The sequence below is a fragment of the Spea bombifrons genome, chromosome 1, assembly GCF_027358695.1.
Source record: "Spea bombifrons isolate aSpeBom1 chromosome 1, aSpeBom1.2.pri, whole genome shotgun sequence".
In the NCBI taxonomy this organism is placed as follows: domain Eukaryota; kingdom Metazoa; phylum Chordata; class Amphibia; order Anura; family Pelobatidae; genus Spea; species Spea bombifrons.
Window position 1 is genome coordinate 52,978,676 of NC_071087.1, and position 144,179 is coordinate 53,122,854.

The window sequence follows — 144,179 nt, forward strand, 5'->3', positions numbered from 1 at the left end:
GTTAGACTGATAAAAAGCTTCCCTTTTCCTAAGTGTATCACTGACATTCATTCTATTAACCTATTTACAGAATGTAACATCCATAATCTGGGTGGCCAATGTGCTATATGAAAATATCTTGCATACACCGTTGCATAGATTTGTAAACACTATGTATATATCTTGATATATCATATTTCCATATAATAATTTAAATCATTTCACTTCTTTAAACCTAAGACATAATATGGATTTTAGGGGCAAATATAACAATAAATGCATATTACAATCAACCAAGTCCCTGTGTGGGAGTTATACCCAACATTACACATACTTCTACTTTACCTGCACAAACTAGTCATACCTGGGGACCTTATAAATAACGTGACCCAAATATTAGCTTTTTAGTAGTCCACCATATACGTTTGGTAACGGTGGCAACCAAATGACTCTAATGAGTGTTCCTATGTTTCCTACAATAACTTGTATGAAAGTAAAGATATTCTGAGGTGTCACCTGTGTTCAGGCAGGTATTTAAGTTGCAATAAACTAGTGAGAACTGTGCCAGCTGAGATGCATATCATTAAATCAAAATAAAAAAAGGGGGTCAGCTACAGTCAGACTGTGCGACCCTGAAAATGTATTGGACAATTAAGCATAATGTAGCTGCCAAGATCTTACTATAACCCACTCTGTAAACTCAACAAACCTATACAGAATCCTGCTAATATCTGTAACTATTGGTTGAATTTAATGTTTTGTTTTTATATTATGAGCATTTAAAAATATATATATATTTCTATTCTGAACGTGTCATCTAATTGTATGATCTCTTCAGCAATCGTTTATTACTAAAAGTTGTACAGCTGTTATTTTCTTTAATTAAACTGATCTTAATTAGGTTAATTTTGTACCTCTACATTTTTTTTTAATTTATCAGTTTATTAAGTGCATCTTGCTTTGTACCTCTGTATGTTTGCTTGTTCTCTTTTAGTCAGTCCGATGTAATCAAATAATAAGAAATAAAAAAATAGCATGAAAAATACTAAAGTGTTTATCTCAGGAATGTAACAAGACATGCTGAGCATCAGTAGGGAAAATGGTGCCAGTCATTTCAACACTTCTCCATCTGACCAAGGAGCATCTCCGTCCTCAGCAATAAAAAGTGTAGCTTGGAGCTCATTTGACCTTAATAAAACATTAAGGAAGATGTATATATTAACAATGTGGCTTTATGATTAGGTGCTTCAGTGAGCATGGAATGCATGAGGCGTTCTGATACATCAACATCACTTTGTTAATATATACCGCTTGGAGAATAAAGCAAATGTTGCAAGACCAAGTGAGCCCCTGTCGATTTTTTTGGCAATCATGAGCACCAGCAACTTGTGTCAAATGTGCTTACATTTATTAAATCACCTAGCTGACTAATTTGGGGAGAAAAAAGTGCCTTTTATAAAGCTCTGACAATAACTGCCCTGACTTGGTGGCATTACATTAACATTACATTTATTTATAAAGCACCGGCAGATTCCGCAGCGCTGTTACAGTCAGTAGGACAATTTATAAACACGTACGATAACAAACTGGTGCAAAGGAGAAGAGGGCCCTGCGTATGAGGCAGAAAGTCTGATGGAACGGGGAAGGGAATTCCACAGGAGGGGTGCGGCGCAGGTGGAATCCCGCTTTCTGCAGTGGTACTTGGTATGTAGTGTCCCCCCCAGTTTAACTCCAGTGTAACTCTTAACTATAAACTTATGATGAGGCCACTGGGGCAGAGGCCGCAGCAGCTACATTTCCAAGTAAGCTTGTTTCCGACTGAGGCCTAGGAATTTATAGGGCTGCCTCACAAGTGGTCAGATAAGGTAATTGCATACAGGAGGCAGATGTTTCACACCTTGGCTTACAATTGCAATTTAGATGGAATAGAGGGCACCAAATTTAACCCTTTGAGAGCAGCAGGGGTAATAGCAGGAGATGAGGGGTTCAAATATGAAATATGAATATGTTATATTCATACCTGTAAGAGAAGGAGATATGGCAGACATTAGTGATTGCCAGAGGAGTAGTTGGATGAAAGCATGAAGACCAGGGATGGATGTCTGGATAGTCCAGTGTAACTCTTCAATAGCCACTTATGATGAGGCCACTTGGGAAGAGGCCACAGCAGCTACATTTCCAAGGAAGGTGTATGTTAGTCTGGACTCCAGGCTGTGTGGTGATGAGCCAACCTATGCTTGATACTGGATGGTCCAAAAATAATACCAGAATAAAAATGGATAACAGTAGCCCACTCTTTGTCCCTGGCAGAGGATTATAAAAATATCTGCTAGTTGTATGGGAGTCTGTTCTAAGCTTTTATGAGCATGGCTATCTTTACCAGTATGTCTACACATGTATTAATCATATCGTCAAATTGCACTGTTCCTATCACTATTTATAGAGAGAGAGAGAGAGAGAGAGAGCAAGATATACCAAATCCAAGGAAATTTGAAAATCCTTCTATGATATTTCAACAGACATAAAAGAGAAAAAAAACATAACAAAGTGTAACCTAAGTATGTAAATGTATTCAGGAAATACAAGGAATCTCACATACATGGAATAGATTATAAAATGCTCATATATAATGCTTCCCAAGGGTTAATGGTGCAGCTTGCGGATGAAAGACTCTGAACACTTCCCATAAAAGATGAGTATTTATTTTTCCAAAAAGAAAATATTAAAATAATAATATGCTTACAAAACAGAGTTTTGAGCACACCTCACTGAGACTCACACAAACAGCTTCAGAACAATCTAATTCATCCATTGCATGTGGTATTCTTGCATGAAAAGCTCCTGCAGAAATGGCTGGATCTGTGTCTCTTCCACTTCCTGGTACATAAGCATGACAGCAACTGACGCATTTCACCTGCCGTGTTTGCTTGTTGCCTGCTTGGATGGATGACATTGGCTTTGATACACGCATGATGTCATCAACTGGGCGGGGCTGGCAGGTACATAAAAAGACAGTTGACAGTTGTTTTTCTTTGTAACGGTTAGCAGACAGCATAATAAAAGCATCAGTTACATATTGAAATGGTCATTGCATTGTTACGTTATTAAGGATATAACAATTGACAGCAACTGATCCGTTTTGCACTCACACTAGCACATACACACTCACACTAGCACATATACACAGGCACTAAAACTAACACCACCAGATACACACTAACACAACCACGTAACCTAAGACAGAAACTCACACTAACATACCTTGACACACATACTAGCATACCCAGACAAAAACAACCACTAACACACCCTGATGCTCACGCACTACATTTATACTCACACTAACTCACACTAAGACAAACACTAACACACATAACACAGACACACACTCACACTAACACACCTAGACTCTAAAAATATAAAAATAACACACCCAAACATGCTAATATATCAAGACAATCCCACTAACACTGAGACACACACACTAATATACCCACATTCTCATACTAACACACACAGACACACAAACTAACACAACCAACCCACTTACACTATTATAACTAGATACACTTACACACCCAGACACTTATAGGCTAACACATACACATGGATTGACACACACAGACACACACGATCATACCCAGACAACCACTAATACACCCAGAGACTCACACTAACACCACCAGACACTCACACACATACCCAGAAACACACAAACACAACCACTCACTTAAGTTAAATGTTCTCTGAACATCTGAGAAGAGTACAAACTATCTTCCTTATACTCATAACCTGCATTCTGAAAGAAAGCACCTGTTTTCCCCAACAGTATTCACGTAGGCCACACAGGTCCTTTGTTGATAAACATATTGTTATAAGGCATTAGTATTTATTAGTAAGTCAATACAACACTTTACATTTGGCAACTATAGAGTGAATTCGCTAGCTTGGATCCCACTTTCTTCTTCTGTCTTGTATATTTGAGTTGAGGTTCCTCATTTAATTCAGGAGCATGATGAACTTGCATGTCAAGATTTGTAATTCCCTCAGTGAATACCCCAATATGTAAATTATTGGGCTTGTACAGTACAGTACTAACCAGTAGTAGATAAAATACATCAAAGTAGTATTGATTTATTTTTGTGCTTGATTGTATCTGTTCTAGTAGGCACAATGTCAGCTTGTCTATTATTGCCATACGTGATATTATGTCTAAATACCCAAGAAGATCCAGCTTTGTTACTGTCTAAAACCATCCTTCATATCCTTCATTTGTTTTAAAAAGCACAAAATATACCATATAAAGAAAGAATAGCACATTTAGTAATTTCAAGTTAATTTTGTATTACAAATTGGTAATTACCAACAAGACTGCTTAGTAATGAAAATACTAACTGCACATGATTAAATATTATTAAGTATCCAGATTAACCTGACCAAAAATAACATATTATTATTATGTCTCAGAACTCAGTCATATGATCATGATAAACTTGCCAGACTATGTCTGTTAAACAGAAACCAAATTAATCCACTAGATGACAGGGCTCTTGTGTGTCTAACTGTTTGTGAGGCAGATGAGCCATTGACTAGACTTGTGTATTTGAACTTGTACAAAAATAATTTTTAACAAATTTTGCCTAAATTGTGCATTTGTACAAATCTCCAAAAATGAGAAGGGACCACCAAAAAAAACAAGTTAAAACAAAGTTAACTCTGAATATTCGTTAATATTCGTTTGGTGCTCTTTCAGCAGGGAGAGTGGAAGGGACTGTGTCTAGAAGGGTACAGAATAAGTGATTGATAGAAGAAGCCAAAACAATCGTAGCATGAAGTGAAGGGACTGTTTCAATGATTATGGCTGTGGAGCAGGGCTGGACTGGAAATGAAAAGCAGCCCTGGAAATATTTGGACACTAGCCACAAATATTTGATTTCGTGGTCAAGCTCATTTGCCCACACGCCACACCAGGGGTGTAACTAGAAACATCAGGGCCCCAGTGTGAAAATTGCCCTGACTTTGCAAGCAACATATCCCACAGTGCCACATGTGCCCCCAAACAGCTTGTCTGTGCCATCTGTTCCTAAAACTTGTCTGTGCCATCTTTGTCCCCAAACAGCTTGTCACTGCCACTAAACATCCTACCTTTGCCATCTCTGCCCCTAAACAACCTGTCTGTGCCATTTCTTAGTAAACACTTCACTCATTTATTCCATCGATCATTTAACCTCCTGCACCCCTTTAACACACTGTGTAAGGAAACTTTTCCTCGCACATTGTGCAGGAGCCAAAGCTGTAACCTGTTGCCCTTTTTAGGCGGCCGTCAGGCAGCATAGACATCAGTACGGCCCCAGCGTGGCTTGAATGACCCCTGGACCAGCTTGCCCACTAGAAAATCTCCCGGTTATTCGGTAGGCCAGTCCAGCCCTGTTGTGGAGTCTCTTTTCTTTTGTGTAGACATATAAGCTTACTGATGCCATTTTAACTCAATAGCAGCCAGAAACAGATGAGAGTTAGAAGTGCAGTGTGTCATTTCTGTGTCAATACTGTTACCGAGTTGTGTTTCAGTAACACACCTAACAAAGCCTCATATTTTTGTAAAACACAAAATAAATAAAAAAATATTGTTCACAAATCAGGCAGGCAGGCCACGGCACTGGTCTGGGCATGTGCAGTGTGTTTTGTTCTTGCAATACCATCCATGGGTCGTATTTCAGTAATACATTTATACTACCTGCAAAGGCTATTTTTGTAGCACACAAAATGAATTTGCACCATAAGTAATTATTAATAGCTAAACAGGGCATTGGGAATGGGAATTAATGGGGCAGGTAGCAGCGGCCCTGAAGCTGATCAGGGATGTGACCTAAAATTCTGTCTCACCAATGACAATCCAGTGCCTGGATGTCTCTGTCTACCAGTGCCTGCCCTATGTTCATGTAGATAATAATTACTCAACAATCGGGAATTTCAGACCGATAAAAAATACACTAAAACTCTTAACAATTACACTTGTTAATGTGACATTTCCATAAATTGCAAGGGAGAATACATAATGACATTTACATTTAGTTTTGTTGTATTTTACATGTTACATGTTAAGATATGTTTAAAAAAAGACATTTTTTAGCTTTATATATAAAATATATATATAACACATACATATAAACTTGTTAAAACTAAAAAAAAATGTTTTGTTTCTTCTTTCAAAATTATGGACTTTAAAAATGCACATTACAAGGAGAAAATTGTGTTTATACAGATTTCAATGTGCAATTAAAGCTAATAAGATTGTGTGAAATGCTTTGTATGCAGGAAAATCCACTAAACTAATTACATAAAGGTTTATAGGTGTCTTGCTTGTGATTGGCTGTATGGAGACTCAAACGTTACTTAAATTTTATCCAAAGAATAAAGCTCAACAGATTTGAACTTCTTGAAAACACACAGGTTCTCACTATCTTAAGTGAGCTGAAGAAGAAATCCAAGGCAAGTTCTTCTGAAAATCATATGTGGAGTTGGTTTCTTTGCGTGCCAACATGGATTTTTGTCATGTTTGTAAGCAATCTACAGTTCAATCCCCTGTAAGCTTACAAGCAATGTGTTTTATTTTTCCTTTTTAGAATCTGCTGTGAACGATGGAAGAAATTCTGTTGACTCTCTGCCTGCTGGGTTCAGTCATCGCCTACCCGGTAAGTCTTAATGTCCACAGTTAAAACTTGCCAAAAATATTTTCTGCATGATAACTTATAGTGTAATAAATGGATAGATGCACAAAAGCGCAACAACAATTAGTGGGATTCAACATATTTTTTTATTCCTTAGATGCAACCTCAGGTACCTGGGACACATGGCTTGGCCAGCGTGAGCCTTGAGGTAAATGCCTGAATTTTAACATATGGCAACATTGCTTATCAGGGGTAAATGCTGAGAGGCTGGACACTATTTAATGATAGAGGAACAATGGAGAAGGAAGGCAATCAGTCTAGTGTATATCGAGAAAATGTAACATTATTAAGAGAGGCAAAAATCATAATTTCTAAGAAGTAGAAATTGCACACAACCTTGCAACCTGAAAACACAGAGAAATAGCAACATGTACATTTCAATTATTTTCAATATTTAAACTATATCTTTTTATGTTATCTATTTAAAATCCTTAGAGTATGAGAAACCTCCAAGCAGCTAATCAACTGACAGCACTCCCCCAGGTAATGTAATTGTTTGTGACGTACTTTATTTGGTTATGTATTGTGATAAACACGAAAACATTTTTTACTTTAGACTTTTGGACATATATGTTGATCCTATGTTTTAAAATGTAATATGTCCAGCTTTCAAGGTTTGGATATAATGATCCCTATTCAGTATTATGGCTGCATGGTCTCCTTCCGCCACATTCCTCATATCCATGGCTTCATCAACAGCCACAGCTTCTTGACAATCAGCAGGTAATAGATTATGACCTGTATATATAGACCAAGTGAATGAGATTTTAGTCTTTAAAAACTGAAATCACTTTTTCAACTGTGATTCATTACACATATTTTTACTTACAGTTTATTTTGTTACTCATTCACTGTGCCAATTCTTCTTGCTTAATTTTAGTTTGAATATGCCTTACCTATACATCCTCCACCTTTGCCGGGAGCACAGGCACCACCTCAACCACAGAATCCAACTCAAGATGCTCAGAATGTTCCACAAGAGCCGCCATCTCCTCCTTCCAAAGCAGAACAGCTTCTGCACCAGCCTTTTCTGCCCATGGGTTTTCCAAATCTGCAACAAGCAGACTCTACACTAACTCCTCAAAGAGAGACACCAGCAGATGGTCAAATCCAAACGGTAGCATTGTATATGGTAATCATTGGCGCATTATAAAGATACCATTCTTTAAAAAATTACCTCACCAATAGCATGTTAATGAATTTAGTAACTAGATGTAAACATATTTATCTTTAAAATGTAGCTGTTTTGTATTTTTTATCATTTGGGCATTTGAGCTGGTTCTTGGGCCTTTGTATGTGTACTGATATTTGTAAATTGTTGGTAAGGGCCCAAATCAAAATAGGTATCAACATTATAACACATGCTAAATACTACAACCTGTATCTTAGTTGTTACTCTTAGGGTTTCCGATAAAATACTAACAGCAAAGTAACCAGTTTATGGGCCTGGCTTCAGTCACAATGATCCTCCAGGCCCAAAATAGCAGCCAGCTTCATTGGACATGCAGATATACAAAAGATGTAGCCTATCCCCAATGCACATGTTTCAGCAGATGCATTAGCCTTTTGATAGTGAAATTCGGCTGTTCTTCGCAGGCAATCAAGTGGCCTACATCTGAAAAAGTTTGTTGCAAGATAGAGCCTGTTTACTTCTACTTTGCTGGTTTCTATTTCTAGAATAAATGAAATGTTTTCCTTTTTGGTGAGAAAATCCTACTGTGCATCAAGTCATCAAGCTGTTTTAAGGAACTGATTGCCTCACATCTTTCATAGCTGCATAGTATAGAATAGTAGGTGCTGCCCTACTTAGTCAAACACATAACTGAGGTCTCTAGATGTAAGGTAAAGAAACCTTAGCAGGCTTGTCATTGGATTCTTTCTTTAAGAGGTTTAATCTTGTAAAAACAACACGGACATTTTTAAGAAGCATTTTTAACTTACAAGAGAATAGATCATCAGTGCGTACTTTGCTGTCACATGGCCATTCCCTGAAAAATGTTGAATGAAACAATTATTTCTGAGAAGAATTTTGTCCACAGTACCATGAATGGTTTTTTAATGGTGCATTTAGTTATAGAAGGGTTTAATTGAACACAGTAGGTAACCAGCTATTTTAAATGACTCATAAGACCATGCCAAAGCCACATTTCTTTATTTTATTTTATTTTCCAGTACCAGACAATAATGAACAAATTATTACAACAAGGTGCGGGAGGAGAAACTGTTCCAGACCTAGGAATTCCAGCAGCAGTCCCAGGGGTGCAACAGCAGCAGGTAGACCTCTGTTCAGTAGTTAAGTTTATTAAAAGCAAACATTTACCTATAAGAGTAGGTACCTATATAACATGTATTAATTCATTTATTTTTGTAGCCATACCCTGGCCTGGTCTTTATGCAGTATGGTGGAGGAGCTGGGGTAAGTTATCAGAATGAAATTGTTGTAAGAAGCGTTCTAACAAAAGCAAAGGCCTCCCGTGAGGGCCCACTACAACAGTGTATGAGGACATGAGAGCATTGGATAATAAATCATTTGGATTACCTGCAGCGTATTCACCAACATTTCAATAGTCACAATAGATATCATGGCATTACCCAATAAGTGGGCAGACTATCTCTGTGTATTATCCATCTCTTTTAAAAGGAATCCAACATCAAAGTATTTTTTTTTTTTATAATGCATTACCTTCTTAAGACTCTATTCAGGCTCCATATAACAATATAGAAGTTTTCTCTTTACGGACAAAATTACAAAGCTAAAAAAAAGTTTTGTTGTAGTACATTATTACTGTAATGATATAGGCTTCCACACTCTACTTCTGAGTTATACTCAGCACAATTTACTGCAACAACAATGCTAATTTAATCATAGCACAACACAACTTATTACAGTTCTCCAAAAGGGTGTTTATTGAAACAAAGAACCCTGACTCTTATTAATAGATTAACCAATAACAATGTCTCTCGGGCTGATGTTTTCATACGGCAGAATAATCACTTGCCCAGAGCCAACTTTTTATGGAGCTGAGGGAGGCAAAAGTGTGTAACCATAACCATTAACTTTGTGCATGGATACCATTGTTACACACAGCATTTCTTATATGCTGCCTACAAAGTTGTGACTTACTAATGATAATAACTAAATGGATCTAACACCAGTCATTATCAGGAGGTAAGTATATTCAGGGATAAATCACCTGCATCCATGCAGGGATGTCAGTGATATACTAGTGAAACAAGTACATATTAGGTTGCCTGTGTAATATTATTACAATACAAAGAGCCAGCTCTGGGCTGTGTGAGAATTTGTATATTCATTTGAGATCCCAGAATTGGTGTAGAAACTATAAGATTCAGGGGTGAATCCTCCTAGTTCATTGGTTCGCCTGGAGTAGAGAGTTTATGGTTATAACTTTCTCCTACAGGGACCTCCAGCACGACTTGGGGTAATGAGCTCTGAGGAAATGCAGGTAAGCAGTTTGAAGTTATTATTTGAAATTATTTAGTACAAAACTCCACAGACATAATTAACAGAGGAAATAAATTGTTTCAACGTTTGGCACAAAATTCATAGAGGTACATAAATGTCAATAGCACTGCTATCTATATTTACATTGAAACTACCATTAGGGGAATTTAGGAAACTTAAGGGCCAAATGCAGGGTAGGCTGCCATTGGTAAAGAGCAAGTAGATTTAGTAACATTGCATTACACATTAATTCACATAAAAATCACATAAATGTAATAGAACATTATGGTGTAATCTTTCTACTTTGTTGATTGCAGGGTAGCCATGTTGGGGCTGCACATGCTTTTAAAGCCTTCTATCCAGGAGTTCTAGGAATGGGGCCTGGACTTCCACAGAACCCAGCCCTTCAAGGAGACTTTACAGTAGAAGATGACTCTCCAGCAGCAGGAGGGAAGCCTATGGGTCAGGGAGCTGCTCAGGGCCCAATCGGCAGCCCAACAGCTGTTAGTTTGAATCCACCAGTGCCAGGTTTGGAGGGGAACCCAACAGGACAAGGAGAAGCTATGGTATTCCCTAATATTAATGTACCTAACTCTGCCTTTAGTCCATTAGGTCAAAGTAAATTCTCACCAGATGTCACCCCACCAAATGCAATACAGTTAAACCATGATACAGGTGTAGGCTTCTCACCTTATGGCGATGAAACAATACCCTATGGCTTCCAGAAAGAACCTGCCATGAATATGGAAGTCACCCCTGCAAATAATGCTATTGACACACCAATATTACCAAATGATGTCCATCTGCAAAATCATTATTTCCAGGAACCCTGAATGTGCATAGAGTTTAAGCAAAGCCAAAACTGCTTCTAAGTACTAATTGGTGTTCTCTTTTTACAATTGACATTATATAAGTTAGCTGACATCAAGTTATACATTATTAAAATATGTAGCATAAGCATTTAGTTATCAAGTTGTTTATACCCCACGGTAACTATTATACATTATTCCATCATCATGAGATATTATCACTTTATTCATAAAGTCACTAGCAATGTTGTGAAAACTATTTGTTGGTGATATCAAAAATATAAACACATTGCATTTTTACCATTTATTGATTTAGTTATTTTGGCCCATATACAAACATCAGGGTGGGTTCTAATGACAAGGCTGACGAGCAATCAGTATCTTCTGAATGAGTCCACGAAGATCTTCCATTTTGCTTAGTTGTTTGTAATATGACTTTGGCTGATCATGTTAAAAAATGGTCTAATTATCAGTTGAGAAAGATAGGTGTTTGAAAAAGAAGGTATACAACAATTAACATTGGCCTGATAGGTAAGAAGGCAGCTTCTTGTTCCCCAACATAAAATATTATTTAATACCATGTAGTTTATTGGTAATTTTCAAAATGACCAAGGAGATAAGTTGTATTAGCTATTTATTGAGCTTCATGCATTATATAAATGTGGGTGAGATGTTGTATGTAATTGTGAGAATTCTGTTTTCTATCTATAGATTTCCTTATATATGTGAGAATAACTGTATCTGCTTCTGCATTTAGTTATGTTTGACTTAATAAAAAAGAGTGTTACATAATGTTGAGTTATATTTTTATTCATTGGTTTACATTTTTATGAAATAGACTACTCATCTATAAGTACATACAACATAAGTAATGCAAATATGATTGGGTATTTATACATGACAATGGTTGATTGCTTAGCATATAGCAAATTCCACTATATAAATTCCATGTAACAATTCAAGTTTACACATATAGCCAACCAGAAGACATCGGCACCTGTCACGATCCCCCTTCTGGGGTACAGCCCTGTTACTTAAGCACAACATGGTCCATAGTGCTCCAAATTAAGCCACTCCATCCTAGGTTGCCCTCACTCCAGCTGGGCTAACCTGACTGCTCAACCTACCTATCCTAAAGACAGGGACTCTATGCTACAGGGGAGGTGCTTGACTACTCCATTAATCTATCCCATTGGCATGTAATAGCAAAACATTTGGAGGGGATCTGATCTTGGAACAATGAGCCACCTCCTGTAACACATTTCTTCATCTCAAACCCCTAATCTGGTGACATCTAACCTTTGCCAGGTCCAAACCAAATCCCTATGGACTAACAGTGAGCTCTCTACTCTAGGGTGCATCCTTATAAAGACCTGAAGGCAAAGCATGAGGCAACTATCGCTACCCCTAAGAGTAAACAAGAGACACTTAAGGTCCCTTCCCTCCTTGTCTGCCTTAATTTTCCAAACAATGATTCCCACCTCATGTTTTTCCAGGCAAACACACTTAATTAAATATCCCCAAAACTTACCATATTGGGGCTAACTCCCCAATACAGGATGCCCCAAAAAAACTTTAAACACCTTTACCACCTAAGATACCAAAAATGTGTAGTAAGATCTGTAAAACCAGCCAATAGAATGCCAGTGCAGAAAACGTCCAATTAAAAATGGGCACCGAAGTCCCAGCAGCAACTTCTGAACTAATAAACCACCACAATACCATCACTACCTCCTTCCTACCGGACAGACTCCAAGCCCACGCCAAAAGTTCTTCCCACTGAGACCTCCCATGGCCATAGATAGACCATGTAGTAGAAATCAATACCATGGTGTACAACTCTTCTCCAACTCCTGTGTCCCCTTCAGCATACCAAGACATTTTGAATAATACTTCCACTTTAGGGAAGGCCATTTTCTATTCCAGCATGACTGCACCTCAGTGCACAAAGCAAGGCCCATAAAGACATTGGTTGGATGTGTTTGGTGTGTAACAACTTGACTGGCCTGCACACAGCCCTGACCTCAACTCCAACACCTTTGGGATGAACCTCAACAGAGATTGCAAGCCAGGCCTTCTCGTCCAACATCAAAGCCTGACCTCACAAATGCTGTACTGAATGAATGGGCACAAAAAAACAAAATCTTGTGGAAAGACTTCCCAGAAGAGTGGAAGCTGTTATAGCTACAAAGGAGAGGGGACCAAATACATATTAATGTCTTTAGAATGTATTTAAAATGCAATGTGATAAAAGTCCCTGTTGGTGTAAATATTCAGGTGTCCCAATACATTTGCCCATATAGTGTATCTGCAAGTCAGCAGGCCTGCCAAAATGAAAATCATCTTGATAGCAAACCACTGATGGCAAGAATGTAACTCAGTCGAGAAACAAACTAAAAGTTTCAAAGTAAGAATAAGAAATCAGCAACTGGAATACACATACTAACATAAAACTCTTTTTTCCACTGCCCTCTCAATATCTCACACACACACTTACACTGACATACCAAGACACAAACACATAGTCACATACCCAGACACACACATGGAACTCACTTGCAAAGCCTCGTCCTGAGAACGGGGGCCATAACACAAAGCCACGAGACAATATCCTTATGATCCCATCTAATGCTAGGTTGAATTCCCTTGCATTGCCTAAACTGTCATGCCAAGCCCCTATAAGTTATATTTGTCTCCCCAGTACCATCTATGTAACAAAATAACAATGAACAAATGTCAGGAACAATTTCCCCTATTACACAGTCAATCTGAAGAGGTCCACGAAACCAACTGATACCACTTCATCCTTCTCTTTTTCACTCTCTTTAGAAAAATTGGACTTTTCAAGAGCAAAGACAAACATACACTCTGCCTTACAAATTCTCTCCTGTGTCTCTTTGGAAGCCTTTGTACCACCTGCTTGAGTGAAAGAACCACTAACCTGGCCCTGCTGCATTATTCCCTTCAGGTAACACTCCCACAGAGCTTGTACCCTGCCGTTCTGTACCAACAGCCCGTAAGCAAACTTCCAAACACTCAGCACGGCCTCAAGTTTGAGAATGCAAAAGACTGAGTCTAACCAGACTACTGAATTCTGGCCTCACTATCTCTACCGAACTAGACAGTGTACCCCTAAAACCTCCCACAGGAAATGCAGTAGGACCAACCTGCAACAAGGAGCAAACCCCCTCTCAGTTGCCTACAAATCACTGTGGCGTAGGAGAAATAAGATTGTGAGAGGATGTATTTTGTGCTCATTAAGTTTGGGACAGGATGTTCCTGACTGCCGGAGGGTGTCCACTGCATGGGACACCCCCGTTGTCCATTGTTAGAGAAGCTGAAGAGCTGCAAGGCCTGCTGCATTGAAGAAGAGTTCAAGTCTTGTCTGGGATGGGCGGAATTTAGGGGCCTTCGAAGCCCACTAGGCTGCAGCCTAACTTCAACATCTGGTCTGTGCCATAATTGCTCCCAAACAACTTGTCTGTGGCTTCTTTGCCTTTTGCCCCCCTTCCAACATTTATAAATTACACACACTTACTCATATTCACTAACACACATGTACACATTTATTTTAACACACACTCTATCTCACCCCACTTATACATACATGCTCACACACACACATTACACATCCATGCTCACACACAAACATACAATTACACATCCATGCTCACACACAATTATACATTCATGCTCACACACAAAATTACACATACATACATATATACAAACACATATGCCAGCTCTCGCTTACTTCTCCAGCAGCTTTCTCTCAGGTTGCTTGCACACTATGAAGGCAGCCTTGGTTTCACCGCAGGGACACATGAGGTAACGTAAACCCAGTTACATTCCTGTTTCCCCATGCCAGTTCAACATTGTTTAGAAAGGGTCAGTGCATTCCAGGTTGGACGTGCCCTTTGTAAACAATTTTGAACCGGTACCAAGAAACAGGACCCCTATGGTTAAACCACTGTGGCAGGGCCTGTGGTGTCACTCTTTGCCCTGTGGAGGTCTTGCTGAAGGAATCATCAGATATGGGAGACCTAAGGCCTTAGGAAATAGTTGCATGTGCTCCCAGTAGGCCCTGAAGGCTGGTTGAAAGCTGTAGCTCTCTTGCAGGCTGTCTGCACTGGCAAGGAAGCAGTCTAGCTACACTAAAAGAAATTATAACTGCAACCCTCCACCGAGGTCATGAATGCTGAAAGTGGGTCATGGGAGGTTAGTTCTATGGTGCAGAGGAAACTTGCAATGCATTTAGGATCAGAACTTTACTTGTGGCTCAGACCAATATGATATGCTTGTACAGACTTTTCCTTTGTCTGGCACAATTGAACAAAAAAGTGATATCTTTCTAAGTAGGTCTGTTCAATTATTTAGAATTACCGTATTAGCATTTGAGGACTTAGTTTACTTATTTGGATCTATTTAATAGGCTAGTATAAGTCAAGTCAAAGATTAACTCGGCTAACCAGACACTTCTTCCATGAATGAACCATGAACAGTGACAGATTTTATAACCACCGCACACCCTCAAACTCTCCCTTTAGTGAATAAACCCCAAGGAAACAATGGGTCTTTTTTCTAATCTCAATGCTGCCTCATTGAATGACAATGATGAGAAAAAACTAACCTGTCTCTTTAAAGAATTTAGTTCAGAGGTCTACAAATACCTTTCAGAGCTCTGTCCACCCCCAATAGAAAAACCAGCTCATTCCACATCTGGACAAGATGGAGAAAACAAGATTGTATGCTGGGTAGTTTTGAATTAACTCTTAGGCAGGGGAACAACATTTGGTGATGCTCACTTCATGCCCGGGTGCCACCTTGTCCATGCCCAATTAAATCTAGCTAGCCCCACTCATATACATGACTAGTCCTGTCTCTTGAATTTAGCAACACACCCTAGAAGCTCTAGGTAGCCTACTGTCAGAAGTTCACAAAAATGGCTAGGTGGAGTATAATTTCAGATAAGCAGGGAATTAAATCCCAAAAGGTTCAAACAAATAAAAGCAAAAAACTGAAGGCGGCGCAAAAAGAAAATATTTATTTAGTTTGATCTGGAAAATTGTACAGCACTTCTTAGTCTTGCAAGGAGTATAAGCAGGTGGAGTAACCATCTGGCAAACTGAGTATAAGCCTGGTAGGACTGTGTCTGGCGGTGGCAAGGCTGCATATACACGGATGCGCGCTGGGTGGGTGTAAGAGTGTCTATCCAGCGGGCAGCCACATTTTCATCATTTATTGCCTGCTGGTCTTAAAGTACCATAAGTAATACTATATAATAATGATTGCCATAAACATTATCAGATACTGCTTTCTGGAGCTTTGTATTGGTAAATGGAAAAGGGAGACATTTCTTTGTCTCGCCTCAATTTCCCTTTTTGAATCTAATTCCAAGATTGAGCACCATGCATCTCTTCCTCAGCACTTTTTCCCTTCCAGTTGATGCAAATTCTCTTATTTTTAGGTAAGGAAATTTTGTCCGGCGCAGATTAATACCTATCAATAGACACAGACACTGCAAAAACAAATGGTCTGTCTGCTTTCATGTGTTTACCTACATGATAGCACTCCGAGAGAGGTGAGACATGAAAATTAACATCAAGGGCATAGAGGTCCTTAGTATCAGTAATTAAGATACATGTTTATTTAATGAGCAGTTTAACCTTTGTCTCTGCTTTGAAGTTTTCAAATGTGTGTTTCTCAGTGACTCAGCATCTCGTCCTCATTTAGACAAAATAATTATCTGGTACAGTATGCCGTAGTTCTGTTTGCACTAATTATAGATTTTTTAAAAACATTTACGGGACAGCAAATTCTTAACTTCACCCTAAGAAAGGTGGATACGTATATGTGTCAGTCATCAATGTATATTGAAGAATTGCATTCACTCTTTTCAAAATTATTTTCAATAGACTGAAACAATACCCAAAAGATAAAAACAGAATAGTTTTTGAACAATACTATAGTGACACAAAAATAAAGGAAAAGAATTATATATATATATATATATATATATATATATATATATATATACATACATACACACAATGTAAAAAAATATACAGTAGTACTGTACAATGCAACAAATCCTGCTGCAATATAGTATACGTGACAATAACACAGTCAGCCACAACAACAAAATATACCATTAAGGAATCATACTCGTGCACAGCTGCAAACGTTGTGTAAATGATACAGTGCTCAGCATGTAAAAAAGGTGCTACATTGGAGAAACTGGCCTTAAGCTATATCTCAGAATAAACCTGCACAGAAGCTCAATCAAAAACCATGATGTTCTCTTCATCTAAAAAACCTTTGTTACCACTCTATTTTCATATATAAAGAACACTACTGATATCATTTCTGAGAATCATTATCTTGGGAACCTATATTCCTATGGGTCACAGCAGATGTCAGTTCCCTATATACATGCATTAATCATGAACAAGGCATTCAAGCTCTTTGTTTGACCATCTCCCAATCGGATATGCATCCCAAACGAATTGATTTTATGTGTGAAGCAGACAATTTTATTTTAACACATAACTACTTTTATTTTGATCAACAATTATATCTCCAGATGTGTGGCACCGCCATGGGGACCAAGTTCGCCCCCAGCTATGCTAACCTATTTATGGGGCCCTAGGAGTCTGATGTTTTTGACCCCAGGGCTCACCCTTTGGGGCAAGTTTGGTCCTATGGTGACCCTACATAGATTATGTTATTTTCATACCTGGGAACTCTCCGGTTTGACCCGGAGATTGCCGGGTGAGTGCTGCTCCTCCGGTTCTCCGGGTCAAGACCTGAATCCTCCGGGTCGCGGGGTCTTGACACGCCCCTCTCCCCGCCCATTTTTTCATTTACATGGGGGTGTTACCCCGACGTCAGCGGGAACACTCCCGACCTCAGCGGGACCGCCCCCGATGTCAGCGGGACTGCCCACCGACGTCAGTGGGACCGCCGCTGATGTCAGTGTGCAGTCCTGGCCGCGTCCCGCAAGGGAAGCCTCCAGGTATACATAAATGATGTATGGAAACATAGCATATCAGGTATAGATCAACAGAATCAACACAAAAAACTAGCTTAGCAGATATAGATCAATTGAAAATCACATGTTAACTCAGCATTGAAGGTATAGATCAAATAAACAGACATACAAAGCCTCTATTTATAGGTAAACAATAATAATGTATGGAAACAGAGGGTACCAGATACAGATCAATCACACACCCAGCTTTGCAGGTATAAATCAATTGGAATTCACATATAAACTCAGCATTAAAGGTATAGATAACCCCCTAAATTACAGGCATAGATCACAGGTTGCACACCCCAAAGCAAGCCCTGGTGTTCACACTGCCCACATAGAACCTGATCAGCACCCAGATTACACGCATATTACAGCCCAGCCTGAGCCAACTTTGTCCCCAACTTTGTCCCCTGCTGCCATGGCGCCCTGTGCAGCCGCACAGGTGGCACACCCCTAAGGCCGGCCCTGCTGCCGCCTGCCCTTGACCCCTGGAGTGTGACCTGGATTAAATCTTTCACCAATACCCTTTGAACTGGCTCAGTTTCACCACATAGTGGTGCCCCTTCATTGTCTCCAAGCTTTCTCCTGCATAATGGGTTCCTACTCCTGATACCTAACCAGGGTGTTACACATACAGAGAAATCAGAGTGATTTGGACACCTATTTTACACAGAGTTTAGTTTTTAAGTTTAAGGATAAACATTGCTAAGATGACAGCCTCATTAAGATTGAAAATGACATTGGAGCTCTTGACCGTGCTACTATGTTCCAATCCAAAGCTTCTGGTGATACATTCCCAGTAAAAACATTCATCAATTGCAATACTACTCATGTAGTTTATATGATATCGTGTGGTTGTGGTATTCACTATGTGGGAGAAACCACCAGACCATTAAAAGGTAGAATTTTAGAACACATGGGTCTTATTTTAGCCAAAAAAGTTGATCACCAAGTTCCGTTGCATTTTAATACTCGTCCTAAGGGAGGTCTTCAGAATTTCAAATTTATGGGAATTGAATTCATGAGAATTGAAAAGAGGTGACAGCACTAATAAACTTTTACAAAGAGAAACTTCTTGGATCCACAAAATTTAAATATTTTCCCCTTAGGGCTTTTTATAGTGTTTATAGTGATTATAAGAGCATTTCTAATGTGTTTATTGGTTATCCTATGTTTATTTGTTTTGGCTTTTGGTTATCTCTTAACACTCTACAGTTTTCATTTTCACCCCCAGGCCCATAATTTATAACACCGCACTCACCTCAATCCCCTTCTCTAACCACATCACTAGTTTTAAGTGGTAACGTCTGTCATGTTGAAAGCTTTATATTGTGTCTACTGGACTGGTACAGCTTAACCTATATATATATACATATATATATATAAATCCATATAAAAGTAGTTATATAATTACATGTACATCTTTACGAAAGCAAGCCTAAACTATTACTTAATTACACTTATGCTGATATACAGAGTTCTAAAACGGTTTGATTTGTTCTCCTACCCCTGAAACATACTGTTCTAAGCTAAATTCACTGACTACTAATTACCTATTATAGAAGATTTGCTTTGGAGAGTCTGATTGTAACATATTTGTTATTGTGACGTTCACAACATTGTAATGCCCCGAGTAAGGCTTTTGGGAATGGTGATTGGTCTTGTTCAGTTCAAATAGCACTTCTTAACTGCTGAGGTGGAAATCAGACTAGGGAAGGACATTATACAAGTTTATAGTCATCAACACTTCTGATATCTACTCGAGAAGATAACACAGAAATCTAAGGTAATGTATCATTTTTAACTGTTCTGTTATTATTTTAAGTTGGATTTTTTATAGCCTTAATACAGGTTCAAATCCAAACTTAACATTATATATCTTTTATTTTGTTTCTTATTTATTTTGTTTCTTATATTTTGTTATTATTTGTTTCTTTGTCCATATTGTGTTGTTTTAAAATGTTATCACCAAAATGGGGATACAGCACTGTGTTAGTGTACTAGGCAGTCTTTAGGTGTGTCGGGAATGTCAGCGACTTTTTTTTTTTTTTTTTTTATCTCTCTCACTTTCTGAGGTTTATTCACTTTGTCATGTGAGTTGTGGTTTGAACTCCCTCAATCACTATGCATGGTGAAGGGCCATCCATTTCTCTGCACATAGGGCTGAGCAGCCCCTGCATAATGCATGATTTATTTAATCAGGTGAAGAAATCTTACAAGGTCAAAAAAATAACTCTAATTCATTCAAAAATATGAGGCAAGGAGAAACATCAAAAATTGACTTTACTTTACAGTTGTTTGCATAAGAATTCTATATGGCAGTTTACCACACCTGAAAAACTGATTTTTGTGATTAATATGCAACTTTTTTTTTTAAGGAACAGATAGCCTTTTCTTATCCTTGTACACTGTTTTTGGTGTACAATAGAACAAGAGGATTCTAATATAGTATCAGTTCACCTCACTAACATTTCTTTATTTTTCTTTTTAGATAGAATAAAAAATGTCACGATTAATTGTGTTCCTTTCACTCCTGCAGTCATGTAACACCATGCCTGTAAGTATCTGCACTACATATAGAACTATAGTTACCATATTTACCTCTGTAGTGCATCTGTGTAATAACAGTGATTTACTATTGCAGATGCACCTAGGACACACAGGGAGTAACAGTGAAGAGGTAAGGGGTATATTTTTCACAAGGTTTCCAGTTAGTGTTAGAATCATTAGCCCTGTTTAGGGTAATGTGTGGTAGCTAATTTCTTCTAAATAAATTACAAAAATACTAAAGAAAACACACGCCATAGCATATAAACTTATTAAACACTCCCAATAGTCTAAGCGACCAATTCAGAGGAATGAATATTAAATTTATATTATGATTATGCATCTTCGCCTTAAAAATTATATTAGTATAAGTCCTGAATTCCAATGTGTATGGATAATTTCATTACTTTCATTACTTATACTTGAGATGATGATTGCCCATAAGGCATCCCTTTCTTATTTGCAATGAGCACAAAAGACATTGGAATACATATAGTGTAGTACTTAGTAACTCAGTAGCTTGGAGAGCTAGAATCAAAGGGTATAGTCTGAATTTCAGTTTTGTTGAATATAGAAATTCTATATATTAGAAATATAGTTTAAGCCAAAAAATAGGGGAAGGTGATCTAGTCAGACAGGGATTACACAATATTTAATTTTGGTATCAAATGAGCCTTCACTATAAACTGACCTTTATAGTTTGTAATGTACTAAGGTTACAGTGTGTATGGAAATGTGATGCTTTCTGTGATCCATAGCAAGACTACACTTTGTTGAAAGCTATCAGCAGTTTTAATTTATATTTTGCTTAATCTCCCTAAGCTGTGTAGGGTTACTCATCTTCAGTCATAGAGTTGCGTTATATAAAATACACCAACACTAACAAAAGTGGTCTGGTATTAATTTATCTAGATGATAGCAATGTATGAATTATGTATTCATGTTCATGTTTTTATAGTCACCTAAATATGAGACTTCCATTGTTCTAGATGCCTCATGTGGGCTCTATGTATGGACTAGGTTTCCCACATTACTCACAGATGGTCCCATTACATCAAGCTTCAGCCTGGCAACCCTTCTCATGGCTTCCACAAAATGCAGCCAAGTTTCAACAAATGCCCCACCAAGTGCCGCAATTGCAGAAAAGAAACCCACACCAGCACCAACCACAATTCACAGGACCACAAAGCCAATTCAAACATCAACATGTAACTAAACAGCCTCAGCAAGCTCTTCAGTTACCTCCTGCACCCAGCCCCCAGATACCACAAGTAAGTCTGACCTGTGCTGAGTGCACTTGGAACTGTTCAGAGCACAGTATATCTCTCTTGAAGAATATAAAATCATAGATAGATGGAGTCACCATAGATGGAGTCAACAATTACTATATCATCGATGATTAGCTGCACAAGTGACTTTGTTATTTAATGAAACATAATTTAATATGCATACATTTACCCTACAGATGTTCCCTCCATTTCCTGGTGAAATCAGTCCTTATCAGCAATATTGGCCACAGGTATGTCAAAATCTTATAATTTTGTAACATCAAATACTTTTAACTTTTAAAATACTGGAGTGCCCACATTCACTCTAACACACTTATACTCTCTCATGCTCTCTAAATGTTTCCCTACCTTCTCTACCCACCACTTCCACTTCTGCTGACCACTTTCTCATCTTTATTTGCATCTTCTTTTGACTTCTTCTCTTCCCTCTTCTCTATTCTATCTTTAATCCTTAATCTGCTATCTTCTTTTCTTGTCCACATCTTCTGCTTAAATGGCGGCACTGCGGTGACGTCCTCTCTTATCCTTCAATTGGGGAGAGGACTTCACTACAAGCAGGCCCGGACTGGCCATCGGGCACACTGGGCATCAGCCCCGGATTGACTTAGGGGCTGATGGAGCTGCAGCTCCAGGCTCCTACCTTAAAATAGGCCCAGTCAGGACCGGACTGACTGGGCCTCTACGGCCGCATTAACGCAGGGCATAAGGGGCACCTGCCCCTTAAGCTCACCGCAACTTTAAGCCCTGTGCGGGGGCTTCCTGGCCCCTTAGAGTGGCGGACCCGGTCGCAGTTGCGGCGGGATTAAGGGGCCCTGCGTTAATGCGGCCGTAGAGGCCGTGGGCCCGGTCGCAGTTGCTGCTTGCTCCGGCAACAAGGTAAGTAGGGTGAGGGAGGGGGGTGCAGTGAGAAGGGGCAGAGGGGGGTTAGATAGTGAGAAATGGGGAGAGGGGATATATATTGAGAAGTGGGGAAGGGGGTACATAGTGAAAAGGGGGAACATAGAAGGGGCAGATAAGATGGGGAGAAGGTGTAGTGTGAATGCGTATGAGAATGAATGAATGAATAAATGTGTGGATGAATTGTGTGAATGCGTATGACAATGAATTCATGTGTGGATGAATTGCTTGAATGATTTGTGAGACTGCATTAATGAATGTGTTAATGATTTGTGTGAATGAGTGAGTAAATGCAAAGATGGTACATGAAGGGTGGGCTTTAACAATAAATAAATAAATAAAAATGGGCTGCTCTGGCTTAAATGCCCAGGCCTATTTTTTGTCCCAGTCCGGGCCTGACTACAAGCATTGTTATATAGGTGAACTGAGGGCAATATGGCTGTGCTTTAGTTAAAGTTGTCTCTCTGATGTGCTTTTGTATTTAGAAAAGTCTATGTTAGCTCCATTAATGCCTGAGGAAGGGACCTAACAACTTGGTCTCGAAAGCTCGCAATCAAACTCTCAGTTAGCCAATAAATGGTATCATTTTAACTATACATATCTTCCAATCATGGGAGAGGACGTCACCACATTTTCCCTAATGTGTATGACTTATTTAATTATTTTTTTGCACTTAAATTTGATTCCTGGGGACTGACTAATCCAAGGCTGAATTGTGCCATGTCTATCTCTTATGTTAAAAAAGTTCCAGAATTGTAGAGGTTAAAAGGAAATGTAATGATCCTATTAAGCAGCTGCACTCAGGCTTTTAAAATAATTTTGGAAAGGGCCTCTTGTAACTTGATTTTGACCCGCACCTAGCCTAAAGAGCCACAGACAAAAAATATACAGTAGTTCTCAAGAGTAGCCCAGCACACTCAACCCTAAACCCTTCTTATTTTGGTCAAGCTCTGCATACTGGAATAAGAATACGGCTCTGGTTAGGATCTACAGCCATAAACAATATTTTCTTAAGAGATAATATTTCCATAAAATGATAATTGTGTGGCTCTGTACATTGTAAATATAATTATTATATATTTATATTAAGTATATGAACATATATATTAATATTTATATTATGTTAAGTATGTTATGTATCATAGTAGTTTACTAGAATACACTTCTAGTTTTTTCCTTTACCAAAAAATATTTTTTCTTGACATTTCTAGCTGAACAACTACTTAGAGTATTTCAGAATGGGAGGAAGGCCACCCTATAATTCTGAGGAAATAAATGAAGATGAAGAAGCCCCTGAGAAAGAGTCCCCTAAAGCAGAAAGTACAGTTACAGAGACAAGCAATTCAACAACAGCTGACACTAATTCAACAACTGTAGACTCAAGCCAAGGAAATAACACAACACCAAATGTTAGTCTACCCGTTGACTCTCAAAATGTTAGGTTAAATGGCCAAAATGTGTCACCAGATACAGTACCTGTAAGCCCCTTTAATCATGGAAAAAATATAAACACGTTAGCCCATGCTTCCAAGCCATTTCAACAGACGGTTTTAGGCAACACTCAACATAAGTATTATGTGATTGACAAAGCAGGAAGTGGAGACCATCATAATCATATCCACTTACTTACCCACTTAATAAATAAAGGCAGTTTTACTAGCAGCCCAAATTCTGGAAATCTGGGTTATATCAGAGAAAGCCAACACTTTGATCCTGACAAACATTCCGGCAGAGCAACTATACCAAAAGGTAGTCACAATGATGGACCAAGAGGTACATCACAAAATATTGTCAGGCTACCTAGATATGAAAGTGTACAACCACATACTGGAAATAATAAAGTACAAAATCTTGGAAATTTCAGAAGAAAACATGAAGAAAGACAAACTGGGGAACATTCCCATTGGCCAATTAAAAATAACAAAATACCCAAACCAAAAATGATTATTCTTGACCCACAACGCAATGAATACTTAGCTGAATATAATAGACAGCTAAATGTTCAAGGTCAACAAACAATGCCTAGAGGCCTGCTTACCAATCATCAGAACATTCAGTTTCAGACTCAGAATGAGAGCAATCAGAAAAATAGGCTTAATGTTGTAGGCCAAAACAGCAAAGCTCTTTTAATCAGTGACACCCCTTTCATTCAAAGTGAAAACCCCCCTCAACAGCTCCCAGATGAAAACTTCTATGAAAAAGATGTAAGAGTTTTCCTCAGGGATAGCCCATGGATGAACAAACAAGGCAGTCCGCAAATAACTAAAGTACCTTCTGGACAGCAACAGAGGACAATATATATCGTAAGCCCCTTTGCATCAAATAACACTCCAGTGCATCCTGATGATAGACAAAGAACAGAAGGTATATTAAACCATGCAGTGGAAGAGGAAAATGAACAAAATAACCAACAACCTAACCCACTACATCATAGGAATGGAATGTATCCAGAAAATAAAATACATGGTCAAAGTAGCACTGTGCCTTATTCAGGAAAACAACCTTGGGTCAACCATTTAGAATTTTCAGCAGTTGAGCCTAACTTGCACGACCCGATGGAAAGCCACCTTACCCATGCAAATCAAATTAGGCAAGAATTATATAACAATGACAGAATGACAGAAAATCAGAGTAAATATGTGTTATTATCCAATCCAGAGCCATCAATGCACACAGAACGAATTTACTTTCCTGGTAACCAACCTTTGCATCAGATTATAGATGGTCCTATCCATAAAATAATTGATTCCTTGGATCACAACGGGTACTTTGCAGGTTACAACGTTGACTCACAGACCCAAAATAAAAAAAGTCCCAATAGCACAAACATCCAATCTGAGCCAATAGAGACTGTATATTACATTATTAGACATGAGCCTCACCTTGGTCAAGTTGACCCTGTTAATCTACAGTTATCTCCTTTTACAGAAAAACATTCAGGGGTTTACAATCCAGATAATTCTGCAGCAACCCACAAAGACAATGCAAATTATGATATGTACCCTTCTGGTATGAGAGGTCAGTCTCCATATCAGAGAGAACCAGGAATCGGTCACACAGGGTCTACGCATTATACTTGCTATTTACCTGTTATTGAAAATGATTCAACAAGTGGACTCCCTGGCCAGTTATATGTTTGCTGTAAACACACACATGCAGAACAAGGCACTATAGGAAAACTAGAAAACTCTAATTTCAGATTAACTTTACAGGAATATAATGAATGGCTGCCATATCAGGATAGAACCCACAGGCAGCATACAAGAAACGTAATTGATTCTTCTCTAACACCAGCTTGCAATAATTCAAACAATGAAAATATATTATCCTCAGGAGGTGAGCGCTCTGAAGCCATATCTTGTGTTACAAACGGTTGTGATGAACAGAAGTCAGAACATTCATACCGCAGTTTCGGAGTAGTTGACAAAAGGCCATGTAGTGCTAGAGGAGATGCGGATAATTACCTTCCGCTCTTCCAAGATACATCAACGTCACCAAGGAAAAATGACATTGCTTTTGAAAAAGTTGAATTGCCACAAATAAATATACAGGCAGAGGGAACGACAACAGAGAACGATGCAAGGTTGAAGAAAGCCACAGGCAAACTACTGAGCATATTGACCTGTCCCAAAAACAGGCAAAAGATTCCACAGGCAAACACAGTTCCCAGCAAACCAAATGCATTTTATTTAAAACGTGACATACCCGCTGGAGAGCCATCTACTGTAGCAGGTGTAGTTACTCATGATGAATATTCTATGGTGCACCAACCGTCTGAAAACAATATTGACCCAGTGAGCAATGTGGCAGACTGTTTAATACTCAACAAGTAAAGTAAAGTATGGAGCATATCCAGTCTACTTGCCCTTTCTATATGGGTTTTTTCCTAGCCTTGAAACAGAATATATTGGACGTTCAGACTATATTACCTAACCTAATTGTGTGTCATATGCAGACACAGATACTTGTTTTCAATGCTCATTGACATTAAAAATAGTGGGCCTAGGACAGAACCGTTCCTTCATCCAGTGGAACAATTTTCCATTAACAATAACTCTCTAAACTCGTTCTATCTTTAAATCAGTTATCAATCCAAGTGCAAGCAGGCCTACATATTTCAATTTGTACAGCATCCTTTTATGTAGCACTGTATCACGTTTTTTTTCCACAAAATCTAAATAAATGACATCCACTGAAACACTGCGATTTATATTTTCGCCCACCTCTTCAAAGAATGCAATTCACTTAAGCTGACATGATCTGTCCTCCTTAAGTCTGTGTCCTTCTTCCTCAGCAAATAAGTGTGTTACTGTGTGCGTGTGAATGTGTGTGTCTAAATATGTTACTACGGGTGTGAATATGTGTGGGGGTAAATGTGTTACTGTGTGTGAGTATTTGTATGCTACTAAACCTGTGCCTTCTCAACCAACAAAGGTAGAGGTGTGTGAGGTGAGTATGTTACAGTTTGTGTATAATTATATTTTTGTGTTTAAGTATGTCACTGTATAGGTAGGAAGAGCTTTGGGGTCACCACTGTCAGTCTCCCATAGAGGCCCCTGCAATTTTTTGTTATGCTACTATACATATCATCCAATATTTCCAGGACAACCTCCTCTCATTGTTTCTTTGGAAACAGAAGCAAATCTGAGGATCAATGTGTTTTAGACTTACTGGTACCCTAGTAGGGTATCTCCATCAGACACTACGTCCTCATCACTGGAACCATGAGAATAGCTGTATGTAAAAATTTACCCAAATCACCAGACAACACAGATGTTAGAGTAAAACAGGAACTGGTTTATTGAACAATACATAGATTTATATACATAACAAAATTATATAGGAACATGATTAACTTATAAACACAATACCCTGCCAGCTATACCGTATACTCATAATGTCACTCTTTCCATGGTGATTTCTTGGATTTTGTGGAGTTAGAACAACGCAATTTGGTACACAGATAGCTAGGTTTAGTAGTTGATGGTCAGGGTTAGGAGAGTGAGTCCGTTTTACCACTGGTGAGATGGTCACAAGGGGTCGGAAAAGGCATCGGTGCCAGGAAGTCTGAGGGGATTGTGTGTGTGTTGGAGGGCTGGGGGCTGTTTCAGCAGGAACACAAGGGTGTGTATGGGAGAAGGACTTGATGAGGAACTGCATTTAGTGTTAAATGTGGGATTGCATGTCAAGGACCCCTGTCTGGTATAAACAGCCCTGCCTGGTTGCAATAAAGTAAAGTCTATTTTCTCACCATAAGCCTCTGCAGTCCTACTCCCATGAAACAATATATATGCTTACCTTTTGTTCCAACATTTCTCCTCCTTTGACATAAACTTTCCTCCTGTACTTTGTTAAATCCCTGTGTTTAGTTAAATGTCCTCTCTCCTCTTTTCTCTAAAATATGGATAGCTCTAGAGCTATAGAGAGTCCCTCTCTTCTGTCGCCACTGACAGAACATTGCCCCTGATGCTATATTCTTCCTTGGGATGTTTATGTCCGAAGTTTGTTATTCTCTATTTATCAACATTTAATGGGACCTAGCACACTCGCCATCATTCTTCTAATTTATGCAAATAATTTGCCATTTGGCTTGTTCCTCCAAGAATGTTTACCCTGTTGCTGACCTTCTGCGAAAATGACATACTGTACCTTTCCTTTAAGACCTTTGGTAAAATAACTAAAAAAGTATGGGTCCAAGTACTGATTCCTGAGATTGCTACGTAACAAGGTCTTCCTCTGAATATACACCTTTAACTGCAAACTTATGTTTCCTGCTATTCAACCATTACCTTATCCATTCAACTATCTTAACGTGAAAACCCAGCACTGCAATATATTTATGAGTCTTCTAGCAGTGACAGGTCAAACAGACTATATCCACGGCTCCTCTTTGGTATATTGTTACCCAGTCAAATATAGAGCTTTGGGTCTATCCCATGGGGTCCCACGGATTTGGCTGTGTTACTTTGGAGAGCTCAAGTAGATCTTCTTTCTCTGCAAACTCACATGTTTTATGCTTCGCCCATTTCTCTTTCCTGATGGCTTGCCCCTTTGATTTTCTGAGGTATGCGACATTTTAGGAGTAATGTTGCAATACACCTGTCTAGACTGTTCCAGGAAGGATGGCTTACAGATTATTACGAAATGCAATTTTATATTAACCACCAGAAAATAACTGTGGTTTTAGAGTCACGTCTAGGTTGTGTATATATGAAACTCCCTTTCTGGGAGTACTAGCATTTGCAAAGGGTACTAAGGTAAGGTGTCTCTCTTTTCTTTCTGATATAGGAACATGGAACTTAAAGGAAAATTAGAACCAATCGGCCTTTCTGCTCTTCACATTGTTTCCTACTATTTAACAGTTGATAAAACAACTGTTTAAATGTGTTAATTGTTCTAGTGTTTGCTTACAGAGGGAAGTATTGTCAATTGATATTTTTCCCATTATTATATTTCACAGTGATTAAATCTGCACTAAAAACTGAAACTTTGTTTAGGGTGCAAATCTTTTTTGGGGGGTTATAACAATTGACATACCGTTTGGGTAGCTAGAGTTAGACCCACAACTAAACAAAATAAAAAAAACAAGAATAATGACTTGATGCACACACCTCAGCTGGTAATAAGATTTTTTTCCAGTGCAATCTTACTAGACATAAATTTTCATTCTAATCCGCAAATACAGATATTAGACTATTGTATATTGATGAAATCATACACAGGTTCATAAATACAGTGTTATAATGAGTTGAATAGCATTCCATTAGGCTGTGTGAAACAATACTATGATTTTTGATGTGGTTTACCAGTGAGGTGGTTAATTCCAAATTAGGTGTGTTGGTGAATTATTTTCCCTGCCAACTGAAATTCCTACTGAAAATGTTTCTCAATATCAAATCGGATGCTGAAGTACAGTAGATAGATACAGTAGATACATTTATACTACTTTTGTCAATTTGGTAATTAAAACTTGTCCTCTAGTGAATTACCCTTGTAATTCTTGCTGTGTCTTTTTATGGTCATACTGTGTACTAGATGTGAACCTTTAAAGAAAAAAAGGATAGTTATATATGTATATTATATATATATATATATATATATATATATATATATATATATATATATATAATCCTTTATATGCATTTCTTTATCTTCCATAATTTTAGGAATCACTTGAATATCATTAAAATCTATTTTATCTTATTTCTGTTTTAAAAGTTAGCGAAGCGAGAGTACTCTTGGGGTAAACAGAGTTAAAATATATTTGATAGTAGCAGACTATAATAAAATGCGCTACAATGTAGATGTTATGTTATGTATAAACTATGATTTAAATGCAACATTTGTGAAGTGTTTAATCACCAAAGGCAAGACATATAGAAACCTTATGTGAGAGAGTGTGTGTATGTAGAAGGCTTTTTTATACTAATCTAGGGAGTCAAATGGACCTAGGATAACTGGTATGAAACTAGGGTTCAATTGAATCCATGCAATATAGGCCATGACCCAAATTATTTACTTCTAACATAATTAACTGAGAATTTGGTGACAGCCATGTTTTATATATGAGTATTAGTGTACTTTGTTAGAGTAGGTTTATGCTTAAGTGTGTGTCAGTTACACGCGGTGGGTAAGACCACTAAAACCTTATCTAAACATACAACATTATTCTTATTAGGGTAAAAGATGAAGCTGTTGTGTATCTTTGTTCTCCTGTTGGTGCTGGCCACATGTACTGCAGTAAGTATTATTATTATTATTATTATTATTTTATCTTGACAGATATTTTTGGGTCCGCTGTCAAGATATGTATTAAAATATGGAAATTCTGAGATTACGTTTAACCCTTTCCAGCTTTATGCAAAGCGACAATTCTTGATTGTAGGTCTTCCGAGATTTCTTTTTTGGGAGGCTTGGTTCAGTTTTACTTTTATGTCAAAGTATCTCTAAAACACAATTTCAATTCTGTTTTGTTGATTGGACTGCACGTTTGCTAACTCCTCCAAACTAGCCTTAGTGGATAGCCTAGGGGTTCACATATCGTTTTCCAACCCACACTATGAATGTTTGAATGATGTATTCAATATGGTTAAAATGGTAAGAGATAAAAGGAGGAGAGGTGTCACATGGGAAGCTGTGAAAGTCTCAGATCAAGGGAAGGGAAGCTATTAAGTTTGAATAAGCTAGAGAGAGACCTGTTGGAGGGATGGCTGTGAGGGGGAGTGTGTGTTTATGTGGTTGTATAATATGTGTAAAAGTATGGTGTCTGTATATGCGTTATTGTATGGCACTAGGGTGTGTGTGTAATTATAGCATGCGTTTGTATGTTGCGGTATGGTGAGTGTGTGTCAGCATTGGGTGATAAAGTATATTTGTCATTGTATGATGTTTGCATGAGTAACTGGTGCTAGCATGTGTTTGTGTCAGTGTGTGATGTTAGAATGAGCGCTAGAGCATGTATACACCGATCAGCATTAACATTATGACCACTGACAGGTGAATAACACAGATAATCTCATTATGGTACTTATCAGCGGGTGGGATATATTAGGCAGCAAGTGAACACGTCATCCTCAAAGTTGACGCGTTAGAACCAGGAAACATGGGCAAGTGTAAGGATCTGAGCGACTTTGACAAAAGACAAATTGTGATGGCTAGACTAGGTTCAGAGCATCTCCAAAACTCTTGTGGTGGTTCCCGATCTGCAGTGGTCAGTACCGACAGTATCGAAAGTGGTCCAAGGAAGGAAAAGCGGTGAACCAGTGACAGGGTCCTGGGTGGCCAAGGCTCATTGATGCACGTGGGGATGAAGGCTGGCCCGTGTGGTCAAATCCAACAGATGAGCTACTGTAGCTCAAATTGCTGAAATCAGGGGAGGGCTGGCAGCCTAAGGCCTGGGGGGCAAGTCTAGTCAACTGGCCCATTGCACCATTAAAGCGGCTGCGAGCGACATTGAAAGTGGCCGTCATGCGGCAGTCACTCCACCAGCGCCTAATGAAATTAAAGTGGCCGGCGTGCACGCACCGCATGCCTCAGCTCTTCATCACACCCGATTTAAGAAGTGGGAAGAGGAGCTGAGGCATGGCCGTTGGGTCTGACAGCCGCATGATGCAGGGGCGTACCTAGAGTATTTGGCACCTGTGGCAGACCCTGTATGTGGCACCCCCCCCCCCACACACACACACACACTATAAAACTGCATTGTTTCTATGGTTAGGCAAACATTGACAGGGGTACAGCAAAATTGTTATCATTATATACTTAGGGATTACGCAGCACCACCGTCAATGTGTGCCTATACATTGAGCCAGACACTGACAACCCCTATCACTATATACTAAGCCAAACATTGATGTGGTGTAGGCTTACCACTTTAGTGACTGGCATAGTATATAGTAGGGATGCACCGAAATGAAAATTCTGGACTGAAACTAAAAATTCAGCATTCACTTGGCCAAAACTGAAAAAAAAACTTTAAAAATATAAATTTATAACAGCAATCACACTCCTATCATGCCTAGGCAGCCACTACATGCTGGAATCTGGGCATGAAAGGAATGTGATTACGGACTCCCTATGCCAAGCTATCCCCCAACACTTACACATCCATGCTATCTGAAACCCTCATTCACAAACATTCAGCATAACACCCATCACTCTCACACACTTACATTCAGTATAACACCCATCACTCTCACACACTTACATTCAGCATAACACCCATCACTCTCACACACTTACATTAGGCATAACACCCATCACTCTCACACACTTACATTCAGCATAACACCCATCACTCTCACACACTTACTAATCCACTCTCTCATACCTTTTCTTCTTTCACTCTGACTTTTCCTCCTCTTCTTCTTCTTCTTCCTGTCCTGTGCACGGAAGACGGTGGGCGTGGCTTCAGTGTTGTGCGCCGGGATTTGACATCAAGTCCCGGCGCACAGCCACAGTTGCTGCGCGCATCGTTTCTGAAGGTGTGCCGGCATGGTGGCACCCCTCAGATGAGCGGCAGCCGGGGCGGACCACCCCCCCCAACCCCCCCCCGCCAGGTATGCATGACGGCCGCATTCAATCCTGCTCGCGGCTGCTTAGTTTTTAACTTTGCGGCCGCAGCCACATTGAATGCTCGTCTGCCGGTCGTCCGTCCGGCCCACTGGCCCGGATTTAGGGCGGCCTGGGGGGCAATTGGTTAATGCATTGCAGTTTGTTGTGTATGGGGCTGAGTAGCCGCAGAACAGTCAAGGTGCCCATGCTGACCCCTGTCCGCTGCCGAAAGTGTCCACAATTGGCATGTGAGCATAAGAACTGGACCAAAAAGAGATGGAAAAAGTTGGCCTGGTCTGATGAATCAAGCTTTCTTTTACATCATGTGGATGGATGGGTGCACATGGCACCAGGATGCATCTATGGAGGACCCACCTAGCTACCTACATGACTTTAAGGATCTGCTGCTAACGTCTTGGTGCCAGATACTACAGCACACCTTCAGAAATCTAGTGGAGTCCATGCCTCGATGGGTCAGTGCTGTTTTGGCTGCAAAAGGGGGACCTACACAATATTAGCAAGGTGGTCACATAATGTTATGGCTGATCACTGTATATACTGACTAGGCCTGGGTCCAGGAGAACCAGGGGGCCGGTAAAGCCAAGTGGTCCCAGTAGCCCCTTGCATACACAATCCTCCACACACACTCATGTTAACAAATGCACGCATGTTACACTAACACACACGCTTACACATACACATTTATGCTCACAAATACTTTCACATTCACGCTAATACACTCTTACACATTTATATTTATACTCACTTAAGCAAACACAGTCATGCTCACACACAGAGATGCATTCATGCTTACACAAACATACATACATACATACAAACTCAGTCCCTACTTCCCACACCCTCTTTGAAACCCTTACCTCACCTGCAGCTTTATTTCTGGCTGTTTGCACACTGTCCAAGTTACAAAATCTTGGGAAACATTCCTGTTGAAAAAAACCTTGTTGCAACATCTGGAGTCTGGAGTAATTTTTTGTATTGGTTTTCCATATTCATATTTGGTGGTTTAGCGGTCATAAGCTTAAAGTGTTTAAGGTTAGATTGGTAATATTAAGTTTGAAAAGCAGGCAAATTAACTATTAATATAGGTACCTGCCCAATAGCATTGTTGGTAAGCAAACTATTTAGAAATGCTTAATTTAGGGAACCTTAGTGTCTATATATGAAACTTTGTTTCAAACTGTTGATTTGTCTTTTAGGCATTGTGATTGTGTTCTAAATGATGTCACTTTGTGTTATTTACATAGAAAAGAAGAATTAACCCACACCATGGGCATAGACATAAGTACTCACAAAGGGTAAGGTTTCTTGTATAATCTCACGTCTTATATATCCTATAAACGTAAATGTTTCCACTGGTGCTCTTACAGAGAAACACATCTTCATGACATCAGACAGATCCCACTTGTAAGGGCCGATTACACATCCAAAACCCATATAAAACTGCTCAAGAAAACCAATAACCTCTCATGGAAAGTTTGGACTTGCATAGGCTTTATTGGCGGTACAGTTGGTACTATTCACACCTTGAAGCACCTTCTGCTTCCAAGACAACACTTTAAAAAGAAAGTGTAGTGCCACTTTACGTTTAAGTAAATAATTCTGCAAAGCTTACTTCCATTACAGAATGGTTTTCTTTATTTACCTGCTGATGCTTGCTTCTGTCTGCAGCATTATAACTGGTCTTCACAGCAAAAGCAGGACTCTGACTGTGCAGGAGTCAACAATGTACATAGAGTTTTGTCAGATCCTCACTTAACAGCCTCAGTCGCTCTCAGAGAAGATTCACTTTCTTTGGGCAGATTTAATCCTAGTGTGGGAGAGCATTAGGGCTAAAGTGACCCAGTAGTGCTACAGAGTGATGTAGATACAGAGGTAGTTGTACCCAGACCATTCTGAGAAGATCCTCTGGGCTTCTTTTTCATGCAAGAAACCAGGTATAACATCATAGCCCAGGTGTTTGGTTCATCATAATTTAAAGTTTTATGTGACATTATATACCATGTTAATTTTGCCTGTTTTTCCCTACCCCAGAATTTTGGATTTCATCGCATTCACTGGTTTTTCTGTGTAAGTTTTTTTTCATATCACCTAAGTGTCCCTCTGTAGGACCTATATACCTTCATCCAAGTTCCTCCTCCTACATCTCCCTTTTTCTAGATGCTAAGAATATTTCTGCGGTAATCAGTGCAGCCAGAAAAGTCACAATAATATGTATATAAACAACAGAAACATCTTTACAAAATAAATAATATGCGTTACTCGCTACTTGGTTAAATAAATGGCACTAATTCACAGAAAAAAGTGTTGGTGAAAACCCTTTCCATATCCACGCCTATAACTATATACCCAAAAGAAAAAGTTTTTTTGGAAATGGAATGTTATTTCCAAAACAGAAATCCGATCACATAATCTTTTGGAATATACATTGCAAAATGATGAGTTTTTGAAGACAAACTAGTATCAAAATCAAAACATTTCTATAAAAAGGATTAGTGCAATAAAACCACAAATCGAATAGCCAAGTAAAGCATATATAAACTACGTGACGACTAAATTTTTTACTTTCATTTTGATCACAGAGGAAGCATCCAGTATTAACTACGACATTGAAGCCTCCTCAGACAAAACCGACTATGCCAACTGCAAAGACAGAGCCACTTATAGTTACGTGTGGACCAGGAACTGTTGAAGACTCCATTACCAGGGGCTATCAAGCACTGACAAGGGGAGATAATTAAAGTATTTGTTTTTAATTATGTATGATATAAAACATATGGCACATCATGAAAGCATACTATTAAAGAGAGTTTGAAATATATATATCTGTTTTTTTTGTTGTTTTTTTTAAGACTCGGGTCTTAATCTGTCCTTGATCTTGTTTTAGATTCAGGATAGCTTAATGCTTCGAAGGCCAGATTAGGGAGCAACCTCGGTTTCATACGCCTCTGCCGGCCAGTGCCGGTTCAAAATAGTTTAGAAAGGGCCTTTTCTAAACAATGTTGAATCGGTACGAGGAGACAGGAAGAAGGGGTCACACCAGACCCCTGTAGTTACGACATCATGGCAAGCTCCTTCATTTTGCCCTCACTTGAACTTGGGCGCGTGGCGATTGGCGGAGCAGGTCGATCACATCACGGCTCGACAAATCCCAGGCGCCAGGTCGCCATGGCGACAGAGAATTTTGTCCTGGCGCCTAGGTTTTGTCAGCCTCTTACATCCAGAAAAAATTGTGGATGTAAGAGGCTGAGTCACCACACGGGGGCGCTGCTGCTGTCTGCCGTGGAGTCTGGGCAGACAGCACAGCCACTCCGAGCCCGCCCCCGAGCCTGAGATCACTCCCACGGAGTGAGCCTGTAGGCTGAAAACGCGGTTGCTGCAAAACCAGCAATCGCGTTTTCAGCTGCCACTGGCAGCTTCAGGGAAGGGGGTTGTGTGTTGATTGGGTCCCCACACAAGTGTGGTTACCTGACCCAACACCCCCCAGCTGCCTGATCGCTCCATGAGAGCAACAGTGCAGCGTTAACCCCTTCAATGCCGCGATCGCGGCATTTAGGGGTTAATTCCCGTTTTGTACGGGGCTCTGCTGCTGGTGGTCTGCCTGGAAGCCCAGGCAGGCCAGCAACAGCAAAAACGAGCCCCCACAAGCCCTTTGATGATTCCTGTAGGCATGAAAGCCTACAGCAGTCATCAGAGAGACTCCCCCATGCAATGGCTGGTCTATAGACCAGCAATTTGAGTCCCAGAGGCAGCTTCAGGGACAGGGGAGAGGGTTCTTTGGTCTCCCCGTGAGTGTGGAGAGCCACCCCAACACCCCCTGCTGCCTGATTGCTCCCTGAGAGCGACAGTGCAGCGTTAACCCCTTCAATGCCACAATTGTGTATGACACATTCGTGGCATTGCAGGGGTTAACATTTGTCCCCACAAGCTTGTGGGGACTAAATATCAGTCAATGCTGTGCTCCAATGGAACATCAGCATTGAAAGGGTTAAAAAAAAACAAAAAAAAAAAAAAAACAGCACTGACCTGAAAGTCCAGGGTGCTTCCAGGTCAAATGCTGTGAGTTTAGTAAGTGGGCTGATGATGATCAGATCACTCCTGACCAACTGTTAGTTTAAAAAAATCCTGGCTCCTAACTTTTTTACCTGGCGCCTAGAATCACAACAAATTTGTCAAGCCCTGGATTACATCACATCCTGGCGCACCATGTCTTAGTCACACAGTGCTTTTTAACCCATGGCAATGGCTGCTTTTATTTTTTTTGTACCATTCGCGACAAACTTTACTGCGGTGCTCATGTTTAGCTGTAATTTTCCTCTCGCATTTAGTGTACCCACACAAGTTATACATTGTGTTTTGTTTTGTGTTTTTTTTTCAGGACAATTACCCTCACCAAACCATATATTTTTGAAAACTAGCCAGGGTATTTCAAACGTTAGTATTTTAACTCTTTCCATGCACTAATTCTACTACCAGCCTTTGTCATATTTTGTGGTAGTACATTTTTTGCACACACGTAATTTTGGTATGAAATTACAGCTCCTGGTATACGTCACTCTCAAACAGCACCAGATATGTGTTCAGCAACATCCCACGAGTACAGTGATACCACCTACGCATAGGCTTTCTTGGCTGTTTGAGGGCAATCGTACAGGACCCCTGCATTGATTTCGAGGCATTGCAGGGGGTAATGTATCATCAGTGGGGAATAATTTTTACATGTTACCAAATTTTTTATTATTTTACTAATCACATTGTGATTGGGCTCCATTAACTTGCATGGCTGAATGCAGCTGAAGAGTTCTCAGGAGCATCTGAACAGACTCTGTGAACTCGTTTGCTTTGGTTCCGCCATCTTGCGAGTGGCAGCAATCTCACTCACTGAAGGCGATTGTGGTTGCTCTTTGGAGGAATCACAGAGCGATCTTGAAGGGGGTTGTATATTGGTGAGTGGCTTAAGGCATTTCAGCAAAACCGATTACACTTAGGAAGCAGCTGAATGTGTCTCCAACAAAATAAAATGCGACGTTTAATTAAATTATTAAAATACTCTTGAATATAACAACCCAAAGAAAACAGCAATTGGGGAAGGGTAGCCTGGTGTTCTAATATGTTTGGCTAAGCATTATGCAGCTGACAGAATCACCTTCAAGAATCACCATGCTAAACTGTGATTATCCACTTCTGTCCAAGTCCCGGTGTAACACATGGAAAACATCAAGGGATCCTGCCAATCTCACTTTAGTGAAGGCAAAGTATAGTGTTGTGGTTCAACAGATGGAATTCTGTTGGTTCTACTCTTTCATGAAATACAAAATTAAAGGTGTGTTACAAAATGTTTGAAAACCCCAAAAAGATACAAAAGACTAGATCTGATAACTTTTCATAAATGTATAATCTATTTTATTAGTAAAACATCAAATTAGAGTATTTTTTTAACTCAATGCTTTAAAATGTTATGCTGAACTTAATTAAACGCGGCTCGGTTTAAGCCAATAAATTACTTTTTGTCCTCACTTTTATTCAATTGCACAGTACAGCCTTGAATTGCAAGTGGTTAGTCTAAAACCAAGCTGCTAGTAGTATTCTGTTACCTCTTATTTTTTGTCTGTAATTAAAAATACATGGCGCAAATAAAAATGTCTAACATGACAACATGACTGATGCCCTTGCATTTGTGGCAAAGTATAATGTGGTCATCACACAGTTGTTTTAGCTGTGAAGGCACTAAACACTCTTTTTCATGTCTGCCACACATATCTGAACAAGCTAAAAAACCAAAACAAAAACCAAAAACAAAACATGGAATAGATTTATAGACTTCTTATTTAGCAAGCTTTGCAGTTTTTACCTTTTGAAAGAGCAAACAAGTTGGCTTACGCAAGACAGAGATCCAGAGTGGTCCAGAGACAGTCCTTACTCAATGTGGAAACTGAAAACACGAGTTTGATAGAATTGCAATGCCATATTTTAGTATTGTGTAACACCCCAAATAACACCTGGAATGATATTCCAGACAGGCTTTAAATCATAATCTACCCAAAGAGTTTTTTTTTGTGGCTTGGGCTTGGGGTTTTAGATTGCAACAGTTCTCAAACCAAGATAACAGTCCCTTTGGCGATGATTCCCTCACTGCAGTATGATGCATTAGGGAAATCACTATGGATTTATTTTTCTTTATTGATAATATTTTTTGCTTCTAATCATCTTCTCTGCCAGCTTCATCATCATTAATTGCTTCATCATCTTCATAATCGTCGTCGTCATCATCATCTAAGTCTCCTGCATCCCCGGACTCCAAATCCTCATCTTCATCATCCACCTATGGCAAAAAATTGGTTTTATGATATACCTCATGTTCTATTAATACATGCACATACATAGAGATTAAAATATGCTCTGAATATTATGCAAAATATTATACAAAACACATTGTCTATACACAAGATATCAACATAAAGCCACTAATGCAACTAGGCACAATTGTTAAACATTATGACCATCTTACAAGGTTTCTCCTTTTAGAGAAATTATATTGATACATGGGATAGTGAAACTCCCTGATGTTCCCAAGAGAAGTTTGTTTTGGGATATTATATCAACTACAGCACACAGACCATTTCAATAGATTTACTTTTCATTCTGTTCATATTTCTTACAAAGTTTCCACATGTATCTTTTCAAGATGTAGTAATAGAGTTATTTCAATAGGTTTCAGATGACTTACTGGCTCTCCAAGTTCCTTGAGTTTTTTCTTAAGAGAAAAGATTTTCTGATCTTGATCTGCAAGAAGTACCAAGAGGTCATCTTGCTCTTTCTTTGACTCTGTCAATTCTTGCTGCATTTTACGTTTTTCATCTTGTAAAATTGCTGCTGTACTCTGAGCTGTATCTAGCTGCTGCATCAAAGATGATTTCTCCTCAGACAAGCTTTTAAGTTCCCCCTGGAAATAAGAAGAAAACTATATTTATATATATATATATATATATTGTTTACAGTTATAGGGGAACTCCCAAAGGTGTTCATGTACTACCGAGCATCTGTGGAGGAAGTCTTGTTCACCTGACTTCACTCATTACAAAGTCATGCTCCATTCCTATACATTGGCCATCCCTCTCTCCAAAACATTGTATTAACCTCCTCCCTTTCCCATAACCCCTAAACATCTATTGTCCACCTTTAATACCCTTCTCTGTCCCACAGTACCTCCTTTGCCCTCCAACTTCTCCATCCAAGAGCATGCCACCTACTTTAAAAACAAAACTGACACCATTAGGGATAACATCCTGCCTCATGGTGTTGAGCATATGGTATCTCCACCTCCCTCCTCACCTAAAGCCACCATCAAATTCTTCAGTCCAGTCACACCTAGTGATGTTTCTGAGGTCCTCTTGTTCTACCACTCTTGTCTAGTGTCCTTAACCCAAACCAATGTCTTTAAATGCTCTTCTTCCTCTGATGTATTCCCATCCACATTCAAACATGCCACGTTCTCTCTCATCCTGAAGAAACCTTCCCTTGATCCCACATACCCATCAAACTACAGTTCAGTTTCCCTTCTCCCGTTACCAAACTGCTGCAACAACTAACTTATCAATCATCTTATTAATCAATTAATTTACTCTCTTCGAACTCTATTCTTGACTCTCTACAACCCAGTTTCTGTCCACAGCATTCAACAGACTGCATTCGCTAAAATGACTAATTACCGCCTAAAACAAAAGGCCACTTCTCACTACTTAGTCTCTTGAATCTCTCCACCCATTCCTCACACAAGATTGCAACTCCCTCCTAACTGGTCACCCCCTTTCACACATATCACTGTTCCAATCCATTCTCAACACTGCAGCTAGATTAATCTTTCTCTCATAGTTCCTCATCTGCTGCTCCTCTGTGGCAGTCACTCCACTGGCCCCCCCATACCCTTCAGAATCAAATTTAAACTTCTGACCCCGACATACTGAGCCCATAACAACTCTGCAGTCCCCAATATCTTTAGCCTCCTATCCAAATAGACCCCTAGCCGCCCTTTTTTGTTCCTCTCATGACTTGCCTCTCTCTTCTACTGTCATTACTCCCATATTCAGGATTTCATCCGTGCTGCACCCCTTCTGTGGAATTTCCTTTCCCCTTGTACGCAACTTTCAAAAGCTTTCTGAAAACCCGCCTTTTTCGTGAAGCATACAACCTTTCTTCCTAACAATCATTATCCTAATCAAGCCATCTGAATGAACAACTCCAACAGATCATCTCCTTTTGTGACAGTTTGTTATTGTATGTGACTTTAAATTATCCCACTTATTGTAACAGAGCTACAGAATCTGCTGGCGCTATGTAAATGTAATGTAATGGGGTTTTTTTCTAGGTAAATTAGCCAAATATTTCTGGGAATGCTAATAAAGTCCATCACTCCACAAAATTTAATTGGTCAATGTGGTGTATGAGCAAGAAACATCATATTAAATAATACATTACTGACTACAATACCATCAAACAATTATGCAGATACATTCATTGAAACAAAATGAGATAAAGCAGGTACTGTTTATTAATGCTGACCTACATTACTGTAGCTGGGTTTTTGTTTCATCCAAGTTATTTTTTTTTAAAACATATGATACCCTACAGTAATATAGTAGAGAAGCAGAGTGTGCCAGGTAAGGAACATACAGAATAAATAGTCCAGTTCTCCAGCTTTCATATTTTGGCCAACAGTTTAATTTTATACAAATTATCTAGTAGTAAGTGTCCTTTAAGATACAAAGAGCCCCATATTGTTTGCTTTACATGAAAAAAAGCTTTAAACCAGGCCCTTTTTTCTTCACTTGAAATCTTTGTCATGACAAAGATTATAAAGTAGGACTTTGTATACTGTTGTGTACTTGCTGTCACATTACAAGTGTACATATTTAACAAATGATCTGCTCCCACTATATTCCGTGCTGTAAACCTGACTGTTAAATTGACAGACCTTTAAAGTTGTAATTTCTTGTACCAATGTCCCCACTTTCTCTTCCAGTTCTGTGTTTTTCGGAGATGCAGACACCGTGTGGACACCCGATGCAGAAGCTGGAGCCTGTAGACAGTGGTAATGTGATGACTTAATATAAAGATATGCACCGACAAAATACAAAGGAGTCATCAAAAATGCACATTTACAGTACAGCCTACTGGCTGTGTAAGGGCTTACGTTATTTTCTATCGTCTGAAGGAATTCCATTCTTTCTGCTTGCAATCTGTTGATTTCTGTAGACTGAACCTGTAACTGTGATCGTAAAGTTTCCATTTCCTGTGAAACAGAAGAAAATTCCCATGGCTCAGAACAAGTTATTAGGAGTACAATAAAAATTCCAACATCAACCTAACGTTACAATCTTGTGAAATTGGAAACGCAGAATTTGATGGCAGAAAAGAACTGGTCCATCCAATCTGCCCATTTTGCTTGATGTAAAGACTCAGACTTTAATTAGTACTTGATCTCCCCTTAGATTCAGGATGGCAATATGCCTATCCCATGCATGTTTTTCAAATGCACTTACTGTATTAACCTAAACCACATCTGGTGGGAGGCTGTTCCATTAATCTACCACCCTCAGTAAAGTAAAGTGTTTTTACATTAAAACTAAGCCTCTTAGCCTTGAGTTTTAGAATATGACCTACTGTTCTAACATTTCCTCTTCTTTGTTAAATCCCATGACAAAAAAACTCTGGAAAGTGGCAGAAACACCTCCCCTCTTTCTGCCTATTGTTATAAAAACCAGGGCCCTGCTTGCTTTTCTTAATGGTTTGTTGCGTTGCCTGCTTACTTTTTAAGTCCTTAGAAACAATTACTCCCGAATGCTTCTATTCTCTGATATTTAAACCGGTCTCAAGTTGCGTTCTTTTTCTATTAAAATTGCAACTAATTAGATGAGAATGGTCGTGGAACCTATTGCCAATCTCCGGCACCCAGACAAAAAGGCACAGAAACAAAGTATCTTGTGTGATAAAGAGAGAAGACCAATACCTTTTTAAGATCTGCAATCTGTTCTGATTCACCAGCTGGCTGCACTATTTCAGCGACCACCTGACCCTGTTTCTGTAAAGACAAGACATTACAATCAAGTACCAAGACAGAGAAGCCAGAATCGTGGATCACAAAAACAAACAGGTACTTAGTTGATCAAAAAAAAAAAAAAAAACAATGCTTAATGCTTAAAACTAAAGTTAGCCTGTCATCTTCAGATGATTTATGATTACGATGTGTATGTTGCTATTTTAACAGTGGATATATTCATATGTATTCTTCCAAAAAAAATGCAATGCTGCAAAAGCTGCCACCTTCTTCCATGATCTGGCATTTCTTGCCACTGATTGGCTATTTGAAGCTATCGATCAGTGGCAAGACATGCATTTGCAAGATGGACAACATGAAAATCTGAAGGGCTCATGCAGCTATCATATCCATTCATCAAATGTATTGATATAATATTGTGATTGGGCATTTAGTTATTTTAAAATTCAGTACTAGTTATTGTTCCCATCTACTTAGATGATCAAAGCTATACCTGTTCAGGTAGCAATTACAGAATTACTTACCAATGTCTCGATTAAAGCATTCTTTTCAGACAGCTCCCCTTCTAGTGAATCGTGTTGTTTCCGCAATTCCTCCATTTCTTCTTTTAACCTGGTTACCTCTTCAGGCTGGAATCCATTCATTTGTGCACTGCTGTTATGATGCTGACTGTCTTTCCCTGGATAAATGGAAAAGTATAAACATAATCCAATCTCCATGCAGAAATACATGAATTTAGTATATAAAAAAAAAAGTTGGCGTGTCTTTACACCACATGTATTTGAAAGGTTTCTTTAAATTGGATTCTGTTAAGAATTTCATTTGTATTCATAAGAAAAGATGAAATGACATATTATAACTCCATACCTAGCTGTACCTTGAGAAGATTGTACTGGTCTTTGTGCTGTTGAATTTGGGCCAACTGCTGGGAAATTGTTGTCTGGAACTGCTCATTTTTAGCTTGCAATGAAGTAACCGTTTGCTTCAGCTCTTCCATCTGTAAATCCTACAACCAAAAAAAAAAATCATATACATACATACATACATACATATATATATATATGGATAGATACACCATTCACAATAAGAGAGACAAGCTGGCTATCTGTAACACTGATTAGCATGTAGGTCCACTATAAACACGTATACCTTTGCAAATACTATCCCAAATCTGTCTGTATAGCTTTGCTTTTTGTACCTGCTCCCTGATGACACTTTTGTAGTGAGATATAATGCTGTCCTGTTGCTCCAAAGACTTCTTTGCTTCTTCCTCTTTCTTGTCTTCTTCACTCGATTTGTAAATGGCTTTTGTAATTACAGCTGGATAGGGGTATATACAAATTAAAAAGTTGCATATCAGTTGTGGATAAACAGAGAATGAAACAAATAGTAAACCATATCACTAGTTTAAATGATTTGGTCTGTATTATTTCCAATTACAAATACAATGGTGCATAAAAAATGTAAATTATTTACAGGAAAAAACAAAATATAATAATGTACAGCCTGCCTTAAATCAAAGGTGCTGTTTCGCCTAGGAGGTGAAAATATCACCAGATCAAGTTCTGCATCATATAGAGAAGTAAAAGAAAGCTATCTGCTATTTAGTTTTTCTCTTTCATGCCCTGTCACTACTCCAAAGCCCTGCCCTATGTATTACACAGCAGTCTGTCCACCTCCAGCCACTTCCACCTGTATTTTCACGTTCCTGCATGTGAAACAGCAGACCCTTACAGGTCCACATTTCCAGTGAATTATTTACACACAAATATACAAGGCTCACCTTCTAGCTCCTTAACAAGTTTGGTAAATTCGTGATCAAACATCATTTGGTCAGGACTTGAAAAGATAGGCTGGGGTTTCTGGGCCGCCTTTGAGTAATATTCGTGCTTGGTAATGAAACCTAGTTTCTCTGTGAAGTTTTCTTTACCGATCCTTTTCTCTATCAGTTGCTTCAGCTTCTCTCTAAAACAGACAAGAACTCCTCACTTGTTTGAAAACAACACTAGAGATGATGTATAAGATGTGATACTAAAAAACAATTACATTTGGAATCTGTTACCTCTGTGAAGGTTGTATTGAGTTCTTTCCCTACCAATCACATATAGACAACCCCTGATTTGGCTAGCGGGGCAAACATGGGCAATGTTAACAGCAACAATACGCACCAAACAAATATTTCTCTATACTGGCTTCTGTGGAATAGGTATGATAAAATATACAGAAAAGAGAGCCTAGTGTTATGGACCAAAAACCTGCTGCACAGGTCCATTTCTTATCTTGCATCTTCTTGTTCTTCTGTCTTCTTCCGCTTCTCCTATAGGTCTTCATTCTCTACCAACCTCTTCCATGTCCCCGTTTCCATGCTGCACAGCTCCACTTCTCATCTTGCAGCTTATTGCTCGGGCGTTACTTTGGGCAAAAAGGTGAAGCCTCGGGGCACATCCTCTCCCTGTTTCTCCAATCAGAGATGCAGACGAAGAACTAAGACTTTTTGAAGCAGTGGAAGACAGAAGGATGTAGACAGAAAAACAAGAAGATGCAAGATAAGAAGCGGAGCTGCACGGAGCAGTCACGGGGAAACGGAAGCTGTGGAGATAGTAGGGAGACATTCATTTTCTTTTGTTTTATTGGTGGTTCCTCGTCAAATGTTATTAACATTGCCAATTCGCACAAATTTGAATGTACGAGTCTAACAGACAATATACATAGTATATGATGATAGGTATGTAAAATATAACAAAGCTAGATTACACTGCAGACACTTTTGTCCAGTTAATACATGCCAGGTGCCTCCACAAGGCAAAAACATGCAATAATAGAAGATGATGAGCTCAGCATGACTCGTGTAATGTAAATGTAACGTAATGTGGTACAAATGTAAAACATCAAAGTGCTGGAATCACAATAGTGATTAGGGGAACTTCCCCGTTTAGTCTACTTGCCCCATCTTTTTAATGAAAATCTCACTCCTTCATGACCCAGTAGTCTAGCCATCACAATTTAGCCGGGTCACTCAGATCCTTACACATCAACTTTGTCACTTGCTGCCTAATATATCCCACCCGCTGACAGGCGCCATGTAAGATTATCAGTGATATTCACTTCACCCGTCAATGGTCATAATGTTATGGCTGATCGGCGTATGTACAATGTATGACCTTTTATTTGTTTTTATTTAGTTGTTTCAGAATTTAGTGTCCTGTTGTATCACATAAAATGTAATTAATGCGTGTATCTTTGGAAGACGCTGAAAACATCGAGCACAGGGGACATTTACAGAGGTTTCCTTTTTTTAATGTTAACAGATCCTGCTTGTTTAGTGTGTTAATTAAATGAGATTTTAACCGGCCACCTCTTTCCTTCGATCGTTAATGTTAAAGGGGATTTCGGTGGAGCTCTGGACTTAGTGTCTCCCTTGGTAAATGACATGCGAAGTGCCAGACACCAGAGCGCTTACACACAGGAGCAGTGAGTTGCTCTTGATTAAGTAAAGACTCCACTTTCTGGTTGTAGACTCATTCAAGATATATACACCTTTTTTCTATGTTTCACCCTGGTACAAATGTAAGCTCAATGTTTCACTCCCTCCACAAATAACATTGAATTAAACTTGTTTTTTGCTTATTCAGGTCCTGCATGTCCCTAGTTTTCACTCTATAAAAATGTTGCAGTGAATTCAGTGCATTAAGGATTGCCTATCATGGCATGAGTGTATTAACTTCTGCATAGGCAAACACACAAACACATAAACATGTCCGAACGCCACAAGACCAGCCCTCTACATTTTGTTTTTGGCTTAGGAACATTATGCTGATCGCACATCATTTAATCAACAAAAAGCAAGAAACTGTGGAGGCGATGGTCTTACTTGGTGTTGTTTTCAAGTGAGTTATCATTGTAGTAAATGCAGATGCCGAGCAGCAGTGCACACAGGCCTTGGACCAGATGCTCCTCTTCTCCCTGGTTTTCGGAAATCTGCCCTGTAAGCTGAAACTCTCACTAAGGAAATCAAACGCACCAACCAAATAGCATCAACACGCAATCCGGCAAGAGAGCAATGACGCATTTCTAGAACACAATGGGTACGATTTATAAAGCAAGTGTACGATAGACCCAATGCCCAAGGTCAATTTTGTGAGCTACATACGATGGGGTAGTTTGCCTTTTTATTCTTAAACAAATACTTGCAAACAATTTTTCCTCCAATTTTACTTTTACATCTGCAAATCCCATATAAAACAAACCTCACATTCAATGTTTATCCACTTAGCTTATAGTTTGCAGGTTAGATGCAGAAAGTTCAAAGGTGCCATCTTCTCTATGTATTAAGGTCACCCAAGCACATTTCTCGCAAGAAATGACACTGTATCATAACCATGTTTATATGAAGCTGAACTATGATCTGTCAATATTCATACCAGAAAAAGGATACAAAGGGAACATTTGCTGCATTGTGAAGAAAATGTGTGACGGCGATGGGGCAGTTGGTTAGCCACGTGCAAAGCAGCATTAAGAGTCCAACTCTTGCCTGCATCTTGCTTCCCTAGAAGAAAGAAATAGACATAGACAATTAAACTTGCTGTTACCTGGTCAGATGATTAGTTGGTGTTTGGTACTTCTTGTGTTACACCCATGGCAGTAGTTTTTCCAGTTTGATCTGACACCGTGTGGCTTATTGCTCATAAAGAGTAATAGTTGGCACAGGACTAAATCTAGAGCAATCACTATGACAATGAGGTGGAAAGTTTTAACCAATTGTTATACAACCTTCACTTTGTGAAAGGTTTTCTCTTTCTAAATGTATTCAGAGGTTAAACAGATGAAAACGTCCAACCATAGCCATACACAACACAGTCCACATGACATCCCATTCACTGCATGCAATAAAATGACCTAAACCTGCTTGCAAGACCTACTTCAATAACTTCTCTCAACTTAGCTTGACTTTTTTTGTCAACGTATGCTCTGAACTGAGCATAGCGGGGTCCACTGGTAGCTGGAAAACGGACAATGTACATAAAGTTACCCTGCAAAGATCACTTCGGAGGACTTGTCAACATAGCTGAGGCAAGAATCTATGGTCTCCTGCAGAATCAGGTATCACTAAACTGGTGATATTAATTCTGTAGTACTATAATATGGCAAAAAGCTTACAGACTTGTCAAGCCACAGGAAAGTTAGGAAAACTTACATACATACATATTTGTTAGTGTCACAGCAAACAATTCTCACTCATAAATAAAATTATTCCATAATAACATAGTGGTAATTACATCATGCAATACTAGTTCTATTAAACTGCATCCTTTCAAGATAATTCACTCTTTAGATGGTGCATGAAAAGTACAGACTGGTATGTCTGAGAACACCTGCAACGATATTATTTTGTAGGACATCTTGCAGTTTTAATGGAAAACAGATCTATAATATTTTGTAGGGATTACAAATGCCATGTTACTTCAATAGCCTTATAGTCTAAAAGTCTATAGTTAAAGAAGTTGTATTAACCCAAAGGTAGACCGCGATCTCCATCCAACCAACACTTTAAGTGGGGCCACTAACACCAACCCTAAGGAACCCTAAGCAGTATCACACGGTAGTCACCGCTTTATTGGTGGTTACGCTACACAAACTCTTAATGACTTTTAGTTTGAACGTTTCCCAGAGATCTCACTTTAAAAAAAAATAAAAAACAATACTATTATTTGTGGTGTGCATTTAATAGAAGCCAACCACACACATGCTTTTTAATGTCAGCTGATCATAGACAAGGTCTACTCAAAGTTACGGAGTGACCACATATCATAAAAAATGAATACATTACATGGTTTTATAATATTTTTTTTTCTGTTTTACATAAAGTGCAATGTTTATCTCCACAAAAGGTAACATAACGTAAAAGTGTAACATGATGAAGGAAAAAATGCCTGCTCCTATTCATTACGCACAAAGTAACACCTGTATTTCCATTTGTATGCTGTGATGGAAACCCATTGACAATACGATCAAAACATTATCATGTATTGCAGTGTCACTTATGTTTTTTTAATAAATTAACTTAGATTTGGTGGTAAGTAAGACCGAGAAAAAGTCAAGGTGAACCTATGGAGAGTCAAGGGCAGACAGGTGCAGGGCCGGCCTTAGGGGTGTGCGACCCGTGCGACCGCACAGGGCGCCATGGTTGCAGGGGCGCCTGACCGGGACTTAGATTAAAGCATCGTTTTTTTTTTGTTTTTTTTTTAAACTTTATTTAACATCATTGATGTTAAATAAAGTTTTTTAAAAAAAACCGATGCTTTAATCTAAGTCCCGCTCAGGGGCGCCGAGCGGTTGCTCGTGAAGTTCTCGGCAACCGCTCGACGCCCCTTACTCTCCGTGACTCCGTCGCGGTGCCAGCATCTCATGTTGAGCGCCGGACTATACCGGCGCTCAACATGAAATGCCGGCAGAGCGAGAAGACGGATGCCTCCCGCTCTTACCGCAGGACTCCGGCAACAAGGTAAGTGGGGGGGGGGTAGTTTGAAGGGGCAGAGGGGGGGGGTAGTTTGAAGGGGCAGAGGGGCGGGTAGTTTGAAGGGGCAGAGGGGGGGGTAGTTTGAAGGGGCAGAGGGGAGGGGTAGTTTGAAGGGGTAGAGGGGAGGGGTAGTTTGAGGGGGGGGGGGTAGTTTAAAGGGGCAGAGAGGGCGGGTAGTTTGAAGGGGCAGAGAGGGGGGGTAGTGAGGGGGGGCGCCAGAGGAGTAGTCCGCACAGGGCGCCACAACGCCTAAGGCCGGCTCTGGACAGGTGTCATAGTAGTCAAGAGATGTGGTAGACTGATAACGTGTTAACTATATCAGAGAGTTACCAAGAACACTAGAAAAGAACAAAAGAGGACCAATGCCAGTAAATGGGCAAAAAGTAAAATTGGGCAAATAGATGGTGAGCGTTTCAGAATCGAGGTTAGGGTGATATTGGTCAGGCAGGTATTAAGTATAGAAACTGTGGAGAGAATTTTTTAATGTAGGACAGAGGTTTATATTAAAAAGTTGAAGACTGATAAAAATAAATTAATAATGAAATAACTTCTGCTTTAAAGATGCAGTTAGTCTTGGGTTCCTTAGAGCCTGAGATGGCAGAAACTGTGTTATTATAGTAAAAATGAGACCTACGGAGAATGCATCTTTAAATCAGGTAACCAATTGCTTGGATATAAAGTATAATTTAACATTTAATGAAATAGAAATACATTAAAAGTATTTTATGTTGATGAAGCTAGACACGCAAGAAGTGTGAGAGGTACATGTGCTGCTCGGCAGAAACTAAAAGCTTCCGTTATTAAACCTTTGCCCCTAAACCGAAACACCATTTAAAGAACAGTGGTGGAGGCATGAGACTAGTCTTGAGGTTTCCTTGACACATTTTTGAAATAAATAAATAGATGACAAAACTACTAGAGACCACTATGCAGCTTCAAGCAACTCTAAAGAAGGTCCACTGTGTCCGTCCAAACTGCAGCCTTAAATAAAAGCCCAGTGCCTCCCCCACTACTTTTAAATGAAGGCACAGCGTGTTAACAGCTGTAAGGATGGTGGAGGTGATGACACCGTGAAAAATAAAAAGAAAAGAGAAAACTGTGTTGCTTGTCAAAAGCAAGAGAATGGTTAACACCGTAATACAAGAGGAAAACTCGTGAGTAGAAACACATCAAAGCTGTTATTTAACAGACCCACATCAACCGAAGCAAGTATCATAGGACAAGCAGCTGTCGGAAGCTTTGCCAACATATACATACCCGTCTGTTGATCTTATCCCCCTGTAAATTATATTACAAGTTCAATGTTTGATGCATTCTGGAGATTTATCTAATCCATGCATGTGAAACTAGGCAGAGAGGCTGGACCAACTTTACTGAAAAGTCAGAGTGAAACATGGAGATTTCTTCAGATCTTAGGTGAATTTTGCTAGCCCTGTAGTTTTGTTCCCCAGTGGCCACCTGATCCTCATTTTTATCCAACAATGAAGGCATTGTGAAGCTCTAACCAAACCAATAGCATGGCTTAACACAAATATTAAAAGTTCTGTTAATTGGATCAGGTTTAATATTCCAATTAATATGAAGTTACTCTATACCTTCATTTTATGAGTTTACTGTGGAAAATCGGGACACTGTGCCTACACACTAATACTTTGATTTGTGAATCTTCTGGTATGTGTCTTCATTATTTTACTTACCTGCGAGAGGATGTTGGTACACTGTTGCAACAAGGAGACTGGCGGGTTCCCAATACTTGTTGCAAGCTGCACTCGGAGCAACTGCTCCTTCTGAGTAGAGTTTTCAAGCAGCGCGTGAGCTAGAGAGACTGCAGCGCACCAATTGGAAAGAGAGTCTGTGGAAAAGAGACCTCCACAGAGAAGCTGTCCAGCTGACAATGAGGTGGCTAAAAAGAAAAAAAGAATGATAGGAACCATGTTAAACAGATGGTTCAAGTGCATTCAAGTGATGCTAAATTTAAGTTTAGTCAAGAAGACTCAAAACGCACCCCTTAAACAAAATATCTTATTTTATCCTATTGTGTGTGCTCTGATGATGGTCATGTTTAGGGGTGTTCTTTGAGTCTTCCATTTGATATTCTTCAGATGCTGTGACCTGTGATACCAGAATAAGGTTAGGAGGAGCGAGTGAGAACCATTACCATCAATAGTTGAAGGAAGCAGTGTTGACACAATTTCTCCTTGACCCTTCTGATTCTTGTAAAGGAAGCACTGGAAACAGTACAGAACCGCACATCTTAAGACAAACGGCTGCCTTTCATTCACCATGGACATCAAAAGCACTACAATTGCTGGTCTGAATGGAAAAAGACAAAAAGCATACATTTAGTGTAACACATATATATATATATATATATATTAAAACAAAAACAAAGCAAGTAGAGCCATATAAACACCAGCAGGAGATAAATGTACTTACAATTTAGGAGCATGATGGCAATTTTTTTTATTTTTTTTTAAATGCACATTTCTTTATTTTTAAAATACCCAAAGAAATCAAAATAGCACTAATAATAAAGCCCCAGAAATAGCCCCTGACTAACAGGCCCCTGGTGCTTGCACATATAGGCAAACAGATATATACACACACACAGATTTTTGTGATAACACTGTCCATTTTTACATATTTTTGTCACTACCTTGGAGGATTCGATGGAGCATTTACAGAAGCAAAGTAGTCCTGGTTAATTTGACTGCCTCTGATAACTTCAGACACTGTGTTTATAGTCTGAATGGGTAAGAAAAGCAAAATAATATCAATACATTTTGTATCCAAACTAAGAAGACAAATGGTTAGGGCTTTTACTTCTTACACAAACATATAAAAAGCATACATATAAAAATGCTAAATTAGAAGCTATGGAGGTTTCTCACCAACCCAGATTAAAATACGTCACTGTAACAGACATTATTAGACCGTAAACAATTGTAATATACTGCAACATCATAATAAATAAAAAAAAAGACCAAATAAACCTGTGTTTGCTTACCTCTGTTAGAATGTCAGCGGGAACCCCAGTTGCCATTAAGATTATACAGAGCTGCTGCAGCAAGCCACATTGGAACATAGACTTTTGGCAGCTACTGGTGGCACCAGGTGGGTTAACTGGGGACACCAGCACTCTGACAAGCTGTAGACAAAACAGAGTAAGAGGTCACACATTTACGTAGGATTCTGTGTTGGCATCAGACCCCAAAAATATTAACTGGAAGAACTCATATTGTGATCATATATTAGAGCCTCCATTACGCAAAGTGACATATACCTGAAGCATCAAATGGAGATTTGTTACTTTTTGAGCAGACCAACCCGAATTATCATCTCCTACTTCAAACCATGGTTTCATGCGCTGGATGTATGAACCTTCTTTGAAAAAGTTCTGGTTGGAGTTGTTATATTTCAAGAGGTTTTGCAGCAACAAAAGACAATCCTCTACCACAATACCTGTAATAATAAAGTACATGAAACTATCGTAAAATAAAAATATATGACAAGCTTAAGAAACAAACAACTGAACTAAACAGAGGTCACGTCACTTATCGTCGTTATAAGAAACAAAATGGTCAATCTTCAACCCTGGAACAGTAACAGAAATTGCAATTTGATACAGGAGATTTACATGAAGAAAAATGAGTGTTTAGAGGACAGGGCTATGTGGGCTCAGACAATCAGCAGTGGCCTGAAGGGCTAAAGCCATCATCCAAGCACAGATCCAGTTCGCCCCAGCTCGTTTAGTTGTATTGTAAAGTTACACATAAATAGAATAGGCTTCCAACAGAAGTGCTGGTGGTAGAAATTGGTTATTTATACACGAATGGCATAAGCATACGGCTATCAGCGGACAGGAAAAGGCCAAAATAAATTTGATGCTTTAAAGGAAGGAGAGAAATATTCTAATTCCCTGATTCCTGGGCATTAAGTCTGTTATGGAACAAGAAAAAGAAAAAACCTTCTCAGATTACGTCTTATTATTTGTGGCATACATCTTACCATACACCCTAAATGTGTAACCGTTAGAAAACTTTGTTAAATGTTTTCTGGAAAACAAAAAATTAATGTGCCTGAGAAAATGTCAAGTATACAAAACGCACAAGCATACAAGTTCCCAAAATGTGTCCTGTACAAATATGGGGGGGGTTTGATCTTGATATCATGTCTCCTGAGTAAAACATTGATATTGCCAAAAAACAGGAACACATCACAGCATACCCCCATCACTGTTTCCTTCTTCGGTGATTATGTCGAGAAGTCTCTCAAAGGCATTTTCAAATGCGACTATCTTCTGAATAGCAGCATTACTTTTTGTCAATTGCTGTAGCAATAAAAGTCCCTATAAAATAAGAAGGAAAGACGCCATTGTTATTTTTATTTATTTTACAAAGGGGCGTTTGTCAGTTAAAAAGCTATGTGTGTTCTACTGTAACAAATTGTGGTGTGATGTTTACAAAGACATATACTGTCGACAGAATCAGCCATAGCGAACCATAACTTTAACATTCTTGTTTCAGTGCAACAGAAGGGCGTGAATGAGCCTTGTTAGGGTCATTAAACATTGAAAGATACATGGTCATCTACAGGCAAACCACCATGAGAAACTCGGAGATGAGGAAGCTCTAAACCTGAAGAGAGAGGCACTTACAAGATTAATTTAAATCAGTTTCTAACTAATCGCTAGCAGTTGTTGGAGCCACACGTTAAGTTTGTAATGTATTTTCCTGTAAGTGGATTAAACCGTGCCACTAATATCTGTAATTATTATCTTTTATTTATATAGCCCGAACACCTTTAGCAGGGCTTCTTACAATCCATATATTCAAGGGATATGAAGCGCAAGAATGAAACGGTTCAGATTCCTGTATCATGTTCCAGCAAATCCACCAAGCAGAGCACTAACAGCTTTTTCCTCAACATCAAATACCATCATAATAAACTGCTGACATGGGTAATGTCTGACGATAGCTTATTGAAGGGGCAGTAATGAGTTTTGCATTACTGATAAACCTTGGCTAAACCTAAAGAGGTGTCCCTCGCAACACAATGGATTCTCCACTAGTCTGGCTATTATGTCCAAGGGACAGGAGCAAAGTGGCTTTACCAAGTCTTTCAAACGGAAATAAAAAAAAAAATAATATATATCAAAACAAGATACAGGTAATGAACTTTTACAAAGGTTACTAGAAGGTCAACGTATCCAAGGGTTTAGCTAATACATACCTTCTATTTCTTAACAGAACACACAATAAAAAAATATATACACCCAAAGCAGAGGATAGCATATTTTCTTTGATGTTTTAAGGCACATAAATTACTTACGTCATTTCGAATGACCTCTCTAGAGTCATCAAGCAAATCCATCAGTCTTGAAACACCTGGAAAAGAAAACCGATCTTTGCTAATAAACCATCATATAGCATCTGTATGTATATGTACATATATATTTATTTTCCAAACTCAACATTTAAAGCAAAAACTCATAAAACAATGGTAAAAACTACAAAAAGCCTCCCTCGCTCAAGCACTAGAAAAATATTATGATGAAAAAAAAGAACATTCTTGACTTTATAAGACACTTTTTATTTAAGACAAACAGGGTTATTAAAAGTTTATCACAACTAACGCAGGTATGTACCCATGATAGGCCACTAGGAGGAAAAAAAAAATACCAGAAATCCCAGGTTCACCAAACCTTTATTCAAAGTAAGTAAATACCTTAATGTTGTTGGGATAAATATTAATAATGTGATCCTAAAAATCCCTTTTGTGCAAATGGAAATTAGGGTTACTTTACCCAAGTATCTATTATATTACATGGATGTTGACTGCCAATATAGTGTTTTTTTTCTTAGGATAACATCATACAGAAAAGGCAAAGGAATATGCCCTAAACATCTTTGGAATGATAAAATCGAAATATTTATTATTTACAATTGATACTGCTAAACCTATGCTGAGAAATATTCTGAAACATGAAGCTTACCCATCGGACTAACTAATACAATTTGCTGAACTTGGGGACCCTGGTGTTTCAGAAGAGCGGTCAGTAGTTTCACTCCAGGCCAGCGAACATGAAAGTCGAACTCCTGTAAGCAAAAGAGCAGCAAGGTTAGGCAGAAATTCACCCCCCACACCAAAAAAAATTAACTGCAATTTAAACAGTTACGAAATGTCCATCCCACGAGGAAGATGTATTAATATTTTAGATGTGTACATCTCTGTAAGGCAATTCATAATGGATGTCACGGAAAAAGAAATCTCATTGATCTTTAAATACAGTGCTTTTTCCAGTAATATGGGTAAGCACTGACGGAAACTTGGTTTTACTTGATTTTTTTCCAATAAGCTTGTAGACTCTTGTTGTCATGATATTTTGGATGACTTTCACTACTCAAAAGCCACACTTGTTGGGTCAACCCATTATTGCAATGCCAAAAAAAGTCCATTCCTCCACAGACTTTCATTAGTCAAAGGGTCTTTTTACCAAAGGGAGAGGTGTGGTTTCAAATAACTTGGCTTCACTATACATAATGAAGGCCCATATCCAGGAAGCTTTTGGTGCAGGAAGAACTTGGCTGGCCCAGTATTATGTATAGTTTAGTTAGTGAGAGTTCTCCAAAGTCTTTACACCCATTAAGCAGTGTGGGCTCGATACTTCTTGCTTGAGTATTGAGGGTGGTTGAGACTGAGCCATTGTGTTGATTACCAAAAAGGCAGTAGGACATGGAGTAAAGGGGTTCGTCTAGTAGACTGAGCTAAGATAATGGAGCTAGAAAACATACAAATACAGCTATACAACCAACACTGGCAACTGGCAACTGTGTGAAAAGTGGAATATGGTGTTACTATGTGAAACAATAAATAATAATTTGAGATACTTATGTAAACAGAAAGATGCTTTTACTAGGAAAGCCATTTCAAAAATGGTTATAATATCAAGGATTACCGTACATAGTTTTTTTTCTTTGATATGCTATTCACATACTCTCATAATATTCCCAAGGCTAGGTGTAAAAAAATTTAATAAAAATGAAACCATGTTTGTAAAAAGGTCCATATAAGTTTTTATTGCTGTGCTCACAAAATAAATATTTAGCAGGATTAATCTGGCCACCTTTATTTTTCTTTTCAAACTTGTTTTTAGAGTACAAATCAGGAAAATAGAACAAAATCAATAAAAGGAAATTAATGATCAACCAAGCTCACTGCATAAATCAAGCAATATCCAGCTTTTCGTAAATCTTCGAGGCAAGGGGGGAGGGGCAATCAAAATCGCAGGCAGGTTGACATTAATGCTGTTGATAATGCTTACATTTTTTTGGCAATTTGTACATAATAAATTAGAGGGTCTGAGTAAGCATATTCATTCTAGTAGTTGCACAGCCCCACTGGAGCAAGTATAAAATGAGTTAAAGCTAAATGGCTGGTTCAGTCATCTGATGGCCTTGTAAGTTTAAGAGGTTTAATGCAGGGCTCAACAAATCCCAGACGCTAGGTCGACTCAGAATTTTGTCCTGGCGCCTAGGAGTTTGTCAGCCTCTTACATCCACAAAAAAATGCCCCCGCGTCACCCTGCAGGGGCACTGCTGCTGCTGTCTGCCCAGGAGTCTGGGCAGACAGCACAGCCACTCAGAGCCCGCCCCCGAGCCTGAGATCACTCCCACGGAGTGATCCTGTAGGCTGAAAGCGCGATTGCAGGAAAACCTGCAATAGTGTTTTCAGCTGCCACAGGCAGCTTCAGGAAAGGAGGTTCAGTGTTTATTGGGTCCCCACACAAGTGTGGGGACCTGACACAACATCCCACTGCTGCCTGATCGCTCCATGAGAACAATAGGGCAGCGTTAACCCCTTCAATGCCGCATTTTAGGGGTTAATTCCCATTTTGTATGGGGCTCTGCTGCTGGTGGTCTGCCTGGAAGCCCAGGCAGGCCAGCAACAGCAAAAACAACCCCCCCACAAGCCCTTTGATGACTCCTGTAGGCATGGAAGCCTACAGCAGTCATCAGAGAGACTCCCCCCTGCAATGGCTGGTCTATAGACCAGCAATTGCTTCCCAGCTGCCACAGGCAGCTTCATGGACAGGGGGAGAGGGTTCTTCGGTCTCCACAGGAGTGTGGAGGCCATCCCCAACACCCCCTGCTGCCTGATCGCTCCATGAGACCGACAGTGCAGCGTTAACCCCTTCAATGCCGCGATCGCGGCATTTAGGGGTTAATTCCCGTTTTGTAAGCGGCTGTGCTGCTGGTGGTCTGCCTGGAAGCCCAGCAACAACAAAAACGAGCCCCCACAAGCCCTTTGATGATTCCTGTAGGCATGGAAGCCTACAGGAGTCATCAGAGACTCCCCCCCTGCAATGGCTGGTCTATAGACCAGCAATTGCTTCCCAGCTGCCAGAGGCAGCTTCAGGGACAGGGGGAGAGGGTTCTTCGGTCTCCACATGAGTGTGAAGACCAGCCCCAACAACCCACTGCTGCCTGATCACTCCATGAGAGCGACAGTGCAGCGTTAACCCCTTCAATGCCACAATTGTGCATAACACATTCGTGGCATTGCAAGGGTTAACATTTAAACATTATTAAAAAATGCTGTGAGTTTAGTAAGTGGGCTGATGATGATCAGATCACTCCTAACCAACTATTAGTTTAAAAAAAAATCCTGGCTCCTAACTTTTTTTAGCTGGTGCCTAGATTCACAACAAATTTGTCAAGCCCTGGTTTAATGGTTGCCACGATTATTAAAAAATAAATAAAAAGCTCACCTATAGATTGTACATGTAACAAATGCTGCCCAACATTATGTAGAATAAATGCAATGTAGTCAACGAGTGTGAATGGTCTGAGCTTTAAATACTGCCAGGCATCTGTCAGACTGGTCTACAGGGTATATCATTCACAGGTATCGGGTTTTAAATGATCAGTGTGGCAACTTTATGTTTACAGTATCTCGATAGTGCCCCTCCAGATTTAAGTAGCATCAGATGTACCCTAAATGCTCGATGAAACAAGGTGAGATTGCAGAGCAAGTAATTAGGCTTTCCAAAGTTTGCATTAAAGGATTTGATAGCAGGCGTACACACAATTTCTATTCTTCTAATTTATTAAGAAAACAAAAGAAAGGCAGACCGACAAAGGCAATGTGAAAATAGTGTTTTGCTACTTGCCTAGCAGGAGTTATATGAATTACTAAATGCATCTTATGTGTCTACTAAACATCTACTCACCTCCAAAATAGACAGCAGGAGCGTGATATTTTCTTGCTGCTTAATGAACACCTCTGCAAACTGAACTGCCAGATCATCGCTCTGTACCTGCTGATTTTCCTCTGTAACGCAAATTTGACAAATGTAAGTTCACATTTTAAGACTGGCCACTGAGGAAACTGCCATTACAGAAACACAGCCATAAGCGATAGGGACCGAGGAACACCGAAAACAATGATGTGGGCCAATTGACCAGATCACTTCAATCTGCTGTTTACTGGTTTACCGCAGTGTAATTACCAAGAATAATTACCAAGCCAGTGCCCCTAATATTAATTTCAGCTATATCTCTCATTCAGCCGCTCCATCTGACGTTACCTGCAACTGAACAGTGTACTAAAGTGTATTAATCCAAGAGATACATGTAGCCAAAACCTGGAAACATTCTATAGTACATTAAACATATGAGCCAATAGTTCCCAGCATTGCCAGCAATACTATTTGTCCTGTCACACACGTTTGCGTATGTCCCACACACAATATCCCTCAGGGAACAGCAAAACACATAACTAGAAACTAAACTATAATACCTCAACTCATTAAAATGAAAGCAATCATATGGAAGTGATTATAAATTTTAAAAGCAAAGTCGGGAAATTAAACCGAGGCCTGCCTCACGAATGGCAGTTCCAAAAGAAACAGGCCGAGACAATATACAGTATGTTCCATAGGTCTAGGCTACAAAACCTTCATTGGCTTGAACTTCTTTGGGAAAATTTATAAAAAACAGCAAAACAAAAGTAAAAATAAATGAGTGATACTATTTGCTGATATCATTGTGAAAAAGTTACCATACTACCGGAATAGGCTTTCAAAAACATTCATAAGTAATTGCTTTAAGATGAAAATATAACTAATTAAAAAGGGTGAAATCTACACAGGGTTTGGAAGCCAAATAGGCAGAAGCCAGGAAAGAGATATACCCATAAGGCCCCGAATAAACATAGCCAAAACAGCTAAAAAGCCATGAAAAAGGTGTCTATTTTTTAGTAGCCATTGCCGCTACAGCCCAACAACTGGGGGGAAAAACCAAAACATTTTGACTATTATAAGATTTGACAAATTCAGTAAAGCATTAATCTTTATGAGATTAAGTGATATATTTGGAACCGCAAAGGAAAGAAGTGATACAGCGCCACCAGAAGCGGGTGAGCGACAGTTCAAAGCGCAACACACACACAAACAAAAGGATGAACATCTCTTTACCTTCAGATTCTGCTGCAAAAAGTAGACAGGAAAGAAAGAAAAGGAGACAATAAGTTCACAGAAACACAAGAAAGCCAACTGCAGGACATACTCTTTCGCATCCCAACACGAGATCTGGTGCCATTTTATTTACATACATGACCGCATGCAATCGGCTACACTCCGTTAGGTGTTTACCCAGGGTAATAAATGCACTTGAAACAATTAATAAGCCATTTTGGTTTTCCTGCAAAGCAATACTTTGACTGGAATCGCTGCATTTGATGTTACGGCACGCATTTGCGTCAAGATCGACCAAAACGTTGCAAAGATAAGAACTTAGGAAAAATTGGTGGGTTAGGAGACAGATCTGATGCATGCGCGTGATGCCAGGAGCCGACAGAAGCAGCCTGTCCGCCTGCCAGAAGCAATGCTGTGCTCAAGGCTCGGCAGGTCACCTTTCTCTCTTGGAAGGAGGCTCCATGAACGGAATCGGCACACTGCGTGTATGAGGTTGGGGGGGGGCACGGGGTGAAAAAAATAAGGAGGTACAGAGTAACCAGAGGGTACTTCAAAACGAATTCACAGAACTATGTAACTGAAGACTTATTCTGTAATAATAATCACAACAAAAGTAAAGGGTTAATCTGTGAAACCCTCCATATTAGCTACATCAAGTTTTAGAGCAGAAAAAAATTACATAGAAAAGTCGGAAGCTCGGGTATAAATCAGAGCTGTGCCTTGAAACATTTGGCTGTTTATAAAGCCTTTCCTCTAGAGTTGCATATTTATTTGTACATATGTAAAGGGAAGAGATCTACATTTTGTAGGTTTTTCCATATATATTACATACACGCGCACAGGTCTTTTGTGTGTTCTTTTTGGGGTATTTTATTTTTACATGTGTGGGATTTTTCCCCATGATGGTCAGCTGACATCAGGTCATTCTAAGGGTTAAAGGTTTCCAAGGGGAGAACAATAATTCCGCCCTTGTTGGGGCAATTTCCTTATCTTTGTAAACACTTCATTGGTTACGCAAGCAACATACTTTCTTATTTTTTTCCTTTGAAAACTGAATATCAGCTGTTATAAGGTCACATTAATGTTTTTAAAGCAAAAGAAAACATGCAGAGTGACAATTCAACGTAGCATCAGAAAATGGGTGTTTTGTAAGACAATGTATGCATATGAACAAGTTGTTTAAGATCATATAGATTACAGAATAGAATAAAATGAGTAAAAAGATGACAGAAAGGATATTCTTTGTTACAGTAAACAATCCTTAACAGAACAATGAGTGCTGGATATAAATTCAGGTGCAATGTGGTAAAACTAGTGCAATTACCATAGCAACCAACTGAATGTGCCTGCTCATCATTCCACCTTTGCCAGTTTGTACAGAACATCTAATGTTCCAGATAACCAAAAGGTGTAACTATCTGAGATAAAATGGACAAGCGCTGGATTTTCTGGTTATGTGACAGGCACTTTCTGTTAGCTGCACATTGTAAGGGATATAGTTATTAATATTATGTATTGTTTTATATAGCGCCATACAATTCCAGTTGAAATTAGGTGAGTAATAAGCACTTCCGTAAATTTCCGTGTATGTTAAATGGGGTGGAGATTAAAGGTGTGACTTGAGGCATTTACAAGTAGATGATAAGTAGCTTACCAGTCTCCTCTGCGTCATTTGAAATTATATTATACAGAGTATCCAGAGCAAAGCCAATAATTTCTGAATCAGAGCTGAAAAAATAAAAAATGTTATATTTTAACAGATGTTGTCAGTCTAAGGTGCTTAAAACTTAAAGGCGACTCCTGATATTAAATGGGCTCTGCAAAGTGGGTCCCCTCTTCTTGCCTAGATGAACTTAGTTCCTAAATGAAGCAAACAAATGCAAATGTGATTTCAATGTAACTTAAAAGTATGAATTGCACAGTTCTAAATCCAGCCCAATTACAGAAATATTGCAGATTTTATGCTGCATCATCCCCGTGTAACAATTTTTTGAGTAACGCCACCATCATCTTACATTGGAACCACAGGCTATACATACTCTTTTCCTTCCATGACACCAAGAGCTAAAAATAAGAATCCGCTACGTACATATTCAACCTAATTTACCTAATGCTCAATTATTCCACTGGTGAGATCTTACCGGTCAGTCTGCAAGACATTCAGGAGATGGTCCATAGCTTGCGTTCCCACTTCAAGGCGATATTTCTGTTGGTGATAAACACATAACACAAACTAAATTTGGACCATAATAAAATGTGGAAAAGAACGGAACACTTCATTAGACACTACAGAGATTAAGGCTGGGATCTTCCAGGTAAGGCAATTATAGGTACATTTAATGTTTAAAAGGACAGAAACCTTTGACAGAGACTTCAGAGCCCGTACTGCATCTCTTCTGTCATCAAGTAAAGTTGATGAAGCTACTCTGTCACATAACTTCTGGATCTGGAAAAGACAAGGAAAATGTATGCATATTAATAAACAGAATATATATCTATCTAAATATAAATAATCTAGACACACTCAGACAGACAGACACACTCAGACAGACAGACACACTCAGACAGACAGACACACTCAGACAGACAGACACACTCAGACAGACAGACACACTCAGACAGACAGACACACTCAGACAGACAGACACACTCAGACAGACAGACACACTCAGACAGACACGCAAAGGGATTGATGAGCAAGGGAGATTTTGACTGTTAACTTACTAGCTGCATGGAAGTTTTAGATTTCTGCAAGATATATTCCTATAGCACAAAAATGTAGGAATTGGGGCTACCAGTATGGCCCTGTAAACATGTTATATTCCTATACAGTACAAGTTTATTAATCCCTTAAAGACCGGTGACAGAGGATAGGTCACAAAAAATGGTCCTAGAGGACCAAGGATGTATTCCCTACGTCATGGGATTTTGGCACCGGCAGGGTTAAATCCCTGCTGGTGAACCAAGATCAGGCCGTCAAATCTGACCGCCTAGTCTCGTCCTGAGTTAGCAGATCGAATGTAGCAGCGCTCTAAGTCCGTTAAGGCATCCCTGTGATGCAGGAGTGTCTTTTGGGGTCTATAGAGATCGGGTCCCTTACCACTGTAAGTAACTGACTGATTGCACAATGTGCACAGAAAGTACCTGGGGGTATGGCTCAAGGGGCAAAACCATTAGAGGCAGGAAACCACATAACCACCCGTGCATTTGCAAAAGGGACAGAGCAAAGATTTAAAGGGGCCTCTCAGCTATCGTATGCATCAAAGGGCACATGATGGCTAGAATGTCCTCTTAAAGCCCTTTTGCCATCGAAGACAACTTTACTGAGGAGACAGGATGTTGTTGGAGAAGGTGGAGAAAGGTGGTGGAGAAACTGGTCTCCGTGTATCTCTTAACAGTAATAAAATGTCCCACCCTGGACATTACCTGCTAAACACACAGAACAGGCAGGAAGTTAACCATACGCCGACTCAAAGTAGACATCTAGAAGTAGGATGCTATGGAAAACGTGAAGGCTGCAAGCAGTTGTGACAGCTTTCCACCCACATGGATGTAACCTCCACCCTTCATCACAAATGTGCCTCTATTTATACAACACACATGGCAATTCCTTTCGGCACGCACCACAGCTGGCACGTTTAACCCAGATAAAAACACATATATACGTTTTTTTAGAGAGGATGTCTGACTCATTCTCAAACATTTTCTGCCTGTCAAGAGATGAAACGGAAGTCAGATCCCTAAGAAATGTTTGTAGTCGGCACGGTTCGTGTCTGAGCCACGTGGTGATCACAAATCAGGATAAAGGGATAGCAGCATCCTAAAAGTTACATGCAGCAAGATGCACTTAACCCCCAGTCCTACATAAACACAAAAGGCATTCATTCATTAATGGATTATCAGCATCAATAAGCGTTGGACACACATACTGCCTGTAGATACACACAAGATGCGGTCAAATTCTGTGTTTAATGACTAAGGATTTTTTCCCCCTTAAATATATTAAGCCTACTTAACACGGCTAGTTTATTGTTTTCCACAAATAAGGAATATGTAGTGGATATTCTTAAACTGAATTTATTTTTTTTCACCGGCATCTAAAGCCTATAGAGTCAGCCCATAATATCCCCAGGTAAAGTATGATATGTAACCTCAAGAACAGTCCTTAAAGTATAGACACAAAATATTTAATTAGATACAAAATATTTAATTAGATATCCTAAATATTCGGATGAAGCAAACACATTGTTTCTAAATGGCTGAAGCCGCAGTGTTTCGTTCCAGAAGGTCTCAGGTCCCGCAGGGGTGAGATTCCTCAGCATGGATGTGAAGACTTGCTACTATACGGTAACCCAGTAAACGTGAGAGGTGAACACGCCATGAGGGCCATGACGAACAGCGCTTTCCTACCCGCTAACGGGACAAGAAATAAATCTCATAGCTTTTGCTGACCTCGCAAAAATAAAGCTACTCAAATCAATTAGCAAATAATGCCTAACGCAGATAAGAGAGAAGCACATTATCAGCACAAAAGTCTTGAAACAATGAAGATCACGCATACAAAGGGGGTCAAAGCCCATGAGCCATAACTTACAGCACTGCTAACACACAACCACTCATAATATATATATATTATTCTACATATACTTTGCCAAACCAGTAAGTCCCCGACTATGGATTGTTCCGCACTTAAGTCAAGTTTTATGTTTCATTGTATACTATACTTTAAGTCAACAGGAGACTTGTGCATTCGGATTTGTATACATTTTAATTTTAACGAAAGTGGCAAATTTTGTACGAATGTCCGAAAACAACGAGAGACCCTCAACAAAACACACAAACGAAGCAGAGGGCTCCAAATTTTTTTGGGCGCGCTGCTCTCTCTCCCTCTCTTGTGTGTGTGCACAAAGATTCTTTAATGATACCAAAAAAAAATATTTAAAAATGCCAATAAATGCTAACCACTATTTACAATTTAGCATATCCCTTCAGAAAAAAAACAAGATAGAAACACCAAATAACAACAAAAATGCAGTAAAAAAAAAAAAACAAAAACACAACACTACCATTGTTAATGCTTTAGTCAGTGTTACAAAGCTTTAGACAGTTGGAAACCACAATCTGATACAAGCGCTATACTAAACTGCTTATGAGAATTTTTAGCACAGCTGTCAGCTTCTCAGTTTTAATAAGCGTATTATTTTTACGTTAAGGAGAGGGTGGTAGATAAGTGGAACAGTGTCCCAGCAGAAGTGGTAGAAGCTTATACAGTGAAGGAATTTAAAACATAGATGGATTATGGTGACCCCAAAAGATACATTGTGGCAGGTTAAAGTGAGACGTTGGCTTGTCTCATGGAACCCTTATTTAATTAATCGTATGGATATGTCAAGAGACTTCACTTGTGTGCATGGACAAAGGAAGAAGAAAAATATTCTCCACCAGGTATTGAATACAATGTACCATATTTGGACACATCATTTAGACTATTATATATATATATATTATGTATAAAATATAATTTGCACAGTCTAAATTCACTATAGAGGTCTCATAGTTCCATATGTTCTGAGGGTGTTGGTGTGACTGCCGGTACGTGGGATAAGCAAGACTAAGGAGCATATTTACTAACACTGGTGTCTGAAGGAGAACTGAACATTTTGCATACATTATATCACCATACATTATGCAGAAGATCAATGATGTTGGTCCTTTTTAATGCATAGCGATAGCAGGGAGATGCAGCTTTCAACTCTGCCACAAGCTCATCGTTTAGTGAACGCACCCTTAAACTCGGGACATATGACGCTGTACTACCAGACTCAAAACCTGACATATTTGGAGGACATACTACAAATGCATCCTGACGTTTGACCATATTGGAGTTATCTGCCCTCATACAGACACAGCATGCAGGCTGGATGCAGAACTGGGACAGCTGTGGCATATTATATTTTGCATCTCTATCAAACCGTGGCAAGCTATGGATGATGGGATTTATACCCAGAGATAAAACACATGTCCGGTTGCAACTTATACAAATGGTTTAAAGATTAAGACACACAATAAAAACAAAAGGCTATAGTGTGCGAAGGATATACACCTTTATTTCCTGGTGAGTGGGTAAACTGCAGCAAAAAATATTATTAATTTTCTTTTATTTATATAGCTCCAACAGTTTACGCAGCGCTTAATACAATACATATATTCATGGGGTATGACAAGACGAGAATTGACAGACTAAGACAAACCGATACGTTAGGTGGAGACTCAGAAGTAAAAGAAAACGCACAGATTTTAAATGTTGGTTTCATAGACAAAGGAAGAGAGGAGATCCCTAGACCAGCTGGGTCAAACATAACAATAGCTCCCCAAAGCAGCATTCCGCTCGTCTGCAAGCAATGCGACGCGTTGCACTCTCATTCGTAATGATCTGAATCACATATAGAAGAAACATTTTGTGATCTATGGGGGTTGGGTACGTATAGCAGCAATGCCAGTGGTGACCCAAATACTTCATATGGGGCATATACAGATAAGGTAAACCATTACATAAACGCATACATACACATTATATATACACACATACACACATATACATACACACATACATACATACATACATACACACACACATACATACATACATACACGTTTACATATACACACACAGGTTGCTGTCAACTCACGGTTTCGGCTCCGGATGGCTGGGGTCCAGAGCTCTGCTGCCCTCCCATTACTCCTCTAAGGAAATTCATGTTGGACTGTGTGTCTCCTGCACCTCAGCAAAAAGGAGGACTCCCCGGTATTGTGGGTGTATCGCCGCCGGCCTGGGTACGGACACGGAATGTTACCGATAAATCCCTAACAGGCCCCGGTGCCAGGGAGACGCGGCAGGGACAGAGGTGAAGCAGGAAAGGAGGCGGGGCGCTCACACTGTGTATACAGCGCAGAGGTATGATGACGTGGGACAGGGTACACTGGGAAGGAACCCGGAAACGCAATTGACGGAATGCGCATGCGTCAGGGACGTGGCGGTGACGTGTCAGAGCGAATGTTGGACGGTCAAGGGGGCGAGGTTTAGGATCACGTGAGAAGGGGTTTCTTTCTACCTGGTCCGTCGTAAATAAGACTATAATCCTCACTAATATCCGATTACGAGGTTTTAACTGTGTTCGGAATAACCCGTGACTCGGTGCCCCTGTAGTTAGGTTTTTAAGAAATTGTTTTAGGCATCCTTGGTTCTGTCAGTCTGTATCTATGTAGCCTAATATTAAACACACTAAGAATCCACCTGTTCAAACGAACATACAACGTATTCTCCTAATATCCACAACGTGTGTGTTTTAAATAAGCCATCTGTCTTCCCAAACTCTACACCACTGACATCCTCACATCACCTTCAATCAAATCATCATCTCCAGGCCAGGACTAGCCAACCGTGCAATGAATATGTAACATCTTAATTTTAACTTAATTAGTGTTCTGGTTTGACTTGTTCATATTCCATTTTTCTATTTTACAGCAGCGATTGCTCCAGGGCGCCAGAGTAGTGACTGGCCCATAGCTCTCATCCGTCACATAAAGCAGAAATCCGACTGGATCCTGACATCACTTCTCGGCGCAGTGGGGGAGGATGATTGCCGCATGTCACCACCGGCGTAACCACAGGGGTCGCAGCGGTCACTGTTACCTCGTACCGGTTCTAAGTTGTTAAATAGTTTATAAACTACTTTGAACTACTTTTATTTTAGTGACTTAGAATGTGTCATGGTTGTTGGTGCCAGAGAAGCTGGTCTGAGTATTTCAGAAACTGCTGCGGATTTTCACGCACACACAACCATCAATAGGGTTTACAGAGAATGGTCGGAAAAAGAGAAAATATCCAGTGAGCGGCAGTTGTGTGGACGAAAACGCCTTGAGGTCAGAAGAGAATGGGCAGACTGGTTCAAGATGACAGAAAGGCAACAGTAACTCAAATAACCACTTCGTACAACTAAGGTATGTAGAATACCATCTCTGAACTCACAACACGTCAAACCTTGAAGCAGATGAGCTACAGCAGCAGAAGACCACACCGGGTGCCATTCCTGTGAGCTAAGAAGAGGAAACTGAGGCTACAATTCTCACAGGCCCACCAAAATTGGAGAATGGAAGACTGGAAGAATGTTGCCTGGTCTGATGACATTCAGATGGCAGGGTCAGATTTTGGTGTAAACAACATGAAAGCATGGATCCATCCTGCCTTGTATCAACAGTTCAGGCTCCTGGTGGTGGTGTAATGGTGTGGCCCATTAGTACCAATTGAGCATTGTTTAAATGTGACAGCCTACCCGAGTACTGTTGCTGACCTTGTCCAACCCTTTGTGACCACGGTTTACTCATCTTCTGATGGCTACTTCCAGCAGGATGTAATGTAGAGCTGAAACAACGAATCGATAAAATCGATAATAATCGATAACGGAAATCGTTGTCGACGATTTCCGTTATCGATTAATCGAGTGATCGATTCGTCGTTGGAGCACTAGGCTCCTTTTACTTACCTCCGCCTGCGTTCCCCGGTTCTGCTCCACGCTCTGCAGTCTCCGCCTTCTTCATGCTACGTGACGACGGAGGTGACGCGCGTCTACTATCAAGTTTGAAGTGGAAGAAGTTCGTAGCGGAGGTAAGTACTCTTTATGTCTATTGTCTGTGCGAATGTTTATGTGCGAGACTGGGGAGAGAGAGAGAGAGAGAGAGAGAGAGACTGGGTGCAGAGCAGAGTGGGGGTGGGGGGCATTGCAGGGTGTGAGACTGGGTGCAGAGCAGAGTGGGGGTGGGGGGGCAGGGCAGGGTGTGAGACTGGGTGCAGAGCAGAGTGGGGGTGGGGGGGCAGGGCAGGGTGTGAGACTGGGTGCAGGGCAGAGTGGGGGTGGGGATGCAGGGCAGAGTGGGGGTGGGGGCACAATGCAAGTTGTTTTTAACATCTAGTTCTTAAAATTATTTTAAATAAACAAAAAATTTGCATATTGTTTTTTTTATCCGATTAATCGATTAATCGAAAAAATAATCGGCCAACTAATCGATTATTAAAATAATCGTTAGTTGCAGCCCTAATGTAATGCACCATGTCACAAAGCTTACATCATATCAAGCTGGATTCTTGAACATGGCAATGAGTTCACTTTACTCCAATGGCCTCCACAGTCACCAGATCTTAATCCTATTGGGATGTTTTGAAACGGGAGATTCGCATCATGGATGTGCAGCCGACAAATCTGTAGCAACAGTGTGACGCCATCATGTCCATATGGACCAAAATCTCTGAGGAATGTTTCCAGCACCTTGTACAAAGTATGCCATGAAGAATGAAAGCAGTTCTGAAGGCCAAAGAAGGTCCAACCCGGTACTAGCAAGGTGTACCTAATAAAGTGGCCAGTGAGTGTATGTATGGATGTTTATGTGTGTCTGAGCATGGATGTTGGGCAGCTCAGAGCTCTTCAAAGGTGTTTTTAACATCTTATTTCTTAAGATTTAGCAGAGCTTATGATACAGGTACAAAAGCAATACATTTATATAAATGGTAAGGTCCCTCTATCCATAATGAATAATTGAGGGTATAATAAAATAAAGTGACTTGAGAAATGTAAACCAAACTCTTATGTTTATTGCGTATATATCATAAAAACAATGATTCATTTGAATCAAATAAATAATGTATAAAGCAAAAAATAAGTGTAATGCTTGCCAATAAAGATAATCATTTGCAACATACCCGTGTGATCCGTCTCTCAATGAGTGCAGTATTCCTCCCCCCACAAACTTACTATTCTGCTATCTTATTTACCCATTGTCTTGGGCAAAAGTTGGCATCGCCGCATGGTATAACACGGTATAACCTTGACACACAAAGTTTAAAACGAATGGACATCTGCAAGACCTTGAACGGGTCCTTAAAGTTGTTTTTGCAAAAACCACCTGTAAGATCATGACACGTACTGTATCTAATACAAAAAACTAAGCACAAAGTGCAAATACACACAGTTAACCATCATACTTTATAGCTGTATGATATATATTTATACATCTGACAAGAAACCCCGGCGCACAACAGCTGTTGCCGCGCAGATCACAAGGGAGCGGTATCGTAGGTCATTAACAGACCTCCGGCTCCCTTGAGTGATTTTAAGCCGGGTTGAACCCGGCTTAAAATCACTCAAGGGAGCCGGAGGTCTGTTAAAGACCTCCGATACCGCTCCCTTGCGAGCCTGCTCCTCCAGCGGCGGACATTACTGTCCGTCTCTGGAGGGGTGCCGGGTGCCGCAGGTTGGCACCCCCTGGAGTGTGGCGCCCTGTGCGGTCGCACACCCCAAAGGTCGGCCCTGCTCTAAGGGGCCGGCCTTAGGGGTCTGCGGCCGCACAGGGTTTAAATAAAAACATCGGGGTTTTTTTTCAACTTTATTTAACATCCTCCATGTTAAATAAAGTTAAAAAAAACTTTATTTAACATCCCCCGTGTTTCCCCGAAAGTAAGACATATGTCTTACTTTCGGGGTACGGCTTATATTAGCTGACCCCTCTGAAACTCCCGATACGTCTTACAATCGGGGGTGTCTTACTATCGGGGAAACACGGTATATATATCTATATATATATATCTACACATATGCCTGTCCATACATACACATTTATACACTGCCCTCACCACACACCCCTGCCTTTACACACACATGTATATGTATATGTGTATATATATATATATATATACACACACACACACACGTGTGTGTGTGTGTGTGTATATATATATATATATATATATTTCTCCCCCTTTGTCCCTTTCTCCCCATCTCTTACCTTATCTTCTGTCTTCTTTCTTCCATCCAGTTGTGGGAGCCCGAGGTCTGGCACTTCAGACCTCGGCTTCCCTGCTCTCTAATCACTACGCGCCGGCTATTGATGCCGGGCGCTGGGACATGACGTCATCCCTGCGCTCGGCATCAATACCCGGCGCCTAGTGATTAGAGAGCAGGGAAGCCCGAGGTCTGGCACTTGAGACCTCGGCTTCCCTGCTCCCTCATCACTACGCGCCGGCAATTGATGCCGGGCGCCGGGACATGACGGCATCCCTGCGCTCGGCATCAATAGCCGGCGCGTAGTGATTAGAGAGATTGGTGGCTTCGTGGGAACCTCCGGCTTGGTAAGTACCCGGCGTATAAGACGACCCCCCACTTTTAAGAAGATTTTTTGGGGTTAAAAAGTCGTCTTATACGCCGGAATATACGGTACATTATAAATGAAAGTGTGAGTATGTTGCATCAATCAAGAATAAATTATAATCTATGTATTAACATAAGCCTATAATACCTCTAACATGACATCTACCCCTGGGCCATCTTTAATACAGCTGCCTATACCCAGGGTTAATTTGGGCTCCCTTAACAGCTGCCATAGCCTGTGCTGTCCTGGCATAGACCTCTCCAAACCCTCCCTCTTTCATCTGCAAATCTTTGAAGCCAAAATATGGCTGCTTCCATTGTTTACAAATGATGTGGGTTGTTGATAGATATATTGTACTTATTTTAATATGTAAACAATATTACATACATTTATATAGCATACTGAACAAAACTATTTGTTTTGTTTTCTATTGACACTGTCACTTGATTATTTAATTCATAGCAGCCGCAAAAGCTGCGGTAAGATAAGGAAGGGAGTGAGTGAAAAGAGAGGGTAAAGGAGGGAGTATGTTTGTAAGTTAGACTTAGAATGTATGTGTGAGCGTGTATGTGTAATTGTGTATGTGTTGGCATAGTTTTGTACGTGTGGGTGTGTGTTAACATGAATGTGGATATGTGTGTGAGCATGAATGAGTACAGTATATGCAAGTGTGTGCATTAGCATTAGTCTGTAAGTATGTGTTAATGCGATAGCGAGTGTGTATGTGTTAGCTACAGGGATGAGCAATAGGGCCACTTGACTTTACTTGACCACCTCCATCCCTGGGCCAGAAAGTCCCAGTCCTCCCCTGATCATATCAGCAGGGCCCTCCTCACCTGTTGTTTCTGTATGTCATCTTGTTATTTTATATACTAATTCTTATGACCTGTCTACCCTTTGTACAGTGCTGCGTAATCTGATGGTGCTATATAAAACAATAAATAGTAACAGTCCCGAAGTCCCAGGATGGTCTTGATGAATGGACTTGGTAGTTACTGATACACTGTGTCAAAACTATGCACTGCACGTCTGAAAAAGTGTTCGAGTTGTGTGGGCAGAAAGTGGTGTGATGTCTTGCCACCACCCACTTAATTTGGGCATCTACTTAGTGGCGTATTTTGACCTCTGCCTATTGGACAATCAGGCTCCTTATGGCACCAATGCTCAATGGGCCAATTCAAAGGGACGTCGCTGTCTATCGGAAAAGCAGAAAACAGTGTTCATAAATGAAACCATCAAAATAGTGTACCCTACTAGCATTCCAAATGACACAAATACAGAGAGAACCCCACTCTGTCATATTCCTAACCACCCCTATTTACAATAGCTCTTAAAGGCTACTCTATAGCAGTTACTAACGCTGAAGTACTGGAGGCAGCAACCCTGATATATTCATCATGTGGAGGTACATACAGCGAGCCCTGTTGCACTCACAGTAGCTAGCATGCCACTGCCGTAACCGTAAAAGATGGCCAAGTGGCTCTACGGAGCGTTTGGCAAAGAAACACTCTTAGCAGAGCGTATGTAGGCTGGTGGCTGTTAGATTGAACATAAAAATAGAAGGCCTGTAGGCTGTTTGAGCAGGGCCCTCCTCACCTGTAGCCTCTGTAAGTCAATTTGTTATGTTACATACTACGTGTAATATCCTGTCTACCCATTGTACAGCGCTACGGAATTTGGTGGCGCTATATGAAACAATAAATAATAATATATACAACAGTCCCACACTTATCAGCAGCCATGATCTTTTTTGTTTTTTTTTACAGTTATCACTGAAGCACATTGTAGTGGTATCAGGTATTAAGTAAGTGTCTTCCACACAATAATCTTAACGTTGACATAAAAAATTGCCATTCGTATTTTAGAGTGACCACATTCAGCCACTTTTGTAGGACCGGTATATTTTTCCTATATTGCCCACCAGCACAAATGCTGCTGGCGAATCAGTTGCCATTCTAAATCCCATATATCACTGGGCAAAACTTTACCTGTGCAGGTTAGTGATGTGATTATTTTTATGTAGCTTGGAAAAAATGGCTGCTGGGGTCACCATAATCACCATATTCACAATATGTACTGCATAAAAATAAATATGTGCAGGCTGTTGTTTCCATATGATTATTTTTTAATATTACATAATATTCTTTAAATTATAGTTTTTCATGAAGCACAAAGAAGAGATTGTCCCAAATCGAATTAAATAAACATGCCAACGTCCTGTCCTTTGTTCGGTCAGTATACTGCCAATAAAGCTTATTCGAAAAATTAAAAAAACAGGCTGGTGGACTTATCTCCCCGCAGAAGGGGAGCGCGTTTACGTCACTGGGTGGGCGGGGCGCCGGTTGTTACCGTGCGTTTGTGGTACACATCTAATACGGACTGTAAGGGCTTGGAGTGTGCGGTTCCCGCGCCACCAACTGAACGTTGCGTCACTGAGGTGACGTCACAAAGCCGGCGCCATAATTCCGCCCTGCATCGGCTGCCCGCGGCTCGAGATTAATAACAACAACAACGGCGTGTTTGGATCAAACGGGGCACAAGAATTGAGGCCGCCTGACTGCCTCTGTCTGAGGTGAGTGCGACATTGTGTTATGTATATGTGCGTTCGTGTGCTTGTTAATAAACACATACCAGGGTATGTCCGTATGTATGCACCGAGGTACACAGCACGGTGCTTTGTATGTATGAACATGGCCTTTTGTGCAAATGTGTTTAGCTTTCGGACGCGAAACTATACACGGAAGCCCCTTTGTTTGTAACGTATACCGAGAAACGACCGGATGCGCTGCTATTTATTCTCATAGCGGCTTTCCGGGCTACGCGACCGGTATAATTTAAAAGTTGGGGGGGGGTGTCAGTGGATTGGCCCTTCTTCTAGTGTTTATTATTGTGTTATTGTTTGATGTTTTCCAAACTGAATTAAAACATTACTGGAGGTTATCCACAGTGTCAATTTGTTCCCCCCTTCTCTGGTGGTGTAATGTTATTAACTTTTATTTACATAGTACCAAAAGAGCTCCTTGCAGTAGTTGCATTTAAAGGGTTTGGCAAAACTCCAACTATCAAGCTAAGACCAGCCGATCCATTTGGTAAAGAGGGCCCTGCTTACAATGTGAGGCAGCAGTGCATCCGTTTTTGTGGTCCCCTTGTTATTTGGTGAGGCTGAATATATCCTAGGGCTCCTGCAGCTTAATTGATGGCGCTGAAGTTTTATCCTGTGTATTATTGGTGGCTTCTGAAATAAAATATTTCCATGTATTAACTGTCAGTCTCTTGCTGTAATAATTAGTTTAATATAACTCATGTTGTGCTCGCTAGAATAGGTCACGTGGACCCGTTTTAAGTCTTAGTCTAGACCCCTGTGACCTAATCATAAAGAAGACCGAAAACTGGCTAGAATGAAAATATTGGCATGCCATTGAGTGAAGACTAGTAACGACCCTGCCCAGCTTCATTCATGCACACATGCGCTGTATTAGACGTTCAATGATTAGGGCATACAAATCGTTAGAACTTTAACACAGGATGGGTGTTCAATGCTTGTGGCATGTTCCTTAAATATAAAGGAAGCAACGTGAATTTACCTGGATTGGAGCTCATGCTCCGTCAGTTCTGTCTTGCGTATGCTTCATTCGTGCACATGTCACGTGACGCTGGGTGACTGTGTGCACCTTACATCTGTAAAGCAGTCTCCTCGTTCGTCCTCTTAGTCTCCCTGGTGCCACTAGCCCTAGGCTCACCCTTGGCACACACTCACGATAAGACTATACAGTTACACACGCTCATGCTAATATCATACAAAGCGACTGCAAAAAATGGCATCCATGGGAGAGTTGCAAGGTGAAAACCACTACTGACCAAAAAGTAAACAAAGGCTTATCTCACATTTGACAAAAAACCTCTTTATGACCCCCAATACTTGTGATAATATTCCATGGACTGATGAGTCAAAAGTTGGACTTTTTGGAAGATATCTGGCATAAAACTAACACAATAGGAATGTCATATGATCAGTTAAACATGTTGATGGTAGTGTGTTAGTCTGGAGCTGCTTTGCTTCTTCAGGACCTGGACAACTTTCTGTGATTGGAAGCATGAATTCTGCTCTCAGACGAAAAATCCTTAAGGAGAATATCCATCAGTTTGTGACCTAAATCTCAAATTTAGTTGGGTTATGCAGCAGGACAACAATCTGAAGAACATAAACAAGTCCGCCTCTGAATGGCTCAAAAGAGACAAAACTAAGGTTTGGAGTAACCTGGTCAAAGTCCTGACTTGAGGATGCCGTGGCATGGCGTTTAAAAGGGCGGTTCATGCTTGAAAACCCTCTAATGTTGGTGAATTGAAACAATTTGAGGGACAAAATTCTGCAAACGTTTGATAGCAGTTGTTGCCACCAGTTAGTAGGTTTTGGGGGGCAATTACATTTTCCATGGGTGAAATAGGCTTTAATTAAGTCTTTACCTTTATTAAATGAAATGATCGTTTGAGATGCATTTTGCTTTCTCACGTTGTCTTTATCTTATATTTAGTTTGATCTGATACTTTGACAAATACAGTAAACAATAGAAAGAATAGAGAGGGGGTAAATATTTCACAGCACTGTACATTTATAAGCTATACACACTTACTCCAACACTATACACAAATACACTGAATCCGGCACTACAAAACCGTAGACACACTGACCCTGGCATATATACATTTTCAGACGCGCGCACACTGGCTACAGAACTACAGTATACAAAGATGTATATATACTCCCTCTCACCTTGCTGGGCGCCTAACAGCACCTGCTTTAGCACACCTCTGCAGCTAATTGGGGGAGTCGGATTCTGGGTGGCAGCACTGGCCAGTGCTATCCCCTACTCCTGCAAAGCCCGGGGTGCCAGGAAGTGACTTCTAGTCACTATAGTGTGTGTATGTGAATACTATATATACTTCACTGTGTACTGTGTGAAAAATGCTGTAAAGTAAGAATTCTCTCAGAACTAGACATTTGAGTGAACAAAATAAAATGCTAAAAATAACTAACTTGTCTGAAAGCATTCTTACTTTACAGCATGTTTTTGCACCTACATAAATCTCTTGTGTTTGTGTGTGATATATGTATGTGTGTAGTGCTCCCTGGGTTTTACTGTGGTCACATAGACCAGCAGAGAGAGTGCTGCATAATTCCTGGTTTTACTCCTATGGCAGCCATGAGCTGTAGGAGGGTCTGGCTGGGTTAAGCTAGGTGCAAAAAATGTTGGCGGTCAGTGGGTGGTATATATTGGGCAGCAAGTGAACATTTCATCCTCAAAGTTGATGTGTTAGAAGCAGGAAGAATGGCAAGCATAAGGATCTGAACGACTTTGACAAGAGCCCAATTGTGATGGCTAGACTGGGTCCGAGCATCTCCTAAACTTCTAATCGTCGGGTGTTCTGCAGTGATCAGTACCTATCAAAAGTGGTCAAAGGATGGAAAAACAGTGAGCCAGTGACAGTGGCGGCCAAGGCTCATTGATGCATATGGGGGGAGCGCATGAAGGCTGGCCTGTGCGGTCAAACTCAACAGATGAGCTACTGTAACTCGAATTGCTAGAAAAGTCAATGCTGCCTCTGATAGGTGTCGGGGCACACAGTGCATCGCAGTTTGTGATTGGGGTTGCGCAGCCGCAGACCAGTCAGGGTGCCCATGCTGACCCTTGTCCACTGCCGAAAGCACCTACAAGGGGCATACGAGCAAAAGAACTGGAAGAAGGTAGTCTGGTCTGATGAATCACATCTTCGTTTACTTAACATATATGGCAGGGTGCGTGGAGAACACATGGCACCAGAATGCTGGCGGAGGCAGTCTGATGCTTTGGGCAATGGTCTACTGGGAAACCTTAGCTCCTGTCGTTCATGTGGATGTTACTTTGACTCGTGCAACCTGCCTAAGCATTGTTGCAGACCATATACACCCTTAATGGACACTGTATTCCCTGATGACATTGGCCTCCTTCAGCAGGATAATGTGCCCTGCCACAAAGCAAAATTGGTTCGAGAATGGTTTGAGGAACACAACAAAAAGTTTAAGGTATTGATTTGGCCTCCAAAATTCCCAGGTCTCAATCCAATAAAGCATCTGTGGGATGTGCAGGACAAACCAGTCGAATCCATGGAGGTCCCACCTAACAACTTAAAGGATCTGCTGCTAGCATTTTAGTGCCAGATACAGCTGGCACACCTTCACTGGTCTAGTGGAGTCCATGTCTTGATGGGTCAGGGCTTTTTTGCCAACAAAAGGGGGACCTACACAATATTAGGCAGGTGGTCAAAATGTTATGGCTGATCGGTGTATATATACTTCAAGGAAATGTAAGCAGCACAGGCCGTGTGCACTTGTATATATTAACTCTGTTGCTGCAAATGCAATTCTGCTGTGTCCTAAACATAGTGACTACTGTATGGGAGCTAAATGTCTGGCTTTAATGCAAGATTGCTGTGCTTCTGGGGGAGGACTTTTTTAATAAGTTAGCATTAACAAAATCCTGTTTGAGCACACTGGGGTCAAAATCCTTTTTTTTATTTTTTACTTTTTTTTTTTAATAGAGCTTGAATAGTATGTCCATCTGCTGATTTTCTTTTTCGCATGTGTGTCAGTGGCACACTATCAGAAAGGAAATAAAAATCAGATCTGTGTGTTGCAAGCCAACTCATGGGAATATATTTTTGCGCCCAGGTAGCAAGGGGAAGAGTAGGTTGTTCATCGGCCACGTGATCTTTCATCGGCGATTTAGCTTGAAGCAACAGGACCCCTGCCGCTAAAGGCTGACACTTTTTCACAAGGTTAAATTTTCTTGGTCCCCCCCCCCTTGTAAACGCATTGAGAATCCAACATAATCCACCCCATGCATATTTACAGAAATATTATTCATTCCTTTCAGTGGAAGTGCTCTTATGATTTGCCTGTAAATTGAAAATGATTATTTTTGTATGTATATATTTTTCCCACTGCAGCATATCACTTTCTGTACCAAAGAAATGGTGATGGAGAAGCCAAGTCCCCTGCTGGTAGGGCGGGAGTTTGTCAGACAGTACTACACTCTTCTAAATAAAGCTCCAGACTTCTTACACAGGTGAGTATTTGGAGTGGCACTGGGTGGCTGTTAACCAAACCACTGACGTCCTCAAGACTCGTATTAAGGAAGCTATTGTTAAATAACCACTGCCATTGTGGGACTGTGGACATCGCATTTTTTTTTCTTAGCTACATTTCAACTTTGAGATGTTCCCATTTTTTTCATAACATACCAACAGCTTTAGTCTGATGGAGATAAAATGTTCAGTATTCCTATTTGCAATGAAAAAATGTTTCTGCATGTATATACCTTTTTTTTATCCTAAGGAAAAATTATCTTTCCCGGATGTGGAAGGTAACAGTTCTATAAACATTTTGTGATCCCGTTGTTTTGATGACACTTTAGCTAAACAAAAAGCTCTTTCCCCTTGATGACAGTTGACGTGCCTCACACGTCATTGTCTTAAACAAGCTTAGAAATCGATCCTCCCAAGCGGTGTTGCTATAATCTGTTGATATAGAGGCACTAAGCAACACTGTAAACTTCTGCAGAGGCCCTGTGTGATCGCTCTCTTTTTATACACCCAGGAAGAGATAACTCTTTCTAATCATTAAATACCTGATGATTAGCATTTGCTTAACCCAACTTGTGCATCTGGTACACTTACTGTGATATTGCAGCATTTGGGTTTCCTACATTGGCCTTGTCTTGTTTTTTTTTTTTTTTTTTTTTTTAAGTCCGTTTTTGTATTTCAGGTTTTACGGAAGAAATTCTTCTTATGTACATGGTGGACTGGACGCCAGTGGAAAGCCCCAGGAAGCGGTTTATGGCCAAGCAGTATGTATAGGCAGTTGTGGGACTTGTTATAACACCAGTCTAATAATACACTTGTTTATTTATGTTGCCTAAATTAGTTTTTCGGTAAGCCCTTTCTTTATGCTGATTTTCTAAGAGAATTTCTGTGTTCTCTCATTAGAGGGCACAGTATTTATTGTACTCACAGCTCTTAAAAATCTCTCTACAGGAAATCCACAAGAAGGTGATGTCCCTCCAGTTTAGTGAATGCCGCACCAAGATTCGGCACGTGGATGCTCATGCTACTCTGAGCGATGGGGTTGTTGTTCAGGTCATGGGTGAACTTTCAAATAATGGACAGCCAATGAGAAAGTTCATGCAGACCTTTGTTCTTGCCCCAGAAGTAAGTTGAACTCATCATCTGTTGTACAGTAGGCACAGGAGTTGTTAGGATGGAAAAGGGATTTGCTTTCCTGAAAATATGGAGTATTGGTCATTTTTAATGTTGCAGCAAAATGCTGTTTCTGTGAAATGTAGCTGTATGTTAAATCATATTTGCTACTGTTACTCCATTCCGATAATGGCCCACCTGCAGGTTTTCTCACTTATAAGAATCTGGCCAAACACCCCACAAAGAGAAACCTGAGGCTCATTTATTGTATTTAGGGTTTTTTTCTCTTTCCCCTTTTAGGGTTCAGTTCCTAACAAGTTTTATGTTCACAATGATGTTTTCCGTTACGAGGATGAGGTCTTTGGTGATTCCGAGGCAGAGATGGAAGAAGGTAAGGTTACCTTTTTACTTTCCTATCTGTTATTAAGCATTTCTGTGTGAAAATAGTTCTTGCGTAGGAGTTAAAGTGTGTCTATAAATCTATCTTGTATTGCTACCTCACCACAGCCATGACGAAGTTCTCAGTAGGTCTTGGAACTGCTGATTTGTTGTGTAGTAAAATAGTGCTAGTTATAGTGCTAGTTATAGCTTTTGTGTAACTGTCACATTCCATCTATAGCAGGATTATGTTTAGTGTGAAAATGTTTGGTTTTTGTATAAGGGGTGCATTGGTGTAAACATTCATTTATAAATGACTTGGCATATAACTACTGTGTAATTGGCCTGCCAAGATGGAATAATGTCACAACCAATGGCACCCAAAGGTCAAACAGCAGCTTGTCTCATGGCATGTTATTCTCTGTTCTGGGTTTTTATTATAAACGTTTATAAACTGATTTCAGTGTGGATCAACTACTCTGAGTCTTGATTTGATATTTTCTGCAGAATCTGAAGAGGAAGTTGAGGAGGAGCAAGAGGAAATGCAGCCGTCTCCTGAGCCTGTCGCAGAAAACACAAACAACTCTTATTACGATGCACATCCTGTGACGTATGCCGAAACTTTTTATTTGTGTGTGTGTGTGTCTGTACATATATACACTATATGGACAATGGTATCGGCACACAACTCTTAATTATTGACTTCAGATGTTTCCCTCAGACCCCTTGCAGGTGTATAAAATAAAGCAGTTAAAGTGGAAGCGTTTAGGAACAGCAGCAACACGACCACATATAGTCACGGAGCGCGTCATAAAAGTCGCAAGCGCTCTGCTGATTCCATGGCTGAAGCGTTTCAAACTCCTGGCGTTAGTGGCACTAAAACTGTGTGGCGGGAGCTTCATGGATGGGTTTCCATGGCCGTGCAAGCCTTCACGTCGCTAATACAATGCCAATTGTTGGATCGAGTGGTGCAAAGCACGATACTACACTGGACTCTGGAGCAGTGAAAACGTCTTATGTGGAGTGACAAATCGCACTTCTGTTTGGCAGTCTGATGGACGAGTCTGGGTTTGGCGGATGCATTGTGCCAACTGTCAAGTCTGGTGATAGAGGGATAATAGTATGTGACTGTGTATTGGGGCTGTGTTGGGCCCCTTCCTTCCAGTGAATGGAAATCTCAATGCTTCAGTATACCAAGAGCTTCTTGACAATGCTTTGTTTCCAACTTTGTGGCAACAGTTTGGGAAAGACCCTTTTCTATTTCAACATGAGTTTACCCCAGTGCACCAAGCAAGTTCCATACAGACATGGTTGGGTGAGTTTGGCGTTGGAGAACTTGGCTGGCCTGCACAGAGCCCTGACCTTAAACCCATCAAACACCTTTGGGATGAACTAGAACGGAGATTCCCTCAATGGGCAAAAAATCCCACAGAAACACTACAAAGGGGTGGCCCAACTACATATTAATGTCTATGTATTTAGAATGCAATGACATAAGTCTGTGTAATGGTCACATGTCCCAATGCCTTTTGTCCATATAGTGTAAATGCAAGTGCACATTTACATTGTCTAAAAGCACAAGTGTATCTGGATGTTTTTTCTTCAGTCTCAGAATGTCGTGTATTTGTCTTTGTGCATGTGTCTTAATGGTTTGTGTAGCTCTGTTTCTTGGAAATGCATGGAGAGATTCAGTTTTCACATGACAAAAAAAATACACTAATATGTTGCCACAGAAGCTGGAAAAAAGCTTCAAAAGTATTTTTAGGTGTATTTGCATAATGTCCTAGAGAACATAGTTTTTTTTTATAAGCAAACTTTCTTAGCCTGTAGATTTGTAAAGTTTCAGTCTAATTTGTTGCCTGTTGTATAACTGCCACCGATACTTGTATAATATTGGTAATTTCATGTTTGACTGTCCTATTTAATTGCTATTCTCTTTCAGCAATGGCATTGAAGAGTCATTGGAAGAGCCTATTCCTGAGCCTGAACCTGAAACAGAGTTAAAGAACGAAGAGCTCAAACCAGAACCAGAAGAGAAGAGCCTGGAGGAACATGAGGAGAAGTCTCCAACACCACCACCCGTTGAACCGACCATTCTTCCCCAAGAACCACCCAAGGTAACCTTCTACTTTTCTGTAGTCGTAATATTTATACTTGTCAATAACATGGATTTAGTTGCTTAAAATCAGAAGGGTCCATTTATGGAGCATCGTATGCCCCCCTCGCTGTAATTTCAGAATGCATTGCATTGGCAGACACTCCTCACTACGGATAATTTTTCAATTACATAATTTTGCCATGAACACTTAATAGCTATACAGCACCAAAGCAGGCACTTATGGACTGTTGCTATAGAAACTGTTTTTTTTGTGCTTTCTGGTTTTAAGCCTTCAGAAGAAAGAAAACTAGATTTGCTAAGATTTATGTGCTTAACATACTAGATAACTTTTATTGTTTTGTCTTAGTTAGACAGCAGCTGTAGTATAATTTTATTTTTAGCAGATCAATGTATGGTTCTTGAACTACAAAAAAATAATCTGTTGTTTTGTATGTTAGAATTATTTGCAGCACTTTCTCAAGATATGACGTTAAAGTAAAGCTCCAGTGCCTCATGCGTTTCCACCAACCATAAGTTGCCAGGTTTTTCGATTAATCGGATAAAAAATATGTACATTTTCAGTTTTATTTAAAATTGAGTGCAGTGCTGCGAGCAATCTGGATCCTAGTATAATAGTCCAACCTCCTATTTGAGGTCTGATTATAAGACAACCTCGACTATAAGATGAGGGGTATTTTCTAGAGCATATCGAATATAAGATGAGTTCTTCAGTTGTTGCAACCCTATAAACATGTATATTAAATTACTTCCTTAACTCAACGGAGAAAAAATTAAGCTACGGCACACCTACTCCGTTGTCTTACTTTATTATTAGTTTAGTGTGACACTCTTAAGACATTCTGTTGATCTGTGTGTCAGGAATCTGCCTTATTGGTATAAGGCAGCATAGTAACACTGGGACTTTCTTTAGGAGAACCTTATTATTGTCACATAATTTCTAAAAATTACATAAAAGGCTTGGCATACTGGCAGGCATAGCCTTTCTTTGTTTAGTCACATTCACAAAACCGCAGTTTGTAGCCTTGCATGTTGTGTATGTGGTGCTCACTCGTGGGCTTTGCTGCCTAATCTTTACATTTATAAACTGGCAACTCATGGGCTTGGATTATCTCTTTTGGGTCATGAAGATATAATGTAAAATCTCAGGCTGTGTAGAAGTGAATACTTGTGTCTTTAGTCCTTACAGGCTTTTCATTTATTTCCTACAAAATTGTAAAATTATACACATACGTTTTACGCACCCGTGTATGTTTATACCAAATATTTTATGGTATGTATATTTATAGGTGTCACAAAATAACACAATGCACACATTACAACATTTCTAGTGACTCTCCCAGTTTTTTTTCTTTTGTCTCTTGTTAATCAACTAGTTTTTCTTGACATATTATCTGCTCACAGATGTGAAGATTTAAATTCAAAACACCATTAGTATTTGGTTGTCAACAATCTAGGTTTCTTTTGCAGCTTGATAAGTATTGGCATGTATCATCTTCTGTAGGCTTTCTCCTGGGCATCAGTGACCAGTAAAAACCTGCCTCCAAGTGGCACTGTCCCATCATCAGGAATTCCTCCCCACGTAATAAAAGCTCCTGCTTCGCAGGTAACCAGGCTGTAAACGTTTCCTTATATACTTAATGACTTTTTTGTTGAAATGTATATTATATCATTTTAGATGTGAACCCCAGTTAGATTAATTTGTACCTATTTAAACAAATAGTGAATGCACTGCTAGAAGCTGCTGTTATGGAGTGATGCTTCAAATCCGGGATAAACCTGCTATTTTTAGGGTCATACACCCCTGCTTTAAAGCTTCAACGTTTGCCTTGCCACACAGCGATTGTCTTAGATTTTTTTTTTCTTCATTTTTTTTCCCCCATGCACAGCCATTAAGTGTAATCACTTTTTTAAAAAAAATCTATATTGCAGGCAAGAGGTGAAAATAAGGCTGACTCTCAAATTCAGTCTCCCCGTGTGCGAGAACAGCGTCCCCGTGAAAGACCAAGTTTTCAGCCCAGAGGTCCAAGAGCAGGTAAGATGCCTGAATGCATTATCTGGGATAGTTGCACGTTCTAGATCTGCCAGTTTTTAGAGTTTAGATTTGCACTGATACCATTGTATGGGATTGTTTTTCATTAAATCTTCTTAAACTGGTAAATCGTGTTTTTGTTTAAAAGATACCTTTTTTTGTGTTGTATTGAATGTTTTGGGGTTTTTTTTGCTAGAATGTGCATTTTCCTCCCTACCTTGCAGCAGAATACACGCTGCGGTTTTCTCTAGGAACTAGAGCTTTCCAGTTAATTATAACTAAATTTATTTTTCTCTAACATCGCATTTGTTTACACAGCTTTTTCAGAAGCTGTTAAGTCCTCTTTGTATGAAATCATTCTGTAGTAAATGTTAACAATCACCACCCACTTTTTTGTAATTGATTTAGGACGAGGTGAGACAGAACAAGGGGAGTCGGATAACCGTCGTATGTTCCGCTATCCTGACAGCCACCAACTTTTTGTAGGCAACTTGCCACACGATATTGACGAAAGTGAATTAAAAGAGTTTTTCATGAGTAAGTAGCATTTAATCCAAACACTAAATGCAGCATCCCTAGAACTGCATTCATATTCACTATAAGGATGAGATGAGATTTTCAGACATCTGAGACATTATAGCTCTAATATTGTTCTTTATTGGTACATTTTCTAGATCGAAAATAATCTTTTGCCTGATACACTAGCTGCAGCTGCCCCTCCCCCTTTGTAGGCCAATGGTTCTTGCTACTGATTGGCTGCTCAAAGCGGGAGTGTTTTCTGCACAGGCCCACACACACCAGCAGTGCTCACCAAGTGAGTGCTGGTCCTGACGGGAGGTCAATATATAACGTGCAGGCAGATGTTTGGCCAAAACGCATTGTATGCAGAGAGAATAGCTGCATCAGAAAAAGGGAAACCATGAACATTTACTCACTGGACAGCTCTTAATCACAGCTGTTTTCTTTGAGATTCTGCAATGTCTTCTTTAAAGCCACATTAAAAGCAACTTTAAAAATTCTTTTTTTTTTTTTTTTTTTCAGGTTATGGAAATGTGATGGAACTCCGGATTAATACCAAAGGCGTTGGCGGGAAGCTTCCAAACTTTGGCTTTGTTGTGTTTGACGATGCTGAACCTGTTCAGAGGATTTTGCAGGCAAAAGTATGAATGCTAGGCCACTAAAAAATCCATTGCCTAGATCTAGATGAGTTGAAAATCCATTTGTTTGGGATTTGTTAATCCATTGCAGGTGGCCTGAAATGAGCCTTCATAATACAATGCTGAGGCATATCATGAAAGTTATCTCAGCAGTTTAGTTCTGCATTATGCAGGACCAGAAGCTCACTGAGCTTGGCCATTTGTAGCGCATAGTAATATCCAGGAGTTGTATTGTACAACTCACCTAAGCAAAGTTGATATAGTGGTATTGGTCCAGGAGAAGCCTCTGTTGTAAATGGCTAAAGGCTTGTAGCCTTCAGTAAACAGTCACATCTTCTAAAAAAAAAAAAAAAAAAAAACAAAAAAAAAACCAGCAGATGTCTTCACAATGATAGACAAAAAAAAAAACCATAAACTTCCAGGGCTATTCGCACAGAGCTGCCTTATGTTACAATACCTTTACTTCAGACAGTTTCTCGGTAATAATTCCTGCCAGCTTGGATTCTGTCTTCCATCTGTCTGCGTATCCCAGATTTTCTGCATATTCCAGCATGGACACAGCAGCTCAGATGGGCTGGGGCCTATTAAATCACTTGTGTTCAAAGCAAGGATTTGCTTAAATCTTGGTCGAAGCTGCAAGATTTACTAAACCTTTTGCAACATAAACTCGCTAGAATGTTAATTAACGGTTTACTGAAAAGAAATATTAAGGTATAACAGTGGTCATGTTTTGTCATTGCATAAAGATAATGAAACCACCCCAGCAACACATTTTTTCCCGGCGTATAGTGGCAGTACCGTTGGGTTTGCTCTCTTCCCCGGGACAAACACTAAAAAAGATAGAAGGGGTTAAGCTCCACCCCCCCCTTACCCTATAACTGCACGTACCGGCGACCAGCAGTCAGTTCTTTTTTGTCCCGCAGGGACGAGCACTGGGGATTCTGCTCCATTCTTCTGCCTCGGCAGCTTGGATCCGGATCGGCCGGCACACGGGTTGTGTCCGGCGAAAGGGGGTTCCTGCAAGTCCGTTCGCTCCCCGGGTGGGAGCTCGGCTGATCTTTGCAGCACCGCGTTACAGAGTGAATCTGTAGCGGTGATTTGTTTCAAGCAGGGGAGGAGCATGCGCAGTACAGTGGAACGCACGCCCGGGTGGCTATGCGTTCCACTGATGATCCGGCCGTGCTACAGCGCATGCGCGGCTCGGATCATCCGATTTTGGCGCCAAATTCAAAATTGGCTGCCTATTTTATGCTGTGCAAACCTGTCTGACCACAAGAGTGTGTGTCAGGACAGGTTTCCGTGTTGTCTGAACCCCCCACACGGTTTTTGGTGATCTTTTTATTGATACGCCAAAAAATATGTTAACCTTCATCTCCAGAGAAGGATAAAATGCCTTCGGCTCCTCCCTAAAAGGCTTCATGCATGTCTAAACAGTTGGGGCTACAGGAGGAGATGTGCCAGCAGTGTTTAGCAGATATCCGGGCAAAAGAGAAACAGAAGGATATGCTGTCCTTTCTATCCTGGTTCCAGGATAATTTGTCTCAAACATTTCAAGCATTTAAGGAGGCTGCCTAACCAAGGGTGCACGACAAGCGAAGTTCATCCACATCAGAGTTGTCATCTGGGGAATGTTCGCGTTCATCTATGGATGTGTCCAGTTCTGAAGGTTCAGAGTCGGAATCCGGTTTTTCCTTCGCAAAAACTGGGGAATTTTGTTACAGGAGTAACCAGATATGGTTGAATCCAGAAGCTAAGAAAAAGGGTTTTCCAATGTTGCCTCATCTAATGGAATTTGCACGGCGTGAGTGGAAACATCCAAGTGATGTGTGTTTGTTTCTAGACACCTTTAAACATATTTTCAAGCTTTAAGATGACATCATGTGGGGAGAGCTTCCTAAGGGTGATGTCCAGATTGCTCAGTTGTCTAAGAAAACTACGTTGCCGATCGGAGAGGTTTCCGGCCTAAAAGATACCATGGACATAGGAGCAGAGACCGCTAATAGAAGAATCTTCCAAGGTCATCAAAGCAAAGCAAAGCAACATCAGCTGGAGCAGCAGTAGCGAGAGCTCAAGGCTTATGGCTCCAGAAATTGGAAGACCACATTCTGGAGGATGCAGATAAGGATCTTTTTCACAACTTTTGGAGAATTTGAAGCTTTGTAATGAATTCTTGATGTCTAGCCTACATGGATCCGCAGGTATCCCTATTATAGGCAGAAATATTCCACGGCAGCGTGATCCTCACCGTAGGATAGATCTTTCTTTCAGAAAAATAAAGATTCCAGATTTTACCCTTAACAGCTAGACAAGATAGGGCAAGACGGTTCTGTCAAAGTGGGAGGTCGCCTTCAGACTACCAGCAACCCATGGATCCGTCAGATTATATCAGAAGGCTACACCATAAAATTTTGCAGGTCTCCACGCAATTGTTTCCTAGTATCCTCTTACCCAGCGTTGAACAAGTATGCAGCGTTTATTATAGCAGCATCTACACTCCTCGAGCAGGGAGTTATAGAAAACGTTTCAAAGATACAGGTTCCTGGTCCCATACCGGGGCACTCTTCATCCTGTACCGGATCTGAAGTCCATCAACCAATATATTCCATATCAACACTTCCGTGTGGAAACCATCTCTTCGGTTACTCAAATGATTCAGAGAGAGGATTATGTGGCTTCCCTAGACCTACAGGACGCTTACCTGCAGGTGCCAATAGCAGTAGAGTCAAGGAGATTTCTGAGATTTGCAGTGAAGACAAGCAAAGGTTTCCATCATTTTCGGTTCAAGGCGCTACCCTTCGGCCTACCAATTGCTCCAAGAGTCTTCACCAAGATTCTCACTCCGTTGGCGACAGAACTGAGATTGAGGGGAATAGCTGTGGTTCCATATCTGGACGACTGGCTGATAAAAGCTTCATCCGCTGCACAACTTTTAACAGCTCTTCAAGTGATGATCACTCTTCTCAAATAACACGACTGGCTTCTGAATGTAGCCAATTCACGCTTAACCCGACCACAGAGATCAAGTTTCTGGGGTTTCAGGTAAACTCAAGATCTCTACGCCTCTATCTTCCAATAGTCAAGGCCATACGCATTCGGCTAAGTGTCGCCGAGCTACAAGCGTATCCTCTCTGCTCTATCAGAAGGGTAATGAGCAGTTTGGGAGTTATGACTTCCACCATGCCGGCGATAGCCTGGGCACAGGCAAGAATGAGGCCTCTGCTATGGCACGTTCTGTCACACTGGTCCGGGACCGACGAGGATCTAGACAAGTACATTCTGATATCTCAGGATGTACTTCAACGACTAGAGTGGTGGAAGGTCAAAAGAAATTTGACAAGCGGACTGTCCTTCCAGCCCAAGCAGTGGCTGATAGTTACCATGGACGCATCCCAGACTGGTTGGGGAGCTCATTTCCAATTTCACACAGCACAAGGGAAGTGGTCAGTGCAGGAAGCGCGTCAATCGACAAACTTCAGGGAACTAAATGCCGTCTTCAAGGCTTAAGTACTCTTCAAACCATGGATATTGAGCATCCCAGTGAAGATTCAATCCGACAACGCCACAACACTAGCCTATATTAACAGACAAGGAGGTATGAGAGTAACCAGTCTCCAAAGTTTATGCACAAAAATCATGCTATGGGCACATGAAAATCTAGAAGCTATCTCGGCGGTCCACATCAGAAGTCAGAACAATGTACTGGCAGAAACAGATGTTCTCAAGCAGATTGGTCCCTTCATCCGCCTATTTTTCAAGGGTTGGTGGCAATAGTAGACCTGCCGGAAGTAGATCTCATGGCGACAAGACTGAATCGGAAAGTCCCTCTTTTTGCCTCTCTATACAGAATGGTATTCCCTCCATTTTTTTTTTTTTTTTTGGATGGTCTGGAGATCAAGTGGCGATTCAACCTGGCATACATCTTTCCTCTGGTGTCTATGATGTCTCGAGTCTTGCTCAAAGTCAAGATGGACAAGGCAAGAGTACTGGCAGTTATCCCGTTCTGGCCAAACCGGAGCTGGTTTTCCCACCTTTGCCAGCTTTCGGTAACATATGGGGACCTTCCGTTGTCCGCAGACGTTTTGGAGACAAAGGGAATTCCACTCCACATCCTTCAAATGTTCAGATTGACGGCTTAGTTGCTGCAAGGCTGATCATGAAATATCAAGGTATAGACTCAGTTATGACTACTCTCCTCTTGGGGTCAGTAAATCTTTCTACATCAAGATTTTATCTAAGAACCTGGAGGAAATTTCTTGAATGATGTCAGTTTCAAGGCCTGCAGTCTTCTCCTCCACCCATTCCGGTCATTCTGCGTGTTTTACATGTGGGATTTAAAGCGGGCCTCAAGGTTGCAACATTTTAAAGGGCAGATGTCTGCTCTTCGTCATTTTCTGCTACTCAATCTGGCGTCGGATCATTTCATTCGGAGATTTTTTTAAGGCCATCACGATTAGAGACCTCCTGTTACATCGTTTTTTCCACCGTGAGATCTTACCGTTCTGCTCAAGGCTCTATGCTCGACTCCGTTTGAGCCTCTCCAAGAGGTTTCACTTATATTCCTCTCCCTGAAGACAGCATTTTTAGTAGCTGTCACATCGGTACGACGGATTGAGGAACTCCAGGCTCTCTCAGCCTCAAAAGGTTTTTTCTCATCTTTCATCAGGACGACGTACTTATGTATCCTAGGCCGTCATTCCTGCCTAAAGTCTTATCTCAAGCTAATATTAGCCAACCTATAGTCCTGCCAACGTTTTCTCCAAACCCTATGACACCAGAAGAAAGTGACTGGCACTGTCTAGATGTTAAGAGAGCTCTTACCATATATTTGGGGCGTACCGCTTCCATTTCGCTCATCTGACCATCTGTTCCTTTAGTTCCATGTAAGATCTTCAGGTCAAGCTGTATCTAAATCTACCCTGGCCAGATGGCTCCCATGCCATCCGGCTGGCATATGACTCCTGTGGTGCGACTATTCCTCCTCCGATTAAGGCTCACTCCACACGATCCTTCTCTGTCTCTTGGGCCTCCAGGTCTTCAGTCTCTCCGGAGGAGATTTGTGAAGCAGCAGCGTGATCCTCATGGAACACTTTCATTAAACATTACAGACTGGACATTTCCTCTGCTTCGGCAGCTGAGTTTGGACGTCAAGTCCTGCACGCTGTTAAGATCTAACTCCCTCCCTTTTTGGGGGGGATCTTGCTATATCCCAACGGTACTGCCACTATACGCCGGGAAAAACAGTAATTTTACTCACCGTAAATTCTCTTTTCCCAAGTATAGTGGCAGTACAGGTTTCCCTCCCTAATTTCGTTATAAGATAATGTTTTTCCATCTTTTGGTCCTCTTGTTATTAACTGACTGCTGGTCGCCGGTACGTGCAGTTATAGGGTAAGGGGGGGGTGGAGCTTAACCCCTTCTATCTTTTTTAGTGTTTGTCCCGGGGAAGAGAGCAAACCCAACGGTACTGCCACTATACTTGGGAAAAGAGAATTTACGGTGAGTAAAATTACTGTTTTTGTATGTCTACAATTTGATATTCATTTAAGGCTTTATCTCTGTTTTCAGCCAATTATGTTCCGTGGAGAAGTAAGGTTGAATGTAGAAGAGAAGAAGACCAGGGCTGCCCGTGAAAGGGAAACTCGAGGCTCTGATGACCGCAGAGAGATACGCCGCAACGAAAGAGGAGCTGGAGGACCCCGTGGAGTCATTGGTGGAGGAATGATGCGTGAGAGGGATGGTAGAGGTCCTCCTCTCCGTGGTGGGATGACTCAAAAGCTGGGCACAGGAAGAGGTGCTGCACCTATGGATGGCCGTTTCACTGGGCAACGTCGCTGAAATAAGTCTAATACAGTTATACCTACAGTGGTACATTGTTCGTCGTGTTTGCATTCTTGTTAATTTTTAGCTTTGGAATGTGACACAGCCTTTAATTTTTCTTCCTCATTTCTTTGATGTGAAAACATCTTTTTTGTTACGTTTCAATTGAGGTGAACTTTCTTTTCCCAGTTTCTCAGCAGGATTTCAACTGTTAATTTGTGCATCCCAACTTTGGAAATTTAAGGACTGAGATGACCAGTAGCACTGCAAATAATCACATGGACCCTGAAAAGCCTTGTCCTAGTAGGTTCTCTTTTGAAACCCCTTTGTTGCACATGGCTAGTATTACGGTTTCACCGTTGGAAACAAATGTGCAGTGCTGGTCGCCTACAAATCCATTTCTTTTATGGCTTTGGCTCAAAAACAAACAATGGTTATGCACTCGTCAAAATGCACTAATCCATTAGAAATAGATCCTAATGATGGCATCTGGTTTGACCATGAACTACATGGCAAAGGCATGCAAACCATAACAGATATAAATTCTCCAATAGTTTTGGTTACTTACTGAACTTGCAGTGTTTCAATACTCCAGAGGGCATAATCAGAATTACTAGGGAAAGTTTCCTACATGAAGATTTTTTTTGCACTTGACCCTTGATATGGAGATGGCTGGCTGCTCAACCTACTCCATCCCCTCCGAATCCCCTTCTTCAGCTTTGTACAGTAAAAAAAAAAACATACTCAAATGTATTAGCTCTCTGGTAATGTAATAAGCATGATGGTGCCTTCTACTAATACATCATTCCAGTCATTGCTGGTGTTTTTTATTTTTATTTTCCTTTGTACAGTGAATGAATTACTGTGCTGCAAAGCCAAACAGCTTCAATACATTCAAGAATCATTGAAAGAAAAAAACGCCTGTCTAACCAAACTGCAGTATATGTACATCAGTAGAAGTTAAGAGTTCCTGTTTTTCCTACAGTTCAGTTCCGTTGGTATTTACTTACCAAAAGTGTGGGGTATACTTTGTTGTATGAGATGAAATGGTAATGTCTGTGTCAATAGCTGTAAGTGTAGCTCCTAGAAGTGCATACGTAGTTCTGGACTGTTTGTATATGCTGCCCTGCAAATGTCCAGCTGCATTTTCTGTTCACTTGTTCGCTCTGTTGATCCTTGGAGCAGAGGATGTAATTCAATGCTTGTGAGCAGCAGCTCTTAAGTGTCTGCATTTTACAGTACCTCACAGGGTTTTTACAAGATTTTTAACATGCACATTGCTCCCTCAATGACCGGGAGGGTTTAATTCCTTCACCTCATTTAGTATCCATCGATCTCTGCTGGACTTCTGAAATGTACCGTATCATGACGGTTGCCTGCCAAAATGCACACATTCCAACATATTACCACAGAAGATACTGATCAGCCTGGTGCAGTCATGTTCAGTGATGCAAAGAAGGTAAAAGTGTGAACACATAAAGCTGCTTCTGGGCATGTCGGACGAACTCCTTCCGTTAAGGAAAACTTAACAGTACACATGAGGTAACACGCTGCTTTGACTTATGCAACTGTTTGCTGAGCCTCTTCTAAAACGATTGTGCACAATGTTTTTCCAGTCCGCAAGGCAAAATAAAACGTTTTTTTTGGGTTTATTTTTTTTATTTTTATGTCTTGAGGTCTATTGTGTTTAATGGCAAGTCTTGCACTATTTCATACATTTTCTGGGACACAGATTTCTCATGGTTATAATTTTATATACATATATATATTTTGTGTTATAAATTTTTACATTTGCAATCTGTTACCTGGACGTATTGTACTTGAATTCCTTAGAAGATACAGCAAATCTTGGACTGGTTATATCTTCATTTAAATTTAGCAGCTGAAGTAATTTGCCACCCGTTGTGTACTTCTTTTTTTTTTTTTTTCGTTTTAACTCCCTGTCACCATCTCAATTGTGTTACGACAAAGGGGAACCTGGACTAAGCAAAAGTGTAATGTAACATTCTAGAGAAGCATCAGAGCCATTACGCTTAAGTCAGCTTCAAGTTTCTATATCTTGAATACATATCTGAAAAGTTTACTTGGTGATTGTTCACCTACTCTGTGTACATTTCAGTGTTGTCTTTTCAGTAAATGTACCTCACTAACCAAGTTGTAGTTTCCCTTCCATTAATGTTCATTCTTGTTTAGGTGTTATGTTTTGTTTTCAATAGTAGCCAATCATTGAATTTCTATTGACACCCTCTGCATTCCCATATTTTGACTACATAGTTGTTGGAGACGTGCTGAATGATCTCTCCCGTCTGTTTGCTGTAATATGTTGAACATTATATGCCAGTGGACACTAGTAACTGTGTTGCTGATGGAGAGTATTTTTACTTCAGTTTCCATATTTTGAATGTGTTCAAGCTAAACCAATAAACTACTGATGTCTTCAGCATGGACAATCTTCCTGGTCCTTATTTTAGATTTTCTGATTGCTTTGATTCAGCTGAATTACATTTCCAGCGATGTGATTTTTTTTTTCTTATGGCTTTTTGGATCTGTGGCCTAATGAGAATTATCATTTACAGCTTCTTTTTTTCCCTCCTCCCATAAAATTATATATACATACATACATACATACATACATACATACATACATACATACATACATACATACATACATACATACATACAATAACATTGATTCACAGTTCTGAATGGGCATCAGATAAGGGCTCTATTTCCCCCTTGCTTTCCTATCTGTTCTAGTTAAAAGGTGGATGGAGTGGGCATACCCAGAAACTAGTAAGCTTAACTTACTGGACAATGCCTACCATGTTTTAACTTTTCCACTCAAAAAGGAAGGCGCAAGAAATGTTAATTTGCATAATGAAACCTTACCCCCTAAATATTTCCTGTTACAGAAACATATTGGGGGGGCTGCGCATTATGTTTGTGACAGGAAATACTTATTTGGGGGGGGGGTAGGTGCACATTATGTTTCTGTGAGAGGAAATAATGTTCACCTACCTTCCCCCCCCAAAATATTTCCTGTCACAGAAACGTGTGCCTACCCCCATATTTCCTTTCACAGAAACATGTTTGCCTACCTTAGTTTCTTTTATCAGTGCAGGCAGGAGTAGTAGGGACATAAGGCTTTTTCCTCAGAGTCCACAGGCAGCGAGCTTGCACAGGCCAGCCGGTCTGCAGATGCTGCCAGACTCCAGAGCGCTAGAGGAAGTGACGTCATGAAATTAAACATCGTCGTCCCCGACCCCCCCCCCCGGATCAGCCTCCGCCAATCACGCCGTTGCGGCACATAGCACTGCGCTAAAGACAGAGCGGCAAGAGGGGGAGCGCTCTAATGGGTGCTCCCCCTCCTGCCGGTCTGCCCTGCAAAAAATGCCGGCAATTCAATAATTTCTTAATATACTGATACAGGCAGGGTGCTCTAAATACCGGCTGTTCCAACGAAATACCGGCCAGGTGGCAACCCTGGTTCTATTATGTTAATATATAATCCCACAGCATTGGGAATGGCTTGCATTCCTTACCCCTTTCTCTAGTTAGAATGCTCAACCTATAACACACAAAAGATGGGCCCTACAAATATAAATATTTCCTCTGAAAATGGCAATATGAATTATCCTGGTTTTGCTCAAAATAAAATATCTTCAGGTGCTAGCAATTGTTTATAATGTGGTAACTAGTATAAATTTTTTTATAAAGCTCTGTAATGTTAATATATTAATGTAAGTTATAGAGCACATTAAAAGCTCCAGAGTATGTTTAGAATTTGGTAGCATAAGCCCATGTATTAGAGGTTTTTTTTTTTTGTATGGCTGAACATTTCTGTATCCAGCCTCGTTAGCATAAGATCATTTGTAAATTTTGTTCCACGCATTCTTTTGGGGGTAATTGCTTACACTTGGTCCTCTCCCCTGTTATCTTGAAACCGCCTTATTTTTAGTACTATACAATGAGGTTGTAGGTGGCTTGCACTTTTTTCTAACCCCTTAAGGACCAAGCGGTTTTTACAAGCACGGCAAAAATGTTTTTACATGTAATTTTCTTCTCATTTACTGTACCCACGCATGTTATGCACCAGTCGGCCATAACATTATGACCACCTGTGTAGGTCCCCTTTTTTTCTTTTTGCTGCCAAAACGGCCCTGACCCATCTAGGCATGATTCCACTAGGCCTGTGAAGGTGTGATTTTGGTATCTGGCACCAAGATGTGAGCAGCAGGTACTGTAAGTTGTGAGGTGGGATCTCCATTGATCAGACTTGTTTGTCCAGCACGTCCCACAGATGCGTTATTGGATTGAGATCTGGGGAGTTTGGAGGCCAAATCAACAACCAGTTGTGTTCCTGGACCGATGCAGGGTGCATTATCCTGCTGAAAGAGGCCAATGCCATCAGGAAATACAGTGTCTGTGGTCTTCAACAATGCTTAGTTTGGTGGTACGTGTCAAAGTAACATCCAAATGAATGACAGGACCCAAAGCTTATCAGCAGAGCATTGCTCAAAGCATTACACTGCCTCCGCCCGGCTTGCTCTCTTCCCATAATGCATTCTGGTGCCATGTGTTCTCCAGGTAAGTGGCACACATGCACCTAGCCATCTAGGTGATGTAAAAGAAGCTGTGATTTATCAGACCAAGCCACCTTTTTCCATTGCTCCGTGGTCCAGTTCTTGTGCCGGTTGTAGGCTTTCAGCAGTGAACAGGGATCAGAATGGGTACTCTGACTGGTCTGCAGCCACGCAATGCACTGGGTGTCCTGACACCTTTCTATCAGAACCAGCGTTAACTTTTTCAGCAATTTGAGCTACAGTAGCTTGTCTGTTGGATTTGACAACACAGGCCAGCCTTTGCGCCCCCCACTTGCATCTATGAGCCTTGGCCGCTGTGGAACTGATTTACTATAAAAAATAAAACATGGTGAACGTTTGAAGAATAAAAAAAAAACACAAATAAAAACACAAACACTTTTTCTGACTCTTATTTGAAAAATCTTTTACTCATCTAAGAAAGCCATAGAAAAACCGGCTAAATAGGTTCTAATATTTATCCTGAATTTAGAAATATCCAATGTTTATAACTTCCCAAAAATACGGCACTATGAAGTTGACCAATTCTATTTACCCCATGAAATCATATATTTTGGAATATGAGGTATCCGTGCATATTTCAAATGATATTTCTCATGCGAAGCTGACCTTGCATGGCAGACCTTGGTTAGCTGGTGGTAACCGTATGTGAGGTGGCTGCATAAGGGCTGAGAGATGTGCATACGTTACATTTATTTACATCGCTCTGCCAGATTCCTTAGTGCTTTACAATCCGAGTCGGTAGGATAAATGTAAAATATTTATAGATAGAGATGGCAGGAATTGTGGACAGTGCAGATTGCAGCATTGCCATAAACTTCGTTTTGGAGATGTTGAGCTTCAGGTAATGCAACGCCATCCATAATGCAATTCCAGAAAGACAGTGCGTGAGGCCAGTTAGAAGAGATATAGATTAGGGTGTCCTGCTTATAGGTGGTTTTGGAAACCAAGGGAAAATATGAGTTGTCCAAGTGAAGAGGTGTAGATGGAGAAGAGTAGAGGCTCAAGAATTGAGCCCTGAGGAAGGGAGAGGTATGGTCAGAGAGGTAGGATCTGAGCCAAGAAAGAGGTGTGTTACAGATGCCATGAGCATGAAGGGTTTGTGGAAAGAAGGGGTGGTCAACTGTGTCAAAGGCTGCAGAGAGGTCCAAGAGTATAAGTAGTGAGAAATTGCCTTTTGTTTCAGTGGTGATGAGCTTGTAATTTTAGTGAGTGCCGTCTCAGTGGAATGCTGTGAACTGAAAGCACGGTCAAGTAGAGAGTTTGTGCAGGTAAAATGTAGTTAGTTGATTATAAGGTAATTGTTCCAGCAGTTTGGATGCCAGGAGGAGAAGGGAACCTGGATGGTAATCTGATGGAGATCTGGGCTCAAATTTCTTCTGGATGTGTGGCTGATGTTTAAATCAGGGAATATGCCAGAGGAATGAGAGGTAAAGACGTCAGAAAGGGGACATAGTGGGAGGACAAGAACCTCAGAAACTTCAGTAGGGGTGAAGGGGAGGGAGGTGCGAGAGGACAGAGGAGGGTGTTGAATGTGGAGAACAGATGTTTAGGGTTATGGGAGAGGGAGATTAATTAAGTAGGTTTGTTTGGTGAGATGGAGGACTGATATATATGAACAGAGCATAAGAGCTCTCAGTGGTACATGAACACTTTTGGAGAAGACATCTGTGTTGAATGCCATGGCTACAGAAACTACTGTATGTAGGACTGAGCCTAGCGTATGGTTATACACTGTTCAGTCATAACATTATGACCACTGACAGGTAATCCTGTTATGCCACCTGTCAATGGGTGGGATATATATATTCAGCAGCAAGTGAACATTTTGCTGGTTCTGATAGAAAGGTGTCAGAACACTCCGTGCATTGCAGTTTCTTGTGTATGGGGCTGCGTAGCTGCAGACAGTCAGGGTGCCCATGCTGACCTCTGTCCACTGTCAAAAGCACCTACAATGGGCATGTGAGCATAAGAACTCGACCACAGTAAAAGGACCTTTTACTAAAGTCTTAGTGCCAGATACCACAGCACACCTTCAGAGGTCTAGTGGAGTCCATGTCCAAGGGGTCAGGGATGTTAAGGGGGACCTACACAACATTGGGTAGGTGGTCATAATGTTATGGCTGATCAGTGTAAAAAACTGTGACAACATCAGGACAGGAGGAGGTAGAAATGTATGAAAGAAGTGGCTGAAGTGTGTTAGTGAGCTGTGGGGTGTTAATGTCATGGATGTTTCGATAGGTCTGTGGTGGTTTTTTGGGTAGAGGAGGTGTGGGCGGTATTGCAAGGTTGAGTGTTAGCAGACTGTGATCAGAGAGAGAAGAGAGAATTGTAGAAATAACATATTGAGCATATATGGGAGAACCTTAGGTCAATTTGATGGTCATCACAGTGCGTGGGGGAGGTGGGCCATTGTAAGAGATCGAGAGAGGAGGAGACTGACACCAGCTTGGAGATGGCAGGGGAGGTCGTCAATCAGTATATTGAATCCACCCAGGATTAGTGTAGGGATGGTGGAGGAAAGTGAGAGAGCCACGCAGCAGAAAATAGGGCCAGGAGGTTGGTAGATTGTAGCAACATGCGTGACAATTGGGGAGAAGAGACTGACAAAGTGTCCTACAAAAAAACAAGAAGGAGAGGGAGGGAATTATTGGAGACATTGAAAGGTGGGAGAAAGGAGGATGCCAACACACCCTCCCTGTCTGTCTCCAGGTCTTGATGTCTAGACCACTGTAAGAGATAACAGAAGGAGAGGTAGTTTTGGAGTGTGTTTCAGTGAGTGCAAGGAGATTGAGGTGGTTAGAGAGGAATAAAACACAGAGTGTGAATTCCAGAGGACACAGAAGAAAGGGGTGCTGGGGCTGTGGTGGACTGGTTTGAAATTAGAAGGATTGCAATTGTTTGCGGAAGCGGAATGGTGGATCCAAGGTTAGATTCAATATCGCTGGGCAGTGAAGAAGGAAGATACAGACCAAGAACAAATGGGATTGAGATTTATGGGAATGGGCTGCCTTCACCTGAGATTGGTTAGTGAAGGGGAGGGTTTGAAGGAAGGAGAGAAGGGCATGTGAGTTGAGGTGGGTCGATGGCAGAAGAGAAGGAGAGATGGGGACTTTCGAGTTAGGAGAAAAGCTCAATTAAATCTGTTTGAAAAGTAGGGGTGCAAAAAAAAAGGAGTAAATAAAAATAGGGAGGGTCATCATGAGGAATTAGTGCAAGTGGGATAACAGATTAGGTGGGTTACTTGCTGAGTGACAGGGAAGAATGTATTGCAGTTTCCTTCCAGTTTAACTCCTATCATTTGTCCACTTATGAAGAGTTCACTGCAGCTACACTTCTAAGTGAGGCCTAGGAATTCATAGGACTACCTCACAAGTGGTCAGATAAGGTGATTGCATATAATATGCTATAATGTTTTACACCTTGTCTTAACAATTGTAATTAAGTGAGACAAGAGGGCACCAGAGTAAACATTTTGAAATCAACAGGGTATGGAGACAAGCAGTATAGAGACAGACCAGGTAAAAACAAGGGTGAAGCAGGAGATGAGGGATTCAGGGAGTACCAGATGAATTATTCAAATAAGTATACCAGGTAAAAAAAAGGGTTAAGAAAGAGATGAGGGGTACATGGTGTACCAGATGAAGTGTTCAAATAAGCAAACCTGCAAGGGAGGAAGATATTATGGTGATTCATTATTCCTAGAGTAATTTGAAGGCAAGCATGAAGACCAAGGATGGCTGGAAAACCCAGTGTAACTCCTATAATCTGTCCACTTATGAAAAATCCACTTATGATATGTTTGGTAACTAGTTAGGGGTCTGAATCTTAGGCCTTCTCCTTCTACTTCCTGGAAAGTCTTGGCTTCTAGGGGTTCCAGGTCTAGGCTTTGCCACCCGCCTGATTAGGCCCCGTACCCTGTGAAATGACGACAAGCAGCTGGTACCTAGGATAGTGAAAACAACAACAACCCCACATGAGGAAGTAAATAGAAATAATAAAAAACTTTCCCAAAGTACTGTTGCAGCCCAAGAAACACTCCTCTAGTGTTAAAAATATGGTCAAAACAGCATGGGGTGCATCTACAATGAAAAAAGAAAATAGTGCAATATTGTATGGACCAAAAAGCAAAAAAAATCATAGATCAATAACACTCACAAACATGAAGTCTGAAGCAAGCTCATCAAGAAATATAGAGAAAAGATGTCTTTAATATCTTCTTTAAAATCTGTAACAGTAACAGAACTCCTATGGCACTGGAAGCTCAATAGAAATATGGGAATACACTTACAGGAGGTAGTGGCACAACGATATGTCCGCACAAACAGTCATTAACATAGACAGAGTCCCACTTCGTAGGAATGAATGTTAATCAACCTGTATTGATGATGTCTTGATGATCTCTCAAGGCGTTTCACCAAGTCTGGACCCGGCTTCCTCAGGAGGAACAATAGTGTGGAATCTTAGGATGTGGAGAGTGTGGGTAGGAAGAGGTTAACTGTTTCTGCAATTTGGTGATAAGAGTCTGATACACTGGGAGGTAGTATTGTTCTGTTGAGGAACATGATATATGGTAGAGGGCATAGGTCAATTTACACAGCTGGTGAGAATCTGGACCATAAGTGTAGGCTCGGGGTCAACTTCAGGGCACAGGATGTCTTCTTTAAATAACTGAAACCCCACCCATGTCATACATATTAATGATATGTAGGTTAGGCTTTTGCCTTTTATGGTAAACCCAGAGATATTACAAGTGTGCCAGCCCTTTTGTAGGAGTTTACTTATTTCTTTTGTTTTCAATGTATATATATTGTGTGAAAATGTAAAGCTGTTAGATTTGCCTGCTTTTGTGCAGATCTCCCTGCAGCTGCTTGTATCCGGAATAAACTTTTATACATTCAAAGAAGTCTGGTGGTCAGCACAACGTTTGATTTCCACAACAGTTTTTGGCGTAGTCGGCAGGATCCCAACATCCAGGAAACCCGATCGAACCTTTCCTTGGGACTCTCTCCAGGACACACAAACCCAGTGCGCTATTAAGAGGTAAGACACCTTTTGAAATGTCTATTGTTTGTGTCTCCTGTGAGTGGTATTGTTCCCGTGGAAGGTAAGATATTCCTGGTGACGGGATCTTTTTACTTTGAATGTATAAACGTTAATATTAAGGTTGTATACCTAGGTCAGGGATACTGGAACATGTGTGAGTGCTGTGTGACTGAGACCCAGGTGGGTCGGGACTGGGTAATAATCAGACTGCAGCCGCCCCAAGACCCCTGCTAGCCTTTCGGGTGTTGACCAGGGTATCTTGATTGCAAGGGTGGTCTGAGGAAAACCCAGTTGCGTGTTAAATTGAGGGCTGAATGAAGTGGTACACATGAGACCCCTGAGGACGGTTGAAGGACGGTCAGGTTATATTTGATAGAAGGTCCCGGGTATTAATATAAATACCTTTAAGGGAGGAGACTGGCCGTGGTGACGTTGATGTAGTGGACTCAGAGCAAGCGCAAGTAGATAATTGTGTCTAATTGTATCTGGTCCAGGAAAAATAAGTTCTTGGTGTATGATTGTGCAAAATTAGTTCCAAGGAAGTGGTGGTCCCAGGAAAAGGGAACCCCGGTTGGGTATTTAAATACCAGGAATTCACGTGAGGTATATAAAAATTATTTATTGGAGCAAATTGGGGAATAAGATAAAACTGCAATTCCCTGAGAAGGTACCTTTGATTAAATGTAATATGAAATTGGCACATAATGCAAAAGTCTAAGAAAAATGATTAAATAAAAATGTTTAGAATTACTGGCATGTCTAAAAATAAAGGCGCAGAAAACTGAAGAAATGAAGTCACCCTTGTATGTGTTTGAATAAGAATGCAATAGTGTAAAGAGTGTATGTATATTTTCCTTTCTAAGATGTGCACAAAACTATTATGAGTGTTTGTGAGTTGTACTGTTATCAAAGTAAAAGGATGTATTTAAAAAAAAAAAAAAAGTAGTGGAAACATGGGGTGGGCTGCTAGTGGTGGTGGTTGTATGAATGATTTGTAACTGGTATGATGTTATCATTGGGTAAAGAAATAGAATTTTTTGATTGCTCTATAATTGTTGTCAGGTATTAATTTGAACATTCTAGGAAGTGGATAAGAGACTTGTAGTTCTTGTAAATATGGTTTATGTAAGTGTCAACCTTGCCTATTCTGTGCATAAAGGAACATTGAAAGAGACTGTAGCTTTGTTCCACCATAACGCCCATGCACAATTATACTAGCAGATAACAGCCTAATTATTTGATTATTGATTGTTAAAGTGATGTACAGGAAATGCATATTTAAATGAAATAGGCAAAATAATATTTTTGTAACTTGATATTCGTTTTTCTTTTTGTATTTTGGGGATTAAGTTTTGAAAACCCCCTGGAGTAATGTTTTTAAGTATGTACAGGATGCCTGACAGTTACCTCAGCCTGGCCAGCTGGGGAAAACTGTGAGGTAAACTATAAAAAATGGTTAAAAAAAAAAAAAAAAAAAAATTCTACTTAAGAGTTTGCAGTAAGCAAAGTTGTATGGTAGTACTAATACTAGTGAATACAATGCGCATAAGATAACTGCTATTGTAAAAGTTGTTTCTACTCCAATCTGCTTTACCAGTGTGTGTGTGATACGAATGAAGTGTGAATGAATGTTGGATAGGAACATGGATATTGTTATAATGCGTGTAAAATGGATTAAGCAGATTGGACTTGGAAAATATATAATAGAATACACCCATATCCCTTCATCGGAATAGTTCCCTAATTGTATTTCTATCAGGAATATTTTTTAGTATTAAATGTATGTGAGATTATAATTGTGTTCATTAGGAAATATCAGTTTAGGACACAACGACATCCATATGTCAAGTATATTTATGTACGTGCAATGTCAGATTGTATTAGAATATTGATGAACTAACCATTATGATTTGAGTTATATCTTAACAGGGTTCTCAAGCCATCAGAACTCAGATCTGAAAGAAAGTTGAACGCCTGGTGATTGGTTACTTTGTAACAAGAATGTTCACATAAAGTCATGACTTGACCGAGTAGCTAGGGGATTAATTTAGGTTATGAATTTATTTTATTGCAATTCTAATTTAGTACAAAACTGCATTAAGGTAATAAGGTAATCTCTAAATCCACAGATACAGGTTCACATCTTTTTAGATTCTATCCCATGAAATTAAGACTTCTAACCACTTTCTTTTTCAAACTTAAATGAAAATAATTACAAAAATGTTGTGCTTGTATTCTCTAAGTATATTTGTACTTTTAGTCTAGGTAATAAGTATGTCAATGCAATGTGTATTTAGATGTAATGTAAGGAGGTTTTTCTTTACGGAGTTATGTGGTAGATGTATGGAGCTGCCTGCCAGCAGAAGTGGTAAATGCTGGTACAGTGAGGAAATGTAAAATACAGGACATGGGCATGTGGCTCTTGAGTCTAGGACGGGACCATGGGCTGATTGGGATATGAGCCTTATATTGGGAAAACGGACAGTGGATGGGCCGAAAGGTTCTTATTTGCTATCAAAATCATACAAGAGGACAAATTATAAATGTGGATATGCCACTAATTTAAGCATTGGAGTCTCGACATCTACAGGTCAAAGCTGTACAGCAAACAATATATGAAGAAAAATGTGCACCATATCCAATCTATAGACTTGGTCCTTCCAAAGGAACCACACTGGAAAGGAGCTTATCAAGTATTATGTACAACACAGATTTGTTTGTTTCTTGGATCCATATCTTCCATTGCAAGCTTGCTCCTCCCCCAAAAGATTTAAAAGACTGAAATTCCCCTAGTAATTTTATATTTCAGATACTTGTTTTGTTTTATTTTATGTTGCTTATTTAGATTTAGATTGTATAATTAACATGTATTTTAACACAGAGAAAGCAGGAAGTTTAAAAAAAAAGTCTAATTTTACAAATGTTTGTTTTTCTATCCTTTGTTATTCTATTTCAGAGTTATGAACGGAACTCTTATATTGCTCTTACCAATAGTTATGTTGAGAATGTACAAGATTCTCTGTGTTATGTTTATATTCATATGCCTCATAGTTCAGACAGGGTTGTTCCTTTTTATACCCGACCCATTATATTGCACTGAATATTGTAGTGATGAAATGGTAGGATTTAGAAATAAGACTCAAGTTCTCCCTAAAACTTTTTATTCTCCCTTTCTGGTTTTGGATGTCATGAAACTAAATTGAGTATGTTCAGTCTTATAATTCTTCAAAGAGAAATGAGGAAGAATAACAGTAGTTCAGACCATTGGGGGTTTGTGTTTAGAACGTACAAATATTGAGGGAGGTATTTTTGTAGGAACTAGTAAGTGTCACAAGTAGGAATCCGGTGTCATTGTACATCTGGTTAATATTGCATGGGAAGAAGATGTTAGGTTATAGGTGTGTTATATGTGACATTAAATGGGTTTTATTAGGTGTGTGGAAATTATGCATTTCATAGATTACGTGAGAATTGTCAAGGATCATGTTATATGGCCTACATATTCCCTACAATAAGACATACTAAAGAAAGAGCAATAGTTGTATTTGGGGTTCAAAGAACTAAAAGGCACCAGATGAACCCACGTTTTCAGAAATTTTGGGTAGCTTGGATAATTTCATAAGTATAATAATTCCTTCCACTAGGGTCTAAGATAATTGGGGAAGAATCAGAGCTTTAACCATCATGTTAGAAATGGTGGCCAAATGTTAAGGCTAATGTAAATTAGCCTGTAGTTGTGGGAGGGGCTATGGGTACTTAACCATCGCCTCTCCTGCTCTAAATTACGTTTCAGCGTCTGACGTTGTGGACGCTGTACGGAAGGTGATTCCCACGTGCATCGCGGCACTTCGGTTTGTTCCAGCGGCGGTTTTTCTCCCAGCGGCGGTTTTTGTCTCGGCGGCGGTTTTGTCTCGGCGGCGGTTTTGTCTCGGCGGCGGTTTCGTTCCCGGCGGCGGTTTCGTTCCCGGCGGCGTTCGGTCCCGGCGGCGCTTCAGTCCCGGCGGCGTTTCGGTCCCGGCGGCGGTTCCTCTCAGCAATCCGGCGGTGTTTCTGCCAGGCGGTTAGGAAGCTGTCAGTCCTAGCAGGTTCCGTCGTTCCTGTTAACATCAGAAGCCCTCCTTCGGTTCAGGTCGTATGTTTCTATCGTTTTCTTCTCTTCGTTGCTGCCCTCTGCTGACCGATTGTCAGACTAATATTGCTATTTTTTCCATTACCAACTTACACTACGAGTCTGGTCTATTGCATATTACGGTCACACACCGCCATCTACTGGTGGTTTTTCAATTTAATTTGGTGCTGTTTGTAAGGCATAATCAGTTCTCTCTACAAATTAAGCAGTACCTTTTACTGGGAGTTCCTTTTGTTGTATTCAGTTTCGGTTGTGATTTTACATCTTTTCAATCGCAGTATCATTACACTCACCTTCGTAATATAATTTTGGGGATGTGGAATACTCTTTTGGATGTCGTTCTTTCCTGCATACTTATAACTGGGAATGTACCGGTTATCGATATCGCATTCACATTTTAGGGGCTTACTACTCGGTTTACGCGATCTGCATACATAACTACGTGTTAACCCCCTCTTTTCTTCCTAACAACAGGGAGGGATTTAAACCTCCTACTCGACATACGGTACTTACCTCACCTACGAATACGTGTTCCTTTCGGTTCTCCTATCTGGACCCTCACTTCGGCGTTTTGTTGTGAGTCCAATTCTATTGTGGTAGCTCCCTCTTGTTGCTTTTAATCAGTCTGATTCATGGTCTCACGGCATGGAGCGCTTTTCTGGTGGTTTTAGGGTTAATTCATTGTATCACTGTCCGGAGGGTACTTGGGCTTAGGCAGGCGAGTGAGCTACTTCAGATGATCCTGCGGGGGGTTTTTGTACTGCTCGCAATGTCCCAGCTTGTCATTGTGTTATCGGGTGTGTTCTCACTATGTTCATTTCTGTATACAGCAGGTTATGTTTCTGGAGGGTTCAGGCCAGGGTAACGTATGGTTATACGCTGGTAACATGTTATATTTAGACCATGTTCACGCAGTCATGTGGTCGTGTTTATGCATTTTACCTGCTGTAGGTGCTCAAGTTCGTTCGGCGTTAAGTTGGTGGCCTAGACATTTCCCAATCTCAGGCCAGTTTCGGTTGTCGAAGCTTGGATTCCCCGGCGAATTCATAGGATAAGGTAACTGGTTTGGGGACCCTATCCGGGGTAGTATGTTTCAGCAAGGTAGTTAGGAGGCATTAGAGAGTCTCGTTTCGACATCGGTTAGGCAGCCTGCCTCATGTACGTTAGCTATTGGCCCACCCCTCCCACCCCGAGGCAATTTCCCCTCCTCGCTTGGAGGTTACGTCACTCGAGCTAGTAATCCGTGCCTCACTGGTAGTTAGCTAGGCCGCCCCCTACGTTTCATCCCGCTCTAAGCGCAGAGCTCGTTTAGCTAGTGGTTAGTTAGTTAGGTGCTTGGGTGTAGGGGTTCTAATAAGGCTCCTTCTCCTTATGTTCTTAGTATGTCGTTCCAATCCGACCAAGAGGACAGGCCCTCCATGCCTTGCTCACCTGCGCCAGGGTCAGACGTCGCCACCCCCCCTTCGCTCCGGGCATGGACAATTCCAAGATTAACGGCCGAATTAACTAGGAGAGGCATTCCGTTTTCGGCCTCCGCTAGGAAAGCGGAACTTTTCCGCTTACTATTTCCATCTCCCCAGTCTCCTGCTACTAGGTCCAGTCCGCGACAGTCCACTTCCGTGGACCTGGCCCAAATGAGAGATATGCTTACCTCACTGGTAGCATCGGTCTCGTCATTACATGAGAGACTAACCAATCTAGAAAACCAGCCGGCGGCTACCATCCCGCACCTCCTTCCCCCCGTTCAGGTCCTGCCTAGCCCGGGACCACCCCTCGCGGGGCCCGCAGGGTCAGGTATGTCATCGGGCATTTCTCCTACAATTTCCCCTGCTCACTTTATCCAGGGAATTCTGAGGAAGGATATCCTGGAAGGGAAAGACGTTAACCTGGTCTCCCTTCTCCTAAGTTCCCATGACCTGGCGGAAAATAAAGCCTTCTCCTGTGGCGACATTTCTGTGGTGCTAAAAGCAAAAGACCCCAGGCTGGCCAAAAAGTTATCTATCCCAGAATTTGTCCTGGCCTTTAGCATGTATAGGGATGTCCTGTGTTCAGCCTTCCCGTCCAGAAGGGAGGAGCTGGATCAATATTTATATAAAGTGGTAGAATTGGGCTATAAGTATGGGGGTAGTGCGTTTTACGATTACCACAGGTCATTTTCCGCCAAAGCAGCTGCAGCTCTTGCCCAATTTAACTATGCGACTGACTGGAGTAGAGTAGACACGGAATTGTTTTGTAGGCATTTCGCAGGCCTCAAAACTCCGGCGTGTCAGCATTGCCAGTCCACAGCACATGCAACTAACCTTTGTCCGGTTATTGACAACCCCCCTTCCACCAGCTCGGCTGCTTTGTCCGCCCCCTTTCGTCCTAGTCAACTACTTGCCAAACCCCATGATAAGTTTGGTAGACCGATCTCATTTCTAGGCAGATCACAGATCTGCAACAATTTCAATGCTAACGGTTGCCATTTTAGTCAGTGCAAGCTTCTCCACATATGCATTAAATGTCATAGGGCCCACCCCCAGACCATGTGTCCGGGGACCTTGTTCCCTAAGCAATGACTATCCCCGATTAATGTGGAGGGCCTTTTGGGTAAGTTACAGGTCCACCCCTCCCCAGATTTGGTAAATTTTCTGGTCCAAGGTTTGGCTTTTGGTTTTCATACGGGTGTAGTAGCCATGCCCCAGGAGTCTTGGGAATGCCCGAACCTCAGGTCAGCCTTATCGGACCCGGATGCGGTGGATCTACTACTATCCCAAGAACTAGCAAAAGGTTTCATCATAGGCCCCTTTCATTCCCCTCCCTTTCCGGTTTGGAGGGTTAGCCCTCTGGGTATTGCGATTAGCAAGTTCTCCAATAAAAAGAGACTCATTATGGATTTGTCTGCCCCTTATTCCTCGGCGTGCCCTAGCATTAATTCCCTCATTCCGGCTGAGGAGTTCTCGTTAAAATACGCCTCCGTCGACAACGCCATTCAGGCCATAGTCCACGCAGGGAAGGGCGCTTGGTTATCCAAGGCGGATATTACGGATGCTTTCAAACTATTACCGATTCATCCTGATTTGTGGCATCTTCATGGGATTAAATGGAGGGGGGTTTACTATTTTGCTACCAGATTAGTTTTTGGTTCTAGAAGTAGCCCTAAGCTTTTTGACACCTTAGCTGAGACGTTGACTTGGCTCCTCCTGAATGTTTCCCGGTGCCCGGTAGTAATCCACTACTTGGATGATTTCTTGTTGGTGGAGGCCCCCAACGCTTCCCCGTGCAGTCTACGGAAGCTATTAGAATTGTTTGATGAACTCCACGTCCCGGTAGCCCAACATAAATCGGCAGGTCCGGTTACCACTTTGGAATTCCTGGGGATAGTGCTAGATTCCAATAAGATGGAGGCCAGTCTGCCTATCATAAAACTTCAGAGAATTCAGGATATAATCCAGAGTTTCATGAGATCTGAAACCTGTTCCAAACTGCAATTGCAATCCCTTCTAGGCCATCTTAATTTTGCAATGCGAATTATTCCCCAAGGCAGGTCTTTCATTTCCCATCTCCTGTCTCTGCTGTCGGAGTCCCATGCGTCCGAGGAGGCAGTGGTCATAGATCAGTCCGCTAGGTCTGACTTGCGTATGTGGGCCAGGTTTCTGAAGACATGGAACGGACGTTCCATGTTTATTTCCCGACCCAGTCTGTCTTCCCCTATGGTTTTTACGGATGCTACACCATCCCTTGGGTTTTCGGCTATTTTCCAGGATCTGTGGTTAGCAGAAAGGTGGCCGTCACAGATGCTGGAGATTCCCCGCTTTCACAATACCTCGGCCCTATTCGAAATTTATCCTATTGTGGTTGCAGCGACAGTATGGGGCAACAGGTGGACAGGTGATACAGTCACCTTTTTTACTGATAACATGGCCACAGTGGAGATCGTAAATAAGGGCAGGTCGTCATCATCTCACATTATGGGATTAATGCGTAAACTCACGTGGCTATCATTATATCATAAATTTTTTATTAAATGTTCACATGTACCGGGAGACCAGAATATAGCAGCTGACGCATTATCTCGTTTCAATTTCCAGAGGTTTTTCGAGGTCCTACCCTCAGCGGCAGCAGCACCGACGTCTGCGCCGCTTTTCGACGAACTCGTTCTAGTATAGAGATGCATCTGAACACAGCTCGCCAGATTATCTCAAGAGCATTGTAAAAAAATACCAGAAAGGCATACGATAGAGCTTGGTCCCTATTTTGCAGATTTGTGGCAGCATCGGCCCCCATGGACACATATTCAGTTGCCACCCTCCTGGCCTTTGCAGCATACTGTCATTCGAGCTTAAACCTCTCATATGGTTCAATTAAGCTTTATTTAACAGGAGTACAGCATCACATTTCTTTAATCTTTCCGAACAATCCCTCACTGATTGCTTCACACCCGGTCAAGACATTACTGAGAGGTCTGAACAAAACCAAGCCAGTTAAAACCCCCAGTCGTTCGCCGATTGATGGGGAAGTTTTCAAAGCTTTGATAAACTGTCTAGATTCACACCCATTTTCTCCAGCCACTTGTGTGGTGCTGAAAGCCGCCATGTTTCTAGCTTTTTATGGTTTTATGCGCCCTGGGGAACTGGCCACAACACCTTATGCGACATCGTTTCTGAAGGTCTCGGATTTGCGTCCGGTTGCTGATTATTTTGTTCTATCCCTCGGGCATACAAAAACCAATCAGTCCGGGCCGAGTACTCAAATCACGTTCTTTCCAACAAATTCTGCTTGGTGCCCAGTTGCAGTCCTGGGTGCCCTTTTGGTGTTTTTGTCTGGGAAACCGGGTAACAGTCCTCTTTTGCCCTTTCCCAGGGAGCCATTGTCATCTGTTACATTTGTCAGATATGTGAGGTTACTACTGGCAAGGGTGGGCCTCAATCCGCTTGCATATTCGGGGCACTCTTTCCGAATCGGGGCAGCCTCAGCAGCATCTAAGAACAAGGTGCCAGCCCATGTGATTAAAAAGCTAGGCAGGTGGAACTCCTCATGTTTCTCTCTGTATATTCCTCAACCTACGGCAGAGATGCGTAATGCCTTCGCGTCTCTAGTTCTATAAGCTTGTTATGGTTTTCATGTTATGTTTTGTTTAGCAATAAAGTTATGATTTTCTAACTTTGTGTCTTCTTCTTTTGCCCTCTATAGGCCTACCTGGTACGTCGGTCATGGCACACCTCAGACCGAATAGACCCTCTCTTGGTCTTTGCGTCTCCAGTTCACTAATCATATTCGGTTGCCCCTAACACAAATGTTAAGGCTAATGTAAATTAGCCTGTAGTTGTGGGAGGGGCTATGGGTACTTAACCATCGCCTCTCCTGCTCTAAATTACGTTTCAGCGTCTGACGTTGCCCACCCTTACCCCCCCTCGCTATTCATTTACTTCCTTTTATTTCCTCTTTTTCTCCTCTATCCTTTCTTTCATCTCTTTTACAGGGGGCCCTCTATAGGCCTACCTGGTACGTCGGTCATGGCACACCTCAGACCGAATAGACCCTCTCTTGGTCTTTGCGTCTCCAGTTCACTAATCATATTCGGTTGCCCCTAACACAATTAAACAGAAAACACTCTCACAAGTATTACAGCAGAAATGCTAGCACTAGGATTGGGTGCCATACAGAATCGTATAGCTCTTCATTTCATTTTAGCTATTATGCTCACTAGTGGGCTCTGAATGTTGCACTTATGTTCCAGACGTCTCTAAAAATGTACTCGAAATGCAAAGTTCCCTGAAAATTTCTTCTGGGGATTGGGGAATAAGTAGTTGGTTTGGGGTGTTAGGATCAAAAATTTTCTATGGTTTGATTATAGGGGCTTTGTTCCTCACAACCATATTTGCCTCCATAGCAGTGTTGAAGGTTTTACTCCTTAAATGTTGGAATTCTGCTACCTCATCTATTGCCCATTACCCTGTTCTAATTGATAAGACCCTTCATGAACGTCCCCCTAGTGCTAATGGAGATTCTAATATCAATACCAAGAATTTACACGTTTATTATCTGTTTATGACGCTGACCAAGATTTGGCTGCCCACAAATGGATTAAGCGCAATGGGTGAATGCCTAAGAGTCATGCTTCATGGAATCTTTAAAGCATGAAAGGGGGGACTGTGGAATCTTAGGATGTGGAGAGTGTGGGTAGGAAGAGGTTAACTGTTTCTGCAATTTGGTGATAAGAGTCTGATACACTGGGAGGTAGTATTGTTCTGTTGAGGAACATGATATATGGTAGAGGGCATAGGTCAATTTACACAGCTGGTGAGAATCTGGACCATAAGTGTAGGCTCGGGGTCAACTTCAGGGCACAGGATGTCTTCTTTAAATAACTGAAACCCCACCCATGTCATACATATTAATGATATGTAGGTTAGGCTTTTGCCTTTTATGGTAAACCCAGAGATATTACAAGTGTGCCAGCCCTTTTGTAGGAGTTTACTTATTTCTTTTGTTTTCAATGTATATATATTGTGTGAAAATGTAAAGCTGTTAGATTTGCCTGCTTTTGTGCAGATCTCCCTGCAGCTGCTTGTATCTGGAATAAACTTTTATACATTCAAAGAAGTCTGGTGGTCAGCATAACGTTTGATTTCCACAACAATAGTAATAATGGAAAATGAAAATGAAGAAAAATGGCACTTCCGTCTAATGTCCATTTATAATGGCTAGATAATTTACTTCCTTGTTCCCATGGACCGGCCACTTTGCGTGATGAAAAAATCAAAACCACCGTGCACCTGCAGAGAGGGGCAGCGCATCTGGACAGTCCACAGGACTCCTCCCCGAGAACTAAAGTACTATTAGCAAGAGCCGGAAAGGAACAAAATGTGACAGATTGAAAGGCCAAATCCATCTGGGCCAAAAATCCATTCAGCTCAAACCTGGTGCTCTGGTGCCGCTACATGATGATGTTCTCGTTATTTGGCAGGGGTCAAACGATCTCAGATGAATTTATAGTTTTTGTTTAAGTTTCACTTCAAGTATTAATGAGGCAGATTGTTTTTTTAGACCTCACCATCAAATACCTTTTTTAAGCCTACAGAGGGCAGTGTATTTATTGATTTTTCTAGCTGTCACCATCCCAATTAGTTGCGTAATATACCGAAGGGACAGGTGGCCCACATTAGAAAATTAAGAGCGCTATTAACAAATGTTGGGCATTTTCAAACAGGATAATGTATTAAGGGATTATCTCCCTGACAGACTGAATTATTTATAAGAAATCGGAGAGTCTAAAATCAACTTTGGTATATGCACCTCATGCTGTTTTGACCAGTACCTCGGATAGGCCTGGGCATCCTTCTTCCTCCACTGGCAGGGTTTCTGTTAGTAGGAAGGGCCTGGATCACCTTGGTGGGCCTTGTCTGCTGGCTGGAAAGCCCAATTGTCGCCTGCTAAGGGCTGAAAAACAGGTCGCGATTTACGCAAGAGGGCAGGCTTGTGGCCTGCTCTGGTAGATAGTGAGACCTCTGTGTCTGGATGCGGTTTGAGGGTACAACTGTTGAAAAAGTCACAGACATCAGAAAGAAAATACAATAGCACATGGATTGTGCTATTGCAAGAAAATTGGTCTGACCCTAAAACATTCACTTTACCAGCCACTAAATTTAGACCTAGAAGTACATTTATACCACCAATGAATGGATTTCCACACATTAAACCAATTGGAGAATTTGAGTGACATTGCAATGCCGCACAATCTATCCATTGAAAAAAAAATGCTTTGCTGGATCTAAAAAACAATTCCAGCTGATAAAAGAGGAAATGGGGTAATTATGAATATGGATGACTATAGCATAAATGTAAATGTGTTTCTCGAAATGCAAGGAGGCTACAAGAATTTAAGATCTAATCTGACAAACACATTTTTGGGAGCGTTATTAATGATGGAGCTACTAGACAACATTATTTACAAATTAGAGTTTACATTTTTTGCCTAATACAACATTTATAGCCACACTATATTGTCTACCTCAAATTTATAGGAATTTTAAATCACACCCTGGCCACCCAGTAGTGTTGGGTATCAAGGTTTCCTGGCTGGGCAGGATGACAATAAAGTACTGGCTACTGACTGATCCTACAGTGGGCCCTATTTCCTGGGTTTTCTTCCTTGGCTGGTTTCTGGTGATTCAGGTTTTCCCAGTAGCTTGCTGGTGTTGCCATCGGTGATGGGTGGTTTGGGCTATTACCAAGTGGGTATCCCTATGGAGAAAAAGGTCAGCAACTTATCTTTTATGCAACAGTCTTCAGCTCATTCTTCTCCAGTGCATCTGTTGTTATCTGCAGGTCAGAAGCAGCCATGCCATCTTGATAGGAACACTCCTTGTCGTGCCCAGTCAGGTCCTACTCCTTTGGGGAGGGGTTGAAACGGTGAAAGAAGCATCACTATCTAATTCTCTAATTGGCTCCAGGTGTTTGCTAGTTTGGCATCTGTGGTTGGTAGCAAGAAACCAGAGTATTGTGCTGCTCTCTCTCTCAATTCAATATAGGGTATTTAGAGGGTAGGCTTGGCTGCAATATGATGAGCAGTTCCAGCAGAGAATAGCCTCTTGTCCCATCGTCTGTTGGGGTCATAAAGACATTGCTTTTTGGATGTGCATCATTGATCCGGGCTTCAACCCCATACAGCTCTTTCAATCAGGGACAATAGCTTCCGATTTCAACATTAATGCTCCTGCTGTGGCAGCTTGCACCCTCATGCAGGAGATGACTACAGTTGATGTAAATACAGTGATAGGGATGCAGCTGCCCTGCTTGACACAGGTTTTTTCAAAAGCTTTCGGATTCCCTTTAGGATAGGGCATTAGCAAAGGGTTTCCATGAATCTGAGTTCTTCCCTTCAGTTACTGAAGTGGTAGGTGAGGAATTTAGCAAGGAACTTGGTAATTTCTGTCTAACCTGGACTTGGACAGTGGTGTTAGATGTACCTTCAGCATGATGCCTGCAAGACGGACAGCATATCAGAGGAGTTAGAGGGTATTCCATGCGGCCACATGTAACCCTGCCTTTGGCATGGGTATGCTCATTTGGTTCCTAGGGCAGCTTTTTGTTAATAGGGTTGAGGTCCTGAGGTGAATAGGATTCAGCGAAAAGCGGCCTAGTTGCTACTGTGCTTGGTGGAACACCAGTATACAATAAACAATGGTAAAGTAGAAAGGTATACCCTAAACAGACCTCCCCTTTGTTTAAATATTCCTGTTAATTATTTTCTAGGTTATGATTCAAAATATTTTTGGTCTGCCATTTTTTTTAATAAACACCAGTGTGTTTTCTGCTTTCCAGGTGGGGGATGTCAACCTCGGGTGCTTCACTAGCCATGCAGGCAGGTCCGCTTCTCTATAAGAAAGTGCTTGTGGGTTTCTCTCTCTGTCTCTGCACATTGTCTGCTAAAGCCTATAGTATATGCATGCATTAGCTATGTTTGTTTTTCTCCCTCTGGCTGGTCATGAATACAGACTAGCTTCAGAGTTTCCTGTGTGTATTCCCTGCAGGGGGGCAGTTGCTTTGGTGACCAGCAATTCCCCAGCTCTGCCAGAATCACACACAAAGCTGGCTACTATTTCCCACTATTGTCTAGAGACTGGAAGCAATCCATCCACACTAGATACCAACCTCTCAAACACGCCACTGCTCTAGGTCTTACTACAGCAAAAGCAGAACGGGTTAAATCTATTTATGAACACGCTGGTAGCAAAACTGTTCGGTATCAGTACATGCTACTTAACAAGAATACAATGAAAATCTAGAGACTTCTAGCAACACTGTGGACTTAAGGTCTGTCATGTACCTGCAGTGGATGCTTTCTTTGTCTTCCGAAGGTGAATGGGAAAGGCAGATGCTTAATATCACAAAATAGGTAAGTAAAAAAATACAGTCTGACTAGTCCATCTTTATTTATTAGACAAGTAAATGGGTAAAGAAACAGCTGATTTCAAATGCAACACTTGGCGTTGGCACAGTTAGGACCTTATGTCCTGTGTCAATGCAATTTAAAGGTACTGAATGAGTTCAACATGTATGCATATGTCATGACTTTAGTGCTACATATATTTTGTATAAACTGCAGTATACGGTGCTACTTAGCAAATGGAAAAACAAAGCTGGAAAATATTAATTTAAGTCAAAAGGATTTAAATAAAACAGTAATCATGTGACAAAAAGAGATATACCTTAGCTAGCTGTTCTTATTTGCATTTATCACCCTTGATTTTATTTTAGAAAATTGTACTTGTGTTAGCTGCATTAATCAGTGAGGGTATCAATCCTAAAATACCATATTTTTGGAATATAACATGCAATTGATTGCATAAAAAATAGAATATTAGAAGTATATCCATTTTACTTCCGTGGAAAAATGTCAAATAGGCAGATCAGGGCTAGCAACGTTTAGAGCCACGTCAAGCACAGGAGCCTGTTAACAAAGCTGCCCAAAATACATCTGGCAGAGACCATGCTTCATGTGCAATGATCCTGTCCTAAACATGTTTACAAAAGAAGAATGTATGCAAAACCCCCAAAATGATCATGTCATAAATGCCACTAAAAGCCCTTTTTAGTTGGCTGCTTACACTTAAAATTTCTATAAAACACTCAGAAGAGCTTCAGGTAGTGGCCCAAAATCTTCAAATCAGATGACCCAGGGGACAATATTCTTCCTGCCCCTTGGTGGTCCTGCAAAGGGTAAGTGGTCCTGCAAAGTTGAAGCATAACCACAGTCCAAATTGATGTGTCCCTTACTCCTTGCATCCCTTTGTGTCTTTGACGATGGTGGTTTTCCTGTCTTGAAGTAACTTGAAGGTTCACTGGGCAAAATTGCCCTTGTTGTGGACCCAGGGCTGACTGGGAATAATGAGGGGCCTCTGATGGCTCCTAATGATGTAAGTGCAGCCACCTGGATGGATATACATTTTTATGGTCAAATAACGTGCAATGTTGCATAATCATCGGTGGTCACACACTGGAACACTCACTCTGCTGCTGAAACAGCAGATTCAGGTGAGGATTGGGTAGTGTTGGCCAGTGGTCCACTGTGCCTTGCCCGGCTTGTGTGCGATGTCCAGTCTTGTCCTGTATAGAGCCCATTGACAGGATAGCGATTGTAATACTAGGAGAGAGAGGCTGATCTTGAGACAATCTAGGCATCCAGGGTAGGGGAACATACTATTTCAAGACATTTCTACTACATTTTGTACATTTGTACTCTGGTGTACTTAATTTGCACCGATCATGGGCAGGACAAACTTTTCTGCATGCACTATGTATGATGTCTATATCGCAGCACAGTGTTCCCAGGGGTCCTTTAAGTATAACAGGGATAAGGGACTGTCAGCTAGATTATAAGGCCAGAACTCCACAAGGAGAGGGGAGGCCATATTAATAACAGATGGCTGTAGGAGTGGTAATTATATATATATATATATATATATATTTCACATGTTATATGTTTCTTCCTCCTGAAGGTGAACTGTATCATCATTTAACTAAAAGCTGTAAAAATAACTCCTCATTTTTGGAACTTCTATCTGAATATCTGTGAAATATGTCTACTAAACCTTAAAATTCTCAACATCCAGACACGACTGGTGATGCATAGTGTTCAATATCAATTATGGTGCAATTGTAACATGACCATGTGGATCATTTTTACCAGCCCACAGTATACATGTTGCTGACAATGTTGGATGTATAATTGTGTAAATGATTCCCATATCTGCCTATTTATAACATATACTATGAGGCAGCACTTTACATGTCCTGGTCAGAACTATGTGAAAATATGTACTGTATGTGTCCTGGAAAAGATGAGGTCACTTGGTACACATCCTGTATATTTTACAGATATATTGATACTATCTCTCTATGTCTATACAATATGTGCAAACATGAAGAAATTAAGTTTATAACTTTATACACTTGGGTTCAGACCACTCTATGTAGACAAACAGGTATATAATTTGAACAAATGCTTAAACTCTGTGCTATTAGTTGATCAGAGATAGTCCAACAAAATATTTCCGCCTTTTTAGTCACTGTAACATAGTCAGAAATGTCGTTGCTGGTGACACAATGAAGCCATTGTACATTGTAACATTTTAACCACAAAGGGACCATCATCACCACTGGTCAAACGTGTTCTTCATGTACATTGTTATTTAAATGCCTATCATGTCCTAGAGCAGAGGGTAAAAGGTTGTCAAAGTGAGAAATTAAAGGAAAATAGCAAAACAATTGACTCAAGTGGGAGATTAGGTTCTTCAGACTTTAATCCTTTGGTGGCTACTTACATGTATGGGTTTGTCATTAAGGGGTTAAAGGTTCTGCACGAGCTCCTGAAGCATTGAAAATGAGACAAAACATTAATTCAGTCAAGTTAATAAGTAACAGTAGAAATGATCTAACTTCTCTGTTAATTCAGTACTGTGAATAGGCTGATTTTATTAGTATGTTAAGTATTATTCATTTTATATTCATGGAAAATGTAATATGTTTTGCAGTTGCTGCTTTAAAGACATAGCAACCACATATGATGGAAAAGTATGAGAACCTGGGGCTTGTGGGCGAGGGAAGCTATGGAATGGTTATGAAGTGTAGGAACAAGGAGTCTGGAAGGATAGTGGCAATAAAGAAATTTCTGGAAAGTGAAGATGACAAAATGGTGAAGAAAATAGCAATGAGAGAAATCAAGCTGTTAAAGGTAAGGACGTAATAAACAAATCACATAAAGTATGCCTTGATTAGCCTATATTGGCTATAATGTACAATGTCGGTCAGAGCCGGCCTTAGGTGTTCTGGCGCCCTGTGCGGACTACTCCTCTGGCGCCCCCTCCCAGAAACAGTGTATTGGCTGTACAATGTATACAAGAAAAAAAAACAGTCCTCGCTTCTTACCCTAATAAAGTTGGCAACAAATATATAAACATAATATAAATGAGAGGTTTTGGTTATATGAATTGGCCAAAGCATAATTAAGCTCACCCGCCACGTCAAGGCACACTCTCAATAGGGTGAGAACCTACTCTCACCTCCTACATAGTGGGCACACAAAGCAGTTTATACTGCTACCAAAACCTTATTAATGTGTTGGGGGAGGTGCAATTAAACCTCCTCCCTATTAACCCCTGGACAGCAAGCTGCAACCAGACTGATGACCAGGTAGGTAGGCCTCGTATTACACATTTGTATTATTTGAGCCTGTGACTAGCTTAGCGCACCGACATTTTTTCTTTTCCCTGTTTGCACGTTTTTGAGGTTGTTGGCTCCTCATCAGTCTGGTTGCAGCTTGCTGTCCAGGGGTTAATAGGGAGGAGGTTTAATTGCACCTCCCCCAACACATTAATAAGGTTTTGGTAGCAGTATAAACTGCTTTGTGTGCCCACTATGTAGGAGGTGAGAGTAGGTTCTCACCCTATTGAGAGTGTGCCTTGACGTGGCTGGTGAGCTTAATTATGCTTTGGCCAATTCATATAACCAAAACCTCTCATTTATATTATGTTTATATATTCGTTGCCAACTTTATTAGGGTAAGAAGCGCAGACTGTTTTTTTTTCTTGTAATCCACACATATACCAATCCACACGTATACCAATCCACACGTATACCAATCCACACATATACCAATCCACACACATACACTAATCCACACATATACCAATCCACTACTCAAAATACAAAAAAAGTGAAGCGCAATATTCTAATTAAATATAAATGTTACACCTTCTGGTGAACTGGTGCTGCAAAAACACAGGAACAAACTCCCCAAAATGTTCCAAATTAAATACAATCAAAACCACACAAGTGTCTGCGCACCCAAATAATAAGTGAGTAAATTATATGTGCAACACAAAAATAACATGTACAAAGATACCCTTCCAGCGAGAGTTCTCACACACAGTATCCAAAAGGTTCATATATAAAAGGAAGAGAAAAGAAAAAAAATTATGGTGTAGTATATCAAAGTACGTTTTTAAAAAAACGCTATTAAGCAGATCGGACCCTTACAATTTAAAGGGCATAAATATGCCCATACATAGAGTGTGATGATCTCCTTAGGAGCTTCTTTATCCCACACTGGTACTTGTAGATAAAGAAGGTAGGCAGCGGAGGGGAGTAGGTAAAAATGATAATTTTAATGTATAAAAGAAAGGCAAACTTGTTGTCCTCCGTTTCGGATGTCACAGAGTCCAGGCTTCAAACTTCGTAGCAGCGCTACCACAAAGAAACGCCGTCTTAGTCCTCTGATCCACTTCCGTAATGCTACTCCTCCTCCCGATGTCGTCAACACGCACTACGCGTTTCGCTTATCGCTTCATCTGGTGCATGCATACCAATCCACACACATACCAATCCACACACATACCAATCCACACATTTACCAATCCACACGTATACCAATCCACACGTATACCAATCCACACGTATACCAATCCACACACATACACTGATCCACAGATATATACCAATCCACACATATACCAATCCACACACATACCAATCCACACACATATACCAATCCACATACATACACCAATCCACACGTATACCAATCCACACGTATACCAATCCACACGTATACTAATCCACACATATATTAATCCACACATATACCAATCCACACATATACACCAATCCACACATATACACCAATCCACACATATACACCAATCCACACACATACCATTCTACTCTCACTGAATGCTTTCCTACCTTTCCTCTTTTCTCCATACAGCTCCTTTTCCTTCTCTTTGCTCCTCGTCTTCAGTTCTTCTGTCTTCTTCCGGGTCAGAGGGCACGGATAGCGGTGGGCGCGGCTTCAGTGCTGTGCACCGGGATCTGACAGCAAACCCCGGCGCACAGCAGCTGTTGCCGCGCGGATCACAAGGGAGCGGTATCGGAGGTCTTTAACAGACCTCCGGCTCCCTTGAGTGATTTTAAGCTGGGTTCAAGGGAGATCCTTGAACCGGCTTAAAATCACTCAAGGGAGCCGGAGGTCTGTTAAAGACCTCCGATACCGCTCCCTTGCGAGCCTGCTCCTCCAGCGGCGGACATTACTGTCCGTCTCTGGAGGGGAGCCGGGTGCCCCCCTGATGAGCGGCACCCGGTGCGGAACGCCCCCCCCGCTAGGTACGCTGCTGACGGCAGCGGTACGCTACGGTGGTGTCGGACCGCGCGGCGGCGGCGCCCCCTGGAGTGTGGCGCCCTGTGCGGTCGCACAGGTCGCACACCCCAAAGGCCTGCCCTGATGTCGGTATCATAGTAATAGATTTAAACTCTAATTATTGTTCATACTGCAGATAGGAATGCTGTAAATCACTTCAGATGAACAGTCATTATCATGTGCCCCTCCATTTTTGGCTGACTATATACCTCACAAGTGTCCCTCTTTAGGAGAGACAGTCCCTATTTGGGATCCAAATCCCTCAGTCCCTCTTTCCTCCCTGTATGTCCCTCCTTTATAGGAACTCAGAATGTTTGCTGGGTATGAGCCTGCCCTAGACGTCATATTAATGAGTGCTGCCATTTTTCATATAGCAGTTTATTGGCGCTCAACCCAGGTTCTGAAAAAATATATTTCTTTAATTGCAAATTTCTTTAACTTGACCTTAAGGGGTTATTTTTTATTTATTTGCTTTCTATTGTATTTATTTATTTACTTACTTGTTAGCTAATATTGTCTAGTTAGTGTGGGTTAGTTAGTGGGGAATTAATTAGATAGGGTTAGGTAGCGGTAACCCCCCCCCATAACCAATAAGAGCTAAATAAAAATTCATATATATATATATATAGGGTGGTTTCCAAATCAGGGAAAGTTAATCAATATATTTTTGGTATTTTTTCCCTTTTATACTAGCTGTGCATAATGTATATATCTATAAAACTGAGAATGTGTTTGCAATGTTAGAGTTTTATGAAACAGAAAATGATGCACTAATCAACCAATAAACATGTGCACTAAATATATGTATAAAATGATTTCATCTAGGAAACCAGATAAGCAAAAAATAGAGAGGGAGAGAGGCAGAGAAAATAAGAGTGAGGTAGTGACAGAGAGAGACAGAGAGAGAAATGGATGGAGAGACAAAAGTGAAGGAGTGTCATAAGAAAGAGGAAAAAGAGAGAAAGAAAAGAAAGAGAAGGAAAAAAACGTTATTTTTTTTATCTGTACCTATTAGACAAGTGCAAATGGGCCAAAAAGGACTCACTTTGCCCCAACTTAAACTGAGGGGAATATGGCAGTGCATCCGCTAACGTCCTCTCCCCGATCCTGCAATCTATATTGTGAGCCATGTCTCTGCCTCTGTTCTGTAGAATGAGGGCATCTGGCAGTGAGACATTTGACAATGTAACAAGAGTTAATTGACTGTTGGATGACATCCCAGAAATTGTAACAAGAGTATATTGACTTTGTTGGATGATATCCAAGAAAATCTGGGGCAGGGTTCAAGTGATTATGTTATGGAGAGGAAGGGTGAAGGTGGCAAGAAAACTGACAAACGGATAAATGAGTGAATGCATAACAAATATTAATAGGTTTCCCGTTCATTTATGTTTGTTTTGTTGGAGTCCATTCTCATTTTTGGAGATTGGCACTAATGCATGAATTAGGCAAAATGTGTTAAACATGAAGTTTCTTATGAATCTAAATACACATATTAAGTGTGTATCAAGTAATTTAATATACACTCTTTGTTGGTGGAGAGTGTCCCTTTGTACACAATGTACAATCTAATTCCGTTGATGAATTAACCTCTATCACTACTGGTGAAAGACTGTTCCATGTGTCTACTACCATTTTGTTAAGTATATGAGCTAGATATTATCCCCTTCACTTGTTCTGGCAGTGCCAGTTTGCACAGGCTTTGTTCAGAGCTCTGGAGTTGGAACTGAAGGACTCTATTGAGAGAAAGTACCTGTCCTACCACTGTATACTTTATGGACTTTTCCCAGGAACACACACTGAGAGCACCATTGATGATGCCAAGTGTTGAGGGAGCAGGTCACAGTCCATGACTGCCGCAGGCTGATCCACAGCCTGCTGAGAGACTACCCCATCTCCCTCAATTAATATGCTAACCATACGTGCCATGTCTTGAAATGGAATCGTACTGCTAGATATTAGCTGATTTTGCTTTAGCCAGTAAATGTGTGTTTAGTGCACTTTGTGCATGATTGTAATTATAATATTATCCAGTTTGTGATTCAGTAAGCTGACCTTCTAGCCATAAGATGTCACCTTCATGTAACACAAGAAGTAGTAGATACGCGTAATCACTCAGCAGTTTTAACTTTACACCTCTACAAATTATCTGTCGGTGAACTGAGATAACCCACAAATGAATTACTCTTTGACATGCAGTTTAGAACCTACATGGAATTTCACTTATCTTAATCGCAATGTTACCATGATCTTTGTGGCATGTTTTCCCATCTCCTCTCTTGTCACTGAAATAATGGCCGTGTTACACAGTGACTGATATATACTCTGCATGCAACTAAAGGCGTAAGGCTAAACACTCCTCATAATCACTGTCATTCGTTGTCAGCTGGACAATACTTAATGGATTTGCCTCTAACCCCACATGCTACAGATCCCCTTTAGAAGATAGCTCTCTGTTTTCGCCTGGATCATAATTTTGTATGTAGAATATAGATACAATGTATTTGCAATACACAATAAAATCACAAGAAAATGCTTACTTTTTTACAATGTCGACATCATCTAAAATGCTATTTGATTAATTAATAAATAAGAGGTTCTAATGTTTTACAGTTACATAGTAGTTAACAGGAGAAAGTTTACCGTATTTGCTTGATTATAAGACGACCCCCTAAAATCAAAATATGAATTTAGGAAAAAAACAAAAAGCCTGAATATAAGACTAGTAAATATGAATTAATGTAAACTATTTTTTCATATTTAATAAAAGCTATGATTGAGAAAAATATATATTTTTAATTTCCTTCTATTTGCCAACCTGCCCCCCCAGTTATGCATATCTGCCCCCAGGCTTGCCACTCTGCCCCCAGAAATGCCTTATACCCCCTATTTGCCACTCTGCCCCATGATGTGCCTTTTAACCCTCTATATGCCACTCTGCCTCCAGAAATGTATTATACCTCCTATATGCCACTGTGCCCCATGATATGCCTTTTAACCCCCTATATGCCCCTCTGCCCCATGATATGCCTTATACCCCCATATGCCACTCTGGCATATAGGGGGTTAAAAGGCATATCATGGGGCTGAGGGGCATGTAGGGGGTTAAAATGCATTTCTGGAGGTGTATAACATCAATCACACTCCTATCAAGCCAAGGCAGCCAGTACATGCTGGAACCTGGGGATGATAGTAGTGTGATTACAGCCTCCCTATGCCATGCTACCACCCCCACCCCCCTTACACATCCATGCTATCACACACACACTCATTCACAAACATTTAAATACTCATTCATTCCATTAATCACACATACTTGCTCAAAATATAAATAAATACAATCTACCAGTACAGTAACTCCCTATCACTATACACTGAGCTAGACATTGATGTGGTGGGACTCTGCCTCTTTAGCAGGCTGCCTGTGCCACTGCTGTCCTTTTAGCAGGCTGCCTGTGCCACCTCTGCCCCTGAAGCAGCCTGCCTGTTCCACCTTTGCCCCTTTAGCCGCCTGCCTGTGCCACCTCTGCCCCTTTAACAGCCTGTTTGTGCTACCTCTGCCCCTGAAACAGCCTACCTGTGCCACATCTGCCCCTGAAACAGCCTACCTGTGCCACTTCTGCCCCTTAAGTAGCCTGCCTGTGCCAACCTCTGCCCCTTTAGCAACCTGTCTGTCCCCTAAACAGCCCAGGGGGAGCAAGAACCTGGGCAGTAAAAGAGTTTCCTCGCACATTGTGTGAGCTCCACAGTGGTAAGCTGCGAGCCCGCGTTAGGCAGCCCTCGGGACACCGGACACCCCTACTGCTTGGAATGCCCCAGATGGTATCATCTGCAAAAATAGAAATTGTAACGTCTAGGTTAACATAAGACGTAGATCAGTGCCTGTGGTACCCTACGTTTAACAGTGACAACATCAGAACAAATTACATTTAAAACAACTTTTGCTCCCAAACTTTTAAACATTTCTCAGTCCATAATTTGAAGGTCATTCTTCCATAAGTCACTTTACCAAATAAATTACCCTTAATACTCTTAATAGACTACATTTTCAAGGGTACCCAAAAAGCCCATGGGGATTCTTCAGCAAGATTCTTCATAAACTCATGTTGGTTAAAAAGAATGATTTTGTTTGTCTATTTTCTATATACTCTAGCATTGCATCCCTTAATTGTTCCTAAAGTAATTTACCCACTACTGATTTGGTCATCTTCTGAGTGACTGATTACCACCCTTCTTAGTAAACAAGCCCCATAGAATAGACTATTACCGTGTTACCACAGTTACTTAACAGGCACAACTTAGCTCACACAACCTTGGATGCTAACATTCACAAATAGTTTTTGAGTGCATGCCTTGCGAGTTGTGAGACCTAAACATGCAAATTGAATTACAATTCATATGTCATTGCTTGAAACCTATAACCCACCAATATTAACATAATATGACCCGGTCACTGATAATTTGGAGGCTGCGTATTTTTATGTGTGTGTTAGTATATGGTGTTAGTGTGTGGTGAGTGAGTTTCAGAGAGTTTGCGTATGTGTGTGTTGGTCTGTGTGTAACATGACAACAGTAATGCTAGGCTCACCCCTGCCCCCAGGTAGGAAAGTCCTCAAGAGGTGCAACCTGTGGGAAAATCTTACCTTTTAGGGGCTGCGAGTGTTTGCATTTTGGTTGGCATAGAGTTTTAAATAATGGCTGTACTGGTGAGTTGGTTGAATGCACAGTCAATGTACCATTGACAGTTTGTACATCATGAACTGTACATTTTCTAACTTGCTTTTTACAATATTGTCAAGTGGATGGCTGAGAGAGTTAAGACCTATATTTCCACAGGATTTTGGGTAGCATCCAAGTATATCAAGGGCCAAATCAGGGCCATAACTTTCATACAGAAAAAAAGGGAAATTCTTGCACCTCCTTGTGCTTCCCTTGAAATGTGACATAAGCATGGGGACAACCTCTATCCCGAGATACAGTTCTGAGTTAAATGCATTTATAGTCTACTATTGACAGTCTACAGTCTACTATAGTCTAAACTGACAGATTTGCAGATTACAATATGCTGTAAATGTAATGATTTTGTGTCACCGTACCACTGTACCTGGTGGTTATATGTGAGGAAGCAGAAAATGTGTCACTAATGGAGAAGACATTTCCACATCTATTGCATCAGTATTTAAAGGTCCCTGGGTAAGGTGGCATAAAACAATTCCTTCAGGCACTAAATAAATGTAATACATTATTGATAACACAAATCATCTGTAGTGCTACCCTGGGGTCTCCAGAGTCAGTCTTAGTAGGAGATTAAAGCGGACCTGTAATTTTTCCCAATAAATACATTTTGTGGTGCAGTATTTTGGGCTGCAGTACTTAAATGAAACATATGTCATTATGGTGTTTATTGGTTAAAGAAACACATGAACCAATTTCTACGTGTACCCAGGGCCTATAGGCAAAGTAGGCGCCTACTTGGATGGGGCGTGCCGGCAGCTGTGCAGCCTGCAGCCGCGAACCGCCAGCCGCAGTCCACTACGGGAAGGAGTGGGAGCGAGTCAGCGGGTTAGGGGGGACTTGTGGGGGTGGAGCCATGGGGCGGCAAAATTATGTTTTGCCTAGGGTGGCAAAAATCCTTGCACCAGCCCTGCATGTATCCATGGAAACTATCTTGATTTCCTGTTCTTATAATCTGCATAATTACCCCTTTCCTTTAAGTTGTCTTTCCCCTATTGTTAAGTTACTGATGTTGAATTGTTTAGGTGAATTGGTTAAGACAATTGCTATGTTTCCAGAGTTGCCAACGTTTAAGAAATTCTAGGGACACTTAGCAGAACAGCCATACACATACATATACATTGCTCTTACACATGTCTGCTCATACACGTATATACACTGCCCGTATACACACATATACACTGCTTTTCCCCCACTGGCCCTCTTTTCCCCAACTCTTTCATTTTATCCTCTGCCCTTCTTCTCTCCATCTCTTTTGTTTCTCTTTCTGTCCACTTCTCCACATCTCTTTCATTTCTCTTTCTCTCCACTTCTCCACATCTCTTTCATTTCTCTTTCTCTCCACTTCTCCACATCTCTTTCATTTTTCCTTCTGTCCTCCTTCTTCCCATCTCTTTCATTTCTCTATTTGAGACCTCTGCTTCCAATATCAGGAAATATGTTAAAACACCCTACAAAATACCACCAAACACTAAATCCCCTACAAAAATGTAGTAAAAAAAATGAGCAGCTGTAAAATTTAAATTGATCACTGTTATCAAGGGGTTTACCATTGTTAACTTTATTTCAGAAAGTTATCATGTTACCCTACTGCAATGTAAGAATTGTCTCTCTCCCTGCCTTTAATGTGAGGACAGCATGGAGAGAAAGTGTTTGTATGCACTGGCTTATAAGAGACTTGCTGTTATTACTTATCGCAGCAATTACATGATTCTGCCGCCCTGTAGTTGGGTCCCACAGCACTGAGTAGGTGAGGCAGCCCTCCACACTGGGACCCAGAGGAAGTGAGTGGGCACAGAGGCACACAGGAGTGAGTTTCATGCAAAATTCCATGCCGTCACAATGGTCCTAAAGGACCATTGTTTATGTGACAACATAAAAGGTAGCTAGTATGAATGGGTTAATAAATGTTACCTGATCTGCCCTGTGTTTTTCGTTTCCTAATTAAAACCTGGTATATAGTGAGACATGCCCTGGCATGTGAAATTGTTGATCCTAAGGTCAGTGCTAAAGAGAAGACAGCAAAGTTAATCAACTGGTCTTTCCAATATACCTACTAATAACGTTATAGCTGAATGCGCAAATGCTCAACATCTTGCAAGAAGCAGTGTATTGTGACCAGCTTAACTAACCCAACAGATACAAAGAAATATCCTATTATATATACAGTGATTATGCCTCACCATTGTATGATATCAAAATCTGACAACCCTGTGGCCAAAGTCTACAAATAAAAAAAATATATAGAAAATGTGTAGGGTATATTGATCTGTACATAAAAGTGTAAGTTCTCAAGTTTATAGATACTTTTAGGACAGGATCTATAATTTCTTTATTTAGATACCTAGATGTGGAACCTACACCCCATCTGTCCTGATGTCATACCTTCAAGTGCTTTGATGTTTACATGAAATATATTTACAATGTATTTTTTTCCATTTCCTTACCCGTTTTAGGGTCAATATCGTGTTTTGGTTCATTTGTTTCCTCTGGTACATACTTCTTTGCAAAAACCTAGGCAACAAGCCTCAGATGTAGTACATGAAGCGTGACTGCTGTGGTTATGCCTAGGTGACTGAGGCAGTAATACTTTCCAAAGCATGTTGATTACTTCACGTTCCACCTAACTAACAAAAGAGAGATTTAATGAAGTGGATTCTGAGATTAGTGAAGTGAGATGAAGGAAGAACATAGTTGACCATTCAACCAAAGGGGATTGTTATCTGGATTCACTTGTGAGATTTACCGTACTGCTACAGAGAAAGATTGCATTGACGTACATAGCACAGAGTTTAGCCACTGCTATAGCTTAGTTAATGCATAGCAACTCAAGTTTAGTGAGGGGTGCACTAGGTACATTCACTATTTGTGAAAAATCGCATAAAAGAATTGTTGACTGTTTCCAATGGGGGCTGAATGGAAAGTGCTGCTTTTCTGAACATTGTGAGTGAGTTTCCCGTGAGTTATGGAACTTGTTGAAAAGTTGTATTCTATGGGTCTCGGTGTAGTATGAGGTGGAAAGGAACCTTAATGAAGTTGCCATGAAAGAAGGGCTGAGTTGGCTCTTGAAGCACTTTCTGCTCAGATGCATTCCCTGCTCTTAATAAGTACACCTCACAAAGGCTCCACCACAAATTATTTTCAGAAATGTAGCAGAGGGAATCACCAGATTCTGCATCACATGTATGTTCTAAGCTTGGCTTTTATTATGATTATTTATTGATTTACATAGTGCCATCATATTCTGTGGAGGTGTACAATGGCTTTTTCAGAACACCCAATGTAGTATTTTTTTAGAACCTGTAACAATTTAAAGAAGCTGCATTTTATCTTAAAACACAAATATTCCTTTAAACCTTCTAGGTTTTTGTTTTGTGCCCATATGGTAAAAGCACCACTATATTGCTTTTGAGCAGGTCCTCTTCACTGGGTGTTTAAAATGCCTTTGCAGACAATGTTTTGTTAAATTTGGCTTACCCCATGGATTGTGTAATGGACTGTAAAGATAACTTACTGTTCTATATAAATACATTACATAAGTTTGGTTGTATGATTAGATTTATCATATGCATTTTTTATTATTTGGTTTCTATATCTCTAGATCAAGAAGAAAAAATAGTTATTAGGTAGTGCCCTTGTCTTAAGCTTTAGTATAGGCAACTAGCCTAAATGCATTTTCTGATAAAATTGCTTGGGTTTTATTCACTAAAGGGGCAATTGACGGGAGGGTTTCAAGATTGTTTTTTCGGACCCCTCACTTTACTCTTCTTTGTGAAGGGCCGACAATGATGACCTTCTCCAGCAAGAGGGGCTATGCTGGCTCTACGTAATGTATAATTTAATGGGCAGTCGAGTGAAGAAATCTCACCGATTTAACTATGAAGGACCACCCAACCTCATCCTCAAAAGGTTACTGGTTTTGGACCTTCATAATGTATATTGAAGTCAAGAAGTTGAAACCACAACTCTCTTGCAAACTCACCTGTCAACACTCTCTTTGGTGAATAAATCCCCATGTGTATTTGTGTAAATAGCCAAATTATATCAATAGACTTGTATTCTAGTATTTATATATGCTTTCCATGGAGATAGTATGAATTCTCTGGTGTTTTTTTATAACGCATAGTTGTATAAAGCATGATGACAGAGTTGATTACCAGTCTGATATCAGCCTAAAAGCTGCCAACTTTTCCTGTGGAATAAAACATTGACTTACGTTTTGAACTGATTGTGACAGAATGACCTGTCATACAAGGCCCCAAGGTACTCAGAGATGGCTCCAGCCTGGCTGCCAAACTGGCAGGAACTCCGTTGTTAAACGAATCCCATTAACAGGATTGCTGCCAGGGGGATATTCAGTAGCTAAAGGGGGATTAAAGGTTGGGTTGTCTACCTGTTTATCAATGTTAATTTATGTTAATGAAGTTCTGTGGCTATATGAGTCTATGTTTTACTACAATAAACTGTTCATTCCTGCTGTACTCAGTTCAAGGTAGTTGTGTCTACTTATTGGGTACACATAGCAGGGTTCCAAGGCGCGCATGCTGGCTGGTGCTGGAAGTGATTCCGGGGACAACAGGAGGATACTAGGTGATCTCTGGGAGTTACTACAGCTCTCTTGGTGAACCCGTTACACTGATATTCAGCTACTCTCTGTAAAACAGTTTGTTCTACTACATATGTAGTGTCCAGAAACACACTCGCTTATGTCATGATGATATAATAAAAAAAGGATGATATACAGTACTGTGCAAAAGTTTTAGGTGTGAAAAATACTGTAAAGTAAGAATATGTTCAAAAATAGACATTTTAGTCATTTATTTTTACCATCTAACAAAATGCAAAGTGAACGAACAGAAGAAAAATCTAAATCAAATCAATAGTTGTTGTCACAACCCGTTGCCTTCAAAACAACATCATTTTTTGTAGGTACATTAGCACAGAGTCAGGGATTTTGTAGGCATATAGTTAGGTGCATGAATAAACAGTTATAACAAACAGGTGCTAATGGTCATCCATTTCATATGAAAGTTGAAACACAATAATTAACCGAAACAGCTAGTAGGAATAAAACCATGAGAGGAACAGCCAAACTCAATAACAAGGTGAGGCTGCTGAAGACAGTTTAATGGCATATAGGGGGTTAAAAGGCATATCTGGGAGGCAGAGTGGCATATATGGGGTATAAGGCATATCTGGGGGGCAGAGTGGCAAATAGGGGGTCAAGAGGCATATCAGGGAGGCAGACTGGCATATAGGAGGGTATAAGGCATTTCTGGGGGGCAGAGTGGTATATAAGGGGGTATAAGGCATTTCTGGGGGGCAGATGTGCATAACCGGGGGCAGGCTGACAGATAAAAGGAAATAAAAACAAAAAATGCATGTTTCTCAATCATAGTTTTTATTAAATATGAAAAAAATAGTTTACATGTGAATTAATATTTACTAGTAGAACTTTTTTCTTATAGGGTAGTCTTCAGGCTTTTTCTTTTTTTCCTAAAATAATATTCAAATTGTGGGGGGTCATCTTATAATCGAGCAAATACGGTATGTCATAAATTAAATGGATCTATATGTCAGACACTATAAGAATTATTTTTTTTCCACATATTGCCTATAAAGCATCCAATTATAATGCCAAGACAATTAAACGTTCATATGGTGTGTACCATGGACGTGTCATTAAGATCTTGCTCATATATTCATAATATTTTAGCTTCCAGTTCACTACAATGTGGCTTTTTGTTTTATGAAATTTCAATTGTCGTATTTAAAATGGTTACCTGTCAAGTAAGAAGCATGTAGAATTCAAAATGTACTGTCAAGTGTTCCGGTTGAAAATCAGTATTCTTTTATTTTTTTTTATTATTCTCTATATTTTTCCTCTAGCAATTACGACACGAAAATTTGGTAAATTTATTAGAAGTATGCAAAAAAAAGAAGCGTTGGTATTTAGTGTTTGAGTTTGTGGATCGTACAGTGCTGGACGACCTTGAACAGTTTCCAAACGGGCTCGACTTCACCCGAGTACGAAAGTATTTATTTCAAATCCTAAGAGGAATTGGGTTTTGCCATAACCACAACGTAAGTAACTAAGCTAATTCTTTTTTCTTTGTTTTATGGCAATCTGAGAGACTACAACAATAGTATTTTCAGAAGGGTAAACAAGTTTAAGAAGGGATTTATGTAATTGGTATTTACGTATGCGGTGTAATTCTCTCCCTTCTCCTCGCTTACCCTTACAAAGATTGGCTGAACCAGTCAGCAACTTAACAACTGAGATAGGTGTATGGATGGAATAATCATGCTGATCTTCAGAAAATAAAGTTACGATACACTTTCTCATGACAAACACATAAGATGGATTATATATTGGATATATATTGCTTATTTTGATTGGTAAACACAGTTACATGAGTGCATTTTATTATTATTATCTTTTATTTATATAGCGCCAACAGTTTAATGTATAGGATTAAAAAATGTAAGATTTGGGAAAAGCAACAGGTCTACTCCCATTTTATATGATAGATACTATTAAGCATCTATTAACATTGAATCTTTAAATATATCAGCAGTGAATATTTAAGTATATATTTTATTTTTTAACACTGTGGTGAAAAAGGTCTTTTGAGCTCCTTTTTTGACATTTTTTGTACTTTAAGGTGTATCATCAGAGTGAGGGGAATCCATTATACATTTATTTATACTACAGAAGATTCTTCGCGCCTGACTCACTTTCTTTGTTTATGCATTTGGTTGAGAGATGAGATTGTTTTAGAAATGTTCTTTTCTTCCAGATTATCCATCGAGATATAAAGCCAGAGAACATACTGGTATCACACTCTGGTGTTGTAAAGGTGTGCGATTTTGGATTTGCACGAACACTAGCTGCTCCAGGAGAAGTCTACACAGATTATGTAGCAACAAGGTGGTACAGAGCACCTGAGCTTCTGGTTGGAGACATCAAGTATGGAAAGTAAGGACTGCGGTGGTCACCATCTGACCTTTAATTTCAGCGTTCAAACCAATCGGCGTCACTCTAAATACTATTTTTCATAGATGCATGTGAATTTCATATTTTTTTTAGAGCTGTTGATGTGTGGGCCATTGGTTGTCTAGTGACGGAAATGCTTACTGGTGAGCCCCTCTTCCCTGGAGATTCTGATATTGATCAGCTTTACCATATAGTCAAATGCCAAGGTAAGCAGAAATAAACTGTAGTAGAGATCCTTTATTAAGACTGCTGACAATGCAGGAGGATGGTAGTTTTGGGATTAATACAAGAAACAAAAACTGTCTGCGCTTCTTACCCTAATAAAGTTGGCAACAAATATATAAACATAATATAAATGAGAGGTTTTGGTTATATGAATTGGCCAAAGCATAATTAAGCTCACCCGCCACGTCAAGGCACACTCTCAATAGGGTGAGAACCTACTCTCACCTCCTACATAGTGGGCACACAAAGCAGTTTCTTGCAGCATGCTTACACCTGTTTGGTAGGCCTCGTATTACACATTTGTATTATTTTAGCCTGAGACTAGTTTAGCGCACCGACACTTTTTCTTTTCCCTGTTTTGGGATTAATAGTTAACATAATTAAACAAGAATAGCCAGGTGGTAGCACACCCTAACAGCTCGATTGGTGCTATCAGTACATTGCTTATGTGGTAAGGATGGCACTAGTTTTCTCTGTTTAGGCAATCTTCATATGGGTGAAGTGATGCAGGAGTGGGCTGACCCTGATGGCTGGCCCATATAATGTTATTGAAAACCTGAGCTCAAGGTTTAATACGGGTCTTACAAATCACTGAAATTATAATTATGTATTACAGGTAATCTAACACCTCGACTTCAGGAGCTGTTTTATAAAAATCCACTCTTTGCTGGGGTGACGTTGCCAGATACTAAAGAACTAGAACCTCTTGAAAGACGATATCCCAAACTCTCTACTTTAATGCTAGACTTAGCCAAGGTGAAGCTAAACATTAAGTATTACTACATTGTTTTCAATATTCAATAAGCGGGTACATTTCTGAATACTTTTCAGAGACCTCTTTTCATGTATAGTTACCTATTATGCCTGTACATATCAAAAGCAGGTAATTTTTGCTAATCATGCCAATACATTTTTGATGCAATATTTGATCATTTACTATTGTGCAATTAGTAATTTTTAACAATATTACTAAGCAATTCAGAATACATTTAACTCCTTACTTACCAAGGCTTTTTAGTTCGATGATTACCGTACATTTTTTGCCATTATTACCATAAGTGTTTTTAATCAAGATTCTCCTTTTCCATGCTTGATGGTCTTTCATTTGAAACCATAGAAACATGTAAAATATAATAATTGTGAGTGCTAGAATGTAAAAAAAACACAGAAGGTGCTACTGAAGAACAATGATCCAATTCATGCTCACACACACAATTGCACATCCGTGTTCACACACACACACACTATTGTGAATCCATGCTAACACAATTATACATCCATGCTCACACACATACAATTATACATCCATGAACACACAAACTATTGCATATCCATGCTAACACAATTACACATCCATGCTCACACACATATAAATATACACCCAAAACACACACACAATTACACATCCATGCCCACACACAATTACATATCCATGCTCCCACACACAAGTACACATCCATACTCTCACACAATTACACATCCATGCTCACACACATACATACATCAATACAAACACATATACATACATCCCACTGCCCGCCCCCGCTTACCGCTCCTGCACACACTGTGTAAGCAGCCTTGGTTTCACCGCGAGGTCACGTAACATAATCCCGATATGTTTCTATCTCCCCGTGCCGGTTCAAAATAGTTTAGGAAGGGCCCTTCCGACCAGGACCGCAGCAGACCAGGTCGAAAAAGCCCTTTCTAAACAATTTTGAATCAGCATGAGGAGACAGGAACAGGGGGTCGCAGTGGTGGCCCCAGGCCCCCTAGAGGCACGGGTCCCGTCACAGTTGTGACCCCTGTTACACTAGTTACACTAGTGGCTTTGGTTTAGACATAGGGCAGAGCACATGTGCATAGTCTGCTTTTTTTTAAAAAAAAGTTTTAATGACATTCACAAATTACTAAATATCCTCTTGTTTACAATCCTTCATCATGGCATTTCCATTTATAGCAATGAAACTGAAGTTATAATTTGGCCTTTGTTTTACAGAACTGCTTGCAAATTGATCCAGACAGGAGACCATCCTGCATGACTCTACTGCAACATGACCTTTTCAAGAAGGATAGCTTCTCTGAAAGGTTGGCAAAAACACACATATGGCAAATAGTTCAGGAACTTATTTCATACTGAAGGATCCTAACAAGCAAAAAGAATGCCCTCTGTGCCATATGTATCAGCCATACGGATCAGCCATACGTATCATAGTTAAGAACAATGTTTATGCAAGTTTGATGAAGTCATATAAATGTTCATTATTGTTAAATGTATTTTTGTTCATTATTATGATGTATGTCATATCGGTGCTGGGAAAATATGGTAAATACTAATTTTAACCTGTTTCCCCTGTTTATTAATTATGCTAAACAGCAAAATGTAAGATCTGTAAAAGTGGCATGTCCATCTTAAGATACTTTGGTTTCTTCCATAAGGTTCTCGCTGGAAATTAGTGCTAAAGTGCAAAAACTTTCAAAGGATAATCCACCGCAAACTAAGAAAATGAAAAACCAAAAGAAGGAAGACCATCCAGGAGAAAAGAAAGCACTGGCATTACAGGCAAGTGTTTTTTTCTCAAATAAACTATTGCTTGACGGAAAAAAACCTGATAATATATTATTACCTTATTTTATGTATTTATATTGCTTTCATTTGTTGCACCTAGGACTTCAATATCAACTCCAAAATGAAAGAAACCAAACCTTTAAAAGTGAAAATAATAAAAACAGATTCAGAGAAGAGTGAGAAAAATGATGGGCCGTCACTTATTACCAATTTCTACAATGGTGGCACACACCAAACTAGAACTGTACCTTTTCTGACAATAAAAGAATCCAGTAACAGCCTCAATCATGTCAAAAGCCCAGTCGGGATGATTCCTCCAATTAGCTACAATCTAACCCCCATGTCTTCCCACGTGACCTCGAATTCTGGCGCAGTATCTGGCTCAGGACATGTTACATTCAGGTATCCAGAAACTAGTTTCCATAGTTTCCTTTCATCTGTGTCACTTGAGTGAGATGAACTAATAATAGCTACTTTCACTTACCAGTGTGGATTTATGTAAAAGCAGTTGAGTCAACACATTTTAATTTGTCTGAAACGTGCTACAAAAATAAGTCTGGAAAACGTTAATAAACAAAAGCTTTAAAAGAGACTAAAGTAATTTTTTCAGTGCCTCCAAAATTTGAGAGGGCAACTTGTACATAAGAGTCACAAGCTGTTTTTTTCTTTTTATGACCAGGCTCTAGATCGGTAGAGTAAATCTTAAGTAGCCAAAGCAACCAATCCTCACTGCTAGATCAGTGAGAGGAGATCACTTGTCAGCCACTTGTCAACTCCATGTTGACTTGAAGTCATTTAGATTCTGCTGCATTAGGCCCTAAAAATGTAGGACTATAGTGCAGTGGGATCTGTCTAGAATTTAACAACACAACAAATGTTATTAGAGATTAGAGAATGTACCAAATGCAGTGACTTGGGATTTCATAAATATTTGCCTTTTGATTTTGTGAAAGGGGAGAAGAAAAGGGTAAAATTTACATAAGCCCTTTGAAAAAAAATGGAAAGCTGTCTCCTGGAAATCACTATAATCAGAACCTCTCCACATTGGTGAGTATGATGTAGTAATGCCATAAAAGTCATGTCGGTTTTTTTTTTATTAGCTGTTAATAATAACTTTTACAATCGTGTATTCTGATCATAAAATGTTATGCAGTTAGGACATCAGCAACAGCCCCTCTGCAACACAACCAGGGGCAGATCACCCTATTGGTTGATCAGTCTCTCCAGAACGGCATGCTGTATCTGGTGGTGCCCATCCTTCTGAGTTTCACTGCAGGGATATGATGTCAAATCTCAGGGCAGCAGATGGGGAGGCTGGGGGTGTTGTCTTGGGTCAGACCTAGGGCAGTGCCCAAGGTAATATGTGCCACTGCTGCCAATGATCCTATCAATATAGTCATTGCCATTTACCAAACTCGGCTATCTTTTGAGACATTTTCTTAGCATTGACTACTAGTAGTATCAAAACTACTACTTCTATGGAGCAATGCATTTGTAACATTTTATATTTATGAAATATAGGAAAACAGAGTAAGAATTCACAAAATGTGAAAATTTAAAGATTGAAAGATCCTTTGTGTCTCTATGGAACTGGACATTTAAATTATAGCAAAAAGTCAACCTCGTTCAAGACTGTCTCTAACATGGGGCAAAAGGGATGGCCTCTCTGAGCCTTATGGCCACATTAGATGCTGGTTCAGAACAAACTTTAGTAGAGAGGTCGCTGCTGGCAGCTGCATTTAAGTCATTTAAGACTCTGATGTATTTTTTTAGATTGCAAGCGACAAGAGTCCTGTTCAACTAAGCAAGAAGAGGTGGGGTTTTTCCAGACTGGATATGAGATTACCAGAACTGAACTGTGGCCATCTGCCAGATCTTAGAGGGGCAGATGGGGCAACAGTTTTCTGTGGTAAGTTCTATGGCTATTCTTTTATCTGACATGCTTATATAGAGATATATAGTAATTGCTTATACCTAGATTCCTACTTACTATAATTTAAGTTTGATTATCAAGACAAGTCTTTGACCTGCACAGTAAACAGGTATGGAGAGGGGTTGGTTGGGACTACTTCATCACTTATAATGTAGTCATTCAGCTGTCTTGTCATCCTGAGGTTACCTCACTCTGTCAATTAAAGAGCAATGGGCCTGAACATGAAGCACCATCTGAAATTCTTCAATTAGTTCCAAAGTAGGCACCTTAGTTGTATTAATGATTGGAATCTCTGGTGGGTCAGCCATTCAGCATTATCAAATGATTACAGCGGGTTAAGGAACAGGTGAGCTCTTATGGTTGGGTATGTGCATAGAATAGGGAAGTGTGAGTAAACCAGGGAAGGCCGAAAAAGATGCAAGCATTGTCCAGCTGGTTTCTCTCCTCTGTGGCTCAACTACTGATTAATGTTTTTGAAGATATTTTTGTTTCTTCTGTATCTGTTATGGCTGGTCAGCAGACATTTAACATCCGTTATGTTTTTTTCTCTATTTTATATGCTCCTTTCTGACATACAACAACATGTGCTTTCTTAATTTTGTAGCACGCAGCTCAAATGTGTTCAAGAAAGACAACAGGACAATACCAGACACTCGCATCCCATCACTCACTATGATCGATCTTTATAATTCAAGCACAGCCTTGCCTCAGGTAACCTTTTTTTTACATATTAAAAGGAATCATAATTGTATCTGTTGTCACTTAACTTAATACCATAAAACACCTCTGTTTGGTTGCTTACAAAAAATGTTGAGGTGGCAGTACAGTAAACTATTGCTTTAGACATTAAGAATACATCAAGGTTCTTTCAGGGATCCTATAGAACTTTTTATGTCAGCGGTGTTCATTTACAAGACAAAGAGTTACAGAGAGATGGAATATTCATATTATTAAACTATGAATTAAACAGGACTAATTTGGTCTTTCCTGTAGGATAAAACACCCTGGCTTCACCTTTAATAATATATAATTCATAAAGTGAGATAAAATACTAATCTTAAACACGCCTCACCTAACTTCTTGAGTGTTGGGTGTATTTCCCTTTTACATAACATTATTGTTGTCTACAAATGTCAGTGTTGTTTTTTGTTCTTGTTATAGGTTTCAGAAAATTTGTTACAAGACATCTCAAACAGCCCCGAAGCAAATTTTCCTTATGTGGAGAACTCGTAGAACATTTCAAAATAACAACTACTTTGTTGTTGAAAGACTATGAAATCTGGGCCGTATTGAAAACATCAACTGTTAATAGCATTCTGGATATAAACCCACTCCTACTATGAGACACTGTTCATCTTTTATTGTATGTAATAATCATGGAGCACTTCTCTTCCATCATACATTGGACCAATAGAAAGAATATAGGAAGGATGGACAGTATCCTGCACATTTCCCCTCCAGTTCTACTTTTTTTTTTTTTTTTTAGAAATTAAACACAACAAATGGAATAATGGACTATAAAGGATTATGATTTTTAGAATATTGTCTTTTAATCACCGAAGGAAGACATACAGTTTAAATACGTCACTTATGACTTTGATATGGATCTGCTACCTTATCATGTGGAAAGCAATGGCATAATATATAATACTATAACTATCCGTGCGCACAGACATTATGTATATATAGCACTGGGCACACAATAATCTAAGTATGTGTTCTGGAGTTGGTGTATACACAATTGTTTCTCTCATCAGACCCTGCCTATGCTATATACCCAATTTTATTCCAGCTAAATGAAAGTGAATGAACCTACATTAAAGCAAATCTTATTTTACATGTTTGAGATTTAGATGCAGTTTTTTGTAAATACAGGTCATATATATGAAAATAACTTGCCACCTGACAAACTTATTGATTAACTTCATATTATGGATGTAACAGACTGTGGCACACATCATGCACAGACAACATGGGAAAAATTTAAATTTTTAGTAAGTTAAAATATTTGGTAGCTAGTACTAGACATGCAAAAGCTAAGCACTAGTCAAAAACAGCATCATTTTATAGGGACTACAAAAGACTAAACAGGTGGAGCTGTTGCTATTAAGTCTTTAGTTGAAATTGATACCTTTTATTGTGCCAATTTAGAAAACATGTTTCCAGACCTCAGAGGTAAGTTAAGGGCTTCTTGCTTCTAAACTATTAAGCAAATAATTCCACAATTCTTTCTTTTAATATTAATACGATTTGCATAATTGTATTCGTGAAGGTGCGAAAAAAAAGACATTTAATGCCCTTTTAAGCAACTATGTTGCATCACCTTGCTGTTTTACGATAGATGGGTAACATATAATGAGGCTCTAAATTATAGACTCAATCCCATTGTTTAGTTAAACTTGTGTCTGCTAATAACAATTAAGAATACTGTTCTTCTGATGAACTAGTGATTTGTGCACTAGTGTCTTGAACAGAATAAACTGGTTGCGAAAGGACACCATAAATGATTTGATAATAAGGATGAGTGGTGATAAAGTCTTGACCAAAGTCTAGAATCCTTTTGAGATTTAGTTTAAATCTTTTGGTCTGATAGGCAGCAAAAGGCGCAAAATACACTCTGATTTCAGCAACAGAATCCACAGGATGTTCATTTTTCTGTGGTTTTGATCCAGAATGTTGTGGTGTTGTCTTTGTTGCGGTAATTGAAGGCATCTTTGTTGGCTCTTCTTGGCTCGCGGGGAGTATTGAAATTATTTGACAGTGTGTTTTTGAGGTATCCAAATCATTGACCTCGGTTCGGTGTTTGTGTTCTGGAAAAAAAAAGACAAAATGGTGTGGATATATCACATTATATATATATATATATAACCACACAGTCTTAAGATTTGCTGACAGGCGAGGAACTACCTGGATGATCCAGAACTCATGGACTGGAATTCTGACCTGCTGTGTTGCCCTCCTCTTTGATACACCTCATGGAGGCAAATTAAATTACAGAATTTACTGTACACCATCAATACAATGCCCTGCTTTCTGTCAGGAAAATTGGTAAACTCAGCTTGGATAAAATAAATCTATGAATTTAGAACAATGCTGCTACATAACTTATAGTCTCACTTATATTCCTCAATCAGGGCCAACTCATTTGGGTTTGGAAGCACCACAAACATCAGAGACTAACTATAACACTGCTTGACAACAAAAGTCAAGCTATAGATAGTTTCAATAATTAATTTACGTATGCTAAATGCTATTAGTGACAGTTCCACTTTAACGATACTACATCCAGTGCACTAGTTTTTGAATGTGGCCATCCACTTTTTCTCCTTATCCTGGATTTAGCTTTAGATTTTTGTTTTGAACATTCTAGAGGAGGAGTGGTTTTTCCAACGGAAAGAAAAATGTTTGTAAACTGCATCCTATAGTCTATTAAAAAAAAAAACATTATTATGAAAGGTACCTTTTAAGATCAGGTAAGCAATTTGCATACATGCTGTACTTTGTATAAGAAATCTTTCATGTTTACCATACTCACCAAAAACTGCATTTGTTGTTAAATGTAAATAGTTTTTCTCCGGTGCATTTACTGAATCCCTCGTCCTCTCCAAAGGCAAAGTAGTTGAAAAAAGCCCTGAAATAATTATTTACAATGAATAGAAAACAAATGCATGAAAAACATCTAGTTATTCTTTCTTTCCTCACTTTCCCTTTGTTGATATATCCTCTTAAACCTCTCTTTCTTCCCTAACTCCCTGCGCACTTGTTTTACTCTCGTTTTTTCCCTTTCTATTGTTTTCTCCCTTCCCCCACACACAACAATCTCCAGAATCCTTACTCCCAGCACACAACACAATCCGGATTCCCCTCTATTTTAACTTGATTGTGCCATGTTTTGCAGGATGCATACAACATTCACATATTGCTGAGCAACACATGTAAGGTGCCACCCTACAGTATATCGTACAGTATACAGTACAGTATATCGTATATACAAACTCATGAAAGGGAACCAATTACTCAGTTATACACCCCACATAGTATAGGGCAGCAATCAGAGCCGGCCTTAGGTGTTCTGGCGCCCTGTGCGGACTACTCCTCTGGCGCCCCCCCATCCCAAAAAAAGAAAGGAATAAAAACTTGTAACAAAACCCCAATCACTTTATACTACGCCAAACATTGATGTGGTGTAGGCCTACCACTTCATTGTCTGGCTTAGTAGTAGGGATGCACCGAAACGAATTCTGGACTGAAACCGAAAGTGCAGCATTTACCTGGCCAAAACCGAATATGACCCCCCCACACCATAAAGAAATCTAACACTTTTATTTAAAGTAAGTAACACACCAAAATAGGACAAAACAATTAAATAACAATATTATATATATATATATATATATATATATATATATATATATATATATATATATATATATATATATATAATTAACAGCAATCACATTCTTATCATGCCCAGGCATACCCAGATTCCAGGATGTACTCGCAGACTTGGCATGATAGGAGTATGATTGCCCTATCTACCCCTTCTCACTCCCTTCTGCCCTATCTACCCCTTCTCACTCCCTTCTCCCTATCTACCCCCTTTCCCCTGCCTCACTCCCTTCTCCCTATCTACCCCCTCCTAACTATCTACCCTTTCCCTCTTTGAAGTTCACTTACCTTTCAGGAGTCCTGCGGTGGGGGTGCAAGGCCTCTGCCTCCCAGCTCTGCCACTGTATGGAACAGTATAGAGTGATGGGAGTTATGATGTACCTTTAGAGCATAATTAGATCATGAAAAAGATATTGGAAATGGTACAGCATAACACCCATCACTCTCACACCCTTACCAATCCACACACATACACCAATCCACACATATATACCAATCCACACATATATACCAATCCACACATATATACCAATCCACACGTATACCAATCCACACATATATACCAATCCACACACATATACCAATCCACACACATATACCAATCCACACGTATACCAATCCACACATATATACCAATCCACACACAGACTAATCCACACATACTAATCCACACATACTAATCCACACATACTAATCCACACATACTAATCCACACGTACACCAATCCACACATATACCAATCCACACATATACAAATCCACACATATACCAATCCACACATATATACCAATCCACATACATATATACCAATCCACACATATACAAATCCACACATATATACCAATCCACATATATATACCAATCCACACACATATATACCAATCCACATATATATACCAATCCACACACATATATACCAATCCACACACATATATACCAATCCACACACATATATACCAATCAACATACATATATACCAATCCACACACATATACCAATCCACACATATATACCAATCCACACATATACTCATGCACACATATACTCATGCACACATATACCAATCCACACATACCAATCCACTCTCACTCTCACTGAATGCTTTCCTACCTATCCTCTTTTCTCCTTACAGCTTCTTTTCCTCCTCTTCGCTTCTCTTCTTCAGTTCTTCTGTCCTCTCTGTCTTCTTCCGGGTCAGAGGGCACGGACAGCGGTGGGCGCAGCTTCAGTGCTGTGCGCTGGGATCTCACAAAAAAACCCCGGCGCACAGCAGCTGTTGCCGCGCGGATCACAAGGGAGCGATATCGGAGGTCTTTAACAGACCTCCGGCTCCCTTGAACCGGCTTAAAATCACTCAAGGGAGCCGCTCCCTTGCGAGCCTGCTCCTCCAGCGGCGGACATTACTGTCCGTCTCTGGAGGGGTGCCGGGTGCCCCCCTGATGAGCGGCACCCGGTGCGGACCGCCCCCCCCGCTAGGTACGCTACTGGCGGCGGCGGCGCCCCCTGGAGTGTGGCGCCCTGTGCGGTCGCACAGGTCGCACACTCCAAAGGCCGGCCCTGGCAGCAATTTACATGTGTTGGTCAGCTATATGTGACAATGATATGTGTTCTAGAGAACATGGCCAACATGGTCACACCAACACAGAAGACATGTCCTTCTTTCTGCTTCTTATGTTGATCCACCTGCTTTTTGCCAAACATGGGTTTCAGCTGCTTAAATACATTACTTTTCTTGTAAGCACCAGATCTATAAGTGTCTCTACAACCAAATGGTCTCGACAGGCTCATACTCTGAATAGGAAGTGATTCATACAGTCCACCCAAGCTGATGGGTTCATGTCATACTGTTTGCAGAAGCAAAACTGTAAATAGGAAGGAAAGAGTATAGGAAGGAAAGAACTAATGAGCTACCATGGCCCATAAATAGTTTCCATTACATGACTATGGATAAAATATTAACCGGAAATATTATTAAATAGTAGAATGGGACGTAATATGACAAAATACAGTGTGAGTACAATGAAATGTAAAGTATTATTGATGTGGAAGATGATGAAACTGTCAATTATCTGTAATAACTGCTGTAAAATCCTGGTACCAAAGACTATCATTAAAGTGTTTCATGTAAGACACTTTGACACATCAGTTATTGTCATATGGAAAAAGAGAGACAATTTAACATAATTAAGTATGAGACATGTCTAGACTTTATCTGAAGATAAGAAAATCAGGGCCAATATTTAGTCATAGCAAATAAAACTAGTGCTACGTCTACAAATACACAGAAATATTAATGTGCAGGTGTATTCGGTGTCTCGCATTTGACATAATCAGGAGTTTTTACCTTTGCTTCACCCACATCTTTTCACAAAATATAGTAGAACTTTTACCTCGGGTTTAAAAACTGCAAATTCTCATTTAAAAAAAATTCTCTATTAAGTGTAACACAAGCTGCAAACATTTTATGTAAATTAAAGTAAAAAGTAAGGTACAGAGATAGGGTGTAAAAAAATTCCTCTGTAAATACAAATGTATTAGAAACAAAGTAAGTAAGTATAGAAAATTGACAAATGGTTGCATTGCTTATATATATTTATATAAGAAGGACTTTTTACTCCCTACTTTTATACTTTAATTTACACAAGAATGTAGGAGTCATTAACATGATTTGTACATTAACTTTAAATATATCAATTATATTTATATATATATATATCAATTATATATATATATATATATATATATATAATGTTATATATATAAATAAATATAAAATATATATATATATATATATATATATATATATATATATAATCACCGTAAACACTGGAACTCAGTAACTGGAAGTTCAAGGTTAAAATGTTATACGTTTCCAACAAAAGAGTAGTAAATCAATACAAATATGTATGTTCTGCAATGCATAAGGCTATGCTAAAGTATGTTTTATACACAAAATATGTTTACAAGACAGTGCCCCTTTTTAATTGATTACTGTGAACTAGTTAAATTTAGAAACCAAATATACAATATGACACACCAATGATATAATACACTGATGTTTATTACATGTATGTCTGTGCCCCAAATAAAGAAAAATACAAATGCAATTCTTACCGTGTGTCAGGACTACAAACAATGTATAGTGATAGGTGCGGGTAAGGAAATCTGATAATTCCTGATACATTGTTCCAACCTTTCAGAGTTCCCTGGAATATGAACTTATTCAGCGTTATGATTGCATCCTGTAAATATAGACAGTAACTGGCACAGAAAACCACAAAGTACTTAGTAAGGACATGTATACAGAAAAATACCATCTGGGAAATAAACAAAGTATACACATATTATTGATCACATATCCTGAGTCAGTTTTAGTTATGTATATGAGACTTGTGCATTCGGATTCATACAAATTTAAGCCTTAACAAAGTCTGCCAATTTCATCAATTCATACGAATATCCAAAAAACAAGGAGGGACCCCAATGAAACAAATGAAAACGAAGCAAAGAGCTTTGAATTTTTATTTGAATTTTGTTGTTTTTTTACTCTCACTCATTCTTCTTTCTCATACTGTCTCACACT

The 144,179-nt window shown here is 40.2% G+C and overlaps 5 protein-coding genes across 6 annotated transcripts; 4 read left to right on the plus strand and 1 right to left on the minus strand.

Annotated features, from left to right (window-relative positions):
- The first annotated feature begins 6,617 nt into the window (after positions 1-6,617).
- On the plus strand, positions 6,618-11,006 carry AMBN (ameloblastin). The gene is made up of 9 exons (XM_053461617.1): positions 6,618-6,671; positions 6,805-6,855; positions 7,143-7,190; positions 7,314-7,430; positions 7,588-7,839; positions 8,880-8,981; positions 9,079-9,123; positions 10,130-10,174; positions 10,491-11,006. The coding sequence occupies exons 1-9, from the start codon at positions 6,618-6,620 to the stop codon at positions 11,004-11,006; spliced, it is 1,230 nt and encodes a 409-aa protein (XP_053317592.1).
- Positions 11,007-20,566: 9,560 nt separating this feature from the next.
- ENAM (enamelin) lies at positions 20,567-26,581 on the plus strand. Its single transcript, XM_053461669.1, has 5 exons — positions 20,567-20,572; positions 20,660-20,695; positions 21,552-21,833; positions 22,028-22,081; positions 23,960-26,581. Exons 1-5 carry the CDS (start codon positions 20,567-20,569, stop codon positions 26,579-26,581), a joined length of 3,000 nt encoding a protein of 999 aa, XP_053317644.1.
- Positions 26,582-38,199: 11,618 nt separating this feature from the next.
- On the minus strand, positions 38,200-66,789 carry USO1 (USO1 vesicle transport factor). 2 transcript variants are annotated; one of them, XM_053461604.1, is made up of 25 exons: positions 66,557-66,789; positions 62,227-62,313; positions 62,009-62,073; positions 61,522-61,595; positions 58,623-58,723; positions 55,386-55,488; positions 54,722-54,777; positions 53,618-53,738; positions 52,674-52,852; positions 52,398-52,538; positions 52,047-52,135; positions 51,549-51,703; positions 51,088-51,293; positions 50,648-50,668; positions 47,309-47,419; positions 46,745-46,863; positions 44,657-44,838; positions 44,072-44,193; positions 43,741-43,879; positions 43,398-43,552; positions 42,826-42,897; positions 42,010-42,108; positions 41,791-41,895; positions 39,547-39,762; positions 38,200-39,141 (listed from the first exon to the last, which is right to left on the minus strand). In XM_053461604.1, exons 1-25 carry the CDS (start codon positions 66,623-66,625, stop codon positions 39,019-39,021), a joined length of 2,910 nt encoding a protein of 969 aa, XP_053317579.1. In that variant the 5' UTR covers positions 66,626-66,789; the 3' UTR covers positions 38,200-39,018. The 2 variants fall into 2 exon arrangements, with proteins under 2 accessions (XP_053317579.1, XP_053317580.1); XM_053461605.1 differs by lacking the exon at positions 50,648-50,668.
- A 6,674-nt stretch (positions 66,790-73,463) lies between these two features.
- On the plus strand, positions 73,464-93,238 carry G3BP2 (G3BP stress granule assembly factor 2). The gene is made up of 12 exons (XM_053461613.1): positions 73,464-73,638; positions 78,051-78,169; positions 78,868-78,949; positions 79,137-79,310; positions 79,599-79,689; positions 80,184-80,286; positions 81,619-81,793; positions 83,297-83,398; positions 83,725-83,827; positions 84,233-84,361; positions 84,866-84,984; positions 90,547-93,238. Exons 2-12 carry the CDS (start codon positions 78,075-78,077, stop codon positions 90,814-90,816), a joined length of 1,443 nt encoding a protein of 480 aa, XP_053317588.1. The 5' UTR covers positions 73,464-73,638; positions 78,051-78,074; the 3' UTR covers positions 90,817-93,238.
- Positions 93,239-114,374: 21,136 nt separating this feature from the next.
- On the plus strand, positions 114,375-137,627 carry CDKL2 (cyclin dependent kinase like 2). The gene is made up of 13 exons (XM_053461612.1): positions 114,375-114,454; positions 117,093-117,292; positions 130,376-130,570; positions 131,287-131,465; positions 131,577-131,689; positions 132,325-132,464; positions 133,705-133,793; positions 134,145-134,268; positions 134,375-134,676; positions 135,228-135,321; positions 136,048-136,183; positions 136,812-136,918; positions 137,369-137,627. Exons 2-13 carry the CDS (start codon positions 117,122-117,124, stop codon positions 137,438-137,440), a joined length of 1,722 nt encoding a protein of 573 aa, XP_053317587.1. The 5' UTR covers positions 114,375-114,454; positions 117,093-117,121; the 3' UTR covers positions 137,441-137,627.
- Positions 137,628-144,179: the final 6,552 nt, after the last annotated feature.

What these genes read in the sequence shown, in the direction of transcription:
- AMBN (XM_053461617.1), top strand. Translation starts at nt 6,618, where the DNA reads ATGGAAGAAATTCTGTTGACTCTCTGCCTGCTGGGTTCAGTCATCGCC. An exon ending in AGCTTCTTGACAATCAGCAG is followed by an intron (nt 7,431 to 7,587) that starts GTAATAGATTAT and finishes GCTTAATTTTAG; the next exon opens with TTTGAATATGCCTTACCTAT. An exon ending in CAGGGGTGCAACAGCAGCAG is followed by an intron (nt 8,982 to 9,078) that starts GTAGACCTCTGT and finishes TTATTTTTGTAG; the next exon opens with CCATACCCTGGCCTGGTCTT.
- ENAM (XM_053461669.1), top strand. An exon ending in CAGGGAGTAACAGTGAAGAG is followed by an intron (nt 20,696 to 21,551) that starts GTAAGGGGTATA and finishes CCATTGTTCTAG; the next exon opens with ATGCCTCATGTGGGCTCTAT. An exon ending in ATCAGCAATATTGGCCACAG is followed by an intron (nt 22,082 to 23,959) that starts GTATGTCAAAAT and finishes TGACATTTCTAG; the next exon opens with CTGAACAACTACTTAGAGTA.
- USO1 (XM_053461604.1), bottom strand. Translation starts at nt 66,625, where the DNA reads ATGAATTTCCTTAGAGGAGTAATGGGAGGGCAGCAGAGCTCTGGACCC. An exon ending in CTCTGAAGTCTCTGTCAAAG is followed by an intron (nt 62,074 to 62,226) that starts GTTTCTGTCCTT and finishes TATCACCAACAG; the next exon opens with AAATATCGCCTTGAAGTGGG. An exon ending in AAATGACGCAGAGGAGACTG is followed by an intron (nt 58,724 to 61,521) that starts GTAAGCTACTTA and finishes TTTGCGTTACAG; the next exon opens with AGGAAAATCAGCAGGTACAG.
- G3BP2 (XM_053461613.1), top strand. Translation starts at nt 78,075, where the DNA reads ATGGTGATGGAGAAGCCAAGTCCCCTGCTGGTAGGGCGGGAGTTTGTC. An exon ending in CGAGGCAGAGATGGAAGAAG is followed by an intron (nt 79,690 to 80,183) that starts GTAAGGTTACCT and finishes TATTTTCTGCAG; the next exon opens with AATCTGAAGAGGAAGTTGAG. An exon ending in AGAGGATTTTGCAGGCAAAA is followed by an intron (nt 84,985 to 90,546) that starts GTATGAATGCTA and finishes CTCTGTTTTCAG; the next exon opens with CCAATTATGTTCCGTGGAGA.
- CDKL2 (XM_053461612.1), top strand. Translation starts at nt 117,122, where the DNA reads ATGATGGAAAAGTATGAGAACCTGGGGCTTGTGGGCGAGGGAAGCTAT. An exon ending in AAGGATAGCTTCTCTGAAAG is followed by an intron (nt 133,794 to 134,144) that starts GTTGGCAAAAAC and finishes TTCTTCCATAAG; the next exon opens with GTTCTCGCTGGAAATTAGTG. An exon ending in ATCAGAACCTCTCCACATTG is followed by an intron (nt 135,322 to 136,047) that starts GTGAGTATGATG and finishes GTATTTTTTTAG; the next exon opens with ATTGCAAGCGACAAGAGTCC.